The sequence below is a fragment of the Canis lupus genome, chromosome 13, assembly GCF_003254725.2.
Source record: "Canis lupus dingo isolate Sandy chromosome 13, ASM325472v2, whole genome shotgun sequence".
Classification (NCBI taxonomy): Eukaryota; Metazoa; Chordata; class Mammalia; order Carnivora; family Canidae; genus Canis; species Canis lupus.
In genome coordinates this window covers 19,976,443-20,120,621 of record NC_064255.1, presented here as the reverse complement: position 1 = coordinate 20,120,621, position 144,179 = coordinate 19,976,443, and the positions used below count along the sequence as shown (strand labels likewise).

General features: G+C 38.3%; 1 non-coding gene and 1 pseudogene across 1 annotated transcript; one reads left to right on the top strand and one right to left on the bottom strand.

Moving 5' to 3' along the window:
* Positions 1-55,533: 55,533 nt before the first annotated feature.
* TRNAK-UUU (transfer RNA lysine (anticodon UUU)) lies at positions 55,534-55,606 on the top strand. Its single transcript has one exon. It is a non-coding gene; the product is annotated as a tRNA-Lys (tRNA).
* A 22,886-nt stretch (positions 55,607-78,492) lies between these two features.
* On the bottom strand, positions 78,493-139,946 carry LOC112662520 (putative tRNA (cytidine(32)/guanosine(34)-2'-O)-methyltransferase; annotated as a pseudogene).
* Positions 139,947-144,179: the final 4,233 nt, after the last annotated feature.

Genomic DNA, 144,179 nt, shown 5'->3' with positions numbered 1-144,179 from the left:
TCTTATTCTTCATCCACACACAGTTTAAATACAGCTTCCCATCATGGCAAAGAACCTAGCATTGGAACTCAAGGACACAACTTGTTCATAATTTGCCCTTGTTTGGTTCTTCAATTCCTGACAGGCATCTTCCCTTACCTCTCAAACATACTGAACTATTCAGAAGTTCTCTGAATTAGCCCTTTGCTAGACAGAGGCAGAGACCCAGAGATTTTGACAATGCAACTAATCTAGAATTCCTGAAGTTCTTCATCACATGAAATGGTATAAATATAACTGACATTTAGATGTCCCCCATATTTTAACAACCATGTGGCAGTAGTGAAAACTGTGAAATACTTCTGTGTAATAGTAAAAAAAACATACCCCAAACCTCTTCTCTCTTGATAAATGTTTTGAAATTCACCTCAAGATTGAAGCCTTGGTGTCCATGGTCAAGTTGGTACAGTGCTATAGTAAGATGAGCAAAGAGAGAAGTCTGAGCCTCAGTCCTGCCATTTTTTGGGGGGGGGGAATGCAATATTTAACAAACCCTTTAACATTTCTCTATTTCTTTTTCTTCCTTTAAAAAATTAAAAATGGCAATGACAACTCCTCTGCCTACCCTGTAGAATGAAAATAATCAAATAAGGTCATGTGAGGGCCCTTTGTGTTAACCATAACACAGAACACATGTGGGAGGACTACTATGCACCAGAAATTCTATTTGGTATTTTACATCCTTATCTGATCTTCCTCCACACAATGTCATTCAAGAGAAACAATCAATATTCCAATTTCACAGATGAAGAAAGTGAGATTGTGAAATATATTACCCAAGATCCTATAAATGAGGTTTGGCAGAAGGAAGGCTCAATCGAAGATCACTCTGACTCTAGGATTCAGCTAGTTAGTAAGGCATTAGAAGAGATATTAAGAATAGCAAGATTTTCCTACAGTTTCACTTTCAAGAACCCACATAAGCACTTAGACAAAGGTAATCATGAGTAAGACCTTGATTGCCGGGTAATATCTTGGGCCACCTGGGTGGCTCAATTGGTTAAGCATCTGCCTTTGGCTCAGGTCATGATCTCAGGGTCCTGGAATCAAGTCCCACATTGGGCTTCCTGCTTAGCAGACTCTCTCCCTCTCCCTCTGTAGCTCCCCCTGCTTGTTCTCACTCTCTTTGTTTTAAATAAATAAATAAATAAATAAATAAATAAATAAATAAATAAATAAATAAATAAATAAAATATTTAAAAAAATAAAAATCTGATTCTTGGGGGGAAAAGTGTCAAAATAGAAAATCCAGGGGTTTTTTCGTCCATAGACCGTATGCCTTATGTCAGTCTCCTAAAACACATGTGATAACTCTTTTAACAAGACCAGGACACACAAATGTTTTTGATCAAATTTTCCAATTTCTGTATTCCTCTGATGACAAAACATGTTACAGCCATTTTTCTGGGACTTGGTAAGATTCTCTCTGGTCAAGGTGTGTTAGTAGGAGAAAGGCTCATCTGGCAACATCTATGGACTTAATGGGAAGCAAAGCAGCCTTAAGCATTGAGCCCATATGTTTACTCTACCAGTTGGCTTATCTCCCCATCTGAAAAAATATTGAGGGCATGGAAAGTCTCTGACCTTGAAATAGGGTAGGACACATGAACCCATGCTGACCACAGATTCAAATGACCACGTTGAAGCAAACCAGGAACAATGAAAAAAAGAATTCTAGGCAAAGTCTAGCTTAGTCCATAAACTATTTTGAGAAAAAGTTTCATGGTTATGACCACTTCAGGAATGTAATGGAATCTGTTAAGATTTGTTCTTTTTCTTGCACTTAAGCATACCTGCTACTCTAGTCTTCTTCCTCTACGGATGGGCACACAAGGTTCTCATACTCTTTCCCCTACTTCTATCTAAATCTATTCTCAAGAAAAGATTTGATAAATTCATGGAGGGTAGGGTGGAAGCTTAACTTAAATAAGCTTAATAATGCTCTCCTTCCTGGAGAGATTTACATTTTTAATGAGCAAGGCAGCTGCTACTATAGAATCATCATCTAAGAAGTCAGTGATGTGAAAAGTATGAGGGATTTCTGATTAATGGATCTGAAATAACATTTATATTTTATGGCCCCACCTAAACTATTTTACTCTCTGCTACCTCATGGAAGGTTTCTAAATAAATACCAAACTTATAATATATAAAACACTTCAAAATATCTGTATTGTACTCAGTGCTTGAAATTACCTTATTCTTTTTACCTTATTCTTTTTCCTTCCTGCTTTCCCTAAAGATAGACCTCAAATATTGACTCATCTGTGAAATTTTCCCTGACCTCCACAGAAGCCTGCTCTTCTGTGCTTCTATACTATTATATAAATCTAACTTTGTCAAATCTACCCATTCATTTGTGAGCTGCTAAATCAGACTTTTTAATCTCTGAATGCCAGGTTAGGAGTTCCTGGTCACATAGAAAGCACTTAACACTATGAGAATGACAAGGGATATGTACTGGAAGTAGGCACAAAGGTTTATCTGTCTTGCTTAGTTTCAGAAATGGACTTGGACTAGTTGCCAATATTGAACAACAGGGATACTTCACATGAAAATCTGTATTCCCAATTTTGCTTTTAAAAAATGTCTGACAATACTGTGCTCAATAAGCTACAATAAACTCAATAAATCTAATACAAGCTGAAGCTTATATTATCACCTTCCCTCACCCTGTGAAGAAAAGAACTTAGAATTATTATTTTTTTAACCTTGGAGTAGAGAACTTATTCTAACAAAAGAACCACACAAAAGATAATAAAATTGACCAAAAAAGCAAAACTCCTCTGTATAAAAATTAGAAAAAATAAAAATAAAAAACAAATATCACAAATTCTGAGAGAAAAACAGGTGTATGCATTTGCAAGAGGTCTATTTTCCCCGGATACATAGGATTTCCACAAAGCAACAAGAAAAACCTCAATCATTGCACTCCCCACCCCCAAAAATGGTATGTGCCCTTTAGATGGTATATGTGCTTTCTTTTTTAAATTCAACCTTGAAGCGCTTCATTTATTAATTTTAATGGCTTGACCCTTGTAGGAACTTGATTTTTCCACCTTTGCTATAAGTTTAGTGTGGGAGCTTTCTACTGTGTTAATTTAACTAAGCTGGGACTACAACTTCCAGAATTCCCTTTCCTGCATTTTCAGAATTAAGGTCTGACAATAGAGGAATGTTCATGAGATTTGGAAGTCTGAAATACCACACATCTGTGTTTACATTTGGAAGGTGGATGTTGGGTCTAGCACTGTTGCAGTTTACTAAGTAGGTGTGCTGGGTCACCTTATTGATCAGAGCTGCAGTCAAAACTCCAGCTTCCCTAGTCCCTAGGGTCCTCCTAGGGTGTCCTATTGGTGTCCTCCTGCACTTCTCTAGATCCTCTACTAGGTTCACGTACAGCTCTGTGGTAACTCATACTAGGTTTTGAAATGGGAGGCTGCCTGTTGGTGAGCAACCTCTGTAGGTTCCAGTCTCATTATAGGTTCCAGGTTGTCTTCTCAGGTTTCAGGTAACCCTCTCACATTTCATACCCATCTTTGCCCCACTGATCCCTAACTCTGGGGACCTCAGGCTACAGCACCTGAAACAGGTTAGAGTCATTCTTATATATAAACTGTTGAACCAGGTTCCATGATTGTGTAAGGTCAAGCCACTACAATAAGTCATGATTTTTCTGCTTCTCTAATAGAATCCTGATACATCTCCCATGATTCTAAACCAGAATTATTGATCATGATAGTGAGGTCCTTGTTGAGTACCAATTTATCAAAAAGATCCTTACTTTTCTAATGCAAACATAGAATAATCATGATAATAGTGGGAACAACTCATGTTTATATATCACACTATTATTTACAAAATGATTTCACATTTTCTATTTCATGCTCAGAAAAATACTTCATGGCATTTAAAACTATCCCTGTCTGATAGATAAGGAAATTGAGACTTCAAAAGTCAAAATAATTTGTCCAAATTTACACAACTAGACTAAGCCTCAAGGCCAAACCCTGAATACAGTTGGCAAAGTGTCATAGTCTCACTATCAGATTGAGAATTTTACAACATCCCTTTACCAGCTGTGTGATCATGGGGATATATATATATATATATATATATATATATATATATAGTTGTAAAAATGAAATGAAATAATACATGAAAAATAACACATAATGGTATTTAGAACGGCACCTTGCATATAGTAATGACTCAACAATTGTGTCAGTTGTCGTAATATTAATAGTAAAAGAAGAAATTCACAATGTAAGCTAATCAGTAAATTCATATTTTAAATAGATAAAGACTAAAAGAAAGCATAGAGGAGTCTTCCTATGTCATCATGGGCAAGTTGTGAGATTTCTATAATCCCTGTTTTCATGGTCTGTAAAGGGGAATGATGCTTCTATCAGCCCGTGGACCTCACCCTCCTAGTACTTACTTATCTACTCATATTTCCCTTCCCTTTCTTTCCTTCTTCCTAATTATGTTGTGATACCCCCTCTTATACAGTAATTACTGACATTCTTTTCTTTTCTTTCTGGGACTCTAAGCCACAGTTGTCAGAATCATCTCCTAATATTTTCCCCAGGACTCTGTTTATCCATCTTCCCTCTCACAAGACTGCTGGAGAGCTTTTCTTTTCAGTAAACATATAATTGACACATCCTTCTCCAATCATCTCAGTAACCTCAAATTTCCAGGCACCTCCACCCTAAGCTGTATTCACTAAGATGACAATAACTCTTACTGATTCATCACACAAGACCACAAAGACAAAGCTTAGCTTGGAAAAAGAGGATAAGCTTTTGGCAGCTTGCTTTGACAAGTGCTTTCAGTTCTGTCCATGGTGCCATTTGCTCTTAATTTCCACATTGACATTTCAGTACTTTGACTTCTTACAAAAATACCTCCACATACAATTGCCACTACTGTTAATTCTCCTAAAAGTACTGCTAACAGGTCACAAGGCAAAAAGAATACCTCATCTACCTAAAAGTAGTTTAATCTGGCAAATTTCAACCTAGCCCATCCTTCACTCGTCTTCCAGAACATAGGAATGCTTCAAGCCCCGTTGGAGCTTAGGCATGCCCCAGAACACCCATCAGAGCGCCATCCAGCCTCAGATCCCTGGCTTCCAAACGCCACACCTGTTGCATTGGCCATCTTTTATTTTGACATTTAAGGTTTCTTTTCTTTTTAAATGAATTCCATTTTTGCTTTGTGTAGTATAAAGCCTTCTGTTTTCAATAGATTTTCTTTTGTTAATCATCTACTTCAAAATATTCTCTTTAGCTTTCACTTTATTTCCTTTCATCTTCTCATTCATAAATCTCAAAAGCTGCTTTGCTTTAGTTATTTTTTTAAAGTATAATCCAGTGTACTTCCTTTGTCAATGTATTTGCAGTGTAACCAGGCTTGGCTTCACCCCTTCTTGCGATGAAGACTTCCGTCCTATGCAAATATATACACATAGATTTTCTAAGACTCCACAGAGGTTTCTAAGAGTTTTCTGTGTATAATGAAATCCATTTAACAGATTGGGGAAGTTCAGGGGTGGCATGTGAGTTGGTGTAAAAATAGCAGAAATAGGTAATGTGCTCAAATTAGGTTAAATGATAATAATTTTTATCCCTATTGTCTACTATTAGATTCATGTCATCAACAGAAATTTACTGAAAATCTGCTATATGTCATGAGCCATGCCAGGCACTATTTGCTGCATGTGGAGCAAAACAGTTACTGTCCTTCCCCTGATAGTACTTATAATCCAATAGCAGAGACTGATAATAACCGAATAACCAAACAAATAAATGAAATATATTAGTTCCTTACAGGATGGGCTGGATTCTGTTGTAGGAAATGACAACAACAATAATATATTAGGGGTTAAATTAACAAACACTTGTCACTCTCATTATGGGTCCTGAGTGGGTTAGCTGGGGATCTGCTCTTCATCTTTCTCTCTTTGGGACATAGGCCAACAGAGCAGCCATTGATTAATGCATGTTTCTTATCTCTGTAGCAGAGGGAAAGATAAACTCTTTCCTTTCTCCTAAAATTGACTCACAGCTCTTCTGCTCAGATCTCATTGGTCAAGGCAAGTCATGTGTCCACGCTAAGTTACAAGGGGATAGTTAGGGGTAGTAATAAGAAATGCACTTCTACCACATGTCAGAAGGAGAATAAATGGAAAGCTTGTAAAGAGTTCTAATAAATACTGTAAGAACAAATACCTTCAACTATATGCCTATTAGCATGCTTTTATTATAATGGAAAACCAAACTCGATGTGTCTGAAATAAGAAGGAAATTCACTTTCCCATGAAGAAGTAGGCTAATAATGGGACAGACTCCAGCATGGATTGATCTAATGGATCAAATCATCCAAGACCCAGGTTATTTTCATCTCTCTGACCTACCATCATCAATAAGTTAGCTTTACCTTCAGACTGGCTCCTCTCTTAGTCTCAAACCAGATGCAGCTCTTCCCAGGTAACACTTGAGGTAAGAAAATGTATAAATGAATGATTCCTTCCTATGTCTCCTTAAGAGAGGAAACATGTGAAACCTTAGATTCTTCCGTCAAGTCCCATTGGGTCTTATGCTGGTTCCCAATCCAATCCTCTTCAAGGAAAGCAAAACTACTCTGTTTGTCTTAGACCAAATACTTGGAGATGAATGGATGATGGGGAATGTACCACCCTGTGAATTCTCTATGCCCACCATACCCTTCGGCACATACCGGACCTTCATACCTACTTGTTAAGACCACGCCTAAATAAGTGCATGACAATCACATATGCAAGACATTTCACTTTAGACTGCTTTCTATGATTCCCTCTATAACTTTCGGGTTTGATGTTATGGTCTTACTGTATAACTACAAGGTGCTATATTAGTTTATTAGAGCTGTCATGACAAAGTACTACACACTAAGCCATTTTAACAACAAAAATTGTCTAAAATCAAGGTATCAGCAGCCTTGGTTTCTTCTGTGAGCGAACAGTCTGTCTTAGGCCTCTCTTCTTGGCTTATGGATACTTTATATTCAAATGGCACCCCCAATATGTGTGCCTGTGTCCCAACTTTCCCCTTTTATAAGGACACTGATCATATTGGATTAGGGATCCACCCTATAATCACTTCTTAACTAATTACATCTGCAACAACCCTGTTTCCATATAAGGTCACTTTCTGAGGTGGGTGCTGGGGCTTAGGACTTCACCATATGAATTTTGGAGGGGACACAATTTAGCCCATAATGAATGCTATGACAAGCAGCCATAGGAAATTGGCACTTTTCCCTAGTTGTGTTTGTTTTTTATTATTTTCCCTTACAATGACTCCCAAGAATCATTTCTTTTATTTTGTAATGCCATTGTAAACTCAGAAACTTAAATCTGTATTTTTATGTTACTGACAATCGTGAACCTTATAACTGATCCTATGTCTCTTCTGCTGCAAAATCTTTTCTTCTATATTCCTCTATATAACACTATACTTCATTTTGCTTCAACTTTTTAATCTTTTTCTTGATATATATTCATCTGTTTTTACCCTATTATTGCTTTTAAATAATTCATACCATGAGTAGAGGAGGGGAGAAAAAAAAAGAAGGAGGAAGTGAAGGAAGGTGAGATATCTCACCTTTGGATATCTAGAATATCCAAAACTATAATAGCATTTTAGAAAACATCAGCATTATTTTTTTCAGATTTAGCAATATTCTAAATAAGTCTATGTTTTTTTTTTAAATTTCCCTGCAATACATAGATAAGGTTAAGATATAAAAACTTAGGAAAAATTCAGTACAATAAACTATTCAGATTAAGGGATAAAGGTGAAATGAAGTAGTGACATTCAAATTATGGTGTATTCATAAAAGAAGATAGCTTTTTTCCCTTTTAAATCCCTGTTCTATCTTGAAACAGGACAGCAAGGTTTTAGCAAATAAAGACTGCTTAAAGATACGTTTTAATGAATACATAGGAATAACTGTTAAAGCTATGAAACTATAAGTGAAGGTTTTGGTGCTTGGAAAATGGGACACCTGGGTGGCTTAGCAGTTGAGCCTCTGACTTTGGCTGAGGAGGTGATCCCTGAGTCCCAGGATCAAGTCCCACATCAGGCCGGGCTCCTTGCATGGAGCCTGCTTCTCCCTCTGCATATGTCTCTGTCTCTCTGTCTCTCTGTGTCTCTCATGAATAAATAAATAAAATCTTTTTTAAAAAGTGTTTGGAAAGTAGATTCTTTTAAATTTCAATAATAAAAACCACTAATATTTATTTTTTTAATTTTTTAAAGATTTATTTATTTATTTATTTTAGAGAGAGAGCACAACAAGGAGGGGCAGAAGGAGAAGGAGAGAGGTCTCAAGTAGATTTCATGCTGAATGCAGAGCCCCATGCAGTGCTTGATCTCATGATCTTGAGATCACAACCTCAGCTGAAGCTAAGAGTTAGATGCTTAATTGACTGCACCACCTAGGTGCCCCAAACCACTAATATTTATTAAACACTTTCTGCATGCCAGCCAATATATACTACGCAGCCTACTTACTGCACTTCGTATAAGCCTCACAGCAAGCCTATGAATATGAGCCAGTTATTACCATTTTACAGATAAGGCCAACCTGTAATGTTTCTTCCCAAAGTCACTGAGCTAAAAATAGGTCAAGTTAGGAATAGAACCTGTCTGTCTGACCTGAAAGTCCACGCTATTAAAATCTTACTCCTCTCCCAAAATGAAAAGTCACCTGTCTTTAAGATTTTTACTATTATTGTCTCCTTTCTAAATTACCATACATATTTATCAAGTGCATCTTTTATAATATCCTTGGAAGCTCATATCTCAGTAAACTAAAGATAATTTAAAAATGAGCTTGGTAAAAAAAGATCATCATATTCTCTTTGTATTTAATTATATAAGAAAAATAATAAAATAATAAGGAAAATCTTAAATACTGAAATTATTAAAACTCAAATAAAATATCTCTAAATTATTAAATAAGTAATGAGTTAACTTCACTAACATATTTTTATAGTAGGTTTATGCTTCATATGGCACTCTGCATCTGTTTATCTATTGCTATATAACAAATTACCTCCAAACAAGTACTTAAAACAACGAATATTTATTATTTCACAATTTCTGTGGTTAGAAACCCAGGTTCAGCAAAGTTGCATATCTGGCTCAGGTCTCTCATGAGGTTGCCATCAAACTGTCAACTAGGGCTGCAATCTCATGGGAAGTATCAGCTTATAAGATCACATAGAAGCTCACATTGTGGGGAGGATCTACTTCCCATCAGCTTGTTGGATGGAGAGGCTTGAAGCTCAGTTCTTCAATGGTCTTGATGAGAGGCCTTCCTCAGTTATTTTCCAGGTGAGCCCCCTCACAGGGCAGCCAACTTCCCTCAGAACAAGCAAAGAAGAGAGCAAGAGAGGATGGCCAAGATCCAAGATGCAAACCAGTCTTTTTGTAACCTAATCTCAAAAAGACATCTCCTCTTAATTGCTGTGTCCTATTTCCCAATGGTGAGTCAATAAATCCATTCTTATCTACTCTAGGGAAAGGGAGAACCTAACGATGTGCATATTGGGAGGTAAGGATCATAGGGGCTATCTTAGAAGGCTCCTATCACAATGGCTTTACCTCATCCATTACCTATATGCACAACCTCTTGATAGTAATCACTGGCAAAAATCTACATTTACCCAAGTAGGTAATAAAAAAATTTAAATCAATTTTATAATCGTTCAAAAGTTTGTAATGGTTAGAATTACATTGCAAAATAATAATAGTTGTTTCACTGACATGCAATGTTGAAAATTTTTGTGATACTTCAAATGAACTTTGATTCCAAACCTTTTCCTCGTGTATTTTTAAACAATGATAAATCTCAAACTTGCGAAATGTGCACCAATGGTGCAATGAAAATGGATACTACCAAATGGGCATACAGCTTCACACACTCAGTAGGAGCCAGTATATGAAGAGGTAAATACTTGTGGCTGCCTCAGGGAGCCTTGTTCATCAGGAGCTCCCGCCTAAATTCACATCCTACTTCAGCCTGTCACACTGTGGTCTGTGCACCAGATTCCTTAGACAGTAGGACATGAAATTCTCTGGCAGCTCCAAGATCTCTCATTCATGGTGGTCAGTAGCCATTTCACAGCTTGCTGCTGGAATATGTTCAGGGGGCAAAGCACTTATTTGAGCTTATGTACAGTAGGGTTTCTCTACCTTCCTTGTGCACACAAGTCACCTGGCCATCTTGTTGAAATTCAGATTCTGATTAAATAAATCCAGCATGGGACCTGAGATCAAAATTGAATACTGAAAACCGCTATTGCTCCTTTTTATTTTTTTGCCTGGAACATGAGGGGATATTGCCAGACCCTACTTCTCAAGACTATAATCTGAGGATAAAGTAGGATATAGTTGTTCTACCTTGAAACCTTTTGATCTCTTTAGCGTTCTGTTCCCAACCACCTACTTCTATGGGTTTCACTACTTAAGGCTCACACTCTGCAACTTTATTCAGAGGATTACTCACCTACTCTGCCCTCACTTACCAAGAGAGCCAATAGTGCTCAGCAGTTCATGCCTACCATCCCTGGCCCTAGATCAGCCTGTAGCTAATGACTATTGCAGGAGTATGAAAGCTGAGCTTCCTTCAAGGTGAAGCAAAACCCAAGGTGTACCTTATGCTCCAGAGCTCCCTGCAGGATCAAGCTGAGTTTGAGACTTCACTAGAAATTTCCACCTGCTCAGGTTCTCCCCCTTCTCTGTCATGCTTCCCCCACAACCTTACAGGTTACTCCTGAGCATACTCCCTTACTAAATTACTCATACACAAATCTTCGTCTCAGGTATCCACTGGAGGAGGATGCTTGTTGCTTAAGACAACTGACTATGTCACCCTAGATCCTGCCTTCCTTCCTAAGGGCCTAGGACAGTAATACCTATGGCACATTTTTGACTGGCACACTCTTTGGAAAGCTCTGAGCTGGAGAACCAATTTTGTACATAAATACACTGTGTGGCAAGAAACATGGACCCATAATGGTTTACAGCCTCACGCCTGTTCACTAATCAACGAGGCAAGACATCCACCTGTTTCTGCATTTGTGGGCCTCATGCTACTTACACGGATGTCACAGAGCCACCACATCCACGTCTGAAATTGTAGAAAAGCAAAAAATGCAGGACAGATGTAAAATTATTTGTAGGCTTTCCCAAATCTTTTTTTTTTTTTTTTTTTTTTTTGCCGACGATTCCTAATTTTTTCAGGAAGCAATTTTAGTTGGCATGTGTCCTCCAGCCTTTGCAGTTTGGGCTACAGTGTGTGAACAAGGATGGTGAAGACATTAACAACTTTATTTAAAGTAGTTGCATTTTACTTTAAAGACAAAACAGGAAGCCCTTAATTTTGCTGACAGACTTTTGGTGTTTGAGTTCTATTTAAAGTGAATTATGAAAAAAGCCTACGTTGGGAAAGAAGCTACAAATAGCTTCATGTGCCTTATGTAACACTCTAACATCTCATTATCCAACTACGAGTTTGTTCCAACTAGTGGATAATTCAAAGCAACTGCTACTTCCTTTAAATGCCTTGTTATTCTTTAATAAAATAGCGGACCCTTAATTCATTGAGACTCACTGATTTTTATTTTTTGCTTCCTACTCTGATTCATTATGTTTTGCCATTAAGTTCAAATAAAGAATTATGATAACTAAAAATCAGTAATAGGCTGAGAACTATTGCTTAAATGTAGATATATTTCCCCCTGTTTGAGGAAGTAGCTTTGGACCTACTCTGTTTCCTGCTGCAGGTTTTAATAACAGTAGTTAAGTTGGGTGTTTCTTTCTGCAGTTAATCAAAACTACTCCCCACAAGACTGAACTTAGCTTTTCCACATTTGAACTGCAGCTGTTTTTCATATGGTGGTGTTCCAGGAAGGATCTCCTAGCCCCACGAGAAGGTGGGCAGAGTATGAGAAAGTTCTGTCTTCCACCATTTCCTGCCTTTTCTGTTCCTGGAACCCTCAAAACAAAATGATAAGTAGTCTCGTCCTTCAGAAAATCCTTTCCTCTGGGGCACCTGGGTGGCTCAGTGGTTGAGCATCTGCCTTCAGCTCAGGGCATGATCCCAGAGTTCCAGGATCGAGCCCCACATGGGGGGGGAGGGGTCCCTGCAGGGGGCCTGCTTCTCCCTCAGCCTGTGTCTCTGCCTCTCTCTATTTGTCTTTCATGAATAAATAAAGTCTTAAAAAAAAGAAAAAAGAAAATTCTTTCCTCCATTTTTTTTCTCTAAGCAGGTCAGGCACTCAGCAACCAAGTTTTTTTAGCTACTCATCTCTCTCTAGGGGAACGAGAGGTAAGTAATATTTTCTGTTACTCTCAGGCTTTTACTGTAACAAAGTGATGGAGGCAGTGACAGACGGTACTCACTTCTTTTACTCAGTGGATATTTGTTCTATGTCTATCATGGGTCATGGGTCTCTAGGCTAGCACAGAGGCAACAAGGATGAACAAGGCTAAGTCCTCCAACCTGGCAAATTCATGATTTTATTTGGGGCCATAGACAAATAAGCCAGTATTTGCAAAACAGTGAGATTAATTATTTGAAATATATCTAAGATCTAATGTGATCTAAGCACAGAGATTAAGTTAATTGCCCAAGTCACATATTTTTAAAAGTGACAAACCAAGAACTAGAACCTAGTAACATCACAAACCCAAGCCTGTGCTTTTTCCAGCACTACTGCACACTGCCTTTCTATTAAGTCATTAATGTCATGGTTTTGAAAATATTAGCTTATTTTTGAAATGAAAGAACTTTAGCCTTGTTCATCTCTGTGTCCTCTATGTGTCTTAGTTTCCAAACCTGGGAAATAAGGATAAGGCTGTAATACCCTGATTTTAAAGTATTATTGATAAGTGCGGTGCAGTCACTTGAGCGTCCAACTGACTCTTGGTTCTGGCTCGGGTTGTGAGCTCAGAGTCATGAGGCTGAACCCTGTGTCAGGGCTGCTGGAGTTTCTCTCTCCCTCTCACTCTGACCCCCTCCCCCTACCTCTGTCTCTCCAATTGATAAAAAAAATAAATAAATCTTTAAAAAAAATAAAGTATCATTAGCTTTAAAACATCTTGTTTAATAATAGGTTGTAACGGGAGAAAAAACACTATTAAATGTACACATGGCTGTCAAACACTGTAACTGGTGAAATTAAAATGTGAAAAAATTTGAATATAAGAGATATATAACCAGTGCCTCAGGAGATTGTTGTGACAATAATTTAGAGCATTTATAAAGAACCTTACTCATCATCTAATACATAATAGGCATCTTATAAATGGTAGGGATTACTGCCATTATTGTTACTGAACTAAATTAAGATAGTATGTAAATATGAAGGGGCTTAATTATCTGACTCATAAGATAAAGATTTACAGTAGATTAATAGGGAAGCTGACTCTTCTAAATTACTATTCAGTTTCATAAGGAATGGATCTGCATTTGAAGGAAAGGGGACAATAGACACAGAGGCACACCAGTATGCTGTTGTCTAGGAATCTAAATTAGTTTGCCACAGCTAGACTGCAAGGTGTGCATAGAAAATCAACCACAGATACAGCTGGAGCGGGAAGCAGAGCCAGCTCAGGAAGGGTCTTGAATGGGCCTTGGATGGCATGACATAGAATTTGGGTAAAATGAAAAATAAACATAGGGCAAAGAATACTTGAAATTAAACTTCTCTACAATTTCATTTGTTGCTGTTGAAGAAGGTAATTCGTTTCTTTATTCTAGTTCCCACACGGAGATACCTTAAGAGTTCTATAGTTTTTTTTTTTTTAAGATTTTTATTTATTTATTCATGAGAGACACAGAGAAAGAAGCAGAGACATAGGCAGAGGGAGAAGCAGGCTCCCTGTGGGAAGCTTAATGGGGAATTTATCCCCAGACCCTGGGATCACGACCTGAGCCAAAGGCAGACGCTCAACCATTGAACCACCCAGGTGCCCCGAGTTCTATAGTTTCAACACCTTTAACACTATGGTAATTCCACAACAAGTGATATCTTCCACTCATGTGGGCTTTAAAAGTCACAGAGCCCTTTCTTATCATAAGATCACTCTGTACTGTGAAGGGGGGTGGAACAGACTCTATCACAATTTATTTCTGAAGACCCTGATGCTGGGCAGATGACTGAATGACTCATCCAAGATCCTAAAGCCAATAAGTGGCAGATAGAGATTCACACTCATGGCTTTGACTTCAGATCAGAAGCCTTTCTGGAAAGAACTTCTGAGTCTTTCATCCTATCAGAATTGGGCTGGTCTATTCTCTTTTCCCAAATATTTTGCCTCTTGAACTTTCCTCACATAGATCTTCCTACCTAGAATCCCCCTTACTCCTCTCCTCATGATTTTCTGTTTATCCAAAATCTAACCACCGGAAAATTGCTAATTCAGGTTCTTCCCCATCTGGGAAGACTTTTCTGATCCTTTTAGCCATAGAGGACTTTCTCTGTGGCACTCCCTTATCCTCTTATGTTGCAGGACCAAAGTCTAAGATTAATCATCTTTGAGCTTGCTTTTCTGTCATTTTCTTCCTAATCCTTTTCCCTCAGTGATTCATAGACATCAATCCTACCTTGAGTGAAACTGGAATTTTAGAACAAGAATTTTTAAAAATGCAAGAAGGGCTTAATGTTTGTTCATAATTTTACTTTTTGAAATAGGCTTTTTAGTCTAAAGAAAGTACCAAACAGGCTAAAAAATTAATTGGAAATGGAATAAGAAAGAACCAGATTTTCAATCCTCAATTCCCACATCTGTAACTCCAGGGAAACTACTGGTGGACAATGTGGAGATGTCAGCAGGGCTAACATCCTGGTGTTGCCAACAAGCATGAGAGATCAGTACAAAGTTGAAACATGGATATTTTTGGTCATTCAAAGAAGTACCTTATTTCACTCCAAAAGAAAAGCCAAATTAGAGTGACTTCATTGTTGTAGGGCATGGACCATCTGCAACTGCCCTCTTTAGTTGCTAACAAAGCATCCAGAAGAATCCAGAAGAAGGAAATCTACAAGCCCCTGGGGTTTTCCCAAACTGCATTAGAATTGACCATAGTCCTTTGTCAGTGGTCCAGGACAACATGAAAATTGGACCCCTAAAGTCTCATGATGCTGTGGAAATGGCCTAGAAGGATTCCTTACCTTTAAGCCAGCTGAATAATTTTAACCCCAAGGAGATGATATGGTGGGATATGCATGTAAAGTTCCATTCTGGAAAATGGGTGAGGTTGGAGAATGGTGAAACCTAATCCCATTACAGTTTTAAAATCTATATAGCTATTAAATTCTCATATATTTATGTCTTCACTAGATTATGAAATACTTTTTGGCTAAAACTAGTCTTATATCTTTATGTATCGCTAGCCCCACTTATAGAAGGTAGATGCAAAAAATATCAATTAATTGATAAGATGATAACCTTTCCAAAGTTATTTATGTACTAATAGATTACAGTGTCAAATTTTATATTTGAGGGGCAGCCTGGGTGGCTCAGCAGTTTAGCGCTGCCTTCAGCCCAGGGTGTGATCCTGGAGACCCGGGATCGAGTCCCACGTTGGGCTCCCTGCATGGAGCCTGCTTCTCCCTCTGCCTATGTTTCTGCCTCTCTCTCTCTATGTCTCTCGTGAATAAATAAATAAAATCTTTAAAAAAATTTTTATATTTGAGGTTTCTGGCCTTCTTAAAATAGTTTCTCCAAAAACTCTTATTAATTCATGAAGTGAATTAAGTATCAATAGATATCACACATTTTTATATCACAGGAATTATTATAACTTTTTAAAACATGCACATGCATTTTGTCCTTACCTTTTACCCAAAGTCAGGATTGTAGGTAAATGGGAAAGTACATGGGCTAGAAGTCTTGGGAATAATGCCTTAATGAAGTCTTTCTTGACCAACCACAGTCATGCGGAGGAAATGTCCTTATTAATACCTTATTTTTACCATGTCAGTATTTCTATCATAATTGTTATAACACTTTCCTACTTATATATTTCACTTTCTCTAGAACAGTGGTTCTCAACCAGGAGACATTTAGCAATGATGAGACATTTTTAGTTGTCACAACTGGGGGTGAGGGGAGGTAGGAGTGATAGTGGCATCTACTAGGCAGAGACTAGGTATGCTACTAAAAGTCATACAGTACACAGGACAAGCCCTCCCAACAAAAATCTTATCTGGCACCAAATGTCAATAATTGTGAGTTGAGACTTCAGAATATAGTAATTTATCAATATTGTGGTAATACATTAAATATTTTTGTAAAAAGAGCCTCCCTTTCAGGTTGTCTCAGGGCTGTGTCTCCATCTTGAGTCAGATAGATAACTGTTACTTCTTTTTCTCTTTGCAGAACCCAGAGCTTTATCTGTCTTCCAAGGAAAAGCAGTAATAAATATGTATTAAATGCTTACTTATGTGCAGGCACTGTCTCAGGCAGGGATAAAGCCTAAATAGAAAAAATTCCTGCAGCCTATGGTGATACCACCGTGAACACACCCATCTCATCTGATCTCAGAAGCTAAGCAGAGTAGACTCTGGTTAGTACTTGGATCAGAGAAAAAAATGCCTGTCCAACTCTTCTGCCCTGTTATACCCAAATAAGGCCAAGACATTCTTAATGATACTTTAAAGCTTTTTTAAAATGATCAATTCAAGAAGTTTAAAAAAATTATTACAGAAAAGAACAAGCATAGTTAGTTGGATGATATTTTAGGAAAATGTAAGATGAAGGAACTCAGATGTCAGTGAGGCCAGACTTCACATAGATTGATCCCCCAAATTCCTGGAGTTCACCTTTAACTTCTCATGTTATCCATTTTTGCAAGTGGGTGGGAAGATTATCATTGCCATGCAGGTAAAGAATCTTTCCACAATAGAATACACTAGAGTGACCATCATGGGGCAAAAGGAGACCTTGAGGATAATTACATAACTGGGGACATACTATAAAGAATATATCAAAGGGTCTAGATGTCACTCTGGTCAATGAAGGATTGTTTAAGAACTATAGTTAACTCTGAAGCTGGAAATCTGGTCTTTGTTCATATGTTGGTGTAATTCTGAAACTAATTTTCCAATGAGACAAATATTTCATTGACTTGAAGAGCACTCTCCAGTAGAACTTTCCACAGTGATAGAAATGTTCTATAATATACCTTCTGTGGAGGAACTAAAAAGTTACCCGACAAAGGCTATGCAGCAGGAAAAGTTTAAGGATAAAGCCCAACAATTCAATCTACCTTATGGTCCTATATTGGTATCCAATAGGGCAGTTACTAGCCCCATAGGACTATTGAGCACTTGAAATGGATAGTGGTGAGGAATTGAATTTTTTATTTAATTTTAATTAATTTAAACTTAAACATTCTTTATGGCTAGTGGTTCTGATACTAGATAATTTAAACTTAGAAAAATTTACGTTCTAGATTAGCATTGTCTAATAGGAATATAATGAGTGTGATATATGAAATTTAAAGTTTACTAGTAGCCATATTAAAAAGAGAAAAATAAAATTATTTTCTTTTTTTAAAGATTTTTTAATGTATTTATTCATGAGAGACACTGAGAGAGAGAGACAGAGACACAAGCAGAGGGAGAAGCAGGCTCCTTGCAGGGAGCCTGATGTGGGACTCGATCCCAGGACCCCAGGATCATGCCCTGAGCTGAAGGCAGATGCTCAACCGCTGAGCCACCCAGGCATCCCTATTTTCAAGAATATATTTTATTTAACCAATTTATGCAAGGTAGTATTTTATATTTAATACGCATAGAGTAGATCACTTACATTATTTTATTGAACTAAGTCTTCAAAATCTGGTACATATTTTATACTTAATAGCACATCTCAATTTGGATGTCAGATTTCCATTGGTTAACATGGAACATAGTCCTACAAAAACAAATATAGAGATATTTTTATGCTGCTTCCATTTTTTAATTTAAAAATACATTAGTTAAGATGAAACAACATTAAAAATGTCCTTCCTGGGTCACACTCACCCCATTTCAAACACTCTGTGGCTACATGTGGCTTGTGGCTACTGTAGTGGATAATGGAGTTCCAGACAAACAAAAAAACTAACAAAATTTAGAGGAAATTTATAGGAGTTGATTTTGTAGTGAGACAAGATAATAAGGCTGAAGAAAAGTTGACACTCTTCAGATTCAGATCCTGGAATTTCCTACCAGAACAAAAGTGGAAAATGAAACAACTTGCAGAAATGGAATGTCCCCATTTCCTGTTCATATTCTCATTCTCCAGTTTGTTCTTTCAGAAGTTGCGATATTTCCAGCATGTAAATTTGGCATGTCCTGCTCCCACATGTTCCCTCTTTCTCCACTGAGGAAAACCTCTCTATAAACGAAGAGCTCCAGGGACTCAGCCCAGCCCGTGATAGGTCTTCACACTTAATTCTGCGTCACCACAGCATCCTCAGCACAGCATCTCCTGCCTCCATGGAGCCATCACTATCCTGGCTCATATTACTGGTATCTCCTTCCTTCCCTCTGGGTTAAGCAGCTGTTAAGAAGTAAAAAAGAGTACTATACACTCTGGATTCACCTTCCTCTCTTCATTCCCCGGTCCAGAAAGATCAGATGTAAGAAACTGCTTGTTCAAAGAGAAATAGGGCTGAAACTGATCTCCACATTCCTATATCCAATTTTCTCCCCACCTTACTCTCCCAAATATTAATGGAAAACCTTTTGGAATGGCAAAGGGGGAGACAGGATGTGACCTCTAAAAGGGCATGCTATCCCTCAGAGTTTGAAGAAATCAGAGTCTCTAACATGTGCAGTCCACATCTTGTGAAGGTTATCCATATCCAGATGCAAAGAAGGCCCCAGAAGGATGGAACTTCTATTAGAGAACCACTGCCAATTGTTCCTTGGAATATCTTTCCTTGGAAATGAGAGTCTAGCCCCAAGATACTCACTATTAATCAGCCAACTGGCACATTTCAAATTTTCTATTCCATTTATAGTCTAATCTTGTCAGATGTTGCAAGGGCTTTCTGTAGGGCATTCTTTTTCTTAATAGATTTCAGGTGCAGAAGGTGGAGTTCATCGTTTTCCTCAGTTCATAATATTTTATTATATTTGGTTCAGACAAGTCCCACTTATTTACGTATTTGTTCATTCATTCATTAATTTTGCTATAAATATCCTTTTATTCCCTTTGCTCACTCCTAAATCTCCCCTCATAGGCAACGTGCTAGTTAATATCTTCTCTATTTTAGTGTATTATACAAGATGTGTACTTTCTGTGTGCATGTATTTTAAAACTATCTATGTTGTTCATTTTATATTATTTACCTCATTTCTTAGCTTTTCGCTAGTGTCTGTATGTTGAAGATCCCTCCATGTTGCTATGTATTCCACTTACCTGTTGCTTCTAACTATTGTGTAATACCCATGGTGTGCACCCACTATACTTTGTCAATCCTCTGTCCAAGTGGGAGGTACTCAAGCTGTCTCTAATCCCCATCACCACATATAATTCTACAATGGCCTTCCTCACCCCATGTTCCTTTATATAACTACATGAGAATTTTTGGGGGATATTGACACAGGGGAGAGGGCAGTCTTGTGTATTTGGCTTGGCATTTTTGCCATGACATCTTTCACTTTAGAGGCCAGAGAACCAATATGGTTCTGCAAGCTGCTAGGTAGATCTATCCCAATTATGTACTGAGGCACTAAAGAAATAATCATAAGCTGAACCTATGGACAAACCGGACCTACTGTGACATGCACTTAGTCCCAAATTCCATTTATCATTCAGCCTCTCTATATCCTCATTCAAATAGGAAAGCTATGATGAATTCTGGGTTCCTTGGTGGCAGTGTCAGCTATATTCAACATCCCTCAAGTAGTCTGGGTGTTACTTTCCCCACAAGGTAGAGTTACTCTGATAAATGGTTTAGGTGCTGAGGATGAATAGGTGAAATATTTATTTTATATGCTTGCAAAGGTTGCTTTCTGGAATGAGTAGGCTCTAAGTATAAGAACTATCTCAAATTTAGAAATTAGATGAGAAAGCACAATTTTTCATTTTAGTAGCTAACATCAGTCTCTGCTGGATTTTTATTTTTCCAGTTACGTAAGTCAGTCATTCACCCTACCCATTACTTGTCCCTAGAAACAATATAAATTATTTACTCTTATGTCACCACTTTCCCCCTGACATTCAGTACTATCACCTAGCCTCTATATTTCCAGGGTCCTTCTCCATTTCCACTAGGGAGCCAAGTTCTGAGGCAGCATCTGCATGACAAACCATGACTAGGAAAGAGAGAGAGAAAATTCTGGATTTATAGTCAGGTTACGGGTCTCACATAGTAAACATACTCAAACATTCTCAACTCTCTGAGCTTTTTGACTCTTCTGTCAAGATAGTTTCAACATCTCCAACTAATTTGCTATAGGTCTAGATCACTGCCATGTCTAAGTTTTAAGAAGACAATCTAGCAAAACATTAGGACCAGCCTTAAGATGTTAAAGCCATAGTCATGGGAAACTGTTCCTAAGCCAACAAACTTTTACTTACCTGGCCTTATATCCTATCCATTCTGTATTAGTTTCCTAGGGTTGCTGTAACAAAGTATTATAAACTGAGTAGCTTAAAACTATAGAAATTTATTCCCTCACAGTTCTGGAGGCTAGAAGTCTGAAATCAAGGCATTGGCATGGCATGTTATCTCTGAAAGCTCTAGGAGAGGATCCTTCCTTGCTTCTTCCTAGCTTCTAGCATGATGCAGCAATCCTGAGGCTTTTAGACATATCACTCCAATCTCTGTCTCCATTGTCACATGACATCCCTCCTGTGTCTCTCTGTGTCCTTGTGTCTTCACATTGGCTTCTTATAAGAACATGTTTTATTGTGTCTAAAGTAATTCATATGATCTCGTCATAACTTGATTACATCCTTAAAATCCCTATTTATGAATCAGGTCACATTCATAGATACCAGGGGTTAGAACTTCAACATATTTGTACAGGCGACACATTTCAACCCACAACCTACTCTATCCCAAGTCTAGACCAACATCTTTAATACCTGTTCCTTTATGTGTTCCTCTGTTTGATGTTGATATACATTCCCAGGTCCTGCAACTTTTTTAGTAAAAAAAAAACAAAAAAAAAAAAACTATTTTCTTCCAGTAAAGGAACTGTACTTTCCTGCTCATGCTAGATTGACACCATTCCCAGTCATCAATTTGCAGGCAAGAAGGGGAGGCTAGTGTAGATGTTGAGAGCAAGCATCATCTTGCAGGGCATTTATCCAAGGTGAGATTTTGCATAAATGTAAGGCTATTATAACAATGAGAAAGAGGGGATGCCTGGGTGGCTCAGTCCTTGGGCGTCTGCCTCAGGTGCAGGGCGTGATCCCAGGATCCAGGATCAAATCCTACATCGGGCTCCCTGCATGGAGCCTGCTTCTCCCTCTGCCTGTGTCTCTGCCTTTGTGTGTGTGTCTCATGAATAAATAAAGTCTTTTTTTAAAAAATGAGAAAGGGGTCACTTCTGCCACCCAAAAGACTCAGAAGAATTTGGGAGTTCAAATATGCTCAGCCAAAGAAAAACATGAACAAAGAGCTAATGTAAATCAGGAGAATGATGTATGAAACAATAGAGAATATCAATTGATATAATTATAAAAAAATAACCAAATAGAAATTCTGAGAAGTAACAGAAATCAAAAAATCATTAGATGGATTTAATGCCAGCTTTGAGCACACAGAACAAAGAATCACAAACTTAAATGAAGATATGATCTATTTTAAAGAGAAGAAAGAAAAAATAATAAAGAAAACAGAGCCTAAGAGACACTGGGAAGCCATCAAACATACCAACATAAGCATAACGGGAATCCCATAAGGAAAGGAGAAAGAGAAATGGGGAGAAAGAATATTTGAAGAAATAATGGCTAACAACCTCCATATTTGATAAGAGAAATTATTCTACATATTTAAGAAGATCCATGAACTCCAAGAAGAAAAAGTCCAAATAGACTCACCCTGAGACATGTTGTAATCAAATTGCCAAAAACCAAAGACAAAGAGAGAATCTTGAAAACAGTCTAGAATAGAGCTTCTGTTCTGTGACTAGGATCTGGCTGCAGGAAAGGAGTGCTCAATCTCTTGGCTGCATTAACCAAGAGTTTAGTCTCTTCAGCTTGGAGGTGGAGGGGCTAAGGACTGCTGGCAGCTTTGTCTCTTCTAATGAGATACTGCAAGCCTTGAGTGGGAGCTGATGGGAGTGAGAACTCCCTATTCTTGGCTTCATCCACCCAGAGTGGAGCTTCCCTCAAGTTGAACACCAGAGAGGGGTAAGAGGAAAAAAGGAGATTGTGGCTTCAACGCCACAGACTCTCACAGTTCTCATGGAGAGTTAGTTAGATATTCTTAAATACACATTTCTACCACAGGACAATTTATAGAGAGTTTAAATGATGTGTGTGTGTGTGTGTGTGTGTGTGTGTGTGTGTGTGTGTTTATAGTTTTTGCCAGGTTTGCTTGTTTCTCAAGGCAGGGGCAGGGGGAGTCCATGGAGTTCCTCATGCTGTCATAAAAAAGTGGAACTCACCAGTGCAATACTTTATATACATTCTAAGATCTCTTAAGGAAACCTCAGTGACCAATCTGGAATACTCATGTAGTAGTAGACTCGCACCAAACAAACATTTCCATTTGACTTTATAGAATGCAACAGCACTTTCACGACTTTTAAAATGTTAATTATCCTACTGCTAGTTGATGTTGAAGCCACACTTTGCCACCACTGCAGGTGACTTCCCCATAAAACACAGATTTAGTACCATGGCCACTACCACTCAAATGCTACCAAACTTGTATTTTCTGCATCCTCACTACTCCTAGCCACCTAGTGTTTATGAAGAAATAGGGAAACTATCCATGCTTTCTCACACTAGACCACTTTTTTCACTGAAATGGGCACTAAAGGAAACATAGTTATGCTCTGTGTAATATGACACCCTTAAAAAATATGCCTCCATAATCTGTCTGATACCTCACTTTGCACATACATAGACCTGACTCCATGGAGCCAGACCTGAAAACCAACCTCTGAGACAGGTTATCATTAGATCCCCAAAATATTAGTTCCTCCCTCTTTGCCTTTACACATACACAACCCTAATAAAAATCTTTAAAGAAATCTGGTCATGATGGCTTCTTGCATTAGTTTATTAAATATGCATATTTTTGCTTACCCCCCAATAGAAATTCAAGCTCTTCCTAAAGCAAGAGTTGGCAGATTTTGGCCTGTGAGGCAAATCTGGCCCAACACCTGTTTTAATACAACCTTGAGTTAAGAATGGCTCTTACAGATGAATTATTTGTAATCTATTTCATAATAGAAAATGTTAACTTTGAACCCTCACTAAGTGCAATGTTATTCCCTCTTAAATTAATTCTATTCTTCTCACTAATAGGCATACTACGAAGATGTTTGTACTTAATTATTATATTTTGAATTTTACCATTAAAAATATTATAGAAATGTGCTTTTTATATAATATCATATATATTAGCCTCAAATTGTCTTGTTGCTCCACAAAGTCTAACATATTTATTATCTGTCCCTGTAAAGAAAAAGTTTTCCAACTGCTACCCTAATGGATGCCCAAGAGAATCTGAGTTTGAAGAATGCTAGAGAAGAGTACAAAGGTGTGAAAACTGGCACACTTCTGCACAGGATATAGTGTCCTGGATCTGAATGAAAGACTGTGAGAGCTAGTGACAGAGCTGTAAGGCCCAATAGCACAGCCACAGATTTGCAGCAGATGTGTCAATTTACTTCTTTCCTGACCAGATGGAGACTATAAAGTTGGAAGCAAGGCAACCTTCTTTGTACCAGTTCTTTACACTGTCAACACATAAACTCCAAAAAATAGCAGGCACCTTGCTTTCTTCAGGGCAAAACACTTTCAATGAATTTTTATTAGCCTAATTCTCACCCATATGCATGGCTAACTCACCGTGCAATGTTTTTTATGCTCCAGCCACCTGCACAGTAGCATGCTATATTTAGGTCAGAGGCAATAGGACTTGGTAGAAACTTTGCAAAAAATAGAAACTTAAAGGAAACTTAAGGATGTCCCTTAACCTAATCTATTAAATGATTTAATCTACCAAATCCACTGTTTTGTCCTCTATAAAATGCAAATTATAATACATAACTATTTCCAAGGCCAATACTTAAAACATTAAATGACCAATATACCACAGGCATTGATCAATCAGATAGAATGCTGACCATGAAGAGCAAATAAACCACAGAAACCAGACTTATTCATAAGTTGTATGGCTACTAAATGACAATCTGTGTGTCACGTGCTCAGCACAGAGTCTTAAAAAAGAGTAAGTTCTTCATAATTTTTGCTACCATTATGATGATACAATTTTTTTCTTCCTTAATAATGATTTCCTACCTTCTTTATAAATTGCACTGTATTTCACATATAGTGATGTATTCATAGTGTCAGGTCTTCTTTTTCTTTATTTTGAGATAATTTCACACAATAAAGAAATGAGCTCTCTTTAAATAAATATCTGGAAATTGGTAATGCTTAATGTTGGCATGATTGGAAGCCTTTTGGTCCCCACTGCTAAGAACCATAATTGGTTGTGAGATTCTTGCTAGAAGCGAATGAAGTTAGAGATTCTTAGGTCTTAATGAATAGCTAATTTAACAAGAAAGGCTTGTGGTAAATTTTTATGCTTTACCCAAGTCATGAGCACATGGAAAAAACCCTCAGGCAGGAAGCCTTCATTATTTCTCCCTGGTTTTAATCTGTATATTTTTTCGGCTGAAATCAAGATATTGAACATTTCTTAGCATCAGTGATTAGGAAGGAGATCAAACAAGATCAGCAAAGTTTTATCTTTTGATTAGTTCCACCATGATATGTAATAGAAATGATTACTCATTGATAATGGATGCAACATGTTAGATAATATTCTAATTGCTTTAAACACATTTACTTATATAATCCTCACAACAACTCTATCAGATAATATATTGGACATCTTTCAGTTATCATTTCACATTCTCTTTGTCTCTCCTTTCCAGTGTTCTCCACAACCAAAGCGACCAGTTCTGCCTGGATTCCCACTAGCTTTATGTTGTACAACTGATAACAGCAACCAGCTTCAGGCCACCTGCCTTGATTCAGGCTGCAGTAACAAAGAACCATAGAGTGGGGGGCTTATCAACAACAGAAACTTATTTCTCACAGTTCTAAAGGCTGGGATCATGGCCTTTGAGTGAGGGCTTTCCGGTTCATAGACAGCCATCTTCTTGCTGTGTCCTCACATTAGAGGAGCTAGGGAGATCTCTAGGATCTTTTTTTTATAAGGACGCTAATCTCATTCATCTCCCAAAGACCTTACCTCCCAATACTATTACATTGTGGGGAGGTTAGGATTTAAATTTATGAATATGAGGGAGACACAAACATTCAGTCCATTGCACTACCTATTCCATTTGCTTTTTATCTCCAACCCCCAAGACTTCTCTTTTGATGTCCCAAAGTAGGACACCAAGGTAACTAGATCAGTGCCTGCATCTGCAACCTAGAAATAAAAAAAGGTGTTAACCTCCAGGCAAGTCTTTATTCAATGATGATAGGAAGCTGATAGGTTAATTTTTCCCCCAATATGGATAGTTTTCAAATGTTTTTCATATGGATTCTTAGTACTGCAGAATTAAGCAACCAGTTAGCATATAGCAATGGCCAACAATATATCTTTGTATTGGCTCTCCCCCCTTTTCTGCTTCACTGCTCTCTTATTCTTCTTCCCCATGATCATACTCTCACAAAATATGTTCATACATATCACTAATAAGACTTTGTCTCAAGGTCAATTTTATGGGGAACCTGGTAATATCCCAGTTAGTACCAAGAGTGGACCTAGACAATAAACTCTCAAGATGAAATTTTGAAGCTTAATCACTCACCAGCCTGACAGCAGTAAGATCCCTATTGCTACTGGTAATTGGGGCAAGCATTACCATTGGGATTCAGTACAATTAGTATTAGAATATTTAAACTTTTACTGTTGTGGTTTTGGTATATGGAGCCAATGATAATTATACAATAGACTGGTTTTCTTTGTTGGAAGTCTTGAAAAAGCAAATAAAATCATAATAGCCAATTTCAATCAGGGCATTCTGCAAAAGCCTCTCGATCCTCTATGGAGGATCTATGGAGGATCAAGTTTCTATGGAAACTTGAAAAAGACCCTAATTTCCTACAGCTGCAGGGCAGATTGTGCTGAAAATCATGCCCCTGATCTAATTGTAAGAGTGGCAGAGCTTTAAGGGAGATTAAATGCAATCCTCAACAGATCACTTATGTCAAAGTGAGGGATCCTGCATGGAAAAAAGTGCAACTGTGTGACCTGGTACTGGTAGGGGTACAGTTAATGGATAAGTCTGAGACTGGTTTTTGTTTTTTGTTTTTTGTTTTTTTTGGTAAAATAAGTTGTATTGAAATATATACACTGAATTTGCCCCTTTTAGTATACAGTTCAATGAGCTTTGACAAATTCATGCAACCATTACCACACAAGATACAAAATATTTTCATCATCCTAAAAATTTCCCTCGTGTTTCTTTGCAGTCAATCCTCTCCTCCCATTTCCAGCCTCTGCCAACCTCTGAATTGTTTTCTGTCTATATAGTTTCACATTTTCTAGAATGTCATATAAATGGAATTATATGAGGGTTTTTCTCTTCTTTCACATGTTTAAAATCCATCCTTTTTGTACAAATTAATAGTTGTTCTTTTTAATTAATAGCATTCTATTGTGTATATCACAGTTTGTTTACAAATTAATCTGAGCCTGGGAATCTTGAATCCCCAGGTTTCATTGGGCCATTCATGTCAGAAAGGGAAGTCCCTTTCCTTCTGCTGGAGACCCTATACTATTAAGGGGCCACACAAAATCAAACAGGGAATTTCAGTCCCTGCTTTAAGAGGAAATAGCACACACACCAAAGGAAATACTAGAATCTGGATGTGTTAGACAGAAAAATACCCCACCCCCAGAATGGTCATAGCCTAATCCTTGAGACCTTCGAATATTACATGTCAAAAGTACTTGGTAGATGTGATTAAGATAAAAAACCTTATGGGATCCCTGGGTGGCTCAGCAGTTCAGCACCTGCCTTTGGCCCAAGGTGTGATCCTGGGGTCCCAGAATCAAGTCCCGCATTGGGCTCTCAGCATGGGGCCTGCTTTTCCTTCTGCCTGTGTCTTTGCCTCTCTATCTCTTTATGTCTATCATGAATAAATAATAAATAAAATCTTTTTTTAAAAAAACCTTACAATGGGAAGGTTTTCCTGGATTGGCCCAATTTAATCACAGGAGAGAGGAGAAAGGCAGAAGAGAAGGTCAGAGAGATGTGGCTGGAGAAGGACATGACTCACTTTTGTTGACTGTGAAAAGGGAGGAACAGTCCACCAGCCAAGCATTATGGTAGCCTCCAGAAGCTGGGAACAGATTTCATCTCACAGCCAGTAAGAATATGGGGGCTTCAGACCTACAACTGCAAAGTATTAAATTCCACCAACAACCCAAATGAACAGGAAATATATTTTTCCCTACAACCTCCAGAAAGGAACTCAACCTGCCAACAATGTGATTTTAGTCCAGTGAGAACCATACCGACTTCTGACCTACAAAACTTTGAATAAAGTTGTGCTACAGGAATTGGGGGAACCGAGTGTAAAAGTGTGCCTTAAGGATATTAGAAAGGAATGTAGAACAGAAAATAAAGCCTATTGGGGGGATAAATTGATATTGGAGCACTTATACATGACTTGGAGTCACTATTCTGACAGATACATGAAATCTCTTCTAAAACTCTCCCAGAGGATGCCTGGGTGGCTCAGTGGTTGAGCGTCTCTGGCTCAGGGCATGATCCTGGGGTCCTGGGATCAAGTCTCACATCAGGTTCCCCTCAGGGAACCTGTTTCTCCCTCTACCTATGTCTTTGCCTCTTTCTGTGTGTGTCTCTCATGAATAAATAAAATATTTAAAAAAATAAAACTATGTCAGGATCACTCCTTAAAAGTTGACATGGAAATGGCCAAGTAGATGCCAAGACTTCCTGGCACAGTCTTGAAAGTCGGCTAAGAAGTAGGAATTTCAGAAGGGGTTTATTTTGTGAAACCAGAAAGAATCATAGGATACTACTTTCACTAAAACAATAAAAAATTATCTAATGAGGGTAACTCTCAACATTTAGAAAAAGTTTGATTGTGGTTGTCCTCTGCAGGGCAGGGTAAATGGCAAGAGATCTTGACAATGTGCATATCTGAATTCTAGAAGAGCAGAAACCAGGTGGCACACTTAAAACTTTAAGTTAACTGGATACAGTTTTAATAATGTACAGTAAACCAGGGGTGCCTGGGTGCTCAGTTGGTTAAGCATCTGATTCTTGGTTTCAGCTCAGGTCATGATCTCAGGGTCTTGGGATCAAGCCCTGCCTTGGCTCTGTGCTCAGCATGAGTCTGCTTGGGATTCTTTCTTTCTCCCTTCCCCTCTGTTCCTCCCCCTGCCTGTGCATGTGCTCCCTCTCTCTTTCTCTAAAATAAATAAATAAAATCTTTAAAATAAACATAACCTACAGTAAATCAGACTGGTTTGCAGGAACCTGAAGGAACCTGTAAGGGCTGCTTCATGCTGTCCCTAAGGGCAAGATAGAAAAGCATACTGTGCTACTTCGCTTTTACAATTTAAAAACAATAGCAATGTCAGATAAATAGAGGTCTGATGTCAGCAGCCATAATAAAAAAATTATAATGCTTTCAGAGTCATTGACATAGGACTTTGATGAAAAATTATGATTCTTTATTCACTTTTCAGAATTAAGTCAATTATCGAAAGGGCAAGAGGACTCTGGAATGCCTCAGAGTAACATATGGTAAATATCCTCTTAATCCTTTCCCCAAAGTGACCTATGCCCATTTGCCAAGGTAACTTACGTATTGGAGAAGGGCAGTACTCAGCATTCCAATAACTGTTAGATGCAGTGTCTGAGATGACGACAATGTCAGGTGAACCAAAACACCTCCACGTTCCTACTACTAAAAAGGAAATTTATGGAGGCTAGGTGATAAGTAGAGTTTTGTCCAAATCTGTCTTATACTATTGTAACGGGTCCATGGAATCACCCTGTGGTTATTTCCCTGGTCACGTATATACCTAGGATAGATGTTGTTGGAAAGTAGAAGAACCCTAAATTCAATTTTCTGTTCTGTAGATTAAAGGCACTTGATGGGATGAGCACTGGGTATTATACTATATGTTGGCAAATTGAGCTTCAATAAAAACAAATTTAAAAATACATGAAAAAAAATAAAGTTGGGACGCCTGGGTGGCTCAGTGGTTTAGCATCTGCCTTTGGCTCAGGCCATGATCCGCAGGTCCTGGGATCGAGTCCCACAGCAGGCTTCCTGCTCCCCACAGGGAGCCTGCTTCTCCGTCTGCCTATGTCTTTGCCTCTCTCTCTCTGTCTCTCATCAATAAATAAAATCTTTAAAAAGAAAAAAAAAGTAAAGTCATTATGGTAGGAAGGACCAAGTGGAAGCTTCTGAAAAGCCCTTTCATCACTAGTCCACATAGATCATGAGAAAGAGTTTTTCATCATTGAGAGAAGAACCCTTCATCCACCATCATTGAGAAGAACCCTTCATCCACCCTTCATCCCACCATCAAAGACTTACTCAGGGAATTTGACAAAATGTAGGAGTAACTGTCCCCATTGTAGTGCCATTCAATTCACCTGTCCCATCTCTGCAAAGCCATATGAATTGTCACAGGTGATGTTCAACTATGATCATCTTCATCAAGTAGTAGTCCCAATCTCAGCTACTGTGCTAGATGTGCTACTTGGTATGCTACTGTCGGTCTGGTGAGTGCATTCTTCTTGAAACCTACAAGTAGGGAGGATAAAACCCGTTTGCTTTACAAGAGAGGAAAACAGTAATATTCATGGTTTGCCACACTGCTATGCTGACGCTGCTGTGCTCCACCACAAAACAGTTCACAGTAACCCTCACTGTATTAACAGTTCACTCTAATGTAAAAATCTCTGCTAAGATTAGCTCCAATTGTTGCATCTTACATGTTTTGCCATTAAGAAAGATGAGCCACTTTGGATTTTTGAAGCAACATATACTACACTTGGGAATATTCATAAACTCATTCATTGCATACCCTAGAAGCCACTGCCAGTTTCAAGTGAGATCTGAAGTTCAAACGGGTTTTCTTCCCCTTTTTTGGGTGTGTGTGTTCTTCTTTTAAAAGATCTTCACAAATGTGCTTATGCTTCCTCTTTTATTTTCAGTAGCCATCTCTTTTCTCCCTCTCTCTTCTCTCTCCCTTTCTTTTTGTTTCTCTCACACAGGCCTTTTTTTTTTTTTTTTTTTTTTTTTTTTCAAATTTTACTTCCTTCTCAAAGAATGATTCTGTTTGGAAATCACTAATCTATGCTGTTAAACTTAATAATTCTTTTCATCTGTTTCATTTAGTTTTACTTACTAGTTCTTTTATTTCTTTCTAAAAATGAAAGCTTAGGTCATTTATTTTGGATATTAGTTTTCACCAAATGCAATAAAGGGTATTAATTTTCCTAAATATCACTTTGACTGCATCCTGTTGGTTTGCATTGTTACTCATTTCTAAACAGTCAGTGATTTCAGTTTTAATCTCCTCTTAAAAATTTAGAAGGGGTTGGCATGCTTTTGTTGCTAATGTCAAAGTAATTGAGTTTTATTTATTTACCTATCATTTGTTATATTTTGTTGCTCATACACAATTTTTGCTAATACACAATCCATATTTCATTTAAAATTAATTTTAATGAAATATGGATTATATGGGCTCATATTTTTAAAATATCTTTCAATCTTCTTGGCAGCATCATAATGCGTAACTTTAAAACTATTCCACTGGTGTTTCAAAACCAAATATATTCTCTTAATTGGTTAAAATAAGATTAAATCAACTCTACTATGATTCATCCATCTTCTTTTCATTTGTACAGGTTCATTTTTAACTATTTAATTCATTGGTTTCTGAGACAAGTGTGGTAAAACTTTCCACTAATATGTTCATGTGAAAAAACATGTTCATGTGGATTTTTCTATTGCTTATATTTCTAATAACTTTTACCATATATATATATCATGTATCTGTGTATGCTTGTGTTTCTTCTATTATTTATATTTCTAGTATATATTTCTCCTAAATAAGATGCATTCATGCTTCTGGTGGATTACAATTTTATCTCTATAAATCATTACTTTTTCTGTGTAATATTTTTCACCCTGAATTCTATTTTATCACATACATCACCATTCTTTTTGTTAACGTTTTCACAAAGTATTCATTATTTTTCTTTTTCTTTTGGAAATGTTATATAAATAGAATATAACCAAATTTGATGGTTTTGTTTATCTAATACAAGAACCTTGAATTCACTAATTTAATCTTCTTTTTTCTTTTTGCTACTCAGCTAATCTATTAACTTTTTATTTCATTGCTTATGCTTTTAATTATGAAGACTGATGATTCCCTTTACAAGAAGCCATTTTTGGTTGCTTTTAAGAATAGGTTACTCTCTGGGATTCCTGGGTGGCGCAGCGGTTTGGCGCCTGCCTTTGGCCCAGGGCGCGATCCTGGAGACCCGGGATCGAATCCCACATCGGGCTCCCGGTGCATGGAGCCTGCTTCTCCCTCTGCCTATGTCTCTGCCTCTCTCTCTCTGTGACTATCATAAATAAATAAAAATTTTAAAAAATTAAAAAAAAAAGAATAGGTTACTCTCTGATACTTATAAAACTATTATTGATACCCATTTTTTACTTCCTTCTACTTTCTATGCTAAAGCTAGATCATAGGACTATAGTGCTTCTGCGAGATTTCCTATTTCACTTTTACATGTTGGAGCTCTGCAAAGGTTTGGTACCTTTTATTCATCAGGACAGAGTGTTTATTTTGCATAATATTGTAACTAGATTTTATTTCCATGACCTAAGTCATAATTCTCCCTTTCTAGGCAGACAATCCATAGTCTGACTGCATGAGTCCTACATCTGAGGATTGTGTAGAATGTGAGGTAATGGTGAATGTCAATATGGCATGTCAAATTTAGTTTTTAGTCCCATGTCCCTGTGTAAGCTATAGGTTTCCTGGTGGTACGCCTCTTTCTGGAGTCCAACAGGCCCATTTTGGCAATCTCATATATTAGAACTACCGCTTTCATCTCTATCCCACCTCATACAGCTATTTCACTCTTTTCACTGACCAGCTTGTTCTGCAAAATAACAGAATAAGCCAACAATGATTGGATTTTTACTTCCTCTAGAGAGCAGTTAAACTAAACTAGAGCATCTCATATCTAATCAGATAAAGGTTTTTATTTACCAGTCTTGGGTAAGGTAACTACCCATGCACCCATGATTTGTAGCCAGGGAGTGAGTTTGTACTGCCGTAATGGCTCCGAGAATAACCACATAAATGAAAGGGTATAAGGGGAAAGCAGGAAGCATCAGTTACCAGAGGAACTCCTTAGAAATAGGGCAGGTGATGGTGAAGAGAAAAAAATGCCACATACTTTGTGTGGGATAGATATTTTGTGATTGAATGAAAGAGAGAAAAGGAGGTTAAAATTAGCAAAATAACAAAATGGTTACATAAACTAGAAGGAACAATGCCAAGCAGGCTCTCTCGCATGATTCAACAGCTGCATAAATGTGAACCTTAGAATGCATTACAATCTAACATGTACATGATTTTTGCAGTTCCAAAAGTATTAAATGATGCCTGCTTTCCATCTGGACTATGCAGTATTTATATGTATATTTATAGATAGTTTATCCTCACCCTACTTCAAAAAGGTTTTGCGTTGGCTTACCATGAAAGACAAGCACATAATCACATTATTTAACAGTAGAAACAGAAAACACAATAGACTCCAAGGGAAAATAAACTGATCAGAAACATAGGTTATAGCTATTATGACTGAGCATTAATTCTGGCTCTGGGCTTTTTGTCATCCAAGGCAAAATATACTCAGAGTCTGAATAACAGAAGATACTAGTTCATTAAGAGAGACAACTCTCCTGGGAATGAATTTATCTTATCATTATTCAAAAGATAGTAAAATGTACAGGGAAACCTTCAAGCAGATGCAGAAGCATTTTTTATAAAAATATTTTCCTCTAAACCATATGTTAAAAAATCAGAGTCTAACATTGAGGCCTTATTTAGACAAGGCATCTCTTTAGAAGCCTAAGATATTATGGTCTTTGTATGTATGCCCTCTTGGACGTCGTTCTACTCATCTTCTGTACATAGTTAATTTCAACTGATCTGTTTATATTTATTGTCATTTTTCTCAAAGCTTTAATTTAATCACCCATTTGCACCTTTTATATAGGTTGAGTCAGGGGTTATTCCTACATACTCTGTAGCACCACTGCCTATTTCCATTGGAAGCATATGCCTGCACCATAATAAGGGATTATAATTTTCCCGTTGCTAGAGTCAATGCTTACTTTTATGTCTATCTTCCTCTAACTCCAATGCCCTCAATTATGATTCTAAAAGAATATTAAAATCAAACTAAATTTTTTGGCTTGCCAACTTTGAGAAAAGCTACATGAATTGGATATTAGATGTTTGTGCTTCACAAGGAGAGTAGGACACATCACCTCTGGAGACTCTTCAGACAGGATCAACATTTTCCTCAATAAATAGATTTGGATATGGCTATACAGCTCTCATTTACTGAGTGATTATTATCTTCAGTCATTCTCTAGTTGGTATCATTGGGTTCCATAGCTTTAGGATATTTGTATACCAGTGACTCCCAAAATTTATACTTCCAGGCCCACACTACTCCCCATAAGCATCTTTAATTCATCCAGTTGTTCATACCAACCATCTTGGAGTCATTCTTCACTCCTCTTTTTCTTATACTCCAAATGCATTTGCTATTACCAAATACCATTGCTGGATCATATGATAACTAAACAATGTTTAGTTTTGTAAGTAACTGCAAAACTGTTTTCCAAAGTGGCTATACCATTTTGCATTCCCACCAACAATGAAAGAGTTTCTGGGGCAGCCCGGGTGGCGCAGCGGTTTAGCGCCGCCTGCAGCCCAGGGCGTGATCCTGGAGACCCCGGATCAAGTCCCACGTCAGGCTCTCTGTATGGTGCCTGCTTCTCCCTCTGCCTGTGTCTCTGCCTCTCTCTCTCTCGGTCTCTATGAATAAATAAATAAATAAAATAAAATAAATAAAATCTTTAAAAAAAAAAAAAAAAGAAAGAGTTTCTGTTACTGTATTTCCTCACTAGTATTGGGTATTGACAGTGTTTTGGAATTCAACAATTATAACTGGTACTTACTGGTATCTAATAAGTACTTGTTTTAACTTAAATCTCCCTAATTATATATGATACGGAGCATCTTTTCTTGCATTTACTACCTGTATATTTTCTTTGATAAGGTGTCTGCTCAGGTTTGGGGCTTATTTTTTTAAAAAGTGGGTTCTTTTTCCTTACTATAGAGTTTAAGAGTTCTTTGTATATTTTGGATAATAGTTCTTTATCAGATGCATGTCTTGCAAATATTTTCTCTTCATTGGGAGTCTGTCCACTCATTCTTTTGAGCTTGGATTTTGCAGAGCAGAAGTTTTAATTTTAATAAAGTCCAGCTTATCTATTACTACTTTCAAGAATTGTGCCTTTGGTTTTCATCCAGAAAGTCACCATCATATTCAAGATCATCTGGATTTTCTCCTATATTATTTTCTAGGGGTTTTATGTTTTTCATCTTACATTAGGTCTATGATCCATTTTGAGTCATTTTGGGGGGAAGGATGGGAAGGTCTGTGTCTAGATTTTTTTCTTTTTGCATATAGATGTCGAGTTGCTCCAGCACCATTTGTTGAAAAAAAGCTTATCTCACACCACTGTAATGCTTTTGCTCCAACAAAGATCAGTTGTCTATATTTATGTGAGTCTATTTCTGGGCTCTCTGTTCTGTTCCATTGATCTATATGCCTTTTTTTTTTTTTTTTTTTTTTTTTTTTTTTTTTTTTTTTTACCAATACCATACTCTCTGAATTACTGTAGCTTTATAGTAAGCCTTAAAGTCAGGTAGTGTCAGTCCTAGACTTTGTCGTAATCCTTTAATATTAAGTTGGCTACTCTGGGTCTTTAGACCATCCATATAAACTGTAGGATCAGTTTTCCACATACACAAAATAATTTTCTGGGATTTTCATTAGATTGTGTTGAATCTATAAATCAAATTGGGAAGAACTGACATCTCAAAAATAGTGTCTTCTTATCCATGAGCATGGACTGTCTCTCCATTTATTTAATTCTTTGTGTTTTTTTTCATCAGTTTTGTAGTTTTCCTTATGTAGGTCTTATATATACTGCGTTAGATTTACACCTAAGTATATCTTTTAGAAGGTGTTAAATTAAGCAGTAATATGTTTTCAATTTCAAATCCTACATGTTCATTGCTGGTATATGGAAAAGCCATTGACTTTTGTATATTAATTTTGCATGCTGCAACCTTACAATAATCGCTTGTTAGTTCCAGGAGTTTTTTGTTTTGTTTTTTTTGTTTTTTTTTTATTGGGGGGTAGGGGTTGGTTTGTTTTTAATTTGTTTTTGTATTTTTATCTATTCTTGAATATCTTCTCTGGGTTTGAAATAAACAACTAAAAAAATAAGTAAAGTCCATTGCTTGAATCATTAATAAAAAAAGTCTCCACTAAAAAGAGAGGAAGAGAGAGAGAGGACTAAATTTATTAGTAAGGCTTCCATTTAACTCCTTAACTAATATGTAACAAAAGCAAAAATTTAATTTTGTTCACATAAAAATTTATTCTGGTAGCCAGTCCAGAAGAGCGAAGGCTTCCTCACAAGGTCATCACAGAACCCAACTCCATTCTTTCTTGTTCTCTGATTCGCTAAAGTATTTTCTTTGTATGTCCTTAAATTGAAGGTTGTGGGAAAGAGGAAGGAAAATCAGAATGCAAATGGTCTCTTTCTAAGCTGGTAATATGAAACTTACATACATCACTTTTGCTCACACCTCATTGGTCATGATTTAGTTATAGGGCCATATCTAATTACAATGAAAGCTAAGAAGTATGCTTATGGTTAGCCAATCATGTGTCTGGTTAAAATTTGATGGTATGAGGAGGGACCTAATATTAAAATCAAAAAGAGAATGGATTTTAGAGAAAAATTATGAGACATCATACCACACAATAGATAGAAATAAAGAAGCAATCTGTAAAACTTACAGAACCCATAACTTTATAGGTTCTATAAATTTAAGTCAGTTTTAATGAAGTATGAGAATACCAAAAGTTATAGGCAGTGGCATTGTATAACAATAGAATATTGTCTCATATTTTTTAAACCTAGAGTATCCTAGGGATCCCTGGGTGGCTCAGCGGTTTAGCGGCTGCCTTTGGCCCAGGGCGTGATCCTGGAGACCGAGGATCGAATCCCGCATCGGGCTCCCGGTGCATGGAGCCTGTTTCTCCCTCTGCCTGTGTCTCTGCCTCCCTCTCTCTCTCTCTCTCTCTCTCTCTCTCTCTCTCTCTGTGTGTGTGTGTGTGTGACTATCATAAATAAATAAAAAAATTAAAAAAAAAACCTAGAGTATCCTAAAGTGTGCTTCACTCTAGTTAAAATGAACAATTGACAATTATGTGAGGTGTTTGGACACATCTATGCTTTATTCTAATAGTTATCCCTTTATTTATTGATTACCTTATTTTTATGGCAAGCTATCTTAGCTTTTCATTTACAACAAAGACATAAAATTTGTTCTAAAAATGTATTTAACCAAAAGCAAAGAATCACATTTAAAGAAAAATACCAAGCAAATTATAATATAGACATGAGATTAACATGACAAAAAATGCTAAGGTAGTATACAAATAACTTAATCTATACTCCTTTAAGTATAGTATAGTATAAACATAAAAATTTCATTTTTGTTGATATTTCCAAATAAATTAATCATGGCTGAAAGCAAATAAATTACAGTTTACTTCAAGGTGTTTTTTTTTTTTTTTCGGAGTTTCAAACTGTTCATATATCTCCACACTTTGATAGTATAATGTACTCCCATAATGAGATACAGTACATCATGGAAAATCATTAAGTAGTGAAATAAACACAGAAAAATTTTAGTGTTGAATTCTTTTCCATAAGTTACCATATACCGGTTTACAACTCTCTGAGCCTCAATTTTTGTCATCTATAAGATGGGATATTAATATCTGACCTCGCTTCTCAGATTTAAGGAATCTTAAACTGTTCAGCTGATACCTAATATAAATGAACCTACAAATATAAGGCACAGAGTCAGCAATAGTGACCATAATCCCAATCTGAGTAATGCCATCATACTCAAAGTACTCCTACTCTGAATTTGACCACTGTCATGGTGAAAAGTCTATCCATGAAAGGTAAAGAAAGGTACAGCCATGAGAACTCATGGTCAACATAGTCAGAATCTGATTCAGAAGAAGACTGTTCTAGACTGTCAGTGGAAAATTTCAGACTTCAAGAGCAAAATCAATCCCAACAAAACAAAGACACAATATTGAGAATTATCTTAATAAATGTCACTTTGGGGAAATAGTCTGGGGGAAATGGTGTTTTCGTTGCTTTTAAGATAGCTATGATAATAGTGTATATTTACACAATACACATTGTACAAATCGCTATTCTAAACAGTATCTAAACTGCTCTACAAACGTACATATACATACAATCTTTTAGGTATTTTTTTCTTTTTTAAGAAATATATCATTTTCTCTATTATAGAAAAGAGGAAAGTAAATCTCAGAATTCAAGTGCCTTGTCTAGGATATGTAACTCCAACAAGGCAATACTTAGAATGTCTACCACATTTATAGACACTCAATACATGTTTATTTGATAAATGAATGAATAAACAAATTAGTTAAATATTGAGAAAGGAACTGAAAAAGTTCAGCTCCTAAAATGAAGACCTGTTTTATGACACTATATTGTTCTCCCATTTTCATTGAGTCACAATTCCAAAAAGTAGAAAAAAGTGATAACAATAAAATGGAAGCTTATATTATAAGGAAATTTGCTGATGGCCGAGATACTAGTTATATCAAATTTATAGTTTCAAAATTATTTCATGATTTTTTTCTGCCCCATAATGACTACTTATACCACTGCAGGTTGCCATCCATCAGAACACTGCCTACTGCAACTGCCAATATTCAAATCGCATTTAAACCACAGACCCCTTATAGGATCAAAAACAGGATGTTCAAATTAAGTAACATATATGATGTAAAGGCTGTTTTATGGATTACTTAAAAGTATTCATGACTATAAATGTTTCTATCCTTTGATCTGTGACTTTTTATTCATTGGCTCCATTTTTAAGATCTCCAAAGTTTCTCCCCACAAGGGGCCCAAGTCTGTGGTGATGAATCATGTGAGGGAGCTCTGTTTTTAATTCAGGTTCCTCCCTGCTATGAGCTTTCAGATCATGTACACAGAGCTCAGCAGCCAATGAAATTAACTTCTCTGAGAAAAGAGGTGATATATGGAAATTGCTCAGCACCAGCTCTGTTTTCTCTATCTCAACTCACCTGGGGTCATACATTTCCAGAGATAGTTGCTATGGCCACTTGGTAGGGTTGAAATTATCACAACAACTTGGAAAATTAGATATGGCAGTAAATTTGAATGACTTTCAGTGTTTTTCAAATATTATTTCTAGATCTCAGGTATATAGATCCTATTAGATTTCTGTTGTGCCCTACTCAGTTGACTCTCGAAATAGAAGATTGCAATGCAAACATTCCTATTATTTGCTCTATGACGTTTAGTGTTTGGTCTCTGCCTATCTTAAGGTGCCATGGCAAAGCAGATGTGTTCCAATAACTTTCTGGAAATTCCTGGTTTAGAAGCTGATTGAAAGATCAAATTACTTTTCATAGGGAGTCCTATCAATGATCAACTCCACTACCACCTTTTCATTAAGGCTAAATCTGACAAAGAATTCAATCTTCTTTCTGAATGCCTAAAAACTAGAGAAACCCAGCCTTGATAGAAAAATCTACCATTAAAAGAATGTCAAAAGAGTGAAGTGCCAAGAAAAAGAGGTAAAATCAAGTCATATGGCAAGGAAGTTGCTGCTGCTTTTTAAAATTATTTTTAGAGATTTTACTTATTGAGCATGAGTGAGGCAGAGAGGCAGAGGGAGAAACAGACTCCCTACTGAGCAGGGAGCCTAATGTGGGGCTCAATCCCAGGATCCCAGGGTCATGACCTGAGCTGAAGGCAGACACTTTAGCTAGCTGAGCCAGGGAGACACCCCTGTTGCCTCATTTATTGCTTCCTGTAGCAGGAGTGCTATTCAATTCATCACCAGTTGAGAGTGGCTTTGGGTGTGGATTGGGTTTTTTTTTTTTTTAACACATTGGGTAAAGATGACGACCACAGGCACACTAAAACATGTTGACTAAGCACATTAATTATGTGCAATAAAAGTGCAGCTACTATGCCGTTTGTTTTAAATAATAGACATAAAATCAGTCACCAAACCAAGAGCCCATTCCATTTGCATCACACAAAAAGTCGAAGATGCTTCAGATGCTTCCATTTTATCCTAAGAAAGTCACGTGGCAGCAATGATTGAAAATTGGCATGTGCTTTCCAGAGAAAGAATAGTTAAGTAGCAGTTGAAAATAGCTCTCTTGACTTAAACTGCTAAGATTTGATTCTCACTTGTACCAAATTATTTGTGACTCGGTTAACTCCTATCTGAAATGGGGATGGTGATATTTCCCATCTCAGACTGTTACAAGTATTAAATGAAATAAGAAATGTTAAGTGTAAGGGGAGGAAGGCGGGGGGTGGGGGTGAATGGGTGACAGGCACTGAGGGGGCACTTGACGGGATGAGCACTGGGTGTTATTCTGTATGTTGGCAAATTGAACACCAATAAAAAATAAATTTATTATTTTAAAAAAAAGAAAAAAGAAAATAAAAAAAAAAGGAAGGTTAATTGCATGGTATACATTAGGCACTTAATAAATGCTGGCTTTTAGTTGGGGTTCTTGGAAATACTGGAGACATTGCTCCCATGTCATAGAAAAACACTGTAGTTTATCTAACACTGCTAAAAATCATGGTCAAGTCTTTCTTATTTGGCTTCATCATTCAAAAATACCAAACCTTTCTTATGTTTCTGTTCTACAGATGCATTTATTTCCATATTACTCCTCAACAACCATTCTCAAAATAATGTATTTAAATAAAATCAATCTCTCAGATTCCAGTATTTTTCTATGTCCTACAAATAATGAGTGAAAGGCTTGTGTCATTGTGGACAATCTTCTAACCTTTTCTAAATATTTTGTGCCTATCTAAAACTCTTAGAGCTGATTTACTTTATCCTCACATGCTGCTTTTATCTTGTAAAATACCCTTCTTACAGATTCATCTCACATAAGGATTTTATGTTTATATTTTTTGTAGGAGGTAATCTTCATTTTTTTTTAAGATTTATTTATTTATTCATGAGAGACATACAGAGAGAGAGAGGCAGAGACATAGGCAGAGGGAGAAGCAAACTCCATGCGGGAAGCCCCATGTGGGACTCGATCCCAGGACTCCAGGATCACATCCTGAACAGAAGGCAGACACAGAACTGCTGAGCCACCCAGGCAGCCCGATCATTTTTGTACTGCCATGAAGCAGCATGCACTAGATACTGCAGAGGACAGTTCAAGCCTGGCTAGCTGGGCTTGGAAGCACAACTCCTGTTAAGTTAAACACAATTCATAGACTGCTGTGATCAGTCCCATTCCATTTGTCCCAGACAGAAAAATCTGCTCATTTTTCATTTCCTTCCCTACATACAAACATAGTCACATGGCCTTATATCTCATTAATCAAATGTTAATTTGTTACAAGTTATGTCTATTTCAATGCAACAAATTGCTAATCCCCAGATGACCAAAACTGCTCATTCTCTTTTTCTTCCCTTAATATGCTGGTGCCTGATATTTGAAGTTAATGAAGGTTTATTGTATGCAAGCCATCTACATAAAGGGTAGTCAATTCATATCAGGGCTCATTCTGTGCAATGCGGTTTGCAATGAGGCTGTTTTCAATAAGATGACTTTGAAATTCCCAACCATATGTGTCCAGATGATCATGAGAATAGGATACGTGAGGAGAGCTGGAAATGTGTTTGACTTGTGAGGCCAAACTTCTAACACATCATGGTGGTCTACTCTGGAAAGCATATATAAATATAAAATGCATATATGAAGGAAAAAATCTGGACTGCATTTCTTTTTTAAAAGTTTTAAATGCAAAACAGAATTTGCCAAATATTAAGAATAATAGACAAATTACCACACTAAACGGAAAACAGCTAAACATTGGTATCAGACTTCACTATTCCTAAAGTCCAGTGAGCATTTCCCATAGCTCATCTCTCATACCTGAATCTTCAGCCACATGTGGAAGGCATTGTTCACTCCCTCTCCAGAAACAACTTCTTCCTTCCTGAGACCTCTAAACTCTTACAGTCCAGGGCTTCTAGGGCTAATATTAGTATTAATATTCATGTTCCCTTATTATTTGAGGCAACTTAGTTCAGTGTTTTCTCAAATTCCATCTCCAAAATTAGGCCTGTGCTTTAACTGAGCATATTTCTAAGATAAGTTATGTAAATTACATACATGATCAAGCTTGCATTTTTTTCTTACCCGAATTAGGTACTGAAAGGCCACTAGTTTAAAATGTAAGTTCAACAGCAATAGTAAAAAAAATATCCGTATCAAGCATTTAGCGTGGTGTTTTGGATTTCTATTGTTATGTAATGAATTCACACAAATAGCAGAAGCTAAAAGCATCATGAATTTACTTACTATCTATCAGTTTCTGGACGTCAGAAGGCTGAGCACAATATAAGTGGGCTTTCTGCTCAGTCTCACAAAGCAGAAATCAGGTATTGGTCAAGTTGGATTTTCATCTGGGGCTCAAGGTCTTCTGAGTTCATTCAGCCAGTTCCTTGTAGCTGTAGGTTTGAGATCCCTGTTTTCTTGCTGGCTCTCAGCTGAGAGGATTGCCTTCTGCTCTTAGAGATGCCTTCAGATGCTAGCCGTGGGACTTCATCACAACAAGGAAGCTTACTTTTTCAAGGCCAGCAAGAGACTCTCTTTCATTTGGAATCTTTCTGACCTATTTTAAGAGCTCACGTGATTGTGTCAGGCCCATCTAGGACAATCTCTTTCTTTACTAGCTCAAAGTCAAGTGATTAAGGACTTTAATTATATCTGCAGATCTTTTTATCTTTGTCATGTAGTATAGCCTAATCACAGGAGTGACATAGTGACATCCCATCACATCCACAGGTCCTACCAACAACCTGGAGGAGAGGATTTTACATCAGAGGATAGAATCCCTAAAGCCATTGTAGAATTCCTTCTACCACACTTTCTGGGATGTAAGGCACCAGATATCCATAAAACAGAAAAAAAAAAGCTTAAAAATTTACATAAAGGGAAATTATACACCAAAATTCTCCAGGCCCAGCCCAAAGAGTTGAATTCAATTAGAAGAAAAAGAGGACTTAAATATGTGGAATAATTGAAACAGAGAGACCTATACAAAGGAATACAAGACAGAGAGGAAGGTAAGGACAGGGACCTAGATTTTTTAAAGGGGAATAATAAAAATCCTACATAATGAACAGTGTGACAATCAGCTCCCACCCAAGTACAGAACATAGGCAATCAAACTTATTATCTCTCAATCTCCCCAGCCCACTGGCAAAAGATTAGAGAAAATTTCTCTAGAAAAGTTGAGCCATTCCTGAACAATGGTCTAGAAATAGAATGAGAGCAGTTCCCCAGAGTAATAGCTAAATTCACCATTGATACGCCTCCATCCAATCATCCCCATTGATGCTGACATTTTAATGTCTCAGTGTTATGTAAGAATAGCCAGCTACAACTTGGTATTTCCAACACTTGGAATAGTTCATGGTATATAATAGCATGCAATAGCCATTTGTTGAAAGGTTGAATCAATGAATAAATGAATGGATTATACAGCACTAGAAAGTCTAAGTCATACTACCTTCTAAATCACAAAATAAAATTTACTTAAAAAAAAAAGAAGAGTTAGCAAAGGATTACTTAACTAATCAAATGAGATAAGGGCCGAAAGTGATTCACAAGTAAGAATATGATGTCATAAAAAGTGAATAATCAGAAAATAAGAAATAGCCCCACATAAAAACAAAATTACTAAAACTTAAATTCAGAAAAAAAACCCAGAGAAGAAAAAAATGATGAAGATATCAAAAACAGGAAAGAAAAGATAACTCAAGAATCAACCCAGGAAGTCTAACATCTAACTAACAAATGCCCAAGAAATGAAGTATCAAATTAAATTCTACAAGAACATTTCCCAAAAGGTAAAAAGAATCCCTCAATTTTTTTTAGGAAAAAGGAATCCATATGACATCAGAACTTTAGGAAAAATTGTAAACAAAAGGTCACAAAGAATCAGTTATCACAATGGCATAAGACTTCTCAACGAAATACTGACTGGAAGACAATTGAAAAAGAAACCTTTAATATTCTAAGACAAATGTGGTTTTCAACTTTAGAATTCTACAACATGTCAAAGTATCATTCAAGGGTAAAATTAGAATAAAGACATTTTTAGATTATGGTTCAAAAGCTGCCTCCCATAGAATCTTTCTTGGGAAATTACTGAAGAAGATATTTAATAATATAAGGTAGTAAAATAAAGAAAAAGAACAACATGGGATGCCTTATTTCCAACATGAAATCCCACAGCTTCCCTCAAAACAAGTAGCTAATTTTCAAGCCAAAGTGGATCTACCTTATATCTCCTCACCTAAAAGCAGTTGCCTAAGAGAACATGGAATGGCCTACTACATTCTCAACCAAGATGTGGGCTCAGGTTCAACATCATCCAGGGTGTAGGATGTACACTAGCCTGCTGTGTCTTAGTCATTAAAACACCTGTGTCTGGGAGCCAAAGGGTTGAGGTAGGGTTGGTCTCTCTTAACTAGTACCAATCACCCTCTTGCAGAATCTGTTTTTCCCAGCCCCACAAACCTAGACTCCACTGGATCAGAGGTCCTAATTCCTGGATGAAGGATGCAGGTTTGAAAAAGTTTCTTGGGGATCCCTGGGTGGCTCAGCAGCTTGGCGCCTGCCTTTGGTCCAGGGCGCGATCCTGGAGTCTCAGGATAGAGTCCCACGTCAGGCTCCCTGCATGGAGCCTGCTTCTCCCTCCTCCTGTGCCTCTGCCTCTCTCTCTCTCTATGTCTATCATAAATAAATAAATCTTTAAAAAAAAAGAAAAAAGAAAAAGTTTCTTACAGCTAAGAGTGTCGCCTGGTCACTTAGCGGTAGGAACAAGGTAACTTGTTCCAGTAGCCTCCTCTATTAAGTCTTTTATAGAGATGTCAGCCAGCTACTACCTTGAAGTCCGATGACAGGTTGCATTTAATAGAGGTACAAAGAGCAGTCTATATTGTATACTTCTTGTTCCCAGCCTTTGATGCCAGCCATGGCTGAAGCAGCTAGTTTTAAACAATGTAATGCGTACACAACTGTACCTTGACCACACCTCACCTCAGCTGTGCCACATATTTCAATTTCCTTCCCGGGGCTTATCTGGTGTGAGGCATCTGTCCAGCACTCATGTACATATATTGAAGAAACGTGAGAAGATTAATGACCTATGAGGCAAACCCCAGTCATCAAGGATCATTAAGGAACCAGTGGATACACTTTTCCTTCTCCATTCCTTTTGCAAAAAACAATTCTGGGGCACCCCCAACATGGCTCCTCAGTAGGTTTGTGCAGGACTAGGAACCATTCTCTACACTGTACAACCAATCACAGATTAGCAAACACTCCAAGATATCAGGATGGAGGGAAGGAGGGAGGGAGGGAGGGAGGGAGGGAAGGAAAGAAGGAAGGAAGGAAGGAAGGAAGGAAGGAAGGAAGGAAGGAAGGGAGGGAGGGAGGGAGGGAGGGAGGGAGGGAGGGAGGGAGGGAGGGATAGAAAGGAAATAGGAGATAGGAAGGGAGGGAGAGAGGAAAGAAAACCAACAATCACAGAAAAACAAAATTATTCAGGAATGTAAATATAATCATATACAGTACATGATTTCATAGTATATGGGGATCCTTAGGTGGCTCAGCGGTTTAGTGCCTGCCTTTGGCCCAGGGTGCAATCCTGCAGTCCCAGAATCGAGTCCTGCATCGGGCTCCCTGCATGGGGCCTGCTTCTTCTCCCTCTGCCTGTGTCTCTGCCTCTCTCTCTCTCTCTCTCTCTATCATAAATCAATCAATTAATCAATCAATCAATCTTCATAGTATATAGTTTTTACTTGACCATAGTAATGAAAACTAATATGGATTTAAGAAAAATTGTAAAATAATTATCATGAGAGAATAGGGAGGGTCAATGGAGTGTAAGAGGTAAAAATCTTTACACAGCATTATTGGAAGTCTCTAGATTATGTCTAAATGAACTAGGTGTGAAGAAAATAGTTATTTAGAGACATAGAGAAGTACATGTTTTTAAGCCTTTCAGTCTATTGGATTTTAAAGTTGTGGTGTAAAAACAAAAAACAAACAAGACCACAGAACATGAAATTTACTACTTTAGCCATTTCTAAATGTATTATTCAGCAGTATTAAGTATATACACACTTTTGTGTAACCAAACTCCAGAACACTTCTTGAAAAACTCAAACTCAAACTCATTATCTGTTAAACAATTCCCCATGTCCTCTTGTCTCAGCCCCTTGCAGGCAACACCACTCTCCTTTGTGTTTATATGAATTTGACTACTCAAGGTACCTCAAGGTAGTGGAATCACAGTATTTGCCTTTTTGTGGCTGGCTTATTTCACTTGGCAAAATATCCTCAAGTTTACCCATATTGAAATATATTTCAAAATTCCCTTCCTTTTTAAGGCTGAATCATATTCTATTGTATTTATATGTCACATTTTATTTATCCATTTTTTCCATCATTGAATAGTTGAATTGTCTGCATATTTTGGCTACCATAATAGTGCTGCTGTGAACATAAGTGTTCAATTAAAGATCTTGCCTTTAATTTTTTGAATATATATCCAGAAGTGGAATTGCTAGATTATATGGTAATTCTACTTTCAGCTTTCTGAGAAACTGCCATATTATTTCCATAGTGGCTGTACTATTTTGCATTCCCACTAACAGTACACAAAGTTTTAACTTCTCTACTTCCTTGCAACACTTGTTATTTTCTATTTTGTTGTGTTTTGATTTTTGATGGTAGTCATCTTAATGGGTATGTGGTGTTATCTTCTTGTGATCTTGATTTTGTTTGCATTTCCTCAATGATCAGCGATGTTGGGAATCTTTTCATGTGTTTGTTAGCCATTTGTATAATATCTTGGGATAAATGCCTATTCAAGTACCTTGCCCATTTTTCAATTGGGCTAGTTTGGTTTTTGTCGTTGTTGATTTACAGGAGTTCTTTATATATTCTGGTTATTAACACCTTATTAGATGCATGATTTGCAAATATTTTCTCCTATCTATAGGCTGCCATTTTTACTCTGGTGATTGGGTCCTTTGGCGCACAGAAGTTTTAAATTCTGCTATTGTCCAATTTGTCGCTTTTAAATTTTGTTATCTGTGCTGTTTCTTTCTGAAAACACTCAATTTTAATGCTTTTCTGTAATTAAAAATAGTTTGTAAAATGTTGTCAATGGTACATTGTGAAAACCTTATGAGACATCAAAAAAAGAGGAAATGGATATTTAAATCACACTGCAAGGAACAGGCAGGTGGTCAGGGATGCTTAACCAAAAGGGCAAAAGTAGGCCCTGAAATTTAAAGAATGAGTAAAATTAATAATTATAAATTATAGGAAAAGCTAACATTGAGTATTATAGCCATTATGCTAAGGATTATATATATATACATATATATATGTATATATATGTGTATATATATATATATATATATATATATATATATATATATATATGAGAGAGAGAGAGAGAATGGTTTTATACACACACACACAAACACACAGAGGGAGGGAGTTCTCCTTTAATCTTTCCAGTGACCCCACAGTGACATAAGCACTATTACATTCAGAGGAGAAAACTAAAGTTCAGAGCAGTTAAGCCACTTCCCCAAATTCTCCCAGATGGTAAGCAGCAAAGCTGAGAAGTGAAACAGTCTAATCGGAGGACAAAACATGACAAAGCACATGCTCTTAGCTATTCTGTCTCTTTTAATAAAAGAATTTGTATAAGGGATTCCAGGCAGAGGGAGCAAGATGAGACAAGCACAGAAGTATGATACAGCACGCTCAGCTGGAGAAGCTGTAGGAAGTTTGAAGAGCTGGACAGCATTCCAATGAGAGGCTTAGATCCTCACAGAGTCTTGTGTGTAGGGAAGGCCTTTAAATGTGTGAGTGCAAACTGTAGGAACCATTAGAGGATTTAGGAAAAGAGGAATGATCTGGTAAATTTGTCTTTAAGAAGACTCATTCTGATTGTGTAGAAAATGGACTGGAAGGTGGACAGACTGGAACATGAAAACCATGCAGTTACAAAGATGGTGCAGGGAAAGCCTGATTTAAGGCAGAGGCTGTCCGATGGACAGAGGATGCTTATTTTTGAGAGTCTAAGGTATGAATGAGATCGAATCTGCAGGACTTCATGCTCAAATGTGTATGGTACGTGAGTCAGAGAAAAGGGATGAGGGCAGTGGTGTGGGGGTAAATGTTTAACAGCCTGCTTTCCAGGAGAACAAGAAACACTAATACCCATGGGTTTGTAGCATTTACCAATGTCCAGGGTATGACTACTGAATATACAGCAATCTCACCATACAGAAATAATAGAAGTAAATTCCCTCAAAAACACAGAAAACAGCAAAATTAAGTAGAATAATTAGAACATAACAAAACTATTTTCTTTGTTTTGAATATAATTTGTTTAGTTATAAGTTTATACAGTTTGGGTTTTTAAATAATGGCTGTATTTAGCAACTGGCTTACAAAATCCCTGAAAATTTCACCATGAGCCAGTGTGGGCCAACTCCAGCACACGAACTGGAAGACACTCAAAGTTCTGGTACCTTAGGTGTGATCGATCCCCTCCAGGAAGCCTCCCTTAATCCTACCACAATAAGGAGAGAAGTCCATCTCGGGGCTCCCATGGCATCTGGTGTAGAGTTTTACCACTGCTTATTTCACACCAAAATTTCATGGCCTATTTGAGTCTTATCTTCTCACTAGTGACATTTTAGTGCTTAGGAAATAAGTTCCAACTTTTTCAAAATATTTTTCTGCCACAGCTGGGCCCTGAAGTACAAAGACAAATAAGAGATAGTTCCTATCTCCAAGAAGTTCATCATCCAGGAAGAGAGACAGATAGTAAACATTACCAAAAATCCACTCTAGTAAGAACTATGATAGAGGTCAAAATGGGGTACAAAGAAGGCACAGATGGATGCCAGTAGACCCAAACCAATCGTTGGTCAGTCAGAAGAAGGATCCTGGAAGTGCTGACATCCAATACTCACGATTCTATCAACATTTTCAGCCTTAATCTTTAACCAGATAAATAAAAACAAGCAAACCAACAAACCAAACCAAAAAAAAAAAAAATTTACATGAACAGCAACCTAAAAGCATTAAAGCTAAAACACTAAAGCCAATTTGAGAGTTAATGGAGAGAAAGCCCTCTGAGTATTTTTTTACTCTTAAGATTCTATATATTTAAAACAGTCCAGATTTCCAGGGATAATTTTGTAGTTCCTTCATTTTCCAGAAGGAAGTATTGGCTTGAGTCAGGAAAAAGCTTCTGAATTCTCTAAACACAGGAGTAAAGAAACAGGGTGTTGATCTTCCCCCCTGTCTCAGTACCCAAAATCAGGCCTCAAAAGAAGAAAATTTATAGGAAACTCTCTTAAAAGTCTAAGAGGTTTTCTTGTCTTCTTTCCTCAATTAGAGGAATGAAGCAACTCGACCCCTATCTCATGCAGGGATGCTTTGGGGTAATTGAGTCATTACTGTCACTGCTCCAGACACCCTCAGCAGACATTCAGTTGCTGGGGTCCTTGGCAGGATTCTCATGCCAGGGGCTCATATGCAAAAACTGAGCACCAAAGTGAAAAGCCATTCGTCCTTGAGAGAGGGAGCTCCTTCAGGATTGTGGACCATAGGTCACTGCAGATTGGGTATTTTGCAGTGTTCAAAACATATTTAGTGCTACTGATTTTTTGCATATGTGTGCTTTATCAGGATAAATAGGGACCATCTTTCCAGAAAGGTTGTGAGGTCCACAGCACAATGTAGGTGGGATATCATTGTTACCAAATAAGTCAATTTTCTGGCTTTTGACACTACAAAGTCTATTTTAAATTTCTCAACTAAGTTTAAGCTCAGGGATGCTATCTAACTAGTTATCTAAACTTTTAAAATGTCTTTTGAGAGAGAGAGAGACAAACCAAGAAACATACTCTTAACCATAGAAAACAAACTAATAGTTACCAGAGAGGAGGGGTAAAATAGAGGATGGGGATTCAGGAGTACTCTTGCAGTGGTGAGGACCAGGTGATTAAAATAAAACACTTAAAAAAATAAAAACAAAATTTAAAAAGTCTTTTAAATTCTTTGAATCTGCTTCCTTATTAACTCAGAATCTCTGTTTACGAGACTTTTGTAAAGATTAAATGAAATAATATTGAAGAGTAAGGAACTAGTATTTGCTAAAGTAGAAAATACAATGTAGATATAATGTATGTTACTAATATTATTATTGATGCTAATAATTGGTAATCATTTAAATATCTGTTTATAAAACAGTTTCATACAATTATAAATTAAATTGGAATATTGATACAAAAGCCAGAAAACAGAAAGAATGGTAGCCTTTATATCATAAAAATTTGAAGTATGAATTTTCAAAAATTATAAATGGAGCCAAGAGATAAATAATCACCAAAAAAATTGTATAGGATACATACAAAATATTATATTTCTATATGTATAATAATAGACATATGGTTCAACATATAAGATATAGAAAAAATCATTACTAAAAATATTCAAGTTTTTTGTAATCATAGAAATGACATAGTGAAATATAGAGTTTTAAATCATTTTGGCAAATATTTAAAAAGGATGATACACTAGGCTACAAGTGTGAGAAGGAAAGATACTCTCAAATCCTGTTCATAGGAACAAATTAGCTATTCTCAAGGGCAGTTTGGTAAAATATATAACAAAATTTATACACATCAAGTCAATTTCCAGAAATTATCTTTTTTTAATCCTTTAAATTTAGTGACATTTTCAATTTATTTTTTAAGTCTCTGTTTATTTCCAGTTAGTTAAAATACAGAGTAATATTAGTTTCAGGTGTACAATACAGTAATTCACACTTCCATAGAACACCTGGGCTTATCACAACAAATACACTCCTTAATCCTCATCTCCTATTTCACCCATCCCCCAACCCACCTCCCCTCTGGTTACCATCAGCCTTTCTCTATAAATGAGTCTGTTTCTTTTTTTTTCTTAAATTCTGCATATGTGTGAAATTGTATGGTATGTGTCTTTCTCTGACTGACTTTCTTTGCTTAGCATAATACTCTCTACCTCCATCCATGTCATTGCAATGGCAAGTCCATTGACTGATGAATGGATGAAGGAGTTATGGTACACACACATATATAATATATCTATATTATATATATGCATACAATAGAATATTAGCCATTAAAAAATAATTCTTGGAAATTATCTTAAGGAAACAATTAGACAAGTTAAAATATAAATAAGATGTGGTTTACAATGTTTAAAATACTAAAAACTGCAGTATTAGTTATATTAATTATAATATAGTTATAGTTTATTTAATGAAACATGCAGCTATTACAAATATCCCTATGCTTCTATATTTATTGACATGTTATATTAAGATGTTCCTGGTATATTATGGGCTATTCATAACATATTAACAAAAATAGTTTGAAACTGTGTGAAGAATTTAATTGAATTTTTACAATTACTATGATAGAAAATAAGATGTTATACTTGGTAACAATAATAATAGTTAATGTTATTAAATTATTTTTCAATAAGCCTGTATTATTTTTATTATAATAAAGGAAATATTTTTACTTCAAAGGTATAATTTTTTTCTTATCTGTTCTTTATCCAAACAAAATAGACATTTTATCTTTATTATAAATTATCTTTTTCTCTCTTGATCCTATATTTTCTGTCTGCCTATTGCATCAATTGTTCAGTGATGCTACAATTCAATGTTGTCACAATTTGTCTTCATCATAGGACTTGTTACATCACAAAGGCAAGACTCCTCTGAGTTGAGGTCATAGTGACCTTAAGAGAAAAATCCCTATATATCAAATATTTTCTTTTTAACCAATTTATGAAGAAAATGAAGGTGGAGGGAAGGAGGAGGACAACTCAAAGGAGAGAAATAGAAAGTAGTTTGTATGAAAATTGATGGTATTTTATTTATTTCATTAGCCAAAATAGACAGTAGTGTTTGTAGATGAGATCAGTGCATGCATATGTCCAAGCAATGTGTATCTGTATCTTAGAGAAAAGCACATTTGAAAAACAAGACAGTTTTTTTGAAATGGGAGCGTCCTTTTGGTCCAATTTGTGACAGACCTGTAGAAAATATTTGCTTTAGGGACACAGACTAGATTAACTCATACGTATCAGCTCAAGTGGTCCATTGAGACAGATAAAAGAAAGGTGAATATTTGTTCATATATTAAGCAAAGAAAGAATATATAGTGAAAAGCAGGGACATGATCTAATTCTAAATGCTTTCATTGGTATGTTCTAGAAATCCATTTTTGGCATTCTTCTTTTTGCCATGTACATATCCTGCCTTGACAATTTCACTTCTCCCATTGCTTCAGTTCTTAGCTAAGAGACACACAATTATCAATGGCAAAATGAACCTATTTCAATACACATAGTAAGAACAAAGGAGTTCTGAGGAAAAAGAGATTATGTCTGACGTAGAATCCAAGAAGGGGTAATGTTGCTGAGTGTTTGGAAATGGGAAGAATTTCCTAGACCTGGTCATAAATGGGGAAGATATTACAAATACGTGTAAGGGCCAGAGCACATGAAAAGTTAAAAAGAAGAAAACACTGAAAAAGTTAAAAAGAAACCCAGTAAACTAGTTTTACTGATGTAAAAATACATGTGTTTCAGATGTGTTCTGAAATAGGAAGAGATGATGCCAGAAAGATAAACTAGGGCTGGATTTCTGGAAGTCTTGAGTGCCAATTAAGAATCTGAAACAATAAAAACAAAAACCATGATAATCATAATGTATTGATATTTCTCTGCCTTTTTTCTGCTTGCATTTCTCCTTGGTTTACTCCCACAATTGTTTCTGATATGGTTATTGCATAAGATGGTGATTATTACATTTTCTGAAAAGTGAAAAAATAAAAACCCATCATTAATTCAACCAAATAAGTGCTGTCACTTTTAATCTCCTTAATTACACAGGTTGAAAGGCATTACGGGAAGATTTGGCAACATTTGGAAAAACGACCACTCAGAGTTAGAGAAATAAGTCCAAATGATACATGATTTTCAGGGAAATTTCTTAAATCTTTCCAACAAGAATGGACATGGCCCATTCTTCATCCAGGCATGTTGACTATTAACGTCACAATCCATTTGCAATGGAAGTAAACGTTCAGGGCTAGAACAGATTGCTAGTGAAAGCTTAATGACCAGAGGTCTCAGAAAACTTGGCAACCAAATGCTAAGTATGCTTACTGAGGCTGGAGAAGAAAAGCTTTAATTAGTGGTCATCAAAGCACAAAGCAAAGGGTCAGCACACCTACTTAGCCAATGTCTCTTTGAAGTAAAACTTACTGGGCTGCTGATTCCCCACACATCCCTGCAAACAGGTGCCCATGCTTCCCATGCTGATTTACTCTCCTTTTCCCTCTCTGTGTGTGAATAGTCTGCCAAGTGGAAGGAGACCTGCCAAGATGCTGAGCTTGAACCTGGACATACACTCCCCAAAACTTACAAGGCTTAACCTACCCACTCCAACAGTATGCTGATCCTAAACCAACCTATGTTGAAATAGGCCAAAATTGTTCCTATGTTCTACCTTTAACTTGTTGCCATTTTTTTGAGACTTAAGAATTTTATTTCACTAAATTTAAACTCTAGCCCAAGGAGATGATGCTAGATAAGTTATTATAGATAGGCAGTCCATCAGTGGGACGGGAGTAGGAGTAAGAGTATCTGTAGGTGAAATGGATTGGTCACGTAATATGCCGGCAGGATTGGCTAATTCTCCTTGTTTCAAATCATCTTCTCCATCAGCTCGAAACTTCATCATTAGAAATTAATTTACTTGAGTCTTAAAGTTCTCCACTCTTTAGGATACCGCTACTAAAGTGCAAATACCTCTGAAAGCACTAGCACCCCAGGTTTCATCAGCTGCCCCTTCAGGGGAGTGGGATGCAGGCTGGATAACTGGTTTGGAGGAGGGAGATTACAATAGGAAAGACAGAGATATTAAAAGAAGTAGTAGAATGACAAAGGCACTATTTTCCTCTGCACCTTTCTGCGAGAGAATAGGAGGAAGGCACCACTGTTTCCAACTTAATCTTCTCTACCTCAGTAATTCAGACTTCTGACATTTCTTGAATTCTAATCACCTGGCCTCACCTGAAGAGAACCTTATTAAAAGCAACAAGAACACCATAATGGTGGGAAGAAAATCAGAACATATTTGAAGCATATTTAAGTTGGAGTCATAATTGGAAACTTTCTTGGAGTGAAGTTAGGGCTGGGAGTACAGGAAGGCAAGAGATGCCATGTGTGATCACTACATGCTTTTGTTTTTCTAGAAACATAGGTTTTAATTTTTCTGGGATAAATGCCCAGGAGTTCAATCACTGAGTCCTATGGTAAGTGTACGTTTAGTTTTTTAAGAAGTAGCCATGGTATTTTCCCCAAAGCTGGTAACATTTTACATTCCCACTAGCAACATATGAGAGATCCAGTTTCTCTTCATCCCAGACAGAATTTGGTGTTGTGACTATTTTCTATTTTAGCTGTTCTAACAGGTACATAGTCATATCTCACCATCATGGTTTTAATTCCCATTTCCCTAATGGCTAGTGATAAATGTCTTTTCATGTGCTCATTTGCCATCTGTAGTCTCATTTTAGTGAAAAGTCTCTCCATGTCGTTTGCTCATTTTCTAACTAGATTTTTTTAATGTTAAGTTTTGAGAGTTCTTTATATATTATAGTAATAAGTTACTTGTTCAGGTTTGTGGTTTGCAAATATTTTCTCTAGGTCTGTAGCTTGTCTTTTTCTTTTTTAAAAAAAATATTTAAATTCAATCTGCCAACATGATATAACACCCAGTGCTCATCTCATCATATGCCCTCCTTAATGCCCATTGCCCCATTACCCCATCCCCTTACCCTCCTCCCCTTCTGCCACCTTTTGTTGTCCCTTTTTTAATTCCTGAAATTCTGTATGTCATTGATGTAATAAAATAGCACACATTATTTCGTGGTAGTTGGCACCATGGGTACTGCATGAGGTTTACGCATTATTTTCTTTGTATTTGGTCAACATTCCATTTGTCTTCATGCATAGAAAAACCAATAAATAATGTCTTCACTTAATGAAAAAACAATCACTGACTCAATAAAAACTCCTGGCTTGGACTGTGCAAGGCAGGTGCAGCCCCCCAGGGACTAAACACTGCTGCCTTCTTCGGGATGGGATTTTGTCCCCATGGACTCTCCTTACTGGGCTCCAAAAATGTGTGATGAGCCACGAGCACTGTTTCAACTGCAGGCCACTCCCGTCTCTGAAGGAGTTGGATCGCTTTGAAACGTGGAGGAGAAAGCAAGAAGTGACCCTGCATCACCCCCACCCCCCAGGTAGTCCTCAGGAACCCAGTCGGCAATCATTGACACTAGGAATAATCTTCTCCCTGGAGTTGTGCATGAGAAGCCTCTGCTGGGTGAACTTACAATGAGACAGTTAGGTGATCTGCCTAATGATTAGATGACCCAGGTCATTGTGCCACACTTTTGGAGGACCCTCGAAGTTCCTGAAACCTTGGATCATTCCTGCCTTTCCTGGTAATCCACATAGTTCATGGAATTTAGTTATTTATAAAATAAAGTAACCCCCCCTTGTTGAGGGCCTGGGTAGCTCAGTCGGTAGAGTGTCAGTCTTTTAATCTGAGGGTCAAGGGTTCAAGTCCCTGTTCAGGTGAAACATGCTCTTCTTATTTCAGCCACTAGTAGAAGAGGGACTCTGCACTGGGCCCAGATAAACTCCGTCTTTGCCAACTTTTTAAGGGCCTTTAGCTCTTTGATTTCTGGGGTTCCCCAGCTCTTCACCACATGGTAGCACATAAGTCCTGCACACTCTGCAAAACATAGTTGATAAACTAAAGTCCAAACACGTCTTGAAATTGTGTTAGCCAACCGCTTTGGACGTTCATTAAAAAGCTTCTCAGGGGCACCTGGCTGGCTCAGTCCGTAGAGGATTTGACTCGATCTCTGGGTTGTGAATTCGAGTTCTTCGTTGGGTGTGGGGATTACTTAAAAATAAAATCTTAAGAAAAAATAGTGACACTCTTTCTGGGATTTAAATATGATGTAAACGCTCTGGAAGTGGAGTTCTCTGCATTTGTTCTATAGACAGTACCATAGATTTTTCTAAGATTTTAACTGATTTTTGGACAAAAAGTCAAGGTTTTCACCTGATGGGTACTGTGTGTGTGAAATATGACTATATTTGCTTCATCATTGTTCCACTTGTTTCCACCATGTCATATATCTGCAGGAGAAGAACACCTTGTCTGAAAAGCTGTGTATGTTTTTTTTTTTTTATCTTCTTAATAGGGTCTTAGAGCAAAAAACAATATTTTAGGGAAACCCATTTTGATTTTTTTCATTTATGAATAATGCATAGATGTTTATGTCTAAAAACTCTTTACCAAACTTTAGATCTCAAGTATTTTCTCTATGCTATCTTCTAAAAAGTCTTATAATTTTACATTTTATTATTTTTAAAAGATTGCATTTATTTATTTATTTATTTATTTATTTATTTATTTATTTATTCATGAGAGACAGACAGAGAGAGAGGCAGAGACACAGGCAGGGAGAGAAGCAGCCTCCATGCAGGGAGCCTGATGCGGGACTCGATCCCAAGAGTCCAGGATCATGCCCTGAGCCAAAGGCAGACCCTTAAATGCTAAACTACCCAGGCGTCCCTAATTTTATATTTTATATTTAAATTTAATCCTATTTGAGTAAACTTTTGTATGAGGGATGAGGCGTAGGTTGAAGGTTTTGTTGTTGTTGTTGTTGTTGTTTTTTGGGGGGGTGCCTGTTGATAGGTAATTTACTCCAGTGAAACTGTCTGGGCTTTGAGATTTCTACCATGAGAGGTTTTAAATTATGAATTCAATTTCCTTAATATTCAGAGGATTATTCAAAAATCTTTTTCATATTGAATTAGCTGTAATTTTCAAAGAATTGATTTATTTTATTTAACTTGTCAAATTTTCGTGGAGTTGTTCACAGCATTCGCTTACCATATTTTGGATGCCTGAAGGATCTGTAGTGATAGCTATTGTTCCATTCAGATATATGTCTTTTTTTCTTTGTCAGTCTTGCTAGAAGTTTTCTATCTTATTGATCTTTTCAAAGAACATTTTTATTTCTTTGATTTTCTGCTTTGTTTTCCTCTTTTCAATGTAATTGCTTTCTGCTCTTGTATTTATTATTTCCTTCTTTAGGATTTATTTTGTTCTCTTTTTCCTCTGGTTTCTTGAAGTGGGAGCTTAGATTATTGATTTAAGACTTTCTCTTTTCTAATGTAAGCATTTAGTGCTATAAATTTTTCTCTCAGCCTGGGGGCTTTAGCTGTGTCTTACAACTTGTAGTATGTTTCATTTTGATTTCAATTCACTTCAGTGCATTTTTAAATTTCCTTTGAGACTTTTTCTTCAATCCATAAATTAATTTTAAATGTGCTATTTAGCTTACAAGTATCCTTAGATTTACCTTTTACTTTCTGTTATTGTTTCTTATTGTGATTCCATTGTGGTCATAGAATATATTCCATATGACTTAAGTTATTTTAAATTTTTTGAAATATTTTTATGGCCCAGGGGTAGGTTGGGATACATCCTTACCTCTCAGCAAAGGCAGAAGGCTAGACTCTTCACTTGACCTCTACTAGCAGGGACAGGCTGGAGGCAGTTTTTTCCATGCAGGTGGCTGAAATAAAGTGGTTATTGTCTACGAAATGTCAATTTTTTGTCTTTCTAGGCCATCCCTTTCCTGATTCTTTGGCTAAAGAGAACAGATTTCTATAAGGAGATTGTTTTTTGATTGTTTGTTTTTTGCCTATGTTCATTGGCATTTCTGGGTTTCTAGTTTCTCTGGTCTCTAGTATCTAGATATATGAAGGAAAAAGAAAGCCCAGGAAACTCACCACCATGTTGTTTCTTGGTTCCTAAGGTACCTCACTGGTCAGCCTTCTCTTGAACTTTTAGTCTTCAAGTCTGTGTTTTATATATAATGATCAGAATTTTCTGTTGTACTTAGTGGGAGGAATAGGAAAAACTATGTCTACTTCATCTTTATAAAAGTGGATGTCTAATTATTATTTTATAATGTATGAATAAATATTTTTAAGTTTGCCTAAATTTCTAATATGGTAAACATCAATAAATATAACCCCATAAGAAAAAATTTTGAGGTCCTCAAAAAATTTTCAAGTGAAAAGAGATCCTGATCGCCCCCAGATTAGGGAACCATTATCATAAAGAAATGTTTTTTAAGATGATTACTGAAAAATGCCAGTGTTTTAGCTACATATAACTCATTGGTGCATAAAGGGAGTAGTCTCCATGGAGATACAGAAGAAAAAGCCAAATCTAATATCCTTCTTCCCAGGACACTGAGAACAATATGTGATACATAGGGTGACTATATATCCTGCTTTTCCTGGGAAAGTCTATTTTTTTAAGGTATAATTATCAATTATAGTTTCTTGCATTCTCAGAGTATCCTGCTTTGCATGGTAAATTATATTGTCACCCAGATTATACAGATCAAGACTGTGCCACCATCCCTCTTTACTCTCGGTCTCGAAAAAACTTCTCAAACCTCAAATTTTCAAATACCTTAGGATACAAACTATAAATATAATATTTAGTTTTTAAACCACATGTTGATGCTACCACTTTTGCCAGGCAAGCTAAGTCTTTGCCTCAGGATCACTGCCAAGACAGAACTGCAATCACTTCCCTCCCTGTCTCTAAGTCTTAACTGTGTGAAGATATCTCTTCTACAATTTTAAGTTTGCCTTAAAGCTTGAGCTAAACATGTCCCCTTAAGTTTACATCGAGGACCAACCTCAAAAGGCATAATATCTTGAAGAACTTCTCAGATCCCTGGCATTCTTTCAGTCATGTTTTCTCACTGTTACTGCTAGCTCATCTTCTCCATTATGGGAATCAAGAAAAAAAAATCTCAGCTATGACAGAAATAGTAGAAAAAGTTTCAATATTTGGATGGCTAATCCTAATGATAGATCCAATTCATTCTTTATCCATTGATTTAAAAAACATTTAATGGGAACCTACCCAATGCTCTTGTCTTGAATTTTATAATCACAGAAAATAGCAAAAACAAACTGAAAAGTACTTATCTCCCTCAAAATATTCTTTCAAAAAGCTTTTATTTATTATTTTCTATATTATTTATTTATTCATGAGAGACACAGAGAGAGAGAGAGGCAGAGGGAGAAGCAGGCTCCTCGCAGGAGCCAGATGCGGGACTCGATCCTGAATCCTGGGATCACGACCTGAACTGAAGGCAGACGCCCAACTGCTGAGCCACCCAGGCATCCCTCAAAAACAGTTTTTAGAAGACGAAAGCAAACGTGTAATTTTCCATCTCAACATGTCCTAGAATATCTTCTCTACACTAATTTCACTATGAACAAACTATATTTTAAAAGAACAAAACAATAATCTCATATACATAACGTTAAGAATTTGTGTGGCAATCACTTTGAGGAGTTATGTAGAGGGGAAACATTTTCCTATGAGCATATGAATTTGAAAAAGAGTCTTATTATTGCAGAGACTCTTATCCAACAACTAGATTTTGAGTTTATTGAATCAATTCCTAGACAGTCTCATAAATACAGGCTTTCCCTCTCACCAAATTTGAACTCTAAAGAGAAAGTGGGAGTCTAACTTTCAGAATTTAACAAAGAAACGATGTCACTAAGTTTATGTTTCTTTGTTTTGAAAGAGAAATCTCTCAGAGACCTAAGACTAGCACAAACCCTGAAAAACAAATGAATTTCAAATGGTGCTAAGTCTCTCACCCCATATCCGATGCACAACATGCCAGTGTTAGGCAGCGCCCTGCTACAAGTCAGGCTTGAGCAACATGGAGGAGGAGGTGTCAAGACATTCTTACCAATAGGGAATATTGCCACAAGAGAAGAACAGGGTCTGAGTGGCTATACTGATCATACTATTAACAAATATTACCAATATTAAAGATTTGTTTGCCAGTTTGGGCAAAATAGTAGAATAAAAGTTTTTCTCTGTCATGTGGTTAACTTAGTTTTCCTCTTTATGAACCAGCTTTCTCTTCCTCTGGATGCCTGTAATTTGCTTTATTTCCAGGGAACTTGCTTAGAGTCGTCATTCAACTCCTAGAAATTATTGAAACTAATATGTGGCAAAGAAGCCAACATTCATCCTGCTAGAGCCTAAGTTTGACATCACAGCATACTACTCCACACAGCCCAGACTTAGCCTCAGTATCCTCCACAACACAGTATTCAAGATATCCTCTATCACTTGCTCTGGGTTGACACGAAAGCCCCATTTTCCATCACTGCCCTAACATGAGGTTAACCACATAAAAATATTCACACTTCTAGATTGTGTCTCCTTAACTACTCATAGTCATACGCTTCATTACTATCTCACTTCATTTCCCTCTCTCACCTCCTCTCTCTCATCCACTTCTTTCACCACCTCCTTTCCTCATTCTCTGTCTTATCTCAAGATATTTGTCCTTCATTAAAGTCTATCAGTTTTTCCTGACCAACTTCAAAACCTACCACCCCCACCAAGGCTTCCCAGATATTCCAATCAAAGAAATGCAGGAGCCTGGATTTATTATACACAAAAGCACAAGTTTGCAAAAATTTGCCTTTCAGTATTATACTTGAACATGTACATCCTCATGACCCAAATGGAGATGATAGCATATCATCTATTGAGTGACCCAGTGAATAAGTACACATAAATGTATGAATAATATCAGTATAATGCATACTTTTAACAGCAAATGAAACATTCTGTACAAGTACAGTGAAATCTTTGAATATTTGACTGCTTACCTGCATAGTTTCAGAGCAGGAGAAATAGATTATCAAAGCAACATACAGAAAAACTAATAAAAATGACAGAACCTAAGGAAAATGGAGCAAAGCTAGCACTTATAATATGAACCAAACATAAAATATTTATAAAAATATTAAAGAAATATGCACAGATGGGGCACCTGCATGGCTCATGAGGTTGAACATCCAGCTCTTGATTTCAGCTTAGGTCATGATCTCAAGGTCATGGGATTGAGTCCCATGTTGGGCTCCACACTGGACGTGGAGCCTGCTTAAGATTCTCTCTGTCTCTGTCTCTCTCCTTCTCTGTAAAAAATAATGAAAGAAATAAAGAAGGAAAAAAATAAACAAAGACAGAAAGAAAATAAAGAAAATATGCAGAGCCCCTATAATAAAGATATCTCTAAAATTTTAATGAGGCCACAAAAGAACAAAAGAATTAGAAACATTTCTTATTTCTTATTATGTTAAGACATTCCATGTTCCCTTGATAAGAAAACTACAATAAAGATGTCACCTCTTTCAGGCACCTGGGTGGCTCAGTGGTTGAGCATCTGCCTTCGGCTCAGTTTGTGATCCTGTGGTCCTGAGATCGAGTCCCACATTGGGCTCCTCACAGGGAGCCTGCTTCTCCCTCTGCCTATGTCTCTGCCTCTCTCTCTGTGTCTCTCATGAATAAATAAATAAAATCTTTTTTAAAAAAAAAAGATGTCACCTCTTCCAAAATTAGTTTTTGATCTTAGCACAATTCTGAACAAACTACCAATGAAGAATTTTGAGAGTAGGTAAGTAATTTGGTGGAATAATTTTAAAGTTAATCTAGAAGTAAGAAATTGATGCAACTATGGAAAAAAATGAAAAAGAAAAGTAACATGATATTTGATATTAAAAATAAATTACTTCTGGAGCACCTGGATAGCTCAGTCTGTTAGGCTTTACTCTCGATTTCGGCTCAGGTCTTGATCACAGGATCGTGGAGTTGAGCCTCCCTGTAGGGCTCTGGGCTCAGTGCCAAGTCTGCTCAAGATTCTCTCTCCCTCTTCCTTCCCCTCTGCACCTCTGCATGCACTTCTCGCTCCCTCAAATAAATAAATAAAATCTTTAAAGATAAATTACTTTTATTACTGAAAACATTAAGATAATAATAATAGTGTATAGTAATATTAATAGGAGTTATTGGAGGACTATTAATTGGTAGGCTTGAGTAAACACTTTACAACATTATTTAATTTTCACACAATTCTCTGTTGAAGACAATATTGTGCCAATCTTACAAATGGCTAGGTTAAGTCACTGGCCCGAGTTCAGATGCAGGGGTAGAACAGACTATTGGATAAGAGCATAGGCTCTGGAATCAAAGAGGTCTGTATTCCAATCCCAGATGTACCCCTTGCTAGCTCTGAGATTTGACCTTGTGATTTAACATCCTGAAGCTTCAATTCCTAATCTGCATTTTGAGGATAACAATAGCCCTCCTCTACGAGCAATATATGATGAAACATTATAAATCTCCTTGACAGAGTCACTGTCACATAGTTGATGCTCAACAGATGCAAGCTTAAAAATACAACAACAACAACAACAACAACAACAACAACAAACCATGTTGGAACAAATATTGAAATTCAATAATAATAGCTAACACATAATGAGCAACTACAATGTTCTGGGCACTGTTTTTAATGTTTTCCATGCATAAATTCAAACATTAGAGTCAGTCACTATTATAACCTCCATTTTAGATATCATGAAACAGAGGCACAGAGAGTTAAAATAATTTGCCCTGGGAGTACAGCTAAACTGAGGCAGAGCTGTGATTAAGCACTGGGGTGCTCTAAGCCACCATAATCTACAGCACTTCCTCATGTGTGATCCCACTGATAGAGGTCAGAGAGGGAGTAGGATACAGTGGGAAAGCCTGAACACAGGCTGTGGTTAGGACCCCACTCAATACCCTAGGTTTAAGTAGTGAAGACATGGACAAGAGCAGAAACCACAGAATTAAAAAGGAGAGAACTTGGGGCACCTGGGTGGCTCAGTGGTTGAGCATCTGCCTTTAGCTCAGGGCATGATCCTGAGGTCCAGGAATCGAGTCCTGCATAGGGCTCCCTGGCAGGGAACTTGCTTCTCCCTCTGCCTAGGTCTCTGGCTCTCTCTGTGTCTCTCATGAATAAATAAATAAAATCTTTAAAAAAATTAAAAAGGAGAGAACTAGTATGGCACCTTTATTTAAGAACAAAAAAAGTATCAGGATTGAAAAAAGCAACCAGTTTTAGATGAGAGAAGAGTTCCATTTCTGAGTTTGAGAAACAGGAGAGTGATGATGTTCTTGGTCAAGACAGTTGAAGCAAAGAAGAAAAAAACAGCCTTAAAAGAATCTTGCTCAAATTGGCCATGCTGCATATGCTACAAAAAAATCAATAGCAATATTTTATTTAATATTAACTATGAGTCATGGGCAATTTCACAGCAATGAAATTCCCTCCATTAATGTGTGATAAATAAAGGCAAGTTTAACATGAAGACAACATGATGAGTACAGACAGTGAAACAATGCATTTTGGAGATTTCTTGGTTTAGTTTATCCAAGCCAAAGTCTTATTTTGCCGTAACTTACATACAAACAAGGTTTGCAAGTCTTTGGGAAAATTAGGGGAAAACCAAATATAATTGCTTAAAATTTTAAAGAGCCAATTCTAAACAAATTACACTCAGAATCTTGTCAAATTTAGGCTATTTAAGAAACTTTAAATTCTCAAAAATGTAGGGTTTTTATTGGTTAACACATTATGTAAAATGTCTGGGAATATTATGGCACAACAGCTTTCACAGGTATATTATATTAACTAGAAAGTTTCCTGTACAGGCCTCATTATGGAAGTCATCCCTAAAATCCCAAATAACCCTTTTCCCAATCCTTCTTGCCTTTTCTTCTACTTCTATGTTAATATCTGAGAGTGAAAAAGATGTTACCAGCTTCTTGACCTGAGAGATTTCAACTCTAACTTCTCCAAAGAAAAGAGGCTATGGTTTATAAAGGCATTCCAGTGTTCTAGGCCAAGGAAGAGGCTGTGTTGGCTAACTGCCAGCTGGTGCTTTAAAAAAAATCATGTCACAACAGAACACAACATCAACTCTCTTTAGCTTTATCCCCATCAACACTACCATCACCAACAAGGCAGTGTCCCACACAGCCTCAGACTCCCCTGAGTGTTCTTGAATTCTGTTATCCAACAAAAGACAACAGAAAAAAATAATGAAATAAAAGACAATGGAGACAACATCATGAAAAATGTCATGGTATGGGGAAAAAATGAGTACCTACTGTACTCAACTTCTGAGCCTTGGTTTATCTAACCAAGTCACTTAAAGTCTCTGAGATTCAATCACCTCATCTATGAAATTGAGAGCTAGATGAAGAGGCTCTCAAAACTAAACACAACGGGGGCGCCTGGGTGGCTCAGTCAGTTAAGCATCTGAATCTTGGTTTTGGCTCAGGTCATGATCTCAGGGTCGTGGGATGGAGCCCTGTGTGAGGCTCTACATTCAGAATGGAATCTGATATTCCTTCCCCTTCCTCCCCTCTGCTCCTCTGCTGCTCACTCTCTCTCTCTCTCAAATAAATGACTAAATACAATCTTTTAAAAATTTTAAATAAATAATAAAACCTAACACAATGGTGACATTTACTTAACTGCTCCTCCATCTCGATGTGGATTAAAACATTTTAGATGAGAGAAGGACCCAGAAAGTAAGCCCTGACTGTTCTCTTTAAGGTTGACCCCGGATCCCATGACTCTCTCTCTTAGAGTTATCCTACCCTGAATGAAAGTTCTAATAATACACAACAGCACTGGTGCTGCTGCTATTTTTCTAGAATCCCTCAACATTCTGAACTCTTTTATCTTTTCTTCTCTATCTCTGTCTCTCCCTTTCTCTCTCTTTTTTTTTTCCAAAGATTTTATTTATTTATTCATGAGAGACACAGAGAGAGAAGCAGAGACATAGGCAGAGGGAGAAGCAGGCTCCATGCAGGGAACCCGATGAGGGACTCAATTCCAGGACCCGGAAAGGGAGATGCTCAACCACTGAGCCACCCAGGCATCCCTCTCTCTTTTTTCTTTAAGTGTGTCTTCAGCATCCGATATGAGCAATCACAACGTCAGCCCCGAGGGACAGAGTGGTGCATAAAATGGACACAGAACCAGCCCACATGGAACCTAGGATCTAAGACCAGTTGGCTCCTCCAAGCATAGCATAAGATCAACATCATACCACAACAGAGCTAATGTTCAAGGGTGCAAATTTGAGGGGAATTCTCACCAAAATTCATAGACTCATTGGTACACAGAGAGTGGAAAGGAGTTTTAGACTTCATTTATTCTAACCTCAAGTAAACACACTGGAATCCCTGACACGTGGTTACCCAGCTTCTCTTTCAGCACTTTAAGTGACATGGCACTCACTTTTCATAGGACAATCCATTCCACATCATCAGTACCATATAATACATGACACATGATGTCCCTTTTCTCCAAGAAATACAGAAAAATCCCTTTTAAACTGGCCAGCATGCCCCTGGGGGAGAGAGATTTTGTAATGTTTCCCCAAGTGATTATTTTGGGAGGTCATCTAATAATCTTGATAATTAAGAACACATAGTTTGAACTGATTAACATCTTGTATTGGCACAATAAATATTTCAAGCACAGCAAATATCTTGTGAAAAGACTTTTTTGTAGTTATGTAACAGTTCAAGTTTAATATTTGTTGTTTAAAGAAAGAGAGACAGGATTTAAATGCTTTGTTTTCATTGTACTGTTTTAAAAAGAATATTTTTAAAATATGTATACATGGTGGGCTCCTTGGAAAAGATGGAAAGTTGAATATACTTATCTACTTTTGATCTTTTCCAAAACCTCATTAAAATGACAATAAAAGATTTTTTAATGCATAAATCCACAAAGATTGAGAGAAATCGGAGAGGAAAAATAACAAAATATTAGAAAATGCAAAGTAGATGGTTTGGTATCAAATGACTTAGCAAATCCAAGAAAATTAAATCTTAATATAGAACTGAGTAAAGCCATGTCCAATTTAATTTTCCCTGAATTCCCTAATGTATAGGAACTACGAATAGTTTTGAAAGTGGAAATAAAAGGGTTAGCATAATAAGGAGAGTTGATAGAAAGTCAATTAGAGGAACAGATATCCAGATCTTGTCGCAAACTGCCCACAGCTGGAGACTGGTCAGATTTCAGAAATTTAGTCTCAAGAAAGGATAAGGAGTCCTTACATGAGAAACCTTAGGTACATTTGTCAGCAAAGGTATCACTCTCAAAAGAGGAGGAATCAGTGGACTCCCATCAAACAAGCCTTCGAGAGACCTAGAGATCCACCCAATAAACAAGTGGGCTTTTCTAATCTTAGAGGCAATGTTATGAGCCTGAAAATGGTTCAATACATGTCCTGGAGTGGTCAACTTACGGATAAAGAATCACCCAAGATGAGTCATCACCACAGACCAAGGTTGATCCTAACACAGGAAGGAGAAAAAGGGAGTCCTTCCAGGGATAGTGTAAAAATTAGGCTGAGGGACCGCCAGTCTAAAGAGGAGCAGAAAGAATGAATACTCTGGCAAAAATTCCATCAAGAATAGAAGCTGGTAGGACACCTAGTATTTAATCTGAGGTTGCGTTGTGCTAAATACATAAAAAGCGAAGCAAACAAAATACCTCAGGAAGAACAAAACGTTTTCCAGAGGGGAAAAAAAAGGTTACCATAATACAATGCAGAAAATTATGCCTGCCTTCATCTCAGATAGTTCTTAAAATTATATATATATATATAACTATATATATAATATATAATAAAATAAAATATAAATAAAATTTTTATAAAATTTATATAAAATAAAATTATATATATAATATATATAATATATTTAATATATATAATTATATATATATAATTTATATATATATATATATATATAAACACACAGAGGATATCAAACCCAAGGTCAGCATGACTATTCCGTTCATGTCATAAAAGGAAAATATTAACTATTAATTGGACTAAAATATAATATAATTATATTAAGAGGCAGGTAAATCGGAAGGTAGAGGAAGTAAATGAATAAAGAATGCAGGGGAAGGAAATCAAGCTAAATTCTCATCTTCTATGGTAAAACAAAAACCAAGTGACAATTTCTGAAATGAAAACATCAAGAAGTAATATATAAGCAAATTATTTAGAGATACGGAAGTAAATACAAAAAAAATATCAGTGAAAATATTTGAAAGGTCTTGCCTCTGAAGAGGACAACAGGGGAAGAGAGCAGAATAGGGATATTGATTTTCATATCAATGGGTACTTTTTCTCAGGATCAATCTGACTTTTTAAACTATATAAATTATGAACTGTATAAATGAGATATTAAAATAAGAAAAATTAATGGGCTCTCTACAAAACTCCAGGGCATCTTTTAACAGCCAGAAGAATCAAAAAGGAAAGTGCTTTTCCCAGACCAAAACTCAGAATTGATTCAACAAAACCTTGCAGTCTAGTGCAATTGGCAGAGTCCATACTCACCAGGCTGGAAAGAGACAACACAACATCTGTCTTCCAAACACTGAATCCATGTTTTACCTCCTTCCTACCTGCTCTGTCAAATATCTAGAGGCTGTAAATGTACCGTACTGTGGATTGAACTTGATTGCCTATTCTTATTTTTAGCACATGTAGGCAGAAGCCAAGATTTAATGCAAAGAAGAAACGTGTCTCAATATTTTGCTTTGGAGATCCCTAAAATACTGTAGAGTCTATAGTTATGTCAGATTCAGGTTAAATGGTTGACAGGGGGATTAAATTAAGGCTACTGCTGTCCAACCAAATAATCTAAGTAGCCCCAGAGACCAGCTATCAATCTGACGGTCTTCAAAATGTCATGAGATTCTCTCTGTCATACACACACACACACACACACACACACACACACACAGAGAGAGAGAGAGAGAGAGAGAGAGAGCTGAGATTGACTACAGATTTTTTTCTTAGTATAATTTAGTTGGCTCTGTCCAATCCTATTGGAACTAATCAAAAGGAATCTGACCTGTGAAAACAGTATGGATATTTCTCAAAAACAAATAAGAATAGAACTACCAGGGATACCTTGGTGGCTCAGCAGTATAGCATCTGCCTTCGGCCCAGGGCCTGATCCTGGAGTCCTGGGATCGAGTCCCATGTTGGGCTCCTGCATGGAGTCTGCTTCTCCCTCTGCCTGTGTCTCTGCCTCATTCTCTCTCTCTCTCTCTCTCTCTCTCTCTCTCCCTCTCATGAATAAATAAATAAAACCTTACAATAAAAAAAAAAAGAATAGAACTACCATATGATCCAGCAATCCCACTTCTGGACATTTATCCGAAGCAGAGGAAAGCACTATCTTAAAGAAACACCTGCATTTCCACATTCACTGCACTGCAACATTATTCATAATAGCCAAGAAATGGAAACAATCTAAGTGTCCATTGAGGGATGGATTTTTAAAATGTAAACATATTTATATCGATTGCTAGAGAAAAAAACCCTATCTATCTACATACATAAACATACACTCACATAATAGAATATCACACCAAAAAAAGGAAAAAAAGGGGAAAAAAAGGAAAATCTATTTGTAACGATGGGTAAAGATGAAGGACATTATGCTAACTTAAATAAGCCAGATAAAAGTAAATACTATATGGTATCACTTCTATGGGAAAAAGAAAAAGAGAAAAAGAGAGAGAGAGAGAGAGAGAGAGAGAGAGAGAGAGAGAAAGAAAGAAAGAAAGAAAGAAAGAAAGAAAGAAAGAAAGAAAGAAAGAAAGAAAGAAAGAAAGAAAGAAAGAAAGAAAGAAAAGAAAAGAAAGAAAGGTAAAACACAGAAACTGAAGGTAGAATGGTGATTGCCAGAGGCTGAAGGATGGCAGAGATGGGGGAAAGGATGGTCAAAGAGGACAAATCTTTAGTTATAAGGTGAGTTTAAGTTCTGAGACTCTAATGTATAACACATTGTGTCTACACACCAATAGTGTATTGTATACCTGAAATTTGCTGAGCGTAGGTCTGAAGTGTTCCCACCAAACAAATAAATTTAAAAAGTTAACTGTGAAGTAATGGATGTTTTGATTAATTGTGGAAATTATTTCACAATGTACATATATAGCAAATTATCATCTTGTACACTTTAAATATATTATAATTTGTCAATTATATCTCAGTAAAGCTTAGGTGGGGGAAGGAATCCCCACCAATTCATTCCCTCTCAGGTTTAAAAAGGTCCAGGTGTTTGCTTGGATCAACAGGCAAATGACAAACCATACCTAGGCTTATAAGGGAATTTCAAGTGACTCTAGCAAAACAGCCAACTAAAAAGTAATAACAAGTACCAGCAAAACTTGTTCACAGGGGTTTTTAATGTTGTTTCCTGCTTCTTTAGTTCTCCTATTTTGGGTCTCTGAATCAGATACGTTAGAGGAAGCTAATCTTTTCCTGGAGGCATTTTTACCTGACTGAGAACAGGTATTAAATAGAGTCCCCAGGATTCCATTTCCTATTAAATCACAATGAGCCCAAGTAAATGATTGTGCAATTGATGGTGCAATAGCATCTGTATGCAAGATAATTCACTCATCTTGTCAACATTGGCTCACTAAGGTTCAATTTGAACAAAGCAGGAGGCCCAGACTCCAAGCTACTGCTGAGTTCCATGTGTACTTCTCTAACGCAGCATTAAGTGTGGCCATGAGAGTGTAGATATGCTTCTAAGACCATCATATTTTTATCCTGTAGTGCCTCCCACAAGTATGCAAAATTTGCACATTCTGTTTTTGTATGAATTATAATTTTTGAGTGAAATCTGAAGATTTATTTTAATGTTTGCCTCTTTACTTTTAGCTTCTTGCTTATCCAGAGCACAGGAATTTCAGCCATTAGCATGGGATCAAAAGTTTCCCACCAGATGAATTAGACTCTAACCAAGCAGAGTCCATCATTGATCACTCCATTTAATATCTTTTTTTTTAAGATTTTATTTATTTATTCATGAGAGACACAGAGAGAAAGACACACACACACAGGGAGAGGGAGAAGCAGGGTCCACGCAGGGAGCCCAATGCAGGACTCGATCCCAGGACTCTAGAACCACGCCCTGGGCCGAAGGCAGGCGCCAGACTGCTGAGCCACCCAAGAATCCCCCATTTAATATCATGTTTAAATTTAGATTTGAAATTAGATTTGAAATGTATCATAAAATAAGAAGACACATATAAAACTTGTATATCCAAACTTAATGATTGGGAACTGGTCTCTTAAATCAGATAGAACTGACTTCATATCTTTGTTCTTCACTTCTTTTCTCTATGACCTAAGTCAAACTTCAGCTTTCTCATTTAAAATAAAGTTTAAAAAATAAATAAAATAAAATAAGGTTTAGATGAAATTAAAGACAGTATCTGGATGAGGTGCCCGGGTGGTTCAGTTGGTTAGGGAGCCAACTCTTGGTTTCAGCTCAGGTCATGATGTCAGGGTCATGAGATCAAGCCCTACCTCTGCACTGCGGAAGTCTGCAGTGAAACAGTCTGCACTGCGTGTGGAGTTCGCTTGAGATTCTCTCTCTCCCTCTCTCTCTCTCTGCCCCTCCCCCCTTCATCCTCACACTCTCTCGTGCTGTCTCTAAAAAATAAAACAAAGAGAGTATCTGGAATAGTAAACACTCAAGAGATGTTAGTTATTATAATTACATTAGTAGTAGTAGTAGTATTTTTACATAGTTCCACTTAGAGATATTTTTCAAATGATACATTTCTCAACAAATTTGACATTGTTTATCAAGCCTTCTGAAAATCAGATTAACATTTTTTGTCATCTTATACATTGGTATTGAGTACAGGCACTATTTTTTTTCAGAGATCTTGATATATATTTTCTTAAATGAATAAATTACTCTTATCTCAATTGTTTTTTTTTTAGCAAGAAAAAATTAACATGTCCTAATAGAGAAATAAAAAGTTAGTATTGGAAAGTTGATAAATGTAGTAGATTTTATTAGTTTTCATGTATACACTGTCTTCTCTATAAAAAGAATATATAATTCTGTCCCATGGCCACCAGACTTGGTTATTTTAGTTACTTCAGCAAAAGAAATGTAAAAGGAATATAAGCTACAATTAAGCAAAAACTTTAAGAGCCATCAGGTTATTTCATTTTTGTTCTTTTTCCACCTCTTCAAGATTAGTCTGGAATTTCTCCTTCAATTCTGTAAATCTAAAGGAAATACTTGTGAAGCATAAATGCAGTCAATCCATAAGTGATAGCATCAGAGATACAGGCAACTTTTGATATATGTGAGAAATAAATTTTTATTGTGTCAAGCCACTGATGATGGGGGATTATTTGTTACAACAGCATAACCTAGAAAAAGCTGGCCAATACAGAAATAGTCTGGAGTAAGGTACTGCCGTGATAGGCAAGCAAAATAGAGGGCATTGATCTAACGGGTAAAAATTTAAATAAATAAATAAATAAAAACACAAACAGAAAACAAAAAACAAAACAAAACTTATTGAAGGCTAGAAAAATGAGGAAAAAAATATTATGCAGTGATAAACTGATCTGCAATAACTTGGAAGATAATAAATAAAATATCCTGTAGCTTTAGGGAAAGACATTGAAAAACAGAATGCTACTAGATTTACTTAATTGCTTTTAGTTGCATTTGATAAGTTATTGAAAAAATATGAAATCAGAAACAACTGGAACTGTTGGCAGGCAGTTGCCATATGAAACTGTTTTCCCTCTCCTACTAGCCTAAGATCAATTTGAGAAATACTTTGAAAAACAAGAGTCCAATGAAGACTCAACATCATGGCGATGTCCAATCCAAGGGTTGGGAAAACATGTCTATATTTGCAACCTCTCAATTCATTAAGGTAGTGTTTATTAAGATATTTCAAGTGATAAAATGGCTCAGAAAAAAGATATAAAAGCCGTGGTTCCCTCATGGAAACATAATAAGCTTGATTTACCTTTAAGCAAATCTAGGAAACTATAAAGATAGGTTTCAAAAAAATTGTACGAGTGGCTTCCTGGAGTAAAATAAATTAAAACAGTTGTAATTCTAAAGGAGCCAACAACCTAAATTAAAAGAGACTGACCATTTGAGGCTTAAACTGTGTTTTGCCACTTCCACCTTCTGTAAACAAAAGTAGAATGAGAAATCTGTTAAGACCCCAAATAAGGCATTTTCTCCAATGCCTCACTTGGATTGTGCAATAGCATCTGGAAAAGAAAGACCATAGAAAAGGAGGAACCTTCCAATAAATGTAGCCAGAGTCAACAAGAACAATGGACTAAGGAGCTAATTCCAAGGAGCAGGAGCTGGATCTAAAAAGACGGGGTTTTATTTTAATATTCTTTCACAGGAGGCCCTCTGATTGTCCACCTAGAGGGTATTATGCTAAGTGAAATAAGTCAGACAGAAAAACAAATACCATATGGTTTCACTTATATGTGGAATCTAAAAAACAAATGATTGTCTACTCGGTATGATTTCAGAATTGCTATGAAAGAATGACTCCTGTATATCACCATATGTTCCCTTCCCAAATGGAAGAGCCCTGTCTGCCTTTATATGTAGCCCACAAATGTGTGACCAGATATTTTTTTGGTCATGTGGTAGAAATTGGCACAATATTTTAGATTGGGTCACTGCTAGTATTGGATGCAAATTTGGTGGGTATTCCTTATAGACAAGATCAGTATAAGTAAGGCTGGGAAACAGCTATTTGAAATGATGAAAGAGAATAGAAATAGTTTCTTATTATTGCTCTTTATTCACTGTCCCCTCTAAAAGAATATTTCACTTTCCTACCCAAATGGTATGAGGCTTAACAATTTCACTGCATTTGCTTTGACCAATGGGATTGTTAGTGATGTAGGCCATATTCAAGCAGATGCTTTTAGAGTGATTATGTGGTTCTGTTGTTATTACTATTATTTGATTTAGTCTCTCTCTCTCTGTCTCTCTTTCTCTCTTTTCCCCCTCTTGAATGGAAACAGCATGTCCAAGATACCAACAGCTCCTTAGCCTGGATCAAACAATGAAGAAAACATATAGAATGTAGAATACAATTATGGCCATCGCAAAGTGAACAGTAATAATATTACAGATAACCTCACAAAGATGATGTTACATGAGTAAGAAAGAAAACTTGATTGTTTTAAGACACTGAGATTTGGGAGTTATTTTTATCACAGCCTAACTTAACAAAAATTGATTAATAATATGTAGGAGTATTGCATTTAATAAGATATACATAGATGTTTCCAAGAGTGAAAAAGAACATTGCCTAATAATGATCTATTCGGGTGTATATAGATTTATCTTACTTATGAATTACTAATATGCAATAATATTTCATTTGTGGATTGCTAATGCATAATAATATAATAATATATAATAGTATTATGTGTTTTGAACAGCCTTGTTATACTTTGTCATTTCCCACATTATGAATCCTGTTCTTCTGGAGTAGAATTCAGGAAACACCCTTTCAATGCAAATGTAAACATATGACTTAATCCTTCCAATCTGATACAACTATATGAAACTTGAATTTGGAATGAAGCAATAATCTATGGAAGCTTCATTCAGGGAAATTGATCTTTAGCAAATTTGGGACAGAAATATTTAATTGTTTATTTATTGTTTTTAGATTTATTTATTTATTCAAGAGAGGCACAGAGAGAAGCAGAGATACAGGCAGAGGAGAAGCAGGCTACCTGCAGGGAGCCTGATTCAGGACTCGATCCCAGGACTCCAGGATCACGACCTGAGGCAAAGACAGATGCTCAATGGTTGAGCTACCCAGGCATCTCCATTTACTTGTTTAGAAATGGCATTTGGGGGCAGCCCCGGAAGCTCAGCGGTTTAGCGCCTGCCTTCAGCCCAGGGCGTGATCCTGGAGTCCCAGGATCGAGTCCCATGTCAGGCTCCCTGCATGGAGCCTACTTCTCTCTCTGCCGCTCTGTGTGTGTGTGTGTGTGTGTGTGTGTGTGTGTGTCATGAATAAATGAAATGTCATGAATAAATAAGTAAAATCTTAAAAAAAAAAAAAAAGAAATGGCATTTGGTGGGATGTCCTGCATGCAGCCCTGAGTGTAAGCAACTAGACAACAGTGACTGAAAAGATCCTGCCTTGTTGCTGTATATTGTACCTGGTTTCACAGCTTTGGAGTCCATATCTCTTTGTCTTCTAAATGGCCATTAATAAATTATTTTAAAAATTAAGCTAGTAAGGGATGGCTGGGTGGCTCAATTGGTTAAGTATCTGATTTCAGCTCAGGTCATGATCTCAGGGTCCTGGGATCGAGCCCCACAATGGGCTTCACACTCGGTGGGGAGTCTGCTGAGGATTCTCTCTCTTCCTCTCCCTCTGCCTCTCCCCCACATGCTCAAGCTCTCTTTCTCTCAAATAAATAAATAAATAAATAAATAAATAAATAAATAAATAAATATTTAAAAGATTTTATTTATTTATTCATGAGAGACAGAGAGAGAGAGGCAGAGGCATAGGCAGAGGGAGAAACAGGCTCCCTATGGGGAGCCTGATGCAGAACTTGATCCCAGGAGCCTGGGATAATGAATATTTTTTAAAAAATTAAACTAGGAAGAGATAGTTCTGTTGCTTGCAAGCAGGTCTCCAAACAAATACCTATGTAAACAGAGAAATGCTGTACTTTTTTATAATTTGTACATGAGGGGAGAACAATTCATATTCCCAACATAAGCCAAGTTCTCCTGGAACATGACATCCTCTACGACTTTCATAGGTCGAGCTTCAAAGAGAGGAACTTCATTACAGAAGTGGATAGTCTAAATTTCTTCTCATGATTCCTGCACCTCAGCTATAGACTTCTGAAAAGCATCCCTTGTGTCATCTTACACCTGAACATCTTTGTTTCAACACACCACCAAACATACCTTCCCATGCTTGCATGTGTAGAAAATTGGGAAGAATAAAAAAGAAACTCTATCATCTTTCAAAAGAAACCAAATACTACCTGTGTAGAGAGTTTTTCTGATCTCTGTGGGAGAATTTATCACCCTCAAAGCACTGTGTACCTTTCTTGGAGTGTTTATTTTTATTTGCTTGTATTGTTTAATTTCTTCACAGATCTCTACATACACACTACATGGTATGCTCTTATAGGGTCATGATTGAATAATTCTGTAAATTCAGAGCAGCAGTAATATGTTTGTCTTTTATAAGTATTCCAAGGAGTATACAGATAGAAAAGAAATAGTTCTGTATAGAGTAGAACAGATGATAGAAAACAAAATATGCATTTCCTCAAAGTTTGAATTTCTCTTCCTAGGCCATAATAGCAGCAACAAGTTTTGTTCCAACATGATAGGGGAATCTATAGAAAGTGATGAGTTAAAAATGTTTTCAGGAAAGATCAGATCACTGTGATACCTTTAGGGGAGAAAAGACTCAATTTTGATGTGCATGTTTTATTTATTTATTTAATTAATTAATTTATTTATTATTTTTATGTGCATGTTTAGACTCTAGATCACCAAATGACCTAGAATGTATGGAAACGGGAAAGGAGCAAAGTTCAGCTTCTTCCCTAAGTGTGATTCCATCAGTGTTTGATTATGGATTGAACTATTGGTATCATTTTATTTTTTTTTTAAGATTTTATTAATTTATTCATGAAAGACACAGAGAAAGAGAGAGGCAGAGACATAGGCAGAGGGAGAAGCAGGCTCCCTGCAGGGAGCCCGATGAGGGACTCATCCCAGGATGATCATGGCCTGAGCCCAAAGCAGGTGCTCAACCACTGAACCACCCAGAGGCCCCTATTGGTTTCATTTTAAATACCTAAGCAAGAATACACTCAGACAAGCTTTTCTTTCAACAGGGAGGAAAAGTTGATGTAAAAGGTTCTAATTGCTCAGTGAATCTGGACCATGTGAGGACAGCCCTATGAGTCCAGATAGAGTAAAGTGTGTTATAGTGCGATTCTGTAACTGACATCTTTGTCCCAGGTAACAGAATTCCTCTGCCATATTCTAACGAAATCAATTTCTTCTAACGAAATCAATTTGTTTAAAACTAAAACTTCCAGCATAAATTATTTATTTAAAAATACTAATCCCAGTAACTAGGAAAAGGTGTAGAACATAATAAGTGTTTGATAAAGACTTGCTGAATTGTATTGAATTGCAAATGAATGAATGCCTCTTTACACTCCTCCCACCCCATCGCAAAGGATAAAAAAAAAATTAACCTGCTGCTCTAGTTATTTTATAAACGTAACCATCTTGAACTATCTCTTATATCCCAAGTTAAACTCTATGTTTTTATGATGCCAAAATATTTAATTTGTCAATCAGTCCATCATCTGGTTTGATTCAAACTATTAACTCAATTGACTATATTTTACTGACATTAGTCATGGTCCATAATTCCTTTTGTTGACCTTCTCTCTCTTTTTATTTCTTCAAATTTGGCTTTCTACTCAGATGAGGATATATATCCTTAATGTTTTTTAAACTATTCCTTTTCCAAATCAGTCAGCTTACAAATTCTTGACTTCTATAACGCTAAAATATAAAGATTAAATCTCCTTTAATTTAAACTAAAATCTAACTGTCTAGAACCTAGAACAAACTGGAGAAGGCTTCAGAGTCTCATAATGCAAGCAATTGTTCTTTATACTAAAATTAAATGCAACAAAGAAGAAGCAATGAGTTCTCAGATACCCACAAGGGGGGAAAGAGGGCATTAATTCGTGTGTCTCAATCTGAAATAAAGTAATATTCTTTGGGGGACAATCTTTTTTTGTGAACTTCATTTGTAATTCATCAGCTTGGCAAAATCAAAATGCAACATAAGGGAACAGTCAAATAAGAAAGTTATATATTTTTGGAAAATAAAAGGAGATATTGAAAGAGCCATGATTAATACAGTGATTGAGAAGAAAGAAATTTAATGAAACAGCTGTTCTGGGGGGGTTATGTTTTTTGGTGGTTTTTTGCCTATTCTGGACATAAATATGAAAGTGTACACTCCTGCAAAACAGAGTAATTTTTGCTTTCCCTAGAGTAAAAGAATCTATGTTTATAGTTACATAAAAATAACAAGTAGCGATTCATGTGCTATTATTCAGTTTTAGATCATGAAAGAGATTAATTATCATAAAAATATTCATCCCTTAGTAGTAATATGAAAAACACACCCAGATATAACTGAAATGGAAAAAAAGCTCCAACTACTCTTCATAAATATTTATGAATATTAATTTTTCCAGTCTGCATAAAATAGAATTATACTTCAGTTGTCTATCAACTAAGTAGTGTGTATCTATTCATCTGACAAAAAAAATGTGATTCAGTGGAAATAACAACAGGTTGAGAACAATTAAGTTCATTATGTTCAAATCCTTGCTTCTTCACTGTAAACTTCATTGCATTTGTGTTGATAATTACTGAGCAATACTGCATTTAGAAAATGTACCTATCACTATACCTACACTATATCGATATACACTGAATTATTTTAAAGATTTTATTTATTTATTGAGGGAGGTGGTAGAGGGATAGGGAATCTCAAGCAGATTCCACATTGAGTGCAAAGCCCCACTTGGAGCTCCATCTCATGACCCTAAGCTCTAATCAGGAGTCCAAGGCTAAACCAACTAAGCCACCCAGGAACCTCTCATATTGAATATTTAAGAAAAAAAATGAATCTAAGCACGTGGGTGGCTCAGTGGTTGAGCATCTATCTTTGGCTCAGGTGGTGATCCCCAGGTCCTGGGATGGAGTCCTGCAACAGGTTCCCCACAGGGAGCCTGCTTCTCCCTCTGCCTATGTCTCTGCCCCTCTCTTGTGTCTCTCATGAATAAATAAATAAATTCTTAAAAAAAAAAAAAAAGAATCTGTTGGAAAGGTTTCACTAAACCATAGAGTCAAAAGCCAATTTTGACTATTTTTATAAAATAATTTGGCCCCAAATCTCTCTTTGGTATAACAAAATACAATGCCTTTTTTTAACATAGAGTTTTTTATTAGTACATCAAAATATAAGATCTTCTATTATTCAAACTAGTGACAAATGTGAACAGCATGTCAAGATGCCTGCAAAAACTATGTCACATAAAAAGTAACTGATTTGTAATACAGGGAAGGTAACAGGCACTGCTTTTACTAATGTGATTTATTGTCAGCATTTGTATTTAGGAGTAAAGCTAAATTTCAGCTCTATTAGTGAGATTTCTGTCATGTTAGTGAAAATGAAGATGCAATATTTTCCCCCAGGTTTACAGATACTCCTGATTTCTATCCAGTTTAAGTTAAGAACCTCTGTTTGGGGGCTAAATTCTAGACACAGTCAGGACATCCCTGGAAAGATTTAGAGAAGAGGCACAAGCTCGCTCAGCGACCCTCTCTACAATGCAGACAGGTGTCTGTGCTGTTGCTTTCCATGCTGTGTTCATAGTGGTTGTTGCAGATTCCCACTCAGGAATTGGATGTTCAGGACCCATTGATGAGATACTTGAGAACAAGTTCATCAATCTAAGTTTTCATTTTCCTGACAGCAAACAGCTTCCGGGTTGTATCAGATTGCCAGCTAACTGGAGGTATTAAGGTATTAAGGGGAACAATTAGTTTCATTGTCTTCCAGCTCAGAGGCCAGCAGGGTGCGGCACTGTGGAGCTACCAGGGGCTGGGGCAACGTGTCCCCTGTGCGGATGGGACAGTCCTAGGGACCATCTCCTTGGCCAGCCACCCTTTCTTCTTCAATGTGCAGGCTTCCTTATATGGTGTCGAGATGGGGGAAGGGATGTGGATGGAGTGGTGGAGTGTACTTGTACTCTGATCCTTCCTCTAGGGCCAGTGGGTAACTGCCTCCCAAACAATAGCTCAGGTCCCTACAGGTCACAAATGGCACAGTGATGTGAGTAGGATCACCTAACTTGCTGAAATAATGGATTGTAAGAGTAGTCCCACAAGAGTTTGGTCCAGAAGGTCAGGTCCAGAAGGAAGCCCTCAGTGGGGTCATAACCCTGACAGACAGTGAAGGCCCCTGTGCTGGAGTGAGGGCTGCTCCTGGGCTTGGCACACAGCACACTGGAGATGAAGAGATGCAGCTGGCTATAGCTCAGGGTCACATCCTGAACTCCAAAGATCTTGGCTATAGAGCAGCCCCTTGGCTGCAAGATGTGTATAGCAATGTTCAGAGGTACTAGGGGGATCTAGGCCTACATATACTTATCCACATCATGGAGCTGGTTACATTGGGAGCCCCATGACACACCATTAGGTCCACAGGGCAGCCCTCAAAGTCTGGATGATCCTGGCAGTGGATGACTGGGTGATGTCCCCTTGGATCTATAATACACCTAGTAATGAAGCCATAGCCTGATGATCCACAGCCTTCAGGAACTCCTCATCCAGTTGTAGCAGCTTGACAGCACTGTGGACATGCCAGCCATCCTCCTTGCCCAGGCAGGTAGTAGACACCTCACTCGTCCAATGTCCATCCCATCTCACATGCTGTTTGCCCAGGGACCTGGCAACAGTAAGCTCAGCTTTTGGAGTGAGGAGAAGGGGATGAAGGAGACTGGTCTGTGAGCTTCTTGAGCCTCAGCGAGGGCACAGACCAGCCAGAAATCGTCAGGCTTCAGGTTGTGTTCTTTGTCAATCTGAGTGCCTGTTGCACATGCCCAAGGCTCCCACAGTGTGGGGAGCCTGTCATCATGGGACCCCAAGGCTCAGGCGCAGCACAGACCCCACCTGATCATAGCACAATGCCTTTTTATTTAAGTTGGAGAGGGAAGAGGAGTGGGAGGAAGGAAATTAACTTTTGACAAATTCCTCCTGTTTGCTAGATATTGTGGTTGCTGTTTCACGGATATTATTTATCTATTCAGCACAAGGCAGACATTATCATGCCAAAATTATATATAAGAAAACTGAGAAGAGATTATGAACATATCAAATGTTTTATAAGTGGCATAATAGAATAATATCATTGAAGTTTCAATGGAGACACCAAGATAAACAGATACTGCGTTCCAAAGTGCCAGACCAAAACAGAAACTCAATATTAGTGGTCTAGACTGTTTTCCCCAAACCAAATTGAGTATATAAAAGTTTGATGGAGTGGAGAGAGAGGATTTAAAGAGACTTATGCCAGCTCTGAGTCATGTAGGAGCCACCATTTCACCGTTGGCCTCGCAAGCGAACGCCCCCTCCCACCAGGTCTCCTTGTAGAGCCTCAGATGAGTTTGGTAGGCATGGTGGGCTGAGCTCTGACTCTTGTTGGAAGGCTGGAGGAAAGGATACATGAGTGAGCAAGCTACATTGCCAGCTAAACTTTGGTCGGGTGTCTCTAGAAAGAAATTGCACTTCCCCTTTGAGGTGGTACAAAAGTATGGCATGCTTCCCATGGACCAGTTTTGTGGCCTTGAGGGAGAGAAAACTAGCCTAGAGCCCTTTTTTTTTTTTTTTTTTCAAACTTCTGTCCAAGAGAGTCTTCTAGAAGGAATATTGTGTTTCCAAAAGTGAAGTACCCATGGTAAGGTCTGCTGAAGAACCAAGGGCTGTGAGGAAACAACCAAAGAACGGGCATCACCCTCTGAATGGAGGAGCTGCAGCTGGAAATGTTCAGGAAGAATGGTACCTAAAAGCCCACAAAAGCTCAGAGAGAGAAAGTGAGTTCCACACACCTGCGAGACTGGAGAAGAGACAAAGTCATATTCTGAGGGCACAGATCAAAAATCCACTGTTTCTGTACCCCCTCCTCCCCCAACCCCTAGATTCCTGATTTAGATGGGCAACAGTAGAAGTAGAAGCTAGTTAGTTGAGTGAAGTAGGAAAAGAAAGTGTGACCACACCCTCACTCCCAACACAAGTTGCCAGACACTAGTCCACTCCAGCTGGGAGGGCAGAAAAATTAATCTTCACTGAAGTTCCATATTTTGATAATTTTCTGGGCTTAAAAACCCATATTTAGAAACTGAACTGAGTTTATAATTTGAAGTAATATTGGGATACTCTAGGTGACCTGCAAGATGCGCATTTTCTTTTCCCTCTCTGGTTTCTGAAGAAGTGTTATGACTTCTTTCCTGTCTCACATCACTGCACCGTGCAGATTGACAGATGCCACAGCAGTAAATACCAAGGTGTTTCCGAGACACCCCCACCCCCACCCTAGGGCCACCTAAGTAAATCTTCATACAGCTTGGTTCCCACCAACTGCCAATTATTTGACATAATGTGGGAAGATGTGGGAAGGCCGAGAAACAAAGCCAGCGCCTAAGGGAAGAAGGGAATTTACACAAGGTAAGGTGGTAGGATAAAAAAATGACACTGCTCCCTGAGAAACAGGGAAAGGAAATAAAAGTGCATGTCTTCACCTGCCAAGAAATGCCCAGCGCGCAAATGCCCCATACTGGTGTCAGTCCTAGGTGTCTTTTCCTCAGCTGAGAGGAAAAGAACAAGCTGTGGGAGATCCACCAGTGTTAAAAATGTCTTGGCAGCAAAATTGCTTAGATATTGACACACTTGGAAAAGGAATACTCTGGTCTTCTTCTGTTACTTTAGAAAGACTATTCACTTTGTTATTTCTCCAAACCAACAAGCTAGAGGTACACCAGGGGTAACTTGAGAGACTGTTGTGCACCTGCTACGTAGTAAATATTCTGCATTTGTTGAATGAATGAATGAATGAATGAATGAATAGGAATGTAGATCTGTCAATGACCCTAAGAATATTCTTTTTCAGCAGGGGAGGAGCAAGATGGCAGAAGAGTAGGGTCTCCAAATCACCTGTCTCCACCAAATTACCTAGAAAACCTTCCAATCATCCTGAAAATCTATGAATTCGGCCTGAGGTTTAAAGAGAGACCAGCTGGAATGCAACAGTGAGAAGAGTTCGCGCTTCTACCAAGGTAGGAAGACGGGGAAAAAGAAAGAAAGAACAAAGGCCTCCAAGGGGGAGGGGCCCCGCGAGGAGCCGGGCTGAGGCCGGGGCGAGTGTCCCCAGGACAGGAGAGCCCCGTCCCGGAGACGCAGGAGCTGCACCGACCTTCCCGGGGGAAAGGGGCTCGCGGGGAGTGGGAGCAGGACCCAGGAGGGCGAGGATGCCCTCGGGCTCCCTGGGACAGTAACAGCAACTGCGCGCCCAGGAGAGTGCGCCGAGCTCCCTAAGGGCTGCAGCGCGCACGGCGGGACCCGGAGCAGCTCGGGGGGCGGGGGGGGGGGGGGGGGGGGGCAGGGGGCGGCTCCGCGGAGGGGGCTGCGCGGCCCCGGGAGCAGCTCTGAGGGGCTCGGGCAGAGGAAGAGGCTCCGTGCGGAGGGGGCTGCGCGGTTCCAGGAGCAGCTCGGCGGGCTCCGGGGCGGCTCCGCGGAGGGGGTTGCGCGGCCCGGGAGCGCGAATCCACCAGCGCAGGCTCCGGAGCACAGGGCGCCGGGACACAGCCCAGGATCCGGCCTCGCCCGGGACAGGCAGAGGCCGGGAGGGCCCCGGACAGCGAGGACGCTCCTGCCCCAGCTGAGCACATCAGCGGCCCCGCCCCGGAGCCTCCAGGCCCTGCAGACGGAGTTCCTGCCGGAGCTGAACCCAGGTTTCCAGAGCTGCCCCGCCACTGGGGCTGTTCCTCCTGCGGCCTCACGGGGTAAACAACCCCCCTGAGCCCTGCACCGAGCAGGGGCACAGCAGCTCCCCCAAGTGCTAACACCTGAAAACCAGCACAACAGGCCCCTCCCCCAGAACACCAGCTAGACGGACCAGTTCCAGGGGAAGCCAAGGGACTTAAAGTACACAGAATCAGAAGATACTCCCCGGTGGTTCTTTTTTTTTATTTTTTATTTTTTTTGGTTTGTTTGTTTGTTTTTTTGTTTTGTTTTGTTTTGTTTTGCTTTTTGATTTGTTTCCTTCCCCCACCCCCTTTTTTTCTCCTTTCTTTTTCTTTCTCTTTTTCTTCTCTTTTTTTTTCGTTTTTTTTTTCTTCCCTTTTTTTTCTCTTTCTCTTTTCTTTCCTTCTTTCTCTCCTCTCTTTTTCTCTTTTTCCCAATACAACTTGCTTTTGGCCACTCTGCACTGAGCAAAATGACTAGAAGGAAAACCTCACCTCAAAAGAAAGAATCAGAAACAGACCTCTCTCCCACAGAGTTACAAAATCTGGATTACAATTCAATGTCAGAAAGCCAATTCAGAAGCACTATTATACAGCTACTGGTGGCTCTAGAAAAAAGTATAAAGGACTCAAGAGACTTCATGACTGCAGAATTTAGAGCTAATCAGGCAGAAATTAAAAATCAATTGAATGAGATGCAATCCAAACTAGAAGTCCTAACGACGAGGGTTAACGAGGTGGAAGAACGAGTGAGTGACATAGAAGACAAGTTGATAGCAAAGAGGGAAACTGAGGAAAAAAGAGACAAACAATTAAAAGACCATGAGGATAGATTAAGGGAAATAAACGACAGCCTGAGAAAGAAAAACCTACGTTTAATTGGGGTTCCCGAGGGCGCCGAAAGGGACAGAGGGCCAGAATATGTATTTGAACAAATCCTAGCTGAAAATTTCCCTAATCTGGGAAGGGAAAGAGGCATTCAGATCCAGGAAATAGAGAGATCCCCCCCTAAAATCAATAAAAACCGTTCAACACCTCGACATTTAATAGTGAAGCTTGCAAATTCCAAAGATAAAGAGAAGATCCTTAAAGCAGCAAGAGACAAGAAATCCCTGACTTTTATGGGGAGGAGTATTAGGGTAACAGCAGACCTCTCCACAGAGACCTGGCAGGCCAGAAAGGGCTGGCAGGATATATTCAGGGTCCTAAATGAAAAGAACATGCAACCAAGAATACTTTATCCAGCAAGGCTCTCATTCAAAATGGAAGGAGAGATAAAGAGCTTCCAAGACAGGCAGCAACTAAAAGAATATGTGACCTCCAAACCAGCTCTGCAAGAAATTTTAAGGGGGACTCTTAAAATTCCCCTTTAAGAAGAAGTTCAGTGGAATATTCCACAAAAACAAAGACTGAATAGATATCATGATGACACTAAACTCATATCTCTCAATAGTAACTCTGAAAGTGAACAGGCTTAATGACCCCATCAAAAGGCGCAGGGTTTCAGACTGGATAAAAAAGCAGGACCCATCTATTTGCTGTCTACAAGAGACTCATTTTAGACAGAAGGACACCTACAGCCTGAAAATAAAAGGTTGGAGAACCATTTACCATTCGAATGGTCCTCAAAAGAAAGCAGGGGTAGCCATCCTTATATCAGATAAACTAAAATTTACCCCAAAGACTGTAGTGAGAGATGAAGAGGGACACTATATCATACTTCAAGGATCTATTCAACAAGAGGACTTAACAATCCTCAATATATATGCCCCGAATGTGGGAGCTGCCAAATATATCAATCAATTATTAACCAAAGTGAAGAAATACTTAGATAATAATACACTTATACTTGGTGACTTCAATCTAGCTCTTTCTATACTCGATAGGTCTTCTAAGCACAACATCTCCAAAGAAACAAGAGCTTTAAATGATACACTGGACCAGATGGATTTCACAGATATCTACACAACTTTACATCCAAACTCAACTGAATACACATTCTTCTCAAGCGCACATGGAACTTTCTCCAGAATAGACCACATATTGGGTCACAAATCGGGTCTGAACCGATACCAAAATATTGGGATTATCCCCTGCATATTCTCAGACCATAATGCCTTGAAATTAGAACTAAATCACAACAAGAAGTTTGGAAGGACCTCAAACACGTGGAGGTTAAGGACCATCCTGCTAAAAGATAAAAGGGTCAACCAGGAAATTAAGGAAGAATTAAAAAGATTCATGGAAACTAATGAGAATGAAGATACAACCGTTCAAAATCTTTGGGATGCAGCAAAAGCAGTCCTAAGGGGGAAATACATCGCAATACACGCATCCATTCAAAAACTGGAAAGAACTCAAATACAAAAGCTAACCTTACACATAAAGGAGCTAGAGAAAAAACAGCAAATAGATCCTACAGCCAGGAGAAGGAGGGAGTTAATAAAGATTCGAGCAGAACTCAACGAAATCGAGACCAGAAGAACTGTGGAACAGATCAACAAAACCAGGAGTTGGTTCTTTGAAAGAATTAACAAGATAGATAAACCATTAGCCAGTCTTATTAAAAAGAAAAGAGAGAAGACTCAAATTAATAAAATCATGAATGAGAAAGGAGAGATCACTACCAACACCAAGGAAATACAAACGATTTTAAAAACATATTATGAACAGCTATACGCCAATAAATTAGGCAATATAGAAGAAATGGACGCATTCCTGGAAAGCCACAAACTACCAAAACTGGAACAGGAAGAAATAGAAAACCTGAACAGCCCAATAACCAGGGAGGAAATTGAAGCAGTCATCAAAAACCTCCCAAGACACAAGAGTCCAGGGCCAGATGGCTTCCCAGGGGAATTTTATCAAACGTTTAAAGAAGAAACCATACCTATTCTCCTAAAGCTGTTTGGAAAGATAGAAAGAGATGGAGTACTTCCAAATTCGTTCTATGAGGCCAGCATCACCTTAATTCCAAAACCAGACAAAGACCCCACCAAAAAGGAGAATTACAGACCAATATCCCTGATGAACATGGATGCAAAAATTCTCAACAAGATACTGGCCAATAGGATCCAACAATACATTAAAAAAATTATTCACCATGACCAAGTAGGATTTATCCCTGGGACACAAGGCTGGTTCAACACCCGTAAAACAATCAATGTGATTCATCATATCAGCAAGAGAAAAACCAAGAACCATATGATCCTCTCATTGGATGCAGAGAAAGCATTTGACAAAATACAGCATCCATTCCTGATCAAAACTCTTCAGAGTTTAGGGATAGAGGGAACATTCCTCGACATCTTAAAAGCCATCTATGAAAAGCCCACAGCAAATATCATTCTCAATGGGGAAGCACTGGGAGCCTTTCCCCTAAGATCAGGAACAAGACAGGGATGTCCACTCTCACCACTGCTGTTCAACATAGTACTGGAAGTCCTAGCCTCAGCAATCAGACAACAAAAAGACATTAAAGGCATTCAAATTGGCAAAGAAGAAGTCAAACTCTCCCTCTTCGCCGATGACATGATACTCTACATAGAAAACCCAAAAGTCTCCACCCCAAGATTGCTAGAACTCATACAGCAATTCGGTAGCGTGGCAGGATACAAAATCAATGCCCAGAAGTCAGTGGCATTTCTATACACTAACAATGAGACTGATGAAAGAGAAATTAAGGAGTCAATCCCATTTACAATTGCACCCAAAAGCATAAGATACCTAGGAATAAACCTAACCAAAGATGTAAAGGATCTATACCCTCAAAACTATAGAACACTTCTGAAAGAAATTGAGGAAGACACAAAGAGATGGAAAAATATTCCATGCTCATGGATTGGCAGAATTAATATTGTGAAAATGTCAATGTTACCCAGGGCAATATACACGTTTAATGCAATCCCTATCAAAATACCATGGACTTTCTTCAGAGAGTTAGAACAAATTATTTTAAGATTTGTGTGGAATCAGAAAAGACCCCGAATAGCCAGGGGAATTTTAAAAAAGAAAACCATATCTGGGGGCATCACAATGCCAGATTTCAGGTTGTACTAGAAAGCTGTGGTCATCAAGACAGTGTGGTACTGGCACAAAAACAGACACATAGATCAGTGGAACAGAATAGAGAATCCAGAAGTGGACCCTGAACTTTATGGGCAACTAATATTCGATAAAGGAGGAAAGACTATCCATTGGAAGAAAGACAGTCTCTTCAATAAATGGTGCTGGGAAAATTGGACATCCACATGCAGAAGAATGAAACTAGACCACTCTCTTTCACCATACACAAAGATAAACTCAAAATGGATGAAAGATCTAAATGTGAGACAAGATTCCATCAAAATCCTAGAGAAGAACACAGGCAACACCCATTTTGAACTTGGCCATAGTAACTTCTTGCAAGATACATCCACGAAGGCAAAAGAAACAAAAGCAAAAATGAACTATTGGGACTTCATCAAGATAAGAAGTTTTTGCACAGCAAAGGATACAGTCAACAAAACTCAAAGACAACCTACAGAATGGGAGAAGATATTTGCAAATGACGTATCAGATAAAGGGCTAGTTTCCAAGATCTATAAAGAACTTATTAAACTCAACACCAAAGAAACAAACAATCCAATCATGAAATGGGCAAAAGACATGAACAGAAATCTCACAGAGGAAGACATAGACATGGCCAACATGCATATGAGAAAATGCTCTGCATCACTTGCCATCAGGGAAATACAAATCAAAACCACAATGAGATACCACCTCACACCAGTGAGAATGGGGAAAATTAACAAGGCAGGAAACAACAAATGTTGGAGAGGATGTGGAGAAAAGGGAACCCTCATACACTGTTGGTGGGAATGTGAACTGGTGCAGCCACTCTGGAAAACTGTGTGGAGGTTCCTCAAACAGTTAAAAATATACCTGCCCTACGACCCAGCAATTGCACTGCTGGGGATTTACCCCAAAGATACAGATGCAGTGAAATGCCGGGACACCTGCACCCCGATGTTTATAGCAGCAATGGCCACGATAGCCAAACTGTGGAAGGAGCCTCGGTGTCCAACGAAAGATGAATGGATAAAGAAGATGTGGTTTATGTATACAATGGAATATTCCTCAGCCATTAGAAATGACAAATACCCACCATTTGCCTCAACGTGGATGGAACTGGAGGGTATTATGCTGAGTGAAGTAAGTCAGTCGGAGAAGGACAAACATTATATGTTCTCATTCATTTGGGGAATATAAATAATAGTGAAAGGGAATATAAGGGAAGGGGGAAGAAATGTGTGGGAAATATCAGAAAGGGAGACAGAACGTAAAGACTGCTAACTCTGGGAAACGAACTAGGGGTGTTGGAAGGGGAGGAGGGCGGGGGGTGGGAGTGAATGGGTGACGGGCACTGGGGGTTATTCTGTATGTTAGTAAATTGAACACCAATAAAAAATATATATATATATATAAAAAAAATAAAAAATAAAAAAAATAAAACTTACCACTAATCACAAATAAAGTTTATCACAAAATATAAAAAAAAAAAAAAAGAATATTCTTTTTCATTGCAATATAAATAGAGCCTCTAGATTTCTGTTTGGCTGCTGGTTGTTGTTCCGTTGTGGCCTTATTATTCCTGTTCTTGTTTTTCATAGTTTAAAGGACAAAAGAACACACCTGGCCCGTGGCCTTACGATTCTCAGGCTTAAAACAAAAGAAGCAAACGCAAAGCCAACCATGGTGTGGGAAAGAAGGAAACAGTTGAACATGGGAAAATCAGACTACCAGAATCCTAATCAAACTTTCTTTACAAATAATAAGTAGTAGGAGAACCAGAGTAAATCAAGGCATGGGAGCTATGAGAATAACCTCCCCTTCAGATTCCTGTCTGAGGGGAGCCAAAGAGCTAAGCCCCTCAGCAGCAACATTCTGGAAATGCATCAGAGGCCTCCCACAGCTTGCTCCCAGTCTCGACTGGCCACAGGGGTCCCAAAGAAGGCCCTTTACTGGGAGTCATGGGACTATGGGCCGGGTGAATTTCTAAGACTTCCCATTGGCCTTGCTGAACGCTCATAGTACAGACATTGTGGTCTGAGGCTCTTCCTCCCAACCAAACTTTCTTCCTTCAAAGGGTCAGATCAGACAATCTCTCAGCTGACTGAGAGAGCTGGCACTCTTGTGACTTCTCACAGCTCTCTCTTCTCTCCACTCTGGGTTCTCAAAAGTCTGACCTGAACTAGCAACTATGGAGAAGCTAGAGCACTACAAGAGTGTGTGCCCAGGCTACTGCCCAGCGGTAAGGCAAAAAGCTCCTGGCAGCTCTGTAAGAATGAAACCTAGAGTTGCAAAATATTTCTGGAGACAAGTCCACATTTTCTTTGTGTCAAAATCAGGAGTTTTGAATATTGGTTCAAATTTCTTTTAAAAAATCATATGCAAGGCAAACAATACATCCACCATTTCGACTGAACCATTGCCAGCCAGTTCGTAGCTTCCAGTCTATAGCATAATTCCTCACCGGTGTAATTTGTTATCTGCCTCTGCCAGGATTGGCTTTATTTTGCTTTTTGCTATTCTAATTCCCCTGTAGAGGGGAGAGGATTCTAGACATTCAAACAAAGGCAGTTCTCACAAAGCCTTGAGCTGAGTACCTCTCAGGACTTAGAGAACCCTTGAGAGGTGGAGATGCTTGGAGGGACCTGTTGTCTTTAAAGCCACAGAAGCAGAGCCAACACTCATTGTTGTCCCTGAGTTCAAAGACAGCACAGAGACAGCCCTGCCTCCATCAGGGACTGCTTCTGACCTAGCATTTAAATGTGCCTTCAAATGGCCTTTGAAATTTGAGAAGGCCATATAGTACCCCTGCTATAAAGTCTACTTAGCCCGGAAAGCAGGTCTTTAATGGCAATCTCATATCCTCTGGACAGCTACTGTAAGCCTTCTCTGTAAATCACTACTGCTTATGGGCTTAAATTCTATCATGGTCCAGTTAGTCTTCATCAGGATGAAAAGTCTGATTTGCTTAGTTTTCAAATTCAAAGTTTCTGTCTTGTTAGAAGACAAAATCAGTATTTATTTGCCTTCTGCAAATGTTAGGTAATTGGAGGTCCCCGAATGCACATTCATTTTTGTTGTGCAGAGACAGCTACAGAATAGCATTAAAATGGATTTCCAGACTACATTTGTGGTAAGGTTGCAATGACAGACCGGAGTTAGTAAAATTTCCTCTCACTGTCCAAGCTCTGAAACATCCTCGGGCTTCCCTTGTTGTATTATTCAGAGAGAATTCAGCCTTAGGGACTATGAACACAGGCCATGTCATTGCAATCAGTAACAAATGAGTTTTACATTATCTGGTTCTTTCCTACTTTATTCAACGATGCTGTTGAGTGTCATTTGCACGTGCATCTCTAAATTTCAGAGTTGCCTTGGATGAGGTTTCTGGGACTTTCTAGCTGGTAATAACTGGCAGAACCCCAAAGTGATCCCCTCTTCATTTCTTTTTTTTTTTTTTTTTTAATTTTTATTTATTTATGATAGTCACAGAGAGAGAGAGAGAGAGAGAGGCAGAGACACAGGCAGAGGGAGAAGCAGGCTCCATGCACCAGGAGCCCGATGTGGGATTCGATCCCGGATCTCCAGGATCGCGCCCTGGGCCAAAGGCAGGCGCCAAACCGCTGCGCCACCCAGGGATCCCCCCCCCCTCTTCATTTCTAGCCACTTTGACAAATGCTTTTTTCTCAAAGAAATCCATGCACAACTGCTGACATTTTTTTCCTCTCTCTCTATGGACTTTTAGTCTAGAGTTCAATTCTAAAATACTGTTTTCATAGCCAAAATTCTAGCACAGATTCATATACAAAGAAAACTTAAATTATTCTATCCATAGATTAATCATGAGAGATTTAACTCACTGCCCAGCATCCTGGATTGTTATTACAATCCTGCCCATAATAGTTGAGTCCGAGAAGTAAGAAATTATCTCTAGACCAGTGTTCTCATGTTTATAATAAGAGTGTTATACCAAATAATATCTAAGGCCAGGGACAAATCTGGTTTTGTGAGGCATGAAGTGTATACAATTTAGGGACTCTTGATAAGAAAAGAAAACTCAAGATTCAAAAGGTAGATATAAAGGAATGTTAGAAGAAAACAAAACATTTATTTATAGTAAGAAATAACAAACTATTAATTTTAAAAGGATGACCACCAATATCATACACATCACAAAATAGGGGGGAATGAAAAAAACAGTTTTATTACCTGCCTGGCACATATCTACAATACTTTTATCTACCTATTTTGGCTGCATAGTCTTGACTAATTCTTCCTTTGACAACGATTTTATAATATTATTGCCTACAGAGAAAAGAGAAACACAATTCAGTCTTTCTTCGATCAGAGCTAATCAAAATCTGTATTGTTTATAGTTCATTATTTCAAAAAATTTCTTTCAGTTTCAACACACATCATTAGTAATCTCATGTAAACATTTAATATGTTAATAAATTTGGGGAAACTTGTATCCAATATTCTTTGTATATGAGCTATAAGATTCAGAAGAATCTTCCATAGAACAGCTTCTGCTTCTCAATTTTTGAAACTTTTTATCTTCTACACTATCCACATGCTCCCAAGCCAGATGCCAAAGACACATTTAAAATGCAGCATTATTTCCAGCACCTTTGAGACATGACCCTGAGTGAGTCAGAAAAAATGGTCAGTAGGAATATTCCTGAAAGCCATTTCTATAATGAGATGGCTAGCAATAATTTAACAATGCCTGGAAGAGACCACAAATCCCATAAATATAGCCCATGAAGCTCAAACTACAATTAAATGTATCTTACTGTTTTTCAAATTTTATAAAAAAATATATCACCATGTGACAGTATTCCCGGGATGCTTCCAGGATGTAAGTGAGGAACCCTAATGCTTATACTTAAGGTAAAGCATAAATCCATTTCTAAGACCTTCCTAATTCCAACAATGGTTCTGAAAAATTAAAGCTGCTAAAACTCAACACAATGTGTTTAGCTGAGAAAAAAGGGAGAAAGAATAAAAAGAAGGAAAGGATAAGGAATAGTGAATGCACAGGCATATGGTCTTAATTATTTTGAGATAATGCATTGATTTCAGTCGCGTCTAGTCCATTTCTACTGACCATGAGCAAACAAGAATTGGTTGTAAAGTCCTCTTGTCAGTTAAACTAGGTAAAGGTATAACCTGTCTTGCATTATTTAAGGCCTGAATTGACCCTATTCTGAATATAGTGTGGACATAGCTTACATTTAGTAATTTAATATTATTCACTGGAGTTACTACCTTTAATTCTGATACAAAATTGGGTTTAAAAATAGGCATCCATCTGGCAAAAAGAGTGTCAGTGATTCTTCTTGTCTTTTTTTATTTAGAGTGTTTGCTTGTTTTTTAGTCATTATGGAAACTTACAAGTTTTATGGTAAACTCTGAAATGATCATAGATCTAAAAATAACAAGTATAAACTGAAATGCTTGTCTTTACAGAAACTTTATTAATGAGAAAAGCCCTAGACTCTTATTCATTCATTTAATGAACTTTTATTAATACTTAGAAATAATATATGATGGCAGGCACTGTGCTAGGCAGACGCGTGCGTATAATTTGTGACTTTGACAGTCATTTACCAGTTCTCTGACCATGTTGATTTCATTCTTGCCTGTCTGCAAGTCCTCAGAGAGTTGTGGGTGTGGGAGTGAGGAGGTAAAACAATGATGCTTCCTACTGCTGTGTGATCTTCTTTCCATCGAATTATAACAGATACAAAATGCTACAACCTCGAGTAAAAATCTGGCTTTAAATGCCTTCTCTGGGGGCACCTGGATGGCTTACACAGTTAAGCATCTGCTTTTGGCTCAGGTCATGATCCCAGGCTCCTGGGATTGAGCGGGAAACCTGCTTCTTCCTCTCCCTCTGCCTGCTGCTCCCTCTGCTTGTGTTGTCTCTCCCTCTCTCTCTCTGTCAAATAAATAAATAAAATTTTAAAATAAATAAATAAATGCATTCCTTCTCTATTTCCTATTACCTGTGTGAATTAGGCTGATGGTCTTCAAAATGTTTTTATGCTCCCTAAAATGTGCGAAATTTGGCTTGAAGTCTCAAATTTTTGAAATCAAACGTTCGAATAGGTAAAATGTCTGTGATTTGGGATATATTATAAGTATTGATATTGTAAAATAATATGGGTATATCACCCTTTTAAGTGTGTCCAGTAAATCTAAATAACCATAATGCTAGATACTTGCCATCATACATTTTAAAAAACATATAAACAAGATCTTTCTTAATGATTAGTAATTTTACTTCATTTCTTTTCTCCTTGCACCTAATTCCCCTTGCCCTTCACACACACACACACACACACAGTATCCTAACATATTTTTATATCTAAAAGTTCACCTTACTATACTTGACATACTAATCATATTCTACAACAAAAATACTTATATATGGGGATCCCTGGGTGGCTCAGCGGTTTAGTGCCTGCCTTTGGTCCAGGGCATGATCCTGGAGTTCCAGGATCGAGTCCCATACTGGGCTCCCTGCATGGAGCCTGCTTCTCCGTCTGCCTGTGTCTCTTCCTTTCTCTCTGTGTCTCTCATGATAAATAAATAGAATCTTTTTTAAAAAAATATGTATATAAATTTAAAACAAACATTTTTGCTTTAATTAAGAAATTTCATCTAGATTCTCTCTTAGTTATCAGTTGTCCACAATTAAAAGAACAAATACATTAAAATTTTGAAATTCAAACAAAAAATAATTTTTAGAATTCTATCTCTTAAAGGTTGTTTTTTTTTTCTGCAATTAGCTCATGTATCCATGGATGAGTATGACTTGTCACTAAAATGAGACAGTTTTCCGTATCATGTCTGTTTTTCTTTTTTTTTTCTTTCTTATTTTTCACTTTTATAGGCATAAATTCTGAAAATAAATTTGTTCTTACCACAAGCTGAATGGGATGCAAGAATTTCTTATTGCAATATCACCCATTTCTTTGAATTTCCCCCAAGTTATATGCCAAAATCCATGTAGTGATCTATCATCTAAAATTATTTTTAATAGTCTCTCAACTGACAACTTAGTTATTTCCTTCTTCAATTTTGTTGAAAGCCAAGAATTGGAAAGTACCTGACCTGTGAAATGATTTGTTATCCAGTCATCAAAGTCATTCACTTTCTTAGTTTCTGGGAAATATACCAAAAAGGTTTTAGTAAGTCTTGTTGAATGACTCTTGGTTTTTCACACAGTGGTACTTTGTTTAACCCAATACCCTCAGGAAGTTTTGAGAATATAAAAATATTGTTATTTTCAATACATTTTGGCAATACTTATTTTTAATAAAATAATTTTATCTTATCAAATGGCTTAAATATATTTTCCCCCAAACCTTGGCACTACAATTGAACCTGTACAGTTTTTAGAAACTATCCACTATATAATCTTACTGGCCAAGTCTGTCCACATTGTCTAACCAATGTATTGATCCAAGACTTAGTGCCTATAAAAAAAATGTTTCACTTCAGTTATCAATTCAAATAAATTTATTGTGTCCCTATGACCACCAGCTAACTTCTAAATTATGTCCTTAAAACAAATACACAAACTATGGCACTTTGCCATGGTTTTTCTTTTTAAAGACTTTCTTTTTGCTTTATGATCATGAAACTCTCTCTCAAAAACAATGAATATTTGACAATAACCAGGTACATGGTAGACTAACAAAAGTTAGAACATTGACTAATGCTGAGGGACAATGGGTTTATAGAAGTCCTTGAGACTTGCTGGTGTAACTATAAGACTAGTGTAGCCATTACATAGACATTCCCCCCATGAATCAGAATCTCCACTCTCAGATGTATATCCCCAAAACATTATCACCTAAGTGGGACTGCATATGAGGATGATCACAGTCACATTGTGCTGGAGATAAGGAGCTAGGAGCTATATCAGATTGTCACTGGGAAAATAGATAGGTATAATGTGGAAAGGGTCACAGTCCAACAGATGGATCTTAATAGCATTGAGAAAGAAAAGAAAAGAAAAGAAAAGAAAAGAAAAGAAAAGAAAAGAAAGAAAGAAAGAAAGAAAGAAAGAAAGAAAGAAAGAAAGAAGAAAAAAGCAGAATAGATAAATTTTATAATACTTATAAAAATGTAAAATACATTAGACAATACATATTTACAGGAACACACAAGAGATGAGAGATATTAAATACATTAGAATTACTGTTACATTACAATTTATTGAATGCTGAAAGGTTGATATTTTATATATTTTACAAATATATATATAAGAGATGATCATCATTAACACTCTGCCTTCAGATACTACTCCACCTGAAATAGGATCAGCATCTACACTTAAGAAAACTCTTTTGTTCTTTCTTGAATCTTTCCAGGTGGGATGATTGAGGAAGAAATTTCCAAGGTAAAATAAATTATCCAAGGGGAAGGAAGTCAGCCCTTCAGGAATGAATGTGGTCTTAGAAGAAAAGAGGGAAGTTAAATTGAAATCAAATCCTCGATGAATAAAAGAGGAAAGACTAAAGGAAGAGCCAGAGAATCTCCCTCTCTCCTCTTCCCCCAACACAGTTTCCTTCTTTCCTTTCATACATTCCCACAACTTGAGGACTTTACCTGGGACCCTTGAGGTAAATACAAATGACTAATAAAGAAAAGAAAAGCTGTTAAATCTTGTTACAGACTGAATGTTTGCCCCCCAACCCCAGTCCTGCCAATTCATATGTTGACATTCCAACCCCTTGTATGCCTCTATTTGGAGATGGGAGCCTCTAAGGGAGTAATTAAGGTAAAATGAGGCATAAGAATGGGGCCTTGATCCAATAGGATGAGTGTCCTTATAGAAGAGACACAGAGAGCTGGTTCTCTGCCTCTGCATTTCTCCTCCACACCCCTCCTCACCCTTGCATACACACACATACACACACATGAAAGCCATATGAGGACAGAAGGCAGGACCAGAAGACAGCCAGCCACCTGCAGGCCAGGAAAAAAGATCTTACTAGAAACTGAATCAGCTGGGACCTGGATCTTGGACTTCTATAGCCTCCAGAACTGTGCAAAAACTACGTCTGTTGTTGAAGTCACCACGTCTGTGCTATTTTGCTATGACAGCCTAAGCAGACTAATAGAAACCTCAAATGTACTCATGGAATTGGAAATTAAAACAGTAACTATACATTTTGAAAAGTTTTAAATAAGAGACGGGTATGAGTCAGAATACTTTTGGAAGAGTCGTTTAGTGATGGATAATTAGATTCCAAATTTTAATTTAATATACAACTCTCTAGCTCCACTTACAATGTAAATGATTTAACTTATATATGTTTTAAGAATAAAAATCATGATGTAACAAACAACAAAGATGCCAGTATTTAGTTATTTTAAAATAGCCTGTTAGGTCAGTAGACCAAAAACATATGGAGCCAATATGGCAATATTATAACCCCTAGTGACTTTAAAATAGGTTATGTAACTTCTCCATCATGGTGAGTAGAAACTGGAGGAGATACAGTCAAATCTGAATCAGTTCATTAGTGCCAATGAAAGACTGAATTCTTCTATTAAAAGTAGAGGGGAGCAGGGCACCTGGGTGGCTCAGTCAGTTAAGGGTTCAATTTTTATCTTAGCTCAGGTCTTGATCTCAGGGTCCTGAGTTTGAGCCCCACATTGGGCTCCATGCCCAGCTTTAAAAGAAAAAAAGAAAAGTAGAGGGGCAAATGGGCAAAAGGTTTGAATAGCTGTTTCACAAAAAGACGTATATGAATGGACAATAGACTCAGAAAAACTGCTTAACACCATTCCTCATCAGGGAAATCCAAGTTTAAGGAAAAAATCACATACCCCAATATACCCACCAGAATGGCCAAGATGAAAGACTGACAATAATAATTTTGGCAAATATGGGAAGCAACTTAAACTCTCAAACATCAAGTGGTATAGCCACTTTGGAAAAATATCTGGTGGTTTCTTTGAAAATGGAACATATACTTCTCCTGTGACTTCTGTGTATCTACCCAAGAGAAGTGAAAGTATACATCTATAAAAATCCTAAGTTTTATTCAAAACAGCCAGGAACTGGATTAATAAGAAAATGGATCAAGACACTGTAGTACATTCACACAATGGAATTCATAGCAACAATAAGCTATGGATTATCAGGGGCGCCTGTATGGCTCAGTTGGTTAAGCATCTGTCTTCAGCTCAGGGCATGATCTCAGGGCGCTAGGATCGAGCCCCACATTGGGCTCCCTGTTCCGTGGGGAGCCTGCTTCTCCCTCTTTCTACGCCTGTTAGTCCACTTGCTTGTGCTCTGTCAATTAAATAAATAAAGTCTTAAAAAAAAAAAGATATGAGTTACCGAGTTACCGATACAGGTAACAATATAGCTAAATCTCAGAAATGGTACACTAAGTAAAGGAAACCCGGAACAAGAGTAAACATGTATGATTCCATTAATATGAAATTCTAGAATACCAAATAAAAATCTATAATGAAGAAACTAAGAATAGCAGTTGCCCCTTAGGCGGACGAGGGTAAAGCTTGGCTATGAAGGGACACAAAAGCTTTTGCTGGGATGATAAGGTGCTGGGTATAGTTTTTTTATGTGTTGGTCAATATTCACGGCCTATTATAATGATGATTTATACATTTTGCCAAACTTAACTCTTACGTCAGAAAAGCATCTATAAACAAATACCTAAATTTAGTAATAATTTGTGTCCCAAAGTTTTTAGTGATGATGATGATATACTGATGTCTTAAACTTATTTGAAATGCATTTTAAGAAATGGTGTATAGATGTATACAGGCATGGAGGTAAATAGATAACCTGATAAAGCAAATATAGCAATTGGTTAAGATATAGGAGGGAGGATCTAGGGCAAACATGACATAGTATCAATCTGAATGGTGGCACCAGATGGTGTCTTATGTTATTTTTATACTCTTATTTTTTAGTGTACGCTTGAATGTTTTTCAATTATTAATATATTTGCATGAATCTTATGTTACTTATGTAGTATACAGAAAATATTTATGCAGACATGGTATCAGAGATCTTGGATTGCAACGACTCTATAGACTATAGGCCCCATCCTTAAAAGTCCCAAGGTGTCATTTTGGAAATGACCTTAAGTCTTTGGAATCCTGCTATTAACTTCCTAGGTGTGTTGATATATATGCTTAAACAAATCGTAAGACCAGAGTGACAAATGTATAAACATATCCATTCTTGGGTAGACTGTACTTCTATTCCTAATTGTTCACTCCCTCCTTCTGTCAGAGGATTACACCTCCCCCATTATCATGTGACTTGCTTTGGCTGATGGCATTTGAATAGACATGATCTATGCCATGGCCAAGGGAAAGCTATGAGAGTGTTATGGGCTAAACTGTATTCCCTAAAAAATCATATGTTGAACCTCTAAGTCCCCAGTTTGTTGGAAGGTGACTGTATTTGAAGATACAGCCTTTAAAGAGGTGATTAAGTTAAAATGAGACCCCCCGAGGGTGGGTTCTAATCCAAACTGACCAGTGCCCTATAAGAAAAGAAAATGTAGACACACGAACACTAGGAGCATGTGCTCACAGAGAAGAGACCATGTGAGGACACACTGAGAAGGTGGTCATCTAAAAAAACCAAGAAGAGGGACACCTGGGTGGCTCAGTCAGCCAAGTGTTTGTCTTCAGTTCAGGTTATGATCTCAGGGTCCTAGGATCAGGCCCCTGGGCAGGGAGCCTGCTTCTCCTTCTGTCTTCTGTTCCCAACCCCCAGCCCCGCTCCCTTGTGCTCTCTGGCTTACACTCTGTCAAATACAAAAAAAAAAAAAAAAATGAAATCTTTAAAAAATAAAAAAATTAAAAGCCAAGAAGAGAAGCCTCTGGAAAAAAAAAATCAATACCAATACTTTGCCAATATTTTCATGTTGGACTATCATAGTCTTGGGATACAGGAAGATCAATAACTGCATGTCCCACTTCAGGGCCCCACTTCAATCAGAGTCCCAGAATTGCAAGCCAGGTGGAGCGACATCAGCTAACTTGTAGTTACCAACATATACCAGGAGAGTAAATGCTTACTGTTGCAAGACAAACACACACATGTGTATGCATGTATGCAGGCATGCACACACATAGTAGAGGTGTAGGAAATATACTTTTTGGTTGAGCGCCAAAGGGCAAAGAGTTAAAATTTGTATTGGACCACAGCCTACCTAGAGTTGAATCACCATCATGGAAGAAACCACTGGAACATAGAAATAAATCTGAGATGTTATTTAAATTTATCATTGTTACTATTATTATTTATTAAAAATCGCACTGGTGGCCAAATTTTAGGACTTTGACCTTGTAGTGCAGGAACAGTGATTCCTCAGCCCTGCCAGGTGCCTGACTGCACTCATGGTTACTGAATTGCATGTCAACAATACAAAATAGAAACTTAGTTCAGTTGCCTTGGGAAGGAGCAATTTGGCTGGTGCTATGGTACAGAGCATGCTAACAGGAAGTTGCCACAAAGTTATTAAACTTTCCCTCCCCCTCCATAACCAAAATAAAGCCTCCCTAGGCTCAAAACAATAGGGAGTTTTCTTCTAAAAGCATTCTCGTAAAGCCTGCTGTTTTGAAATTTGAGTGAATAGAATGTGTTTGGTGTGGGTTTCCTTGAACCCATTTCCTCTAACACTGGCAGATTTTATAATAATGAATATACATTTATATTTCAATGGGCTAATAGAATTTCATGAAATAAAGAACATTTCTCTTCCTGCCCTTAATTTTTTTTTAATTTATTTATGATAGTCACACAGAGAGAGAGAGAGAGAGAGAGAGAGGCAGAGACACAGGCAGAGGGAGAAGCAGGCTCCATGCACCGGGAGCCCGACGTGGGATTCGATCCCAGGTCTCCAGGATCGCGCCCAGGGCCAAAGGCAGGTGCCAAACCGCTGCGCCACCCAGGGATCCCGATAATTTATTATTTGATTGAAACATTATATATTTAGATATTAATATTCTGTATATTTAGATATTGACAACAATTTAAACGCTGTAAGTACTTACACTCCAAGGAAGGCCAACTGAAAGTTTCACAAACAGGAGCCCTGGGACTCTTCCCAAGAGGCTTTCTCTAATCACTGGAGCCCACTCAGTCTGTGCCCAAGGTAGACACCAGAAGAACCAAGGCATTATGACACTCTTCCCACCCTCAGAATCCCTCTATCAGTAACTAATAGGATCTGATGGATAAACTCTTCAGTTTAACCTCTCAGCTGGGAAAACTCTGGGCTATGATCTACTCTAGCCACCAAACTTCAGCAGCATTGAGTCCCAGTTGTCCAGTAAGAATAAATTCAATAACATACCCTTCTTGGTTCTGTTTCCTTTCCTGTATCATTTCCCACTCAGCTGCTAGAGTTTTATGGACTTACCTCTCAAATAAACAACTGACACTCACATCCTTTTCTCAGATTTGGCTTCTGGGGGAACCGAACCCAAGAAGTACACAATCATGAAACCACACACACACACATCAGGAACACTGGAAAGGGCACAGAAGTGTGATCCGTTATAAGCCACTAGTTTCAGGTTTACAAAGGTGGACACTCCCATTTTGATCTGAAAATTTTCAAATCTGTATCAGTTGCCTATTGCAGACTTGAAATGACAATGATTTATTATTTATCACAATTCTGTCCATTGGTTGTGCTCATTTCACCTGGCTCACTCATGTAGTCACCCTCAGAAGACTCCGCGGGCTTGAAGATCCACTCATGTATGACAATTGATGTTCCCAGTTGGCTGAAGTGACTTGATTTCCCTGCGCATGGCCTCTTATCATCCAGGAGACTAGAGCTAGCTTCTTCACATGGAAGTCCCAAAATAGCATTTTTAAGAGGACAAAGACAGAAGCTACAAGGCCTCTAGAAAACTAGGCTATAGAACTAGCAAGGCCCTCTTCAGCCACATTCTATTGGTAAAAGCAAGACATCAGGGCTAGCTAGCATGGGCTGAAAATGTGGGGTTATAGCTTTCATCTCTTAATGGAAAGAGATGGAAAATATTATTGCAATGTTTTCAGTCTACCATAAACCCAACTATCCTTGTGGAAGAAATCAGTTAGATGCTCACCAAGCCTACTTCTACTTTCTGGATATGAAAGAGTGCCATACTTCCCAGCATCCCTGTAGGTAGGTTGAATCCGAGTGCTTGCATCACAGCACTTCCAGCTACAGCAATATACCTATGGTCTGTCTCCTCTGCTCCAGAAATAGCATGTTCTAAAGATGGCAACATCACAAAATGGAAGGAGCATGGATGATCCTCTCAGGATTTTTTTTTTTTTTTGAAGAAAAACTATCTGATTTTCATTGAACTTTGACAGAAACAAGAAATAAATTTCTTATTACATTAAATTACTGAGATTTAAACATAGTACAATTTAACCTACCCTAACTAACAAAATTTTGAGAACTGAAAGAATGACTCTCAAAGAATGGAATGTAGGGCATGGCAAAAGTCCAGTGATACAAGAGTTTTTTGTTGTTGCTGTTTGTGTTGGGCATTGGGAAAGTTTCCTCCTCATTTTAGACCATATTAGCATGGTCTACTTTTTAGATCATCTTCCCTGATGATATCTTGGACTCTGTTGGTTCCAAGGCAAATACGGATGAACAGACTTCCTACTATGGCAGAGATTGCACTTGTATGGTAGAGGATTCACTCTCAAAATTAAATTACTGCTATTCATATGGAAGAGGCAGCAGCTAGGACCATATGCAAACATCTGGGAAGTGAGCTCATGACTCACTTGGGAAGACACTATCTTCAGAATAGTGTCCAAAATTATTCTCCTTTTTTTTCTCCTTTTGTAATATCCTTATCTCTCACCTCACCTTTTAAAGATTTTATTTATTTATTTGAAAGAGAGACAGAGAGCAAGAGGAGGGGCATAGGGAGAGGGAGAGAGAAAATCTCAAGCAGAGTCTGCACTCAATACAGAGCCCAATGTGGGAATCTATCTCATGACCCTAAGATTATGACCTAATCTGAAATCAAGTGTTGGACACTTAACCTACTGAACCACCAAGGTGTCCCTCATCTCACATTTTAGATCCACTCTTTCGGAATGAAATTTGTAGAATTTTACTCTGAAGGATGTTGCTAACTCTTTCAGATGCTAGTTTTACCTTTGGTTCACAGCTGAGGCGACTCCGTCATATAATAAAGGATCAAATGGGTCACTGGGAAATTTTTATCCACTTTCTGAAGCAAAAACTCCTCCCAAGTGTTTTAAAGATGTAAACCTGCCCCTTTTCATGTCTGGCAATGATGCTGCTGATGAGAAAACCCTTCCCAGACCAGGGTGATCTATCCAAGATCTATTTATGTTTCCATAATCCCTCTGTTTATGTGTGTTCAAATGACTAATGAGGCCAATCTGGAACTGGCAGATTTTGCCACAATTTAGACAGATGGTTTCAGTATATGTGCATAAAGAAAGTAATGTTGGAAATGTGAAAATAAAGAATATATTTTATACTATTCTGAGTTTTTAGTTTTTCTAAGAGAACAAAGATAAAATGACCAGGGGGCATGGAAAGGTTTCTGTGTTACTAAACCACACAACATGATCTTCTTAACTTAGGAGCCTCTTGAATAACTACTGAGAATCATTGCATTAATATATAGATGATTTTTTTTAGCCCAAACACTCAGGAAAGTCTAAACATATGTTCTAGTCATTGCTTTAGAAAGCTTGTATAAGCAATATTAAGTGAACTGTTGCTGATAAAAATGTGACCTCACTCCAAACCTGAGCCCTTCCTAGAACTGAAGCAAAACCAAATATTTCTGGGTAATTTGAAATATAAACAGGACTGACCATTTTTTAGGTCTTTCGTTGCACAGATGACGCATTTCTGAACCTTCTACTCTAATCCAGTTTTCCAAATTTTAGTATGGTCTCTCTTAGATGAGAAAACTTAGAGGTCTTGGTACATTTCCAATTTATTGCATAGATCCTAGCAATCTGAGGACACATTCATTCATTCACATATTCTCAACTAATATTTGTTAAAAACTTATTTTGTGTTAAGACAAGATGATTGATGCTGCAAAATTCTGACAAGAGTGTACCCATAAGCCTGGTCTTCAAGAAACACAGATTTCAGAGGATGTAAACAAATTGTTGTAACATCATATGATAAATGTATACAGCTCCTCAGAGAAAAAAATGCATTGTTTTTGCTAATAATACCTGTAGTGATAACAAGAAAGAAGAAATAGAATGGAGGAGATAGAAAGAGGAAGAACTCAAGTATAATAGGTTGCCCTGAGATATGTTACCCAGAAATGTGTGCCACACTAGCATCATTAATGGTAAGTTGCTAAGCAATTAAGCTGTTTGGCGGTGGTGGCAGAGACCAGGGTTGTGTTGGATCTTGGATGTAGGAGTAGAATATCTACACATGTGACAAGGCCCTTTGGTGCAGGTTAGAAATAAGACTAAGAAGGAAAGGCAGATGTGCAATGGGTTGCAGGCTGGCTACCCATGGCCTGTTGCAGCAAAACTCCAAACAAATTTCAGGATTCTAAATTTTAACTTGGATATCCAGGTCATCACGAAGATATGTTTTTAAAGTAAAAGACAGAAAAAATATTATTTACTATTTTGTTAGCTACATGTGTAATTTTTAAATGGCTTGCATACTAAGAGCCTTTATTTCTATACTAGTCTCAATCCCACCCACAGACTGTGGGTATTTGGAAGCCTAGGCATCAAAGAGTCACACAGGATCCTGCAGGCCAGGCTTCTGGTTTCTTCAGTAGTGGTATGTCCTCCTGAGCTTTGTAGACATTTGACCTATTTATTTCCAGTTAGTTCCTTACAAGTAACCACAGCCAAAATTTTCCTTCCCATCCCTCTTTCCCTCAATTTCATTGTATCTACCTTGAGATAATTAGAAATACTGGGTTTAAAGGGATAGACGATGCCGTTTCACTGATCTTTGCCACTAGGCTGTCTCCTGATTTCTGAATAACATATGATAGGAAGGAGGTGATAATGGCTTAAGTAAAAATGGCTTCATTAGCACTACCCCTAACAACTCGACTGATAACTCAGAGAATTTTGCTAAATTTGGCAAGGAGAAGGCAGAACACGTTAACACTATAACTTTTTTTCAAACAAATTTGGCTAGATAGAAACTTCTACTGGCATATGACCTGCCCTACAAGGTATTACAAAGGAGTTTTAATAAATGCCTTATTAAAACATATATGGATCACCAGCTTTCCAGCTTACAATATATGTGCCCTACCCCTCAAGACCAGATGCTAACTTGGGAAAGCAGGAAAGGGGCAAAACAGCACAGATGCATTCATCTTTAGGATAAAACACAGAAACAGCACATGTACTTTCTCTTTCCATCCAACTGGGCAGGACTGATTTACATGGCCACACCAGACCACAAGGGCAGCTGGGAAATGTAGTCCCTACATGTATAGCCATAGATCCTGCTAGAATGGGGGATTCTATTCCTAAAGAAGGGAGAATGTGTAGTGATGAATAATCAGCAGTCCTCCCTTTTGTCTGCTAAGAGGGTGTTTCTCCAAATTATACAGAAACCCATCTGCCACTTGGAGGTTTCAATGATTAGTCTCATTCTCCACTGTTTATTAGACACATTCAGTACAAATAAGCAGGCTTTCCTGTGAATATGAGTAGGAGTTCAGAGGAGCTCAGAGAAGGAAGATAACTAATATAATCTAGAATTGTTTTTTTTTCTACAAAAGAAGTAGAACCTCAGTGACTGCAAAAGGAATACAGAAGGGCAGATGAAGGGAGTCAGGCTTCTGTGAGGAGTGATCAGAGGCGATGCCTCCACTACTCAGAATTTGCAGGTCTGTATGACCTCAAAGGATGCTCAGAGTCGGGTGACTGAGAAGGACCAGTGTACACAATAAAAATCCTAAGTTGAACTTCAACTAGTTCCTTAACTTGTCTGTTCCTCAGTTTTCTCATCCCTGAAATGTGGACATTTACCACATAGGGTTATCTTGAAGATTTCAATGAGAGGACATATACAATGTGCTAAGGCACTGCATTCTGCAAATGGTGAATGTTTAATAAATATTACCAAAAAACATCGTGGTGCTCTTATTTAAAATCATTATAGAGAGAGGATATAAAAGATAGTTTATCCATAGTAATATTTTTTACTGCCTCTAACACTATGCCTGGAACACAGCAATCATTCAATAAATGAATGAATGAGTAACTGAAAGCATTTTGAAATCCGTGAAAGTAACCACCCTACACAAGGTTTCCCTAGCTTCTCAAGTTTCTTAGTGGTTCTTAAATAGTGGCTCAAAAATGAAGAAGTTAGGTTAGAAATGCGAGCCAATGTATATAATTCTATGTGAACAAAGAAAGTCAAAACTGCTTATTAATTTACAGTGAAGCCTTCGTGTCAGTCTGGGAAAACCAAACGTATAGCAGCACTGAGAATTTCTAGAACACACACACAGTAAGAGTTTCTTTAGGAAAATGGAGCCATCTACCGGCCAAATCAATTTACTATCAAACAAATGCATTTCTTGACTTGGGAATCATAGAACAGGAACGTTTTTCCTTTCATTTCCTATGTCTCTTATTTTTATTTCTTGTTACTCTCATTCTTCTCCTTTCAAATGTATAGCTGTAGTTCTAAAGTATATCCAGAATATGACCAGTTTTTACTACCTCCACTACCAGTTTGTGCCACTATCACTTTTCCTGGATCAATGTGATAACCTAACAACCAGTCCCCTGCTTCTGCCTTTGCCTCATTACAGTCCATGTACAACAGAGTCTGGAATTCTTTCAAAGTAAATCCCTAAAGTATCTGTCCACTGAATTTAAAATTAATGAATGGTCACTGTAAATCAAACACGATTCCACGTATGGAATGGTGATAAAGTGATAACAAAGACATGGAACCCATTTTGCAAAGAAAATAGAAAAGCTTACAGAAAATCATTAAATCCACTATAATAAGCACAAGAGCAGAAGGACTGTTGAATAATGATACAACTAATTCCCTTAAAATGAGAGAGCATTGAAGCTGGTTCTTGAAGGACAAGTAAACTGACTTCTTACCTTTGGTCTTTTCAACCAAGTAAGAATAATTTAGGAATAATGCAACAGCTGCCATTTATTAAGGATTGACTACTTACAAGATGCAGTGCTAAGTACTTAGATGTATGACCTCACTTCATCCCTGAAACCACTCAAAATATTAGGCATGTTATCCCATTTTCCTTATGCAGAAACTGAGATTATAGAGGTTAAGTAATATACCTAAGGATACAACTCTAGTCAATAGTGGATTTGAAAGCTGAATCCAGCCTGTTAGGGGAGCCTGTGCTCTTAAGGACTAGGCAATACTCCCTCTGTGAAAGGAAGAGACAGAGATTCTGGTGCCAAAGCCACAGCAAGAGCAAGAAGTTTCTCAGTATCTATTCAACAGGCCTTTCACTGGGCATAGTTCTGGAGCTTTAAGATGACTACGATTATTTAAGATTATTTAAGTGAATGCCCTGCCAATCTCTGTCTCAACATAAATTTTGGCCATTGCAAACACATATACACACAGAGAGATATAGCTGCTGCATGAGAAAATGACCCTAAGAGCTTATAACCACAGCATGAGCCCCATATGGATGGGCACTATGTCTTGTCACCATTCTGTCCCCAGCATACCATGGTAGGCATGAAGTGGATGCTGAATAAATGAACAGATGAACTGAGACTTTAACTGCATTTTAAATATCCAGTTAAAAATTGAAGGTAAAAAGTATCGTCAGAGGACAGATTGCACAACAGATTGTAGAGGATGCCCAACAGTTGACTGCTTTTATTTTATTTATTTTTTTTAAACTACTATTAACATGCTAAGAATTCTAAACTTTTTTTTTTTTAATTTTTTATTTATTTATGATAGTCACAGAGAGAGAGAGAGAGGCAGAGACACAGGCAGAGGGAGAAGCAGGCTCCATGCACCGGGAGCCCGACGTGGGATTCGATCCCGGGTCTCCAGGATCGCGCCCTGGGCCAAAGGCAGGCGCTAAACCGCTGCACCACCCAGGGATCCCCGACTGCTTTTATTTTAAAGGATCTGAGCCTTAAGCAGGCAATTGAGTGAGGATTCAGAATTAACTAAATTAGGTTAGACTTCAGGTGAGTCTTGTTCATTTGATTTTTTAATCTAAAAAAATTTAGATTTTTTGGTCTAATTTTATAACTGTACCTATCACCAACTTCAGTCAGGGACCTGCATAATAAATATATGCTTTGCTGGTCATCATTCAAGTAGAGCATTTTTTTTTTTACCGATAGAGCCAGTAGCTACCGTACCCAAGGGCATGGTATAGTGACAGCAGCCGGCCTTGAGTTCCAAAGGTTATGGTGAAGAGAACAAAGGCCTCAAAATGAGAGGAAATGGGGCATTTCAGAGTTCAGGAACACCAGCCCACCAGTTTGGAGTCCCATCAGGACTCATTCAGTTTCAAGTAACAGCAATTTTTCTCAAACTGGCTGAAATAATGATTGCCTCCTGTAATTGATATGTTCAAGGGATGTGGCCAACTTAGGAACCACTAGGCCTAGTGCCTCCAAAAAATGTCATCAAGGCATTGCTGGTCTCTCCAGCTCCTGCTTCAGCATTTCTCTGCATTTGGCTGCATTCTCAGATAGATTCCCAGTCGAGCCAGCAAAAGCAGTTTCCAGCAACTTCAAACTTAGATCCATTCACTTAGCAAGCTTGGTGGGTAATAGGGCCTTTTTTCTAATCATTTTAGCTGATAAATTCTTGAATTCCCTCTGATTGGCCCCGCTTTGTCACTTGCACATCCCTGAATCAATCACTCTGGCCAAGATCATGCAGCCAGCATTCTGATTCATCAGGATAGAGACATGTATACCTATGGCTGGAGTCCAAGGATGGGGTCATCCCTGCCCAAATGATATAGAGTGGAAGAGAACTCATTCTTTAAGTAAAACTTGAGATTTCTTTTACTAGAACAAGGGATGCTGGGGGTATGTGTGGAGAGGGAGCAATAGACAAAAGGCTATGAATACCAGGAGCTTAAAATATGCAAAAGTATGTTGAAGTCAGTATGACCTGACTACGACTAACTCCCTGAGTTAGTTTGGGAGTGGAGAATGGGAGAGGGAAAGGGGGTATTACACCTGTTAAACCACAAGGCAGTTACTAGGCATCACATTAAGGAGGAAGTTTGAGTAAATTGCAACTTAGTGACAATGCTTCAAAAGGGCATTATTCACTCATTTATGCACATAAAGGATGGAATGAAAGAATAAACAAATGCAGAACAACTTTTTGTGGTAGGCATTATCTATCCCATTTAACAATTAAGGAAAATGAGGTAGAGAGCCTGAATAATAGTTAGGTTCTCATAAGTCAGCAATCAAGAATTTTAGTGGAGGACTCAACTTTGAGGTCACCATTCCTATGTACACCCTCAAAATGGGGTGCATTAAAAGAGGCTTATTATTGTGAAATTTTTTAGAGAAAGAGAGAGCAAGGATGAGGGGCAGAGGAAAGAGAGGGAAAGAAAATCCAATGCAAGACTCGATCTCACAACCCTGAGATCATGAGCTGAGCTGAAATCAAGAGTTGGACACAACCAACTGAGCCACCCAGGCACTCTAACTGTGAATAATTCTTAATCCTAAAATTCAAAATGGTGGCAGAAACGTTCATAATAAAAATAAAACTTCGATCTGAATTCTGTCTTTTACTAATCAAGGGGTTCTAGGACAAACTAGTTCATCTCTCTTAGCCTGTTTCCACAGCTGTAAAATAATGATAATGATAATGATAATGATAATGATAATGATAATCTCCATTATTGTGGAGATTAAATGAGATAACCTATGTAAAAGCACCTAGATAACGTCAGTGCAATTAAATAAGTTATATAATACTAATTAAATGAATGTGAGATTCTTTTTTAAAAACAAAATAAAAACCACAGTCAATGCTTTAAAATAAAACAAAAGAACACCAAAAAAACAACAAGTAAACACCTTTGTTTGGGTTTTACTGTATCCCAAGTCCAAATCATTCCCATGCTGTTACTCAAGTTAATGTAATTATATACAAGGTAATGAAGAGGCACTTCCTAAGCATTCAATGCATAAAAACAGCCCCAACTAACTCATTGGATCCTGAAAGCAATTTGGGTTGCATTTTACACCATCTGCAACCTCTCAGACTTCAGAAGCTTTGAATCAGCACTGTGCCACCTTGCCATAGATTGGACACAGTATAAAAAGAAAAAGAAAAATCAAACCATAACCTTGGACTCTATCCAGGGTCTTGTCTTGAGGTTAAAGTCTTAGAAAATGTCTCTCTTCTGTGAAATAAAGGAGTAATCATATCCTTGCCCATGTCAGACCTCGACACTCTTTTCACTGTTTTCCTGTTCTGGTGTCAACTCCTTGACCCCAAGTCATGACCTGTCTAGCCTTTGTGACAGCCTCACAAATAAATTCTCACTCCCTTCAGTCCAGTGACTCTCCTCATCTCCCTCTTCCTCCTATCACCCATCAGCAGCCAGAGCTGCCTCGCACATGTCTACTGCCCAGCATGTGCAACAGGCAACAGGACAAATAAACACCAACATAGGGAAATATTGATAAATCGAATGTAGTAAAATTAACTATTTCTGTTCATCCAAAAGTATCATGAAGAGAGGGAGAATGCTGGCGGATATATCTACAACATAGAAATCTGACTGAGAACTTATATTCAGAATTTCTAAAAAAAAAATCTTTTTTTACACTAATAAGAAAGGACAACCCAACTTTTAAAAATAGGTAAAAGACTTCAGTAGATATTTCACAAAAGAGGAAATCTAAATGGCAATAGGCACATGGAAAGATGCTTAACATTACAAGACTTTAAAGAGCTGCTGATTCCAACCAAAGTGAAAGCATTGTACATAGCCACAAAACTGGCAAAAATTTTAAAATAGCAGCTGAACCGATCAGTGTTAGTATGCCCAAAACTGAAACTTTCAAATCTTGGGAGTGAAAATTGGTACAACTACTTTAGAAACTATTTGATGCTATCTATTAAACCCGGTCATAACTTATGACCCAGTGATTCTTTCTAAGTATTTTCCCAAAAGAAATGCACTGTGTTCACTGAAGTGCAAATGGCATATATATATATATATATATATATATATATATATAAGAATAGTCAAAGCAGCATTATTGTGATAGCCAAAAACAAGAAACAACATAACAGTCCATGAATAGTGGAAAATAAAATTTTGGTAGTATGGTCACATAATAGAATATCAAACAATAAAACAGAACACATTCCTGCTATACACATGGCATGAATGAATTTCAAAAACATAACATTGAGCACAAATACATATTATAAGATCCCTTTTATGTAAAATTTAATGAAGGAGAAAAACTAATGAAAGGTAACAGAAGCTAGTACAGTGGTTACTTCTGGTGGCATAAGGGGTTGACTGGGAGAAGCATGAGCAGATATAGTTTGGTGCTATTTTCTCTATTTTATCTGGAGCAACACTAGTATTACACAAGCGTGTTCACTTATGGAGTTGTAGCTTGAGATCTGTTTAGTTTACCAAATGTTGGTCATACACCCATAAAAAGTATACTAAGAAACCCACATCCTTCTTGATCCCTCTAATTGAGGCTCATGAGTTCCATACAACCAACTCTGTGACTTTAGAACAAACTTATAAATATGATTGGAATTTGTCCATCTACACAGAACATTTCCATACCCACAAAAGCACTGTAAAAAAATACATCTATTTTATTGTGGCAATTCAGCTTTCTCTGAGCAATGGTTTATAGGAATCATGATGTGCAGAAATGAGAGGCAAGAGGCCAAGAGTTCCTAAAATAGTCAACATAATAGTAGCAAATATGAGTGGATTACTTACTACACAATTAGCAATGTGTTAACAACTTAAGGTGTACTATTTTATTTAATACTTACAACAAACATTTGAAATGAATACTGTCAGTATCCCCATTTTACAGGTTAAAGAAACTGATCCAGAAATGTTAAGCATCTTGTCTAGGTCCACACAGCTAATGAGTGGCTATGCAGCACAAATGAAGTTTTTTACAAAGTCAAGCCAAAACATCCAGCTTGAAGAGATAACTTAGAACATACAAATGTAAAAGCTGCACAGGAGAATGAGAACCTGATTTATATAGAAAGAGTGTCTGATTAAGAATCCATACACCTGGGATGTTATTCCATGTTTGCCATTCCCTAGCCACAGGGCTATAAAGGTATAATTATACCCCCAGAACTCTTAAGACTCGATGTCTGACAACCTTTCCAATTTTAAGACACTAAAAAGCTTGATCAAGAACAACAAGCTGGCTGAGGAATATTCCATTGTATACATAAACCACATCTTCTTTATCCATTCATCTTTCGATGGACACAGAGCCATTAGAAATGACAAATACCCACCATTTGCTTCAACGTGGATGGAACTGGAGGGTATTATGCTGAGTGAAATAAGTCAATCAGAAAAGGACAAAATTTATATGTTCTCATTCATTTGGGGAATATAAATAATAGTGAAAGGGAATAGAAGGAAGGGAGAAGAAATGGGTAGGAAATATCAGAAAGGGAGACAGAACATAAAGACTCCTAACTCTGGGAAACGAACTAGGGGTGGTGGAAGGGGAGAAGGGTGGGGGGGTGGGGGTGAATGGGTGACGGGCACTGAGGGGGCACTTGACAGGATGAGCACTGGGTGTTATTCTGTGTGTTGGCAAATTGAACACCAATAAAAAATAAATTTATTATTAAAAAAAAAAAAAGAACAACAAGCTAACAATGACCGACTTTCTCTGCTTTGGTCAGAGTTAATTCACATGCTAATAAAGATCTGTCATACACAAAGCCCTTTCCTCAGGCCAGGAAGAGAGAGCCATAGCATTTCTAAGAAACAGTTTTAGGGACACATGAAAAATGAATATTGGCTCAGAAGCAAAATAGAAAGGACACTCTCTGGATGTCTCACCCTCTGTGAGACAAACCACATGAAGTAAGTAAGAGGAGATGCTTTTTCTTACAAGAAGAGTCAAGTTAACCCCCCCAAAACAAAACAAAAAAACAAAACAGGACAAATTAAAAGTCCATTTCAATGCAAAGCAGTTTTATTTAGGAGCAGTCAAATGGTACCAAGATCTTGCTGAGAAGTTCCACATGCAAAATAGACAGGAATTTTAACTTTACACGTGTGGTTTTCTATTCCCAATTATTGATATTTGTAATTAGCCTTGGTTGTCCTTTCTGGCCTGAGTTAGAACATTGTTTGGTTTCAAAACCAGGAATTCTCTAGTTTATATTTTGGAATGGGGGAGGGGTGACATTGAAATAATAAGTAAAGGAAGGCTGATGAGGATGGTACCTGTGCTATCAGCATTAGGGAGAGGAAGGGACTGTGAAAGTCAAGTTTAGTAGGATCCCTGGAAAAACTACCATTATGGCCTCCCCAGGATGTTAACTGGGAACACAATTTCACTTAGCAACACCTCTAATAGTCAAGTAAACTGCTTGTATCTTTGGCAGCCCAAGTTCTTTAACCTATACCCTATTGTCCACTGTTAGCATGATTGAATTATATTTTTTGCCCCTTTTTCTGTGTGACTTTCAACTTCTGAAAACTCATGATGCTGTCTCCTTAAGCCCCTTAGTCAGATATTTTCTAAAGGGAGGATCTGAACGCTGCTCCAGTGTTGACATCCTCTCTGATCATTAGAGCATTTACATAATACCACTAAGTGGGTTGCTGGCCAGCCTGTGGATTGTTCACACTTGAGTCTCCACTCTGGTTCTATCAGCTTTGGCCAGAGTAGAATGGTTAAATGAATCAACATTGATATTCACAAAAGAAACCCCTTGAAAAGATATTATGGGTGAGGCAGCCACTCTTGAGACTTGGCCTGTCCCGGACATAACTAAGGCCTCCTTGGATAAAACGGCTTTCCTGATTTTAAACTGGAAGAGGCTACCAGCAACTCCAGACACCTCTAGGCATATCTTCAGTTTTCAGCAATTCCTCAAATGCCTCAGTGACTTCTGCCAAAAGAAGGTTACTTCTCCATGTGTTTTCTACATCTGTCAGCTGTATTGGTTAAACTTCAGTATCAGTTGGCTAAGTTGTATAATACTAACAATGTTCCCCTAAATCTAGGTTGCTTCCAAAGGGTGATTTCCCTCTCGTGTGTGTCCCTTATGGGTTGGCTCTGCTTCTGCTCCATGTCATCTTCTCCCCAGGAGCCAAACTGACAAAGCAGCCTCTATCTGAACTACACATTCCAGTTTATCCAACACAGTTCTACTCATGCCTCTTGTCCCAGATAAATTATTAATAGCCTATCTTTTCACCCTCTCACTTTCAAATATTCCTGGTTCGGACAATAAGTTACACATCATCTTTCCTACCAAGATTAATGATGATTTCCTGGCAAGGGAAAAAAGATGTGGCAAAAACACAAACTGGCTCTGAAACGTTTCTGATCAGGAATGACTGGAGTCACCTGTGTCTACACTTCATTGGCTAAAATCACTCCTGAGTTCAGTATGGTAAGAACGTATAATTGTCCCCAAGGAGGGGAAGCAAATATTTTTTCAGCAAAATTCAACCTACCAAAGAGAACAATGGACATGAAGACAAAATGAAATGATATAAACAGTTTGCCCAAGGCATGTGTGTGGAAGGGGTAAAAGGGTGGACTTAGAGTCACTGCACTTTGGGGCTTTTACAATTTTATCAATTTTCTAAGCTTGTCCAATGCCTTGATTTTACAAGATGAAAAAAAAAAAAAACTGCCCAGGAAGGGACGTAACTTGTGCAAGTTCCCAGAAGTCTGTAGATCAGTCCATGTCCTGCTAGTGTGAGAGTTTAGGTGTCAGATGGAATATAACCACTTATGTCTATATAAACCATATATATCTACATCTAAAGCAATCCCAAGCCACACAAATTACATAATATTGACAGAGGTAAAATTGGCATGGCACAAAACACAATAAATGAGAGAGTGCCCAATAACAAAAGAAACTTTGTAAGAACTCAAAAATAATTCAACTTATCTTTCATTAGAGGATTTCAGAGACTGTTCTCACTTTCTATTGAGACATTTATGACAATTATGAGCCTCACCTCCTTGTCATTAGGTGACCTGACTCCCTTCCTCTGTCCCAGGGCCCAACTTCACGGAGATCAGTAGTCCTCAACTTTGGCTGCAGCCCCCATCTCCACCTCTTCCCAAAGATTCTGATTCAGTTGTTGGGAGAAGAGGTGCTGATAAGTGGTACTATTTAAAAGTTCCCAGGTTATTCTAATTTATATCCAGGATTGAGAATCACTGATGGAGGATTTTTTCAACATTCCATGGACAGGATGATAGATTTTTGTTCTAGCAAACCACTCCAGTAAGGAGATTCATATACTGCTTGTTATGGACTGAATGTTTGTGTCCTCCCAAAATCCATATATTGAAGCCCTAACTCCTGATGTGATGGTCTTTGCAGGTAGGGCTGGGCAACTAACTTAGGGTTAGATGAGGTCATGAAGATGGAACCTGCATGACAGGATTCGTGCCTTTAAAAGAAGAGACAACACACAGCTCTATCTCTATCTCTATCTCTATCTATCTCTATATCTCTATCTCTATCTCTATATATATTCACACAAAGAGAAGGTCATGTGAGCAAAGAGCAAGATGGTGGCAGCCTGCCAGCCAGGAGAAGAGGCCTCAGAGTGAAACTATCTCACTGGCACCTTGATTATAGATTTCCAGCCTCCAGAACTGTGATAAATAAATATCTGTTGTTTAAGGCACCCACTCTATGGTATTTTGCTAGGGCAGCCCAAGCTGACTGCTATCTATCATTTGACTTCAAAACTTCCCAGTTCTATTTCTCACTGCTAGAACTTCACATACGTGCATGTGCATGCACACACACACACACATTTGGTTTGTGTGTTTCATTTTGTTTGCCTGAAATACATTTTTAAAAGCATTTTTAAATAAGGTAATATATACCATCCAAACCACTTTGTGAGAAGATACATTATTTGTTCCAAACAGTCTTTGGTATTTTTAGTTTGAAGACTCAATGTTCCTCTAATGAATATAATGCTAGAGGTTAGACAAGCTTTGGTCTAAAGCTGATTCCACTGCTTAACTGGCCATTGGATATTGGCTGGGTCATCACTCTACATATGACTTTCCCAACATAAAGAAGAGAATCAAAACAAATGCTTTTTGAAAGTCCTTCTTCTGGGGTAGGAATCACACAACCGTCTATAAGGCAGAAGTTCTAAACCACTTTATAAAATTGTATTAAGCTTTTACAAAACTGAGAAGGCCCAGGGATTCTCCTCTTCTCCCCAACCCCAATTTAATTAAGGGCAAGTGAGGTCATTGTAGTGCTCTTTTTAAAAAATCTCTCCAGGAGATTCTAATGAGGCACCAGGTTTGAAAGCTATGAACTATTTACAATTTTTACCAATGAGAATATAGACTCAGGTGAAGTCATTTCCTCAAGATCACTTAACTTTCAAGTGGCAAAGCCAGAACACAAACTCTGGTTGTCTAGCTATAAAACTCCTTCCAGTGTATGTGGTACAAGAGCTCCTAGCATGTTATCAGCTGCTTGATGCTATTTCCAGAACTCTGGTTGCTCCTATTTGAGTCTACTTGGCTGACAAATCAGCCACACTCACCCATCAGCTGCTGCAAGGGTTGAGTGGAGCTTGGCTTCATCATGGAGCTAGGGTCAGGATATTTTTCCATCTGTGCTGAGCAGGATACACTGGTCTTGCATATCTGAGGTTAAAAGAATAAGATGCACGGAGACTAATTGTGAATTATAAATAGGAATGTTTATAGATCTTTCTGGTTTGCCTTTCCACATAGAACTGTTTTCTGGTGCACAACATTGGCATTTTGATTAATGTTACATTCTTGGCTTGTTCTTCAGTTGCAGCAACACACAGATTTCTGTCTACATGTACTATTAACTGTCATCTGAGCTTCCCACGCAATGCAGCTGATAATTACACATTCTGGAAGCCGAGTGTCACAACCAATTAACTTGACAGGCTCCACTGATTTAGATGGAAATGGAGGCTGTACAAATCTGTTTTGTGGTGTCTCAGTATAAATAGAGAAGTGATTAAGTGAAAAGATGACAATAAAGTAATACTGGCTCAAATCCAGGCACATAAGGAGTGGGTAGAAAGATTCTGGGTGTTAAAATCATAGAGACCAACATTCAAATCCCTGATCTTGCCACTTACTAGTTGAGTGGATTCACACAAGTTACTTAGATCTACTTTTATTTTTTTATTTGTTTTACTTTTATTTTTAATCACATATTTTCCCAAAAAGTACATTTAAAAATGTGTATGCTTCTTAAAAAAATAATAAATATCTTTGTGGTCAAGACAGCCTAAGAAGTAGAACTGACCAGCACTTAAAGCTCCTGGAGCTATACTGGTTCTCATACCTCCTTTCTGCCCAGTGGTAACTTTGAGACTCTCTTCATCACCCTCTTCCCCTCTTGTATAGTTTCCCCACCTGTATATGTATCTCTAAATGTATTTATATTCTACTTACCTTTTCTGAACTTCAAAATCATAGATGTATCTTCTGTGGCTTACTCCATTTATCCCACATTGTATCTAGGACTAGTTTACACTAATGTACCTGGCTAGAGATCATTTTGTTTCACTACTATACAGCATTCAACTAATTGAATATTAAACAATGTATGTAACCATCCTGCTGGCAATTGCCATTTCAGATCCTTGGTATTACAAATAATATTACAAGTAATATTAAAAGAAAGATTTCTGTATAAATTATCCCAGTGTACCATTGTCAGTTTTTCTAGAGTAGGAGTTGACAAACTACAGCCCATGGGCCAAAACCAGCTTGTCATCAGTTTGTGCAAATAAAGTTTTATTGGAATATAACCACATCCCCTCATTTGCATATCTCTTATGGCTGTTTTCCCACTACTACCCACAAGATCCCATGTGTTCTCCTGAATGGCCTCTCCTTTCCCCAGTCCTCAACACAAAAATCCTATATCCCTCCACTCTTGTTTTGCTTTTTTTATTTTTTAAAAAGTTCTAATCTTCTCAGTCTCTTAAAGAACCAGCCTATGTTCTCATTCATTTGGGGAATATAAATAATAGTGAAAGGGAAAATAAGGGAAGGGGGAAGAAATGTGTGGGAAATATCAGAAAGGGAGACAGAACGTAAAGACTGCTAACTCTGGGAAACGAACTAGGGGTGGTAGAAGGGGAGGAGGGCGGGGGGTGGGAGTGAATGGGTGACGGGCACTGGGTGTTATTCTGTATGTTAGTACATTGAACACCAATTAAAAAAAAAAAGAACCAGCCTAAATTACTAGCAACTGCTTTTACAAAATAACTGCCTTTTCTTGAAAGCAAGAACATTAAATTTCAAACACTCTGAAAGGTACAGGGAAATCATTGTGTCCATCCTGGGGACTGTCGTTTAGATATGACAGTTGAGAAGAGTAAAGAATGCTGTTTGGAAATACAGGCATTGCTGCTTTTACAGATTTCTACCCTCTGCTTCCTATAGTCCATGCTTGCTCTCACTTAGGGGCAATCATTCCTAGAAACAATCCCATTCCCTCTCCCTGTAGCAATTTGGTCTAGAAACCACCAAAAGATGATTCCTTAGGAAACCAGATGTGTGGGCAAGTCTGGCCAAATGTGTGGCTACTATGAGAAGAATGCCAAGAATCTCACATCATGTGAGCTCTGGGAAGGGAATTTGCTGCCTCCTATCTTTACAAGAGATTCTAATCCCATGCCTCAGAGCATCACTGGGCAGTCCCAGAGGTAGCTTCATCTCGAAGCCGGTTATTTGCTTCCGATAGAAATATGTTATTCCTCAATAAGTAGTTAAAGTGTAGTTTGTGGAAAATCTTTAGAATTTAATGCCATAGAGACTAGACCTTGGGAAATCTTTTATCCCTGATACCCAGACTTCTCAGATAGGTTTAATGCCTAGTTCTTGCTCTGACATGTTTTAATTACGTCATTTGGTTACTCATTTCCATTATTTTTTCAGCAAGTACTTTGAAATAAGCAGTCACTAGGTGAAAGACATAGTGCTGGTATAGGTAAAGATGAATCTGAAATAGTTCTTGTCCTTAAGGACAGCATAACCTATAATATTTGTAGAACTTGGTACAAAATGAAAATGCAGGGATACTAGTCTGAAAACTCTTAAGATTTTCAAGATGGTGATAGGTGATGGCATAGCACTCAACCAAGTATGAAGTCCTTTTAAACATGAGGCACTGTGTAATTCATGTCCATTATGCAGCCTTCATAATCTAGTAGATAAAATTAGATACACAAAAGCAGCTCTTTGTAAAGCAAGAAAGAATGACAATAATGTTAAATATCTATACAAGTAATATGTTATAGCCATGTATTTTTAATGGTGAATCAGAATAAGCAACCCACAGTATGAGTATTTAAACTGCACCTTTATAGGTAGAGAGTATGACCAAATGCATTGTTAACTGGGAAACATCAAAATAAATTTTGTGATGTGATAATGTTCACTTTGACAGAATAGAAACCACAAGGGTTAGAATGGAGAGTGCTCTAGGTGATGTGGTAGTGCTGAACATATAGAAACGTTACTTGAGGTCAAGTACAAAGGTGTCCTGGGACCCTGAATTCTTTAAATTTGGATTTTATCTTGAATTGTATATTCTGAAACTTCCAGAATTTTTAAGAAGAGGAATAACATGATCAGTTCTAGATTCCAGAAAGAAAATAATTCCAGTTGTAATGTAGCAAATGGATCACAGAAGACAGGGACCAGAGATGGAAAAATATTAGGAAATAGTTAATAATATCCAAGGCAAGACAATGATGCTCTGTATTATAGATGAAAAGGATAGATGGAAGACACACTGCAGTGCCCTTCCTTCTTTGAAAAGAAAAGGGGGGAGACCTCCAGGAAAGATGGCAGATTCTAAGTTCACCCCATCCCATGGATACAATTACCTACATTCATATCAGTGTATATAAACCCAAAAATAACTCAAATTCTGGCAGAAGAGACTCTTCACAGCTAACAGGGACCTGCACCACCTAAAAGTGACTCCTGCCCAGGACAGGGGGGAAGATAACCACACACACCAATCCAACTGGCTGCAGCAGTGCACTGAAGGCAGACATCAGGTCTGACTGCAGGCTCCAGCCAATGAAAGCTTGTCAGGAGACAACACAGGGTAAGTGCCCTGCAGTTTGGTGCTACTGCATCTCTGCTAAATGCCTGGTCTGACTCATCTTGAGCCCCAAGTGGCTCCAGACTAGCCCACTAATAACACAGGAACCAAACCCACAACATGCAAAGAGAGCCTCTACAGACAACTGGACTGAAGGCAAATGTGGTTCAGCCACAACAGTAGGGCTCACTCAACACACATAGAAAATACCCCTGAAGCACCAGGTTCTGGCAAACAGAGGATATTGCACTGAAGGGCACTACAGGATCTCTTCTTCATAAGGCCACCACTTTCAAGAGCAGGAGATGTAGCTGACTTTCCTAACACACAGAAACAGACACAAACAAATAAGACAGAGGAATATGTACCAAGTGAAAGAACAGGACAAAATCACAGCAAGAAAGATAAATGAAACAGAGATAAGTAATATGCCTATTGGAAAATTTAAGGTAAAGCCTATAAACATATGTACTGGACTTAAGAAATGAATGAAGGACTTCAGTGGGATCTTCAACAAAGAGATAGAAGACAAAAAAAAAAAAGTAACCAACCAGGGATGAACTCAATAACTGGAAATAAAAATCCACAAAATGGAATAAACAGTAGGCTAGAGGAAGCAGAAAAATATATCAGTAACCTGAAGAACAGAGGAATGGAAAGCAATCAAGCTGAACAGAAAAGAGAAGAAAAAAATAATAAAAAATGAAAATAGACTTAGGGAAATTAGTGACACCATCAGGCATAATGACATTCATCTGATAGGGCTCCCACAAAGAGAAAAGAGAGGAAAGGAAAAGAAAATTTATTTGAAGAAATCATAGTGAAAAACTTCTCTAATCTGGGAATGGAACAGAAATCCAGATCCAGGATGGACAGAGAGTTCCCAACAAAATCAGCCCAAGGAGGTCCACACCAAGACACATAGTAATTAAAATGACAAAAAGTGATAAAGAATTTTAAAAGCAAGAACAGAAAAGAAAACCGTTACATACAAAGGAAACCCCATAAGGCTATCGCTAATTTTTCAACATAAACTTTACAGGCGGTAGAAAGGGGCATGATATATTCAGAGTGCTTAAAGGAAAAAAAAAAAACCTGCAGCCAAGAATACTCTAAACAGCAAGGCTATATCATTCAGAACAGAAATAGAGATAAACAGTTTCCCAGACAAACAAAAATTAAAAGAATTCATGAGCACTAAGCCATCCCTACAAGAAATATTAAAAATGACTCTTTAAGTAGAAAGGAAAAACCATAAGTAGGAGTAAGAAAAGTAGGAAAGACAAAAGCAGTAAAGTATATATATAAAAATCAGTCAAGGGATTCACAAAATAAAAGGGTGTAAAGCATAACATCAAATAACTAAAACATGGGGAGGAGAGTGGTAAAGAATGGAGTAAAACTTAAGCAACCATCAGCTTAATATAGACTAATATATGCATGACATATTATATATAAAACTAATGGTCACAAATCAAGTAATAGACATGCAAAAAATAAAGAGAAAAGAATGCAAGTATATAACTAAAGAAAGCCAGCAAACTGTAAGAGAGCAAAAGAAGAAAGGAACAGAGAAAAACTACTAAAACAACCATAAAACAAGTAACAAAATGGCAATAAGTACATACCTATCAATCATTACTTTGGGTGTAAATGGACTAAGGACTCTAATCAAAAGAAATAGGAGGATGGGATGAATAAAAAAGCAAGACCCATCTATATATGCTGCCTATAAGAGACTCATTTCAGACTTAAAGACACATGCAGATTGAAAATGAAGGGATAGAAAAGCATTTATCATGCAAATGGAAGTGAAAAGAAAGACAGGTTAGCAATTCTTACATTGGACAAAATTGACTTTAAGACAAAAATTGTAACAAGAGACAAAGAAGGACACTATATAATCTTATATCTAACAAGAAGATATAACAATTGTAAATATTTATGCACTCAACATGGGAGCACCCAAATACATAAAGTAGCTAATAACAAACATAAAGGAAATAACTGATAATAATACAATAATGGTATGAGGCTTTAACATCCCACTTACAACCAAACAGAAAATCAATAAAGAAAGAGTAGCATTGAATGACAGATTAGACTAGATGGATCTAACAGGTATATTCAAAACATGCTATCAAAAAGCAGCAGAATACGCATTTCTTTCACATACACATGAAACATTCTCAAGGACAGATCACATATTAGGCCATAAAACAAGTCTCAACAAATTCAAGAAGACTGGATTCATACCATGTATCTTTTCTGACAACACCTCTTCAAACCTAGAAATTAACTACAAGAAAAAAATCTCAAAAGAACACAAATACATGCCACTAAACAATGGAGAGGTCAATAAAGAAATAACATGCTACTAAACAATGAATGGGTCAACAAAGAAATCAAAGAGGAGATCAAAAACTATGCTGGAGACAAAGGAAAATGAAAACACAACAATCTAAAATCTTTGAGATCAGCAAAAACCATTCTAAGAGGAACCCTTATAACAATACAGGCCTACTTCAAGAAGCAAGAAAAATCTCAAACAGCACAACCTTACACCTACAGAGCTAGAAAAAAAGAACAAACAAAACCCAAAGCCAGCAGAAGGAAGGAAATAATAAAGATTATAACAGAAATAAACAAAATAGAAATTTAAAAGGAAATAGAACAGATCAATGAAATCAGTGGCTGTTTCTTTGAAAAAATCAACAAAACTGATAAACATTTAGCTAGACTCATTAAAAGAGAGAGAACTCAAACAAAATCAGATATGAAAGAGGAAAAATAATAACTGATACCACAGATATACAAAGGATTATAAGAGAAAATTATAAAAATTATATGCCAACAAATTGGACAACCTAGAAGAAATGGATAAAATCCTAGAAATACATAACCTCCAAAACCAAAAATTTCTTCTTCCAGACAAAATATAAAATTTGAGCAGACTGATTACTAGTAATGAAATTGAATCAGTAATCAAAACTCCCAAGAAACAAATGTCTAGGAAAGATGGCTTCAAAGTAAATTCTACCAAACATTTAAAGAAGAGTTAATACTTATGCCTCTCAAACTATCCCAAAAAGCTGAAGGGATAAAAATGCTTCAAAATTTATTCTATAAGGCCATCATTACCCTGATACAAAGATCAGATAGACACTACAAAAAAAGACAACTACAGGTCAATATCTCTGATGTGCATAGATGCAAAAATCCTTAATAAAATATTAGCAAACCAAATCCAACAATTCATTTAAAGAATCATTCACCACAATCAAGTGGAATTTATTCCTAAGATGCAAGGGGTTCAATATTTGCAAATCAATCAATGTGATACATCATATCAATAAGAGAAAAATAAAGACAATACGATCATTTAAATAGATGCAGAGAAGACATTTGAAAAAGTACAATTTCCATTCATGATAAAAACTCTCAACAAAATAGGTTTAGAAGGAACATACTTCAACATAATAAAGATGGAATATGATGTTAGCTCATATTCTGTGGGGAAAACAGAGCTTTTCCCCTAAGATTAGGAACAAGACGAGGTATCTACTTTCATCACTTTTATTCAACTGTGTACTAGAAGTCCTCCTAGCCACAGCAATAAGACAAGAAAAAGAAATATAAAATAAATCCACTGGTAAGGAAGAAGTAAAACTCTCACTATTTACAGATGACATGACACTATATACAGAAAACCCTAAAGTCTCCACCAAAAAACTACTGGAACTGATAAAAATGCATTCAGTAAGGTCACAGGATACAAAATCCACATGCAAAAATGCACTGCATTTCTATAGACTAATAATGAAGAAGCAGAAATGGAAATTATGAAAATAATCACATTTATAATTGCACCAAAAATAATAAAATACCTAGGAACAAACTTAACCAAAGTGGTAAAAAGACCTGCACTCTGAAAACTATAAAATATTAATGAAAGAAATTGAAGACAAGACAAATGGAAAGACATTACGTGCTCATGGATTGAAAGAACAAGTATTGTTAAAATGTCCATGCTAACCTGGAACATTCTACAGATTTAATGCAACCCCTATCAAAATATCAACAGCATTTTTCACAACACTAAAATAAATAATCTAAAATTTGTATGGAACTAAAAAAGACCGCAAATAGTCAAAGCAATCTTGAAAAAGAAGAACAAAATTGGAAATATCATAATTCCAGATATAAAGATATATAAAGCTGTAGTAATCAAAGCAGTATGGTACTGGCACAAAAACAGACATTTAGATCAATGAAATAGAATGGAGAGCCCAGAAATAAACTCACGATTATATGGTCAGTTAGTTTTCAACAAAGGAGGCAAGAATATGCAACTGGAAAAAGTCTCTTCAACAAATGGTGTTGGAAAAATTGGACGGCTACATGCAAAAGAATAAAATTTGACCACACTCTTTCACTCTACACAAAAATAAACTAAAAATGGGTTAAGGACCAGAAGCCATAAAAATCCTAGATGAGAGCATACACAGTAATTTGTGACACTGGCCATAGCAACATTTTTCTAGATAGGTCTCCTGAGGTAAGGGAAACGAAAGTAAAATAAGCAACTGGGAATACATCAAAATGAAAAGCTTCACACAGCAAAGGATACCATCAACAAAATCAAAAGCCAATGGAAGAAGATATATGCAAATGGCATATCTAATAAAGGGTTAGTATCCAAAATATATATACAACTTATACAATTCAATACCAAAAAGCCCAATTAATCCAATTACAAAATGGGCAGAAGACATGAACAGACATTTCTTCAAAGACATACAGTTGTCCAACAGACACATGAAAAGATGCTCAATATCACTAATCATCAAGGATACTAATCAAAACCACAGTGAGATATCACCTCACATCTGTCAGAATGGCTAAAATAAAAAAATACAAGAAATAACAAGTGTCGGTGAGCACGTGGAGGAAAAGGGAAGCCTTGTACACTGTTGGTGGAAATGCAAACTGGTGCAGTCACTGTGGAAAACAATATGGAGGTTCCTCAAAGAGTTAAAAATAGATAGAATTACCATATGATTCAGTAATTCCACTACTGGGTACTTACTCAAAGAATAAGAAAATACTAATTCAAATTGATATATGCACCCCTATGTTTATCACAGTATTATTTACAATAGCCAAATTATGGAAGTAATCCAAGTGTCCATCAATAAATGATAAAGTGGGAGATTTATATATTTATATATATTGGAATATTACTCAACTGTAAAGCAGAATGAAATCTTGCTATTTGCAATAACATGGATGGATCTAGAGGTTATCAAGCTAAGTGAAATAAGTCAAAGAAAGAAATACCATATGATTTCACTCATATGTAGAATTTAAGAAATAAAACAAATTCACAAAGAAAAAAGAGACAAACCAAAAGACAGACTCTTAAGTACAGAGAACAAAGTTGCCAGGGGGGAGGTGAGTTGGGGGATGGGTGAAATAGGTGAAGGGGGGAGAAAGAGTACACTTATCATGATGAGCACTGAGTAATGTGTAGAATTGCTGAATTATTACATTGTACATCTGAAACTAATATAACACTGTTTATTAACTATACTGGAATAGAATAGAATAGAATAGAATAGAATAGAATAGAATAGAATAGAATAGAGTAGAGTAGAGTAGAGTAGAGTAGAGTAGAGTAGAGTAGAACAGAACAGAAAAGAAGAAGTGCTGGGAATTTATGTTTATTTTTTTTCTTAAACTACTGAGGTATGATTGACATGTAAAGAACTGTGCATATTTATGTATTTGACTTGATGAGTTTGGAGATAAGTATACACCCACAAAATCATCACACATCATCAAGAACATACACATATAAATCACTTCCCAAAATTCCCTCTTGCCCTTCTTTAACATTATTATTTTGTGTGTATGCATGTGGTAAGAACACTTAACATAACATTTACCCTCTGAGGAAATTTTAAGTATACAATACAATATTGTCAGTTATAGGCACTATGCTCTATAGTAGATCTCCAGGATTTACTTATCTCGCATAACTGAAATTTAATACCCTTTGACCATTACTTCCCCATTTACCCCTCGCCCTAGCCCCTGGCAACCATCATTCAACTCTGCTTCTACAAGGTTGACTATTTCAGACTCCACATCTAAGTGAGGGGTAGATGGGTTATAAATATTCATGCAGCTCTCCTGGAGAACTCAATGCCAAGCTAAGGAAGATTGTTCTGTGCCTTGCCAAGCAATGAACAAGCACAGACCCCCACTAACACATTCTAGGCAGGGGAGCTGTCAGCAAGGTAAACTCATGGATGTCATGATAGGGAATGGAAGGACCTACCCTGAGCTGCCCATGTCACTGTGTGTCTGTTCCAGGCAAACTGCTGGGCTGCTGAGATGCAGACGGGTTTGAAATACATAATCCTTGCCAAGAGCTGGGCAAGCTCAGGTTAACTCACCCAGAAAAACTTTTTTCGTATTTTCCACAAAATACCAGGAAAGCATCTATTTTTAAGTTGATAGGTGGGTAGGAACCAGAAAAACAATTTAAAAACTGCCCATGTAGTGGGTGATGGGCATTAAGGAAGGCACTTGATGTAATGAGCACTGAGTATTATATGCAACTGATGAATCACTAAATCCTACCCCTGAAACTAATGATACACTATATGTTAACTACATTGAATTTAAAGAAAAAAGGGAAAAAATGCCCATGAAGGATCTGTTTAATTACCCAAAGCATCACTTTGTCCGGGAGAAATTTAACAAAAGTGTAATGTTTTTGGTACAAAAATAGAGGCAAATATGAAAATATTGGTTTCTGGCCATAATTCAAATCGAGATAACTGCAGTGTATCAGAGCAGAATGGTTGTACAGAAAGAGCTTGGTTCAATTCATGGTTTTGCAACTAACTTTTTTTTTATATAAATTTATTTTTTATTGGTGTTCAATTTGCCAACATATAGCATAACACCCAGTGTTCATCCCATCACGTGCCCCCCTCAGGGCCCGTTACCCAGTCACCCTCACCCCCTGCCCTCCTCCCCTTCTACCACCCCCCCCAGTTCCTTTCCCAGAGTTAGGTGTCTCTCATGTTCTGTCACCCTTTCTGATATTTCCCACTCATTTTTTCTCCTTTCCCCTTTATTCCTTTTCACTATTGTTTATATTCCCCAAATGAATGAGACCATATGTTTGCCCTTCTCTGACTGACTTACTTCACTCAGCATAATACCCTCCAGTTCCATGCACGTTGAAGCAAATGGTGGGTATTTGTTGTTTCTAATGGCTGAGGAATATTCCATTGTATACATAGACCACAGCTTCTTTATCCATTCATCTTTCGATGGACACCGAGGCTCCTTCCACAGTTTGGCTATTGTGGACATTGCTGCTATAAACATCGGGGTGCAGGTGTCCCGGCATTTCACTGCATTTTTATCTTTGCGGTAAATCCCCAGCAGTGCAATTTTTGCAACTAACTATTGATCTGATCTGAGACAAGTAATTTAGTGTCTCTTGTTTCTCATCTTGAAAATGAACATATTATTTGCTTTGCGAACTTCCCAAGATTATTATACAGGGCAGGAGATGAATAGGTACGCAACCATCGTTGAGGAGCTCCAAAGCACTCTAGAAATCCAAGATCTTATTAGCAGTCCTACAGACCTTCATGGTCTAGAATTTTTTACTCCAAAGTTTTAATTTACTTCCTTTTAGCAAATATACTTCCAAGAAAATGTGGAATAGAAACCACTTAAGACCTTGTGTGTGTTTTGTTGTCGCTGGTGTTTGGGGACAAACATATAACAAATATTAGCAGACATCATAAGAGACTGCATAATACAAGGAGTAAATAGGAAGATCTGCCAGAAACTTCAGTATGTAACCAAGAAATATATTCCATGTATGTTGTCTTCTGAGCATATGGGAAATGTTAAAATAAGTGAACCCAACAAATACTTGTAAATCACATTTGTTTCTCGCGCTTCCTCACCCCCCAACAAAAAACATTCATAAATCATCCATTTTATATATAAGCACAGTTGTTACCTCCTACTTGGCTGCTTTTGACTGTATAAACTGGCCGTGTTAAGTCCAACTGTTCCTGGCATGAAGAACTCAGCTGGCTCTTGCTCCCATATGTCTTAGGTTCACTAAGTTTCTATGCCTCCATCTCCCACTAGAAAGAAAAGGCCTTGAGGGCAGGGACTGGCTTCTTGGTTGTATCCTTCGCAACTAGTCCAGTGCCTGACACACAACAGGTGCTCAAACAAGGGTGAAAGAAAGAAAAAGGAGTGATGAGTTCTTGGAGCAATATGCACAGCCAGGTTTTCATCTCCATATGACTACCAAATTTGCATGGGCAGATTTTTCCTCTGCCATGAGTATTTCTCCAAAGACAAGAAAGCATCCTTGTGTGCATGTGTGTTTTTTGAAGATTTTCTTTATTTATTTGAGAGGGAGCGAGCAAGCAAGAGTGCACAAGAGTGCAAGAGCAGGGGGAAGGAGAAGGCTTCCCACTGAGCAGCGAGCGCAGGGCGCTGGGATCATGACCTGAGCGGAAGGCAGATGCTGAACCAACTGAGCCACCCAGGTGCCCCATACTTTTGTGTTTTTTTAAATAACACAACTCTACCTAATGTACTATTTCAATCTTTACATGGTTGTAACTAGTATTAAATGGGTTTACCCCCTTGAAAAGTTTAGCATTTAAGTCCTATGTCCTCAGTAAGCTAAAAATTGTTTATTTATGAGAGAAGAAGAGTAACTCTGAAGCCAGATTACTTAGAATCATATTCCAATTCTGCTACTATTGCTATGTGATCACAGGCATATAACTTACCCCTCAATGCCTCATGGCATTAGTTCTATGATGGGGAAATGATACCGCTCACTGTCGTAGCACTGCTGTGAGGCTCACATGAGATACTATGTTTGAAGGTAATATAAGAAGATGGAATCCATAATATGGTAGTGGGAACATAGTAAGTACTCAATAAATACTAGAGAAAGAAAAGAAACCCAAGAAACATTTGTTAATCACCTGCTACATACAAGAAAGTCAGCTAGCTGCTATGGCCAAGACCCAATCCCAACCGTCATGGAGTTGAGATTCTAGGCAGAAAGGATCTGGGGAATAATTGAAAACAGGGATAATTAGGATTTCCCTCTACTTTGGATCAGCACATAATTGGGAGAAAAGGGATTTTTACAGGAGCCATGTAAGTGGGATTTTAAATGCCTCCAAATACTTCAGCTCTTGGATGTAAGTTGGATATAAATAATAATAGCAAGAATAATAACAACAGCCACCTGACTGCATTGAAAATTTTATATTCGACCCTGCTTACCCCTTACAACAAAATTGCAAAGTAAGTATGGCTCCCCTCATTTTACAGTTTGAAGTTCAGAGAAGACAAATAATTGCCCAGGGTCACATACCAAGTGTATCCCATAGTTGTGTGCCTCCATACTTTCCCTGGCCTTTTGCCAGAACTTGGCAGCCACATCAATAAGCTTGCGGGAGGCATATTCTTTCATTATGAACATGTCCTGAGCAGGGGGATTGCCCACTGGCTGGGGTTGTTGTAGCTCTGCTTTTGCTTTCCTTTGTATCAGGGGTCAAAGGCTCAGGGCATTTCCTCCTCATCTCACAACTTCCCCCTCTGAGGTTCTCCTCACTTTCCCAGGAACCTGTCTTTCCAATCAGACCTTAATCTGTGCCAGTTTGCACCCTTCTAGCTTTGCAAACCGGTGCATTGAGTTCTCCCACTTACCACCAGCTCTCCCACCTTGTTGGCCAGCTCTGAAGCTGTGGAGTGATGGATGCATGCACATCTTTCTCTATCTCAACTCTTCCCACTTTTTAACTGGAGCTTCAGCCTTTAGTCCGGCACTGGTGTCCAGCCGAACTGGCCACAGTAGAGGCCAACCCACCATGCAGCCGTGGTTTCCATTTGCTAGGCATGCTCTGCGAAGGGCTTCCAACAAGCACAACAGACCAGCCACGTTTACCCATTCGTAGTTCAGTAATCATATCTTGTCCACAAGCACCTAAAATATGGATCACCTCTCCTTACAGAGAGATTGCCAACCAACCCAGGAGTTCCTGCAGATGCCTCTTCCTCAAGACCTATTTCTCTGTCTCCTGACTGGTTCCCCATGTGTTGGTTTCCAGCCTTAGCAATTTCCCAGAGCAAATCTGAAATCATTCCCTCACCCTGTACGTGAAAGACAAGCAGAGACCAAAGAAAGTCAGACCACCCCTGATTGGTGGGTGGCAGTATTAGTAAGCAAGGGAACTTACATGTGATGCTTGTCTTCAGTAGCCACAAGACAAGTAGATCTCCACACCCACCTGCCAGGATCCTAAAAGTTTATATAGAGGCCTTAATAGGGTTCAGTCATATACACTGACCAGAGAGTCTCAACTGCACCCCACTCTTTCCAGGCTGAGTTCTTGAAATGGCTCAGCCCATTGGAGTGGTGGGTGGATTGTACATTACAAGGATGGGAGGGGGGTGGCCCAGGTGGCTCAGCGGTTTAGTGCCACCTTCAGCCCAGGGCCTGATCCTGGAGTCTCAAGATCAAGGCCCACCTCAGGCTCCCTGCGTGGAGCCTGCTTCTCCCTCTACCTGTGTCTCTGCCTCTCTCTCTCTCTCTCTATCATGAAAAAATAAATAAAATCTTAAAAAAAAAAACAAGGATGGGAGGGGATGAGGAGCCTCCAATTGCCCCAGGGCCAGCTTATAGGTCAAAAGGCTACCTCCTCTCCATGACCTCCTACTGCACCAAGTGTAACTGCTCTAACAAACCCAAAATTGTGTAATGGCACAGACACAATGGAAGTTTATTTCTTGCAGGGCACTTGGGTGGCTCAGTTGGTTAAGCATCTAACTCTTTTTTTTTTTTTTTTTTTTTTATGATAGTCACAGAGAGAGAGAGAGAGGCAGAGACACAGGCAGAGGGAGAAGCAGGCTCCATGCACCGGGAGCCTGACGTGGGATTCGATCCCGGGTCTCCAGGATCGCGCCCTGGGCCAAAGGCAGGCGCTAAACCACTGCGCCACCCAGGGATCCCAGCATCTAACTCTTGATTTCAGCTCAGATCATGATCTCATGGGTTGTGAGGTAGAGCCCTGTGTTGGGATCCATGCTCAGTGGGGGGCCAGCTGGAAGATTCTCACCTTCTGCTCCTCCCCCCTCATTCACCCCTTTTCTCTCTCAAATAAAGAAATAAATCTATTTTTAAAAAGGTTATTTCTTGCTATGCAACAATACGGGTTGGTGAACAAGATAGCAGAGATCCAGATGACCAGATGCTCTGTCAACATGTATATTCTAATAAAAAAGGGAAGAGAAAGAGGATGGAGGACAGGACATGGGAGGCTTAGTGAGCCAGGCCTGGGAGTGGCGCGTGTCATGTCTGCTAAGTTCCCATAGCCTCGAATTCGGTCACATGGCCTCCCGTAACTCCTGGGAGAAATGGCAAATGTTTTTCTGGCTTGCCAGCCACCTCCTGGCTATGGAAAGGGGAGCACAAATAGTTGTGAATCTTTAGCCTTCTCTAGACAAAAAAGCAAGCACTAGATCTATGATTTCCATCCAGGTCTCCCTGCCTCCCAAAGTCCAAGCTTCTAAACTGACAATTATAAGAGCCATGTAGGGGCTCAGTATTGCCCCTCAGTGCTGAACGTGTTCCAAATCATTTCATCCTCACAACAACCCTATGAAGTGAGTTCTGTTATCTGATGGGGGGAAAAAAGCATGATCCAGAATTAAACAGTTCTCCCCTGACAGCTGGGTGATAGTGATAGAGTATGTGTTTGATGAGGGCCTGTACCTCCTCAGACTCTGACCCGGACAACTTCCCAGGGCCCTTCCAGCTCCGCGGACAGCCCCTTAAAGCCAAATTCTGAGATCACTTCACAGACTGTCTTCTCCCAGTTACCCCAGGAGAAGAATTGAGCTGTCTCCCTCACGATGCCACCAAAGGCCCCAAGATGTCCTGTGGGCTGTTATTTTGGCCTGTATGATGCCATCATTGGATTATCCCACTTTTCCAGATAATCCTTGCTGTGGGTTATCCAGGAATTCCACAATAAAACACTCCACGGAGAGAAAAGGTTTTGGCTTTTGACACAAAGATTTAATATACTTGTAGCTTTTGGAACACAATATTTCTCCCAAAAAACTTTACCATCAAATGGTGACATTTGTCAAGACTAAAAAGCTATAATTCTATTCATAGTCTACTTTGAAGTCGAGCACTAAAATTGCATTTACTGGACATAGATTTAGAAACCTCTATTTTCAAAGTAACCACAGACCAATTTTTTATGGTGGAGTCTTATATCAGAGGAAATTTCATAGTGGTTCTCCTTCTGAAAGGATTTCACGGCATTATGCTTGTGAGCTCAGGCTTTGGAACCAGTTGCACGTGTTTAAATCCCAGCTCCAGCACTTATTCTAACTGTGTGACCCAGTATTTCCCAATCTGTAAAATGGGGACAAATCAATGACTCTTTTTTTTTTTTTAACATACAGTGTTTTGTTAGTTTCTGGTGTACAATCTAGTGATTCAACGATTCCATACATCACCCAGCGCACATCACAGCCAGTGATGCTCTGAATGAAGAGTACAGGGCCCAGAATGTTAGACACAATCACTCAATATAATGTCTGGTCTGCATGAGTATTTGCCAGATTGTGTAAGTGATATAAGGTGATATGGCATTTTATTCTTTTCCATTTAGAACCCTCCCAGTGATCAAACAGAAATTTCCTTGTACCACTCCCAGGCTCTCTTTCAACACAGTACTAAAGATCAATGCCTAGGTGGAGTTCAATTCTGATTCAGTATCAGAGCATACCCCATGGCTCCAGAATGTGCATTCCTTCAGCTAAATGTACCCATGATTGAGGTGATGCCAATTTGTACTTCCACAACTAAAGGGTTGTGGTAGTGCAGTTGTCAAAAGCCCAGCTTTAGGGCGCCTGGGTGGCTCAGTGTTTGAGCGTCTGCCTTTGGCACAGGATGTGATCCCAGGGTCCTGGGATCGAATCCTGCATCAGGTTCTCCACAGGGAACCTGCTTCTCCCTCTGCCTATGTCTCTGCCCCTCTCTGTGTTTCTCATTAATAAATAAATACATAATTTTTTTAAAAGCCCAGTTTTAGAGTCATGCAGACACATATTAAGGGTGTCACATTTTGTGTGGCCTTGGACAGGTAGGTCTCTGAACTTCTCCACTCCTCAGCTTTCATATTTTTAAATGGGCTTTACAATAATCCATCTCCATAGTCTTACTATGAGGATTAAGTCTGATGTGATAGACACTGCGCTAAACACTTGATAAACATCGTCTTGATAAACACTATGTCTTAAATGAGTTCAGAAATCCCTTAAGGCTTTCAATGGATTCTCACTTTTTTTTTTTTTTTTAACTAGAACGTAGCAAATGTAAATGTAAAATGGTGCGGTAACTATGGAAGTTTCTTAAAAAATTAAATATAGGATTACTATGCGATCCGGCAATTCTATCCCTAGGTATATACACCCCCCGAAAAAAATGAAAACATGCATCCATGCAAAAACATGTACACAAATGTTTATAGCAGCTGGAGTCATAATACCCCAAATGTGAAAACAACCTAAACATCCATCACCTGATGAATGGATGAACACTACCAAATACTATTCAGCAATAAAAAGAAATTAAGCACTAATACATTGTACAACATAGACCTCTGAAACTTCATGCTAAGTGAAAGAAACCAGACACAAAGACCACATGTTGTACAAGTCCATTTAAAAGGAATATCCTGAATCTACAGAGATTGAGTCGATTTGTGGTTGCCTAGAGCTGGGAGGGAGGAGACGAGGAGCCAAGCTGCTGTGGGGTTTCTTTTCTGGGGTGATGAAAATGTTCTAAAAGTGATGATGACTGCATAACTGTATAAAGACACTAAACACCATTGATTTATACACTTAAAACAGGTGAACTTTACAGTATGTAAATTATATCTCAGTAAAGCTATTTAAGAAGAATATATGTAATGGTAACTATATATATTTTAGGTTCTTAGCTTGGAATGTCCAACATGGCTTTGTGTATTGCAAACATTGCAAATGTAGCTATTGAATAAAGAGCCGAATAGAGAAACCTAACTTCTCCTCTGAAATGTTCTGCTGTTGCTAGAGTCTCCACTCTCTTCCAAACCAGAAATCAGGGTGAATCAAGCGCCAAAGCAAACCTAAAGAAGCTGGAAGTGGAAAACTTTGTTCCTGCAGTGAGGTGTTGGTGTAGGAACTAGACCCCATGCTCCATGGTTCTTTGATCTAAAAGAGTGATAATTTCTCACCTACAAATACGTTCTCTTTCATATGCAAACAGTCTCAAGATCATAATTATGTTTTAACAAGGCCATTAGGTTAAAAGATTTTACTTACTTAGTCACACATTGTTTGAGTGAATTTTTCCCCTACACTTATGAGTTGTTTCAGGAAAGTCACCTAATTTATTCATTCGTTAGCACTTAGAGATCAGCTACTCTGCACCAGGAACTAATCCAGGGAGTTGTTAGATATGCTCAGATTATTGATCTATTTGGGCATCATCAAACAGGCCCAGGTATCCTTATGGAAGCCAAACAGGAATATAAAGTTAATTAAATTAAAGTTTGGTCAGCCATCCAGAAAAACTAAAAAGGACACTTTGGTCTCCTACGATTTTTAAGCAAAGAATGGTGATGTACTACTGTCCACTGAGAAACCGTCTCTTATTACTCTGGTCCTATGTCTTCTACATCCATTAAAGTAGTATTGATCCAAAGAGAAAGTTGAAAAGGATTATTTTCCAATGAAAAACCCAATTCTCCAAACTCGGATTCCAACTACAGTTTCCAACACAACAAAAAGGGAGAAGTGCCACAGGAGACAGCACGATCCACTGAGGCGCCAAGCCTGAGTCCTCCAGCCTCCTCTGCGCACTAAGCTTTTCCTTGGCTGTTCCCTTCGGCTTTCAACTGGCTTCAATTACCTCTAGATTTAGCTTGAGCAAACAACAAAGTATTGAAAACTCAATTTTCCATTCTTCAAAGTACATTACTAGAAAAAGTGAAATGCAAGGCAACAAAGAACATTTAATCATTAGGATCTTGCCCCTTGCTGCGGTGAAACCGCACAGCTTGGCCCACTTCCAAGGCTAGAATTAATGAATGAGCAGGATTCTCAAGGAAAGCCTTTAACTACAGCCTGCTTAGCCCACAGAGCCTGCCCCTTTATTGCTCTTGGCATGTCTGCCTGTGTTTCTAATGGATCACCTTCCCTCAGGAACATGCACAGAGAGAAAGGTACAGCCTTATGAATTCATGTTTCCATTTCTTGTCTTTAGAAACAGACTTAAGGAGATTTAATTATGCTCCAGCAGAAAAGTCTTAAAACAAAGCAATTGTGTTCCTCCTTTGCCATTTCTCAGCAGTGGTGAATTTGGCATTTGCTTGTGGCCATGGTCCTGGGCTCCAGTATCTTAACCCCAAATCTTCCCTAAGGTGGGACCTATGGGTTCTCAGGGCATCGGCACCATAGGTCTCTCTCTACTTACCTCCTCTTTCCTTAAGAAGGGACTGTCATAGAGTCAGGACCAAGGGCAATGCTGGCTACATCCTGGGGGCAGAGACGTTGTTAGGCTAGAATAGTGAAGAGCTTTTCGGCTTCTATCCCCCCGAGTCCTCTCCTGATTGCTTCTGTTGGGCTGCCCTAATACTGGAGCGGGAAACAGGCCTGATCAGCCTTGTGACATTTGCTGCGTGTAGGACCCCCCAATAGTCACACTCTGTTTTTATACGAATGTCATTCCAGTTTCCCTGTTGGGAGTTCCTTCTGACCTCTCCAGACACAGCCTGGGAACCGTCAATGAATCACCCTACACATCTCTGACCAAAGGGCAAGCATATGACGTAAGCTCAGGTTACATATGTCCTCCCCACAAAATTCAAATCTTCAATGATAAAAAATGATAAAATGATGACATGTATCACACAGATCACAATGATTTAAAAAAGGAAACTAGGGCAGCCCCGGTGGCGCAGCGGTTTGGCGCCGCCTGCAGCCTGGGGTGTGATCCTGGAGACCCAGGATCGAGTCCCACATTGGGCTCCCTGCATGGAGCCTGCTTCTCCCTCTCCCTGTGTCTCTGCCTATCTCTCTCTGTGTCTATGAATAAATTAATAAAATCTTTAAAATAAATAAAAAAGGAAACTAGACACAGTTAAAATCTTTTCTCAAGGAAAGGAGTGTTTAAGGGAAAATATTTAATTAGTTCCTGCTCTTCCCCTCCCACTGCCCCCCACGCGTACAAACAGCTGCTCCAGGCCTTGCTCTTCGGCCTCCTTTCTGTTCCTTGAGCAATACCATATCCTTCCAGTAAATTCCCTCTTTGCACAAGTTAACCAGAGTCCATTTCTGTTACTTGAAACCAAGCAGCTGCATAATAGGGTGGATTTTTCTCAGTTTAATAAAGCCAACTCAATGATATAACTAAGAATCTGGTCTCTAAAGATGACCCATGCTTCCAGTCCTTCAGGGAAATCTTTAGAAATGGATCTTATACTTGTGTAGCACTTTACAGCCTTAAAGCACTTTCTCTCCTTTTTCTCTCTTTCTCTCCTTCCTCTTTCTCTCTCTCTCTCTTTCCTTCTCTCTCCTTCCTCTCTCTCTTTCTCCTTCTCCCTCTGTCTCTCTCCCTCTCTCTCTGTCTCTCTCCTTCTCTCTTTCTCCCTCTATCTCTCTCTCTTTTTTAAAGATTTTATTTATTTATTCATGAGACACACACAGAGAGGCAGAGACTTAGGCAGAGGGAGAAGCAGGCTCCCCGCAGGGAGCCCGACGCGGGACTCCATCCCAGGACCCCCAGATCACATCCTGAGCCAATGGCAGATGCTCAACCACTGAGCCACCCAGGTGTCCCCCTCTGTCTTTCTCCCCCTCTCTCTCCCTCTCTGCATCTCTCTGTCTTTCTCCACACACACATATGGGTATGTACATATATATATAAGTACATGCTCACTTATACATACATGGAGAGAGAAACAGGGAAACAGAGGACAGAGAAACAGAGGATCATTCTTAATTGAGACTAAACAACCAAACAACTCTGTGACATAGGTAGCTGTTGTTCACAGAAATTATAACTGAAACATAGGGCAGCCCCCGGTGGCTCAGTTGTTTAGCACCTGCCTGCAGCCCAGGGCATGATCCTGGAGATCCAGGATCGAGTCCCACGTCGGGCTCCCTGAATGGAGCCTGCTTCTCCCTCTGCCTGTGTCTCTGCCTCTCTCTCTCTCTCTCTCTCTCTGTGTGTCTCTCATGAATAAATAAATAAAATCTTTAAAAAAATAAGGCTTTAAAAAAATTATAACTGAAAGAAATTATATCACACAAAATGTAAAGTGAGCTGCTCAGAAAGCCAGTGGGGTTGTAAAGTCCTCAGATTACCTGGGTCCAATGCAGAAGGCTTTCAAGCAAACAAAACACAAAAGGATACAACTAAATGTTTTAATGCTTACAAATGAAGCCCTGTAGATGCCTTATCTCTATTAATCCTCTTCATGGCCCTCCTAAGATACTTTAACCCTAGGAAGTAACTGAGCGTGTTAAGTAAATTGTTCTGTTCTCAACCAGCAAATTACAAAAGGTGAGAAAGACCACGGAAGCCCCCAGAGAAAGGAGTTTGACTGTAAAGTCTGTGTCCTACACCCTATATCATAGCGATTCTCTGCAATGGCGGGGGAGTGGGGTGGGGGGGTGGGGGGTGCCAGAGACCATTAATGGATTTAAATCAGAATGAATTTTCAGTAAACGTTACTTGGTAATTGGTTTAACTGTGAGGGGAGCAGACCCCTACTACTGAACATAAATCAATATTAATTCAGTGTAGATTAAAGGGTTTAATGCTTAAAAATAAAACAATAAACCAAGTACAACAAAATATAGGCAAGATTTTTCTGCTCTCAGAGTGAGGAAAGCCTTTCTAAGCAGAAAAACAAAGAAAGCATCTCAAAAGAAATTATTGATACGTTTGACTGCATACCAATTAAAACCATCTGTAGCACAGAAACTACTATAAATTGAGTTCAAAGACAAACAGGAAAAATATTTCCAAAATACATGATGCAAGGTAAATAGTTTTAGTATATAAATATTTCTCCTAAATATCAGAGAGAGAGACAGAACATGAGAGACTCCTAACTCCGGGAAATGAACAAGGAGTAGTGGAAGGGGAGGTGGGCGGGGGGGACTGGGTGACTGGGTGACGGGCACTGAGGGGGGCACTTGGTGGGATGAGCACTGGGTGTTATGCTATATGTTGGCAAATTGAACTCCAATAAAAAATTATACAAAAAAATATTTCTCCTAAAACAAAAAGAAATCAACACTTCAATTTTTTAAATATATGCAACAGTTGCAAATAGATCAGAGGAGAGATTATATATATATATATATATATATATAGGCAGAACACATCTAATTAAAAATGTAAGTACTCCTATAATAAATATAAATTGAGGAAATACAAACTTTTATTTCTTACTCACTACACTGATAAAAGTTTCTGAAGAAGCATCAATACCATTACAACAGGGTAAGCAGTCAAGGGCACGGAGACAGCATAGTGAACACTTGAGGAATTTGTACCCAATGTCTTAAGTGATGTCTGTATGACGTGTCTCCATGGGGAAGAGTTTTAAAATACACTTATATGATAAAAATGTGATGCAGTTATTGGGTGACAGGATCATTTTTGTCTTCTTTTTCTTTTAAGATTTTATTTATTGATTCATAAGAGACACAGAGAGCGACAGACACAGGCAGAGGGAGAAGCAGGCTCCATGCAGGGAGCCTGATGCAGGACTTGATCCCAGGACCCCAGGATCATGCCCTGAGCCGGGGGCAGACGCTCAACCACTGAGCCACCCAGGCATCCCTGTCTTCTTCTTTTATATATATCTATATGTTCTGAGTTTTTACAATGAATATCTACAGGAAAAGGTGTGTATTCACACATATATACACACACTGCTACTTTTATGTGTATGTGTATAAGCTTGCACACATATAAATAAAATGTTTAAAATGTAGGCATATTTAAGTTTATATGTATTTGAGTGTGTGTGTGTGTGTGTGTGTACTGAGGAGTTCAAATTCAGTGGGGTAAAAACAAGAAACCATTCCATTCTCATCTGTGAAATCTCCCCTTTCCCTCCATTTTGACACCCTAGGCATAGTCTACAATTTCTGAACACTTTCAGTTATTTGAAAACTCGGTCCTTTCACTTTATTTATTTTTGTTAATTATTTATTTATTTATTTATTTATTTATTTATTTATTTATTTATGAGAGAGGGAATGAGTGTGGTGGAAGGGAGGGCAGAGTCAGAGGGAGAGAAAATCTCAAGCAGACTCCCTCCATGAGCACAGATCCCAGAGCTGGGCTCAATCTCATGACCCTGAGATCATGACCTGAGCTGAAATCAAGAGTCGGATGCTCAACCGACTGAGCCACCCAGCCACCGTGGTCTTCTTGTTTTAAAACAGAATTTCTCCTCTGATTCAGTGCTCTCCCTCGATCCAACACCAGGCAGTGTCCTACCTCAGTTGGAGAGGGGACCATAGTCTGCATTTTCTCTAAGTTGGAGTGGGGATGGAGCCTGGTTGGCTTGGCTTCTGGGCCATTTACCTGCTCTCCCTCTTTTGGACCTAGCTCTTTTTCTTTAAAGGACAAAGATGGTGATAGATATATAAATGATAGATAGATAGATAGATAGATAGATAGATAGATAGATAGATGAAAGGAAAGGGAAGGGAAGGGAAGGGAAGGGAAGGGAAAGAAGGAAGGGAGTGGAGGGGAGGGAGGAGAGGGGAGAGGGAGAGGAGAGAGAGGGGAAAGGGGAGGGAAGAAAAGGAAAAGAAAGGGAAGGGAGGGAAGGAAGGAAGGAAGGAAGGAGGGAAAGGGGAAGGGAAGGGAAGGGAAGGGAAGGGAAGGGAAGGGAAGGGAAGGGAAGGAAGGGAAGGAAGGAAAGGAAAGGAAAGGAAAGGAAAGGAAAGGAAAGGAAAGGAAAGGAAAGGAAAGGAAAGGAAAGGAAAGGAAAGGAAAGGAAAGGAAAAGGAAGGACGGACCAAGACTGACTGGCAGGTCCAAGTCGCACTTTGTGGCTCTCCCAGCTTTGCCTGCGCAGCCCTGCTGGAGTGCACTGCAGATCCCTCCTCGCCTGGCTCTCTGATTCGCAGGGTTTGGCTGTGCATCCACTTCTTCCACCCCCTTCTCACCCATTCCTCAGATGTTTCCCCAGAGTTCCTTGCCCAGCCCGGGTTTCTACCAGAGCAACTAAGCGAGGCCTCCGGGCCTTACCCATCATGGGAGCTGAGTAAGGGAGCCAGAACAAGGAGAAGCTCTTAACCCACCAGTTTCTCTCAATTCCTGCCCCATGAGCTTTCTACCCCCCAGTGCTCTGCCTCCCGCTCCCTCCCTCCATTCTCTACCTGCAGCCCGAGAACTTACACCCTGTTGCCTCAAAATTTTTCCAGGACCTCTCACATCCTTAGGATGAACTCCAAACCTATTGACAGAAGATGTGAGGTTGGCATCTGGCCTGTCCTTACCCTGGACCGACATCTCCCCCCACCCACGTCTTCAGCCTTGCCATGCCAAATGTTCACCGCCCCTCCAGGGGGCCCCACTCCTTGTATTTGGTCTTCGAGTGTGCATCCCGTTGCTCTGGCACACTCTCCGCCATCCCCAGGGCCCCCACGCTTGCCTCCATCCTTCACCCAATCAATCCCTGCTCATTCTTTGTATTTCAAGTCAAGCCTCACTCTCTCAGGGAGGCCGCCACCCCGAGGCAAGAAAAGGTCCCCAGGTAGTCTTTCCTTACCTGTCACACACCTGTTGCACACTTTGCAATCCCTGATTTAATTTCTGTGCTTTCATGGAGAGTTGGAATTGTATCTGCCATGGCGACGGGGCTAATACCCCCAGACCTGGCACCTACTCACCCCCAGACCTGGCCCCATAATAAACACTTAAATATAAGTGAATTCACAAACTCAGACTGAGTTTGGGCTTAATGCTGCTTAAGAGCATCTGCCTGGTTCTCTGTAGGGCCCAAGCTGAATAAGCCAAACAAGTTGAGGAAGAGGAGTATTTTCCAAACAGTGGGCACAGCTCAAGGAAAGAACAAGGGAGGCGCAGCATCTGAGGACAGGGACATGCTGGGGGGCATAACGGGGAAGGAGAGGGAGCCCCAGTCAGGATCTACTCAGAGGAAAGGCCATATGGAGAAGGATGCCTGAGCAGGAGCCACGCTGAGGGAACCAGGGCTCGGGAGGGGGTCAGGGGGTCAGGGGGCCAGAACGCCCAATGCTCCCTCCTGCCCTGCCAACTCCTGCCAGTGTCTCCCAGTAGCAAGCAGTGCAAAGTCACAGCACATGGACTGCAAGGATGTGGTCCACCTGGGCCAGGTTTTCGGGGCCCAGTGCGAGTGGAAGAGAAGAGAGAGCAGATCTGGAGGGAAGCCAGCCCCAGCAGGGACAGCCCTCCGCGTCGCCTCGGTGCCCAGAACACAGGCCGTGGGCATGAACACCTATGCAGATGGATTGGCCGAATTTAATAGAATGAAACTGAATTGAAATAAGTTGCTTTGAGCAGAATGGAACCAACCAAACTGCTGAGTAGTTTCCATGTCAAGGGTTGTCTCATCTGGGGCGCCTGGGTTAAGCATGGTCGTGGGTTCAGGTGGTGATCCTGAGTCCTGGGATGGGGCCCAGAATGAGCCCCACATCAAGCTCTCTGCTCAGCGGGAGGGAGATGTGGGTCCACGGTAAGGACAGGTCAGATGCCAACCTCACTTCCTCTGTTTACAGGTTTGGAGCTCTTCCTCAGGGCGTGGGAAGCTCAGAGGGAGTCTGTTTCTCCCTCTCTCTCTGCCCCTCCCCCTGCTAGTGTCCTTTCTCTCACTCGCTCTCAATCAATCAATCAATACCATCTTTTTTTTAAAAAAAGAGTTGTCTCATCTTCCAGTTATAATCATGGATATTGCATTCCTGAATTCCCATATGTGCACTCTAAGCCTCCTGCTTGATTGAGCCCAGTTTGAAATGCACCCCATCCCATGTTGTTAAAGCAATCCCAATGCATCTTGCAATTCACTGCTACATAACCTTTTATATGGCTTGATGTTTTATCTTTCATTACTGGGTCCCTCCTCCCCCCTAAAGTTTGCAAAGCATAATAATTTGGGCAAAGAAATATTGTTTCTACTCGGGGTTTCAAACCCTAAGAGGTAATATACTGTTAAAGGTTCATAGACTGTTTTTTTTTTTTTTAAAGTGCAACTTTTACATGGGATTTCCAACATTTTGCAGCAGCATCTGTGCAGCCTCCAGGTGCAGGGATTGGCTCACACACAGCAGCGCCTCATGAACACGCAGCTGGCAGTTGGCTCTGTGCAGCTTCTTGGAGCACAGAGCCATCTGAAGAGCAGCTAATGCCCAGGGCAGGTGGTATGCCCGCTGGCATCCCATTAGGAGGGCAGTTAACTGAGTCCTGGGGTGAGAAGAGTCACTCAGACCAGGTCAAGCCGACTCTAAAACAACTGGGCCCCAAATCAGTCATGTTAGTGGAAAAAATTGCCATTTCTAGTAACAACCAGATGATTGGCTTGTCCCCTGCTTACCCAGCCATGTTATTTTAGTTTAGGCCAAATCTTAAAAAAAAAAAAAAAATTTAATCCAGTAATTAAACGTAAACACCATGAAAACAGTTGGACGAGAGAGTCCTTTACGACTTGGGTATTGAGAACAGAACCCAAACTATCTGTTATAGGAGAACTACCCCTTGTCAGACTTTCGGTGTAAAAATGAAAATCATAATAATGATCTCACCCAGTTCGAGTATTCTGTGTAATTAAATCATGCTTTATAATGGGATTATGGTGGCTGTAATGGGATTACAGTGGCTATATGTAGGCTAAAAAATCACCTACCTTGATGTCAAGTTTCTCTCAGTCCGGACGGATAGGACACAGAAAACCCCCACCCCACAGAGAATTAGCGTTTGATCAATCAATAGCATGGTGATCTGATCAGCTGTGTAATGCGGAAACTCCAAAAAACAAACCAAAAAAAAGTACATCATTCACTAAAACCCAGTTGGTCTGTTCATTGCAACAGCAGGGTAGAAAGAGAGATGAAAACATAGAACAAAACTTCCAAGAAACAAATAGAGGCCGAGACAAGCACAATCAAGTAGAGGCCGAGACAAGCACAATCAAATTAAAAAGACAAACCGAGAAAAACACAGGTCACGGGAATAAACTGGGAAACTACAAAACCCAACTTCTCTGGGGTAGGAGCACCATCTTGTGGATAGTACAGATAGTGCAGCCGAGGGTTTCTGATCCTTTCCTCCTCTTTCTCAACTATGCCTTTATTGCAAACCCTAACATCACTTTCCTGGTACATTTGCAATGAGCTGAGTGAAGTTAAATAGAGGGAAAGGCCACTGTGTGGACTGAGCTTCCCTAATTCTTCCTAGGAGAAACAATGACTCCTAGAATATTCCAAATATTAAATATTAAAAAGGTGGATATTGTAAAACAAATAAAAAACAATGAAGTTTGTCTATAAAGTTTTGTTAATAACAAGTTTCCCACAACTTATTTCTGTTTCCTTTACCTCAATTAATTCATTTATTCGTTCAGCAATAAATATTTATTGAGCATATATATAGTATGTGCCCAGGATACCATTATGGGCGCAGGGAATACAGCAGTATTCATATTGCATTTATACAATATATTGTATTTATATAACACCAAGGCACTTGCTGCCTGTGTGGAGCTTTTGTTTCAGCAGGAGATAGACAGTCAGAAAATGAGCGAGCAATCACAAAGCGTAAATGGTATTCAATTACCATCGAATGGCAATGAATTCAGTTTGCCACTGAACTGGCAGGGTGCTGCAGACAGGACGTGTGGGGAGAGGGAGGGGCTTGCTGTTTCACAGAGGGCAGATAAAAGTAAAATTGAACAGAGACATAAAAGAAGTGAAAGAGTGAGTTCTGTGGCTACAGAGTGGAAACAGAACCAAAGTCGACTAATGGGGTTGAGTCAGACACCCCATTAGAACCCCAGCTCACCAACCTTATTTACCAACTCTGTTACTTGAGCTCTCTCAGCTTCAGCTTCTCCATTGACAAAATGGGAATAATAATGCTTTGCTTTCCTTGTGACACTGTGGGAGGATCATATGGGGATTCAACGTTGTAAAGGTTAAAGGCCTATAAAGTGCTTTGCACATTGTTAGGTACGTGGCAAGAACACCATAAACATTAGCCAATAGCTATCTTTATCTTGACCCTATGAAATTAGAGACACAGCTACTTGAAAACAGCTTCTTGACTCTGATATTCTTCATGGGACTTTTCAATAATGATAGCTCATATTTATTGAGTGCTTACTCTATTCACTTTATATTAAGTTGTCAAGAAATGTTAAAAAGGGGTAATAGTATTTCCATCCTGCACATGAGAACACTGAGGACCAAAGAAGTTAAATTGCTCACTCACACTCCCTGCTCACTCACCAGCATGAGCCAGGATTCAGACCCATGGTGCCTGACTACAGAATCTGTGTTCTAATACAGTATTGATATTTTTGGTTCCAAATCATAATTTATGCAGAAAATTCTAAGATTATCAAAACCATCTTTTACCTCATGTCGTGTCTCTAAAAACTAATCCTCAACAGGCTGCACACACAAGGCAAGTGACTGAAGCCAAAATTTGAACTCTGATTTCGCACTTCTTCCAGCTTCATGGAACTCTCATTCCGAACTACTGGATTTAATCACACTGTAATTCAAATCTGAGAGCTACACCCAAACTGCACTTTTCTGACACCAAAATAATTGGTCAGTGAAAAATAAGATTTCAAATCACTGAGTCCAATTGTTTTTCACTTTAGGGAAAATAGAGAGCAACCCATTAGGGAGTTGTGAAATCGATTTGGTCAATTGCAACCACTTTCTTTTAAAAAATGGAAAAAAATAGGGATGCCTGGGTGGTTCAGCGGTTGAGTGTCTGTCTGCCTGTAGCTCAGGGCGTGATCCTGGAGTCCTGGTGATCGGTCTCCTTGCATGGAATCTGCTTCTTCCTCTGCCTGTGTCTCTGCCCTTCTCTGTGTGTCTCT